A 144179-nucleotide genomic window follows, 5' to 3' on the forward strand; every position below is an offset into this window, starting at 1 on the left:
TTTTGACTCTAAGCTCAGATTCAGGGTGAGTTGATAGTGGAAAAATTAAATAATAGTGAGAAAGGTATCAAATTATACCTTAGGCATTTATTTCTTTAAAAGGGGTTGTACTAAAAAGAATTAACTGCTTTACTAGCTGATATGTTTGGGTTCAGTTGTTTTAATAAAGAGATTTTTTTAATATAATAAACGAGAGGAAAAGCTTGCTTAACTATTTTAAACATGCCTGAGACTTAAGCCTTATTGCTTGGGTCCACGTGACTGCGGCAAGCCACTGCCAATAACCCCTTGAAAGTGGAATCTGGAAAACTAAAAGCATAAAGTAAAAACAAATGTTCAAAGGGATTTATTTTAGGAGAAGGGGTAGAGGGTTGAAAGGCAGGGTGGGCAGGAAAAGGGAGGGAAAGTACAAAACTTTAAGGGAATCGCTCAGTTCAATCCATGATTTTTATATATTTTACCCTGACAATATATCTTACGTTTATTCTGTCATGTTTAGAATACTACCCTGAGTCCCAATGAAATACTCATCTAGCAAGGACAATCCAATTATGTTGCCTAACTTAGGAAAAGAGACCGTGACAGTTTGGGAAAGATTTTGAAAAATGAGCAATAAGGAAACAAAGAAACTTCTTAGCCTTCAGTTATCCAAACAACACAATTAACCAGACTCTTCTCCCTCCTTCTTCCTTACGCATTCCAGCCAATTGAGGTCACAATAGACTGGGATTCAGATGTATGTTTGCTGAAGGTTTTTTTTTTTTTTTTTTCCTGGCACTAATCTTATAGTATCTGAGTTATAAATTATGTTCATTAAATACTTTCTAGAGATTAAAACGAAATGAAAAAGAAAACATAGTGCCTCCTACATTTTTTCTGTGAAAATAGAGAGCTTCTCATCTTCATCCAAGTTGGGCCTGCTACTTTGGAATGACTAAACTTGGAGGTGGCTCTCTACTCTTCAATAAGGTTCACATCTATTGCAGTTTACATTCATACAGCCTTGCTAGTGATAGCTGGGTACTGAGCGAAACTTTTAAAAATACTTCCCAGTGTCCTGCTCACGCCAGAATTAGGTCATCCTCAGAGGTGTAGTCATTCACTAATTTCTTGCCCAAGCAGAACAATTTGTTGAACTGAAGTGAGCTTTTCCATTGCCTCACCGAGAGAAGATTCAAATCTTGGAGCCCTTTGCCCCTGGGCGAGAGAAAGAAAAAACAGTAACCATACCTTATATATCCCAGGCCAAAACAGTAAGCATACCTTATATATCCTAGGCCAAAACAGTAAGCATACCTTATATATCCCAGGCCAAAACAGTAAGCATACCTTATATATCCTAGGCCAAAACAGTAAGCATACCTTATATATCCCAGGCCAAAACAGTAAGCATACCTTATATATCCTAGGCCAAAACAGTAAGCATACCTTATATATCCTAGGCCAAAACAGTAAGCATACCTTATATATCCTAGGCCTTTCACAGGATTTCAGTATGAATGATTCCAAGCCCTACGCCACTATTATATTCCATAAACAGTTTGCAAATTGCTCAACTTTCCTGGATTGTTAAACAAATAAACATTATTACATGTGTCAGATTTGCATGATTAGACATTGCTATTTACAAGGGTTTTACAAATTTCACAAAAAAAGATGGCATGTTAATATACAGGTGGTCTCAACTTACTAATGAGGTATGTTCTACACATTTATAAGTCGATGATTTGGAACTTGGAATGGCTTCCTCCATAGTAACAGTGCTGTGTGTGTGGTGGTCAGGTTTCTAGCCAGTCCACAAAGGCTGATTTAACCCACATGGAGCAGAGTTGTATTAAAGCTCTCGTGGGGGTCCTGGGTCCTGATAGCAGAAGGAAAATGTGCTTTCTCTCTATTCAGTGAGTCCAATAAAGACTCAAAAGGCTTAAAAGAGGTGGAATCTAAGCTAACTTTTCCATCTTCATACTTACTTTCACCCTTTTCCTATTTCCCAGGGATCCACTGCTTTTGTGTTATCCCAAGTCTGCCAGTGTGACCCTCTATTCTTCAAAACTGCCAACTTCGCCATTTCTCCTTGTCCTAATCAAAATAAAACTGCCAAATGCTACTGAACAGTTAGCTCAGTTCACCTTCATTATGATATGGGTGATTAATTGCTTCTCACCCTCAAAAAAGCACATCTATGATTAAAAGAGGGGGCTTATCAGCCCAAAATTAACCCCAGTTGGTGAAATGTTATGGAGAGTAACCAGATGATACAAAAACCAGGTTTGAGAAGTAGTGGATATTTGGGGACACAAGGTAAGAGTTATCAGGTAGGGCCCTGCTTGAGAGGCAGCCCCTATAATCACTTCACCAAAGCTGTGCCCCCTTTCATAGCAGTTTTTCATCCTTCCTGTCCAACCTCACGGGGCTCTCTTAAAGGTTTCAAGTTTTTCCTCAACATCTCTTACGATGGTGGCAGCAAGTCAGTGGCATTCATAGGTGTCATAGGTCTTTTGTGAGCTGGGTCTATCCCAGTAAGTGTCAGCTTGTAAATTCATAGAAAGTTGGAAATATTTTGGAATAGGCAGTGTTAGCAAGTAACAGCAACATAGGCATGCTTGGATTTAGGACAAGCCTTCTGAAATTTGTCAGGGGTGTACTTCTTGGGGACTTTTGTGATTTGTATAGGCCACCAAGGCCATGTGGTCAGTTAACAGGCTGATTGAAGTACATGTGTTAATGAGGCCAGGACCAGAAGTGGAATCCTCTCTTGACCCAATGGCTTCAATCTGTTCCATATATCTACAGTACACAGAAGCTGGCCCTTTGTCAAGGGGTTCCAGATGAGTGAATTTACAAATGACCTAAGCAACATTCATCTGTATGTCAGGAAAGCACTACCAAGCACACAGCCAATGATGGTGAGTTGCAGTATTTTGTGCTGCAAACTCCAACACATTCTTAGGAATGGATGGGTTCTTGTACAGTGCCTCCAATGCCACACTACCCTTCCAAAGGGATAAATCCTTCAAGAGCTTCCAAACACTTTCCTGAAGAGAAAGAGAGAGAGAGAGAGGAGAGAGAGAGGAGAGCGGGAGAGGGGGAGAGGGAGAGAGGGAGGAAAAGAGAGAGAGAGAGAGGCTAGAGAGTATGTGTCTGGATCTGTGTGTGTGTCTGTCTGTGTCAGAGGTTGTTCCTGTGTTTCCCTACTCAAAGGAAAGAATGTTTCTGGAAATTGGAAGACTGTAGAACAAATCCTGGCCCCAGGTGTCAGGGAGTCAGAGGGTGATGCAGGAGGCTGCAGAAGAGCCACACACTCAATACAGAAGCCTTTGTAATGCATAAATGTTTACAACTAGTTCAGGGTACCTGTTATTGTTGCAGAAGTGAAGATGTATTGGGGTTTCCTTAGGACAGAAACAGTCACAAAGAATCAACAAAGTCATCAGAGGTCAGTAGGAGAATATGAAAATATGTGGATGCCTTTAGTAGTTGCTGCTAGAATTGTGATTATTCTGGGACAGGTTAGAGAACAAGGGAGCAGGAGTATGTGGAGATGTCTTAATGTTTACCTTAGAATCTTGTGATTTCCAAGGATATGTGGAGGGAGCGAAGTGTTTCAGGGTCAAAGTTTCCATGGAAGAGAGAATAAGAAAGCAAGATTTAAAAAAAGAAAAAAACAAAAAGCAAACACGATAAAGAAGATAACAGATACTGAGAAGGGACAAAGAACACAATGGATTCCTCAGAGATAAATATGGATAAATATGTGGAGAGAATTCCTGATAATTAGGTGGTTGTTGCTGCTTCAGAATTGTACCATCCTAGTAGGGGAGGAAGGATGGGAGAAATTGTCCTGAATACAAGCCAGGCAGTTAAAGAGTAGCCAGTCTTATTTTGCTTGGCAAGGCCAGCCGTGAAAGGGATCAGGCAGTGCCTCCGGAGGAAATGACATAAACATCCCCTCCAAGGTGGTCTTGCCAACAGATCCCAGGAACAGCAGGTAGTCCTATTACTATTGCCTAGACAGATGTAAGTCTCTAAAGATCTGATGTGGCTCACCATGTGGCCCAGGTGCTCAATAATAAAAGAGACAGGTGTACCTACCTGATAACTGGATAGCAAGGCCAGCTTTGTTAGCATTCAAATGTGTTGTCAGGGCAAGAGGCAAGAGTCTCTCTTGGGCCAGGGCAGACAACTTCCCTCAGGTGCAGTTCACCCTGCAGCAGGCCTCCCCACAACAAGGTTTTCACCCATTTTATTAGAGCGTGGAAATTCGCCAGCTCCATCACACTATACCAACAGAGTGTAGGCTGACACTGGCATGCATGCCAAGGGAAGCCCCAGATTTGAAAATTTGGCAAGCTGCTGTGTTCTGTTTTCCTCCTGGCCATTACCTTATGGCTTGTTTCTCACCAACTGCCTTTCTGCTTTTCTTCTTTGGAAGGCTGCAATTTCCACTGGTTGTAGGCCATGGCCCACTTGCCTGCAGGGCAGGGGAGACATCAAATAGGTAGTGAAGAAAGTGTGGCAGAGTATGGCATAGGAAGACTCCAATTAAATGTGAACTCCACTTACCCATCTTTGTCCACTGGTGGGGGCACAGGAAGGGGCTTCGTGAAGCCTTTTTTCCCAATCAGCCAGAAGGTCTCCTCTGTGCCTTTGCCCTTATTATAGAAAACATGAAAAATCTTAAGCATGTTATAATCAATATTCCAAAAAGATACAAGCATTCAGGTTGGCTCAGAAATTGCCTCACCACTCCCTGAAGTCTTCCTCCCTACGGGGCTGAGCCAGAGCAGCCAGATGAAAAGTGAACACCATATCAAGCTGTCATCCAGATGCTTTGTCTCACGCCACCGTATAGCTTCATCATTGGGAATGTGTGGATGTTTGGCTTCACAGCAACCAAATGTCTGGATGCCCAGTTGAAGATTTTGTATATCATTTGTGCCCTGATCTTTTGGCATTAGGCAAGCCATTGTCTTCTGTATCTAGGGTACATATATTCAGATTCTACCTACCTCCTTACCCTCTCATTAAATGGCTCTCACCAAACCCAAAAAGAGAGTAGAAATAGAAAACAGGCTGTTAAATTTTAAGCCTAAATTATCCTGGCTATTTTGAGAGGTCTACATTTGTGCAGTGTTCTTTTCTTCCAGCCAAGGGACTCTCACAGGTAGGGCAAGACCCCAAGTTGGCCTCCATTTATAGCTCAGTTAGTTGGTTGTCAAGAACCACAGGTCTGAAAAGAGAAAAGGAGTGGACACTCAAGCTAGTCACCCCAGGGCCTGAGTGATGACCTCAGAGGAGTCAAATTTTCTGCCTCTGTTCTGCCTTCCTCTCTTTCCAGTAAACTTTCCTCTCAATGTGCTTCTCTCTCCTCCTTTCATCTGTTCTCTCATTTCCTCTAATCCATAAGAAAAAAATGTGTTTACCAAGACTGAGGAAAGTAATGGGATGTGTTTCCAACTCATTAATCTGAAATATGGTCCCACTCTCAGCAGCTCTCATTTGGAGCAGTTCTGAATTGTTTAACTTAGAAATTCCAATTAGATTTGCCCCCTTTAAATATCAAATCCACTGTTTCCTATTTTACATCACATATATTTATCCCTTAACAATAATGACAACGACCATAATAATTAGCACATTTAATTGGAGAATCTCAAAGTATTTTGCAAATATTTGATTCAAGGCTTGAACAAGCCTTCTATGAGGCAAGTAGAAAGAGCATACCACTGTAGTCCAACCTCCATTAACTGGCATTAGACTCTCCCTAAGTCTCAAACAGTTCAAATAATTGGACTACTTGAGCCTACTCTGTTTTCAGAAGAGGTAAACAACTTGAAAATATATTCCTTCACTCATTCTTTCATTTATTCCACTCCTTCTGTACTAGGGCTGGAAATACAGAGATGGCTCCATCCTTAAGGAGCTCACAGTATGGTTAAACACAACCATTAGGCCATGTTTTAGGCCCTAAACACATTAAGCCCAACTCTTCTGCTTCCAAAGCTTTTTCTTTTTACACGGTACCTAGTGTAGTGTCTTATACAGACAGTTGCCCAGTAAATAATCAGACTGTTTCATTAATTGAAACTCTCAGCCCTTGTGCACTTGGAATACTCAAGGTGCCATTGGATCTTATTCTGGAAAAACATACTATTAAAGTTCAAACTCAAGAGTCCCCCACCCTCAGCCATATTTGACTGTTTGTCTTGAGATCTACAGGCTATCAGGACAGCACGCCAATCTCCAAGGAGCTTTGTAGATGCCAGAATTGTCCAAAGATTTGGGTGGGTCTTAGGACACACTGGGATGCCAAAACTAATGGTTGCAAAAGAGGATGGAAGTGTTATGGACTCAGGCAAGCTTCCAAATCAGAGTATGCAGGGGAGCTCCAGGGGCCCTCTGAGGTTTTGGAGCCCATCCAAAAGAATTCTTAGAATCCTAGTTCTCTGTTTACCTACCTGACTTCCACAATTTTGCTAAAGGGAAAAAAAGAGAGAAAACAAGTATGGCAACAACTAAAGCCTGAAGCAAACTCTTTGACCCAATATCAATCCCTAAGCAATCCTAGAGATCCCCCAAATAATAGCATCTTACTTTAGCATGATGCTTCTGAGACATTTTGGTTATCTCCAATCTTACTTAATCCTCACAAAAATCTAGAATATAGGTTAATTATTAATCCCATTCTGCGAATGGGGACACTGAGGTTCCTGGAGATTAAATGACTTGTCAATAAATAGGCACAACTGGGACTTGAACCCATCTCCTAGACACCAAATTTTAAATGCTCTTCCTTCCATACCACAAAACTTCTCCAACACACTGGAGTCAAAAGGCAGATCTAGAGGCCAAAAAGCAACTATTGGGAAATTTGAAGCTTGTGAGATTAATGAGCTTCCTGATAACCACAAGTCAGATGAGGCCTCAATGTGGACAAATGAAAGCACGGAGAGAGGGTGAAATTACTTGTCTGATGTCAGACATTAAGTCAGTTATGGGGCAAGAATTTGAGGCAAAACTTTCTGACCTTCATGGATCTGTCAATACAATCTCACCATTTCTTAATTCAGTTGCTGGTGTGTGTGCATGTGTGTGCTTATATGCACACATGACTGCTTGTGTGTGTACGCTAGGGGTTGGGGTACGAGTAGAAAAGATTGGGGAAAATAAAACAAACACTAATACTTAGGAACCTGAGAACCAAATACTGTTTAACCCCAGAATTCAAAGATAAGTTCAGAAAGTGCCCACCTCTAGAATGTAAATTAGTACAGCCATTATAGAAAACAGCATGAAGATTTCTCCAAAAAGTTAAAGTAAAATTACCATATGATCTAGCAATTCTACTCAAAATATTGGCATTAGTTTGTCAAAAAGATATCTGCACTCCCATGTTCATTGCAGCACTAGGCACAATAGCCAAGTTATGGAATCAACCTGTTTATCAACAGATGAATGGATAAAAAAGTAGCGTATACACACAATGGAATACTTTTCATCCTTTAAAAAGAAAGAAATTCTATCACTTGTGACAACATGAATGGAATTGAAGAATGTTTGCTAAGTGAAATAGGCCAGGCACAGAAAGGCAAATACTGCATGTTCTCATTTATATGTGGAATCTAAAACAATTGAACTAATAGAAGCAGAGAGTAGAATGGGGGTTACAGAAGCCAAAGGTGGGTGAAATTAAGAGATGATGGTGTAAGAACACAAAATCTGTTCAGATAGACAGGAGGAATATGTGTGATTTTTTTCAGCTCTATTGCATATCATAGTGAATATAGTTAATAATGTTGTACATTTCAAAATCACTAAGCAAATGCATTTCAAATGCTGCTACCACAAAAGAAATGTTAAGTATTCGAGGTGATGGATATGTTAACTGGTTTGATTGAATTATTCCACATTGTATTACTAAATCATAACATCACTTTGTACCCCATAAAAATACACAATTATTAATTGTCAGTTTACGATAAAAAATTACAAAGTATTTATAAAGTGTCCACCTCTGACAACAACAACATAAACTGGCGGAAGAGCAATCATTTGAGAAAGTCTCCTCAGAATGTAACTCTACGTAAAAGCTTCTGATAAATACAGCTGATAAGCCTAGATATATACAAAAATCTCAGCAAGGAGCTCCACACTTGTCAGAAAAACAGTGACTGAAACAGGACTCATGTACGAGAAGAGGTAATACAGTGACTTATCACTAGCCCATCAGGAGAGAAATATTGAAAAAGCAGAACTGGCCAGCTAGGCATTGATAATTTGTTGCCAGTATAGAAGAGGGGGTTGAAGTGGGCAATGGGCAGTGGGCACAAGAGGCCGAGCTTCTCATCTCTAAATGAGTCCTCCCCCAAGCTACTGCAGCTTCCTCACTTTGTTCTCTTTCTTTGTAACCTCAACCCAGCCAATTACTCAACTGCCCTATGTTCTCCTCTCTCACCCAATTAATCCATGTTTTTGATTCCACTAAGGGGATGAAACATAAAGTGTCATCAACCTAGTGGAGGAGATGGGGTGGGGGGAAGAATGTTCTTACTGGATACAAACCTTGAGCCCAAGAGAAAAGGCTTTAATGGAGGAATTTCAAACATCAGTCAGTTGGAAGGAAAAGACATTTCTAGCCATCAACTTTGAAATCACACCGGGCTCACCATCAAATGTGATATTTCTGCCCCATGTACTAGAACAACTCTTGCTTCTAGTAGCACAGAGTGGATGAGGAGTGAAAATGTTGAATCAGAATTTCTGAAGTGTGCTGGTGACATGGTCTTATTGGGGGTATATTGCATGTCCCTGGTGGACCAGAAACCCCATGCCCCCCAGCCCCTATGATGCAATGTACGACACCTGTTTCTGGTGGGGAGGTAGAGGGTACAGACACAGAAAGGATCCCTCTGCCTCTCCTGACCTTTCCTTGGGCCTTACTTCCTCTCCTCTTCCTTGTTCTCATTGTCCCTTCCTTTCCTCTGAGGCTCCCTCTTCTCTTCCCTCTTAATCTCTCCTCCTCATAAGGACCCTGACACAATAACCCAGGCCCAATGTGGCATCAGGGAAAGGCTCCTCTTCCAACCTGCTACAAAATGTTCCCAAATTCCCTGGGGTTGAGGAAACCATGAAGCTGCAAAGGACCCTTTTGAAGTTAAGTCCTGATTTTGTACTTGAAACACCCAAAGATGTGAGTGCTCCTGAACTGAATTTGTGGGACAATAAAAACCATGGGGACAGGGATGCATTTTCGTTTTTCAGTTTCAAAAGTGGCAACTCCTCAGTTTTTAAATGAGGGATCTCTGCCCAGCAATGCAGAGGAAAAGGTCTTCAGGAAACCAAGCTGCATTTCTACTCCTCTGTTGAAATATGACATAATGTATAGAAGGATCACAAAAGCTTTGGACAGTTAGATTTGCTGCCCAAGTAATATCCCTGTCCCCATCATTTCACTGTCTGAGTTCTCTGCAAGAGGTGGGAAAGGAACCTCTGTCCCCTTGTAAGTGACTCATCCAACCTACTGGAAGATACTAATGACCTATTGGAAGGAAAAAACTAGGACTCGCCATAGGAGGAAGTTATCAACTAGAATTAGACCTTCCAAATTTTAACGTCTAAAATCTAGCTACATGTAACTTGCCACCATGTAGAAAAGGAATGCCAAAGTCAGAAGCTAATTGTGCATCACTTAGTGCCCTGCTCTTGCTTTGCCCAAAAATAATCACTGAGAAAATCATCTTCATGGAGCCTGATGTCATGGAAAGGTCGCTAAAAAGGAAGTCAGGCTTCCTGAGTCTTGACCTGATTCTGCTATCAGTTGACGGTGTGACCCTGCTCAAACTACTTCACCTCTCTGGACCTTGGTTCTTCATCTGAAAATGAGGGAGTTAGATTGTTATATCACTGAGGTCTCTTACAACTGGGTCAACCGGTGGTCTTTGGGTCATTCAGAAATAGATAAATAGAATGTAGTGGAAATGGCAAAAAAGAGAAAACTAAAATTATTGTAATCCTATATCTCAGGTCAAGCGATAACTCTAACAGGGAAAAAGGAGTTACAAAATGTTCCTCTTTCATAGAAACTGACTTTGTTCCTCCTGGTTTCTTAGGGAAAGAAAACATCTCTCTGCAAATAGTGTGCCAATGGGTGCCTTTCACCCAGGAAGGTTGGCCGCTGAGAAAGTGAATAGAAAATCCAAACTAACAAATACTGTGGCTTATTGAACAATGGCTGGCACTGCCAAAGAGTGAACAAATGCAGGTTAGAAAATGTAAATAATAGTGCAGCTCATTGGAAAGCCAAATTCTGTGCAGTTCTTTAAGACAGAAAGATACAACTTACAGTCTGAAAAACGCAGAAAAAATCTCAATACTCCTCCCCACTGTAGCCATATTTTAAAGAGAAGAAAATTGAGGCAAAATGGAGCCATCTTTTGGGAACCCCAAATGGGGCTGAAGATTCTGCCCAAGTGATAGCTCTGAGTATCAGACTCCCAGGTAAACTCTTTTAGGAGACCATGACCTCTCCAGAAGCAGGTGTATCCAAATAGTCTGGCTCAAAAAACAAAAAGACACTATACCTTGAGCTCTGTTCTTCCTCGAAGCTCCATTTCATAGCCCTCACTCAGATTTTGAAGAATTGTAACAGTGCTGAGACTGACATGAATGCGATAAGCTGCAAAAGAAGGAGAGACATGATTTGAGCTCCTTTCTTTTTTTTTTTTTTTTTTTTTTTTTTTTTTTTTTTTTTTTTGTTTGTTTGTTTGAGACAGAGTCTCGCTCTGCCCCCAGGCTGGAGTGCAGTGGCCGGATCTCAGCTCACTGCAAGCTCCGCCTCCCGGGTTCACGCCATTCTCCTGCCTCAGCCTCCCGAGTAGCTGGGACTACAGGCGCCCGCCACCTCGCCCGGCTAATTTTTTTGTATTTTAGTAGAGACGGGGTTTCACCGTGTTAGCCACGATGGTTTTGATCTCCTGACCTTGTGATTCGCCCAAAGTGCTGGGATTACAGGCTTGAGCCACCGCGGGCCTCCCAAAGTGCTGGGATTACAGGCTTGAGCCACCGCGCCCGGCCTGGAGCTCCTTTCTCATTGGTAAAATTAATGAGAAAATATCAACGTAATAAATGTCTTCACTTGTAAATGGACTGGACCATTAGCAACGTCCTGAGAGAGTTTTACTTAGGGTTTCACAAGAGGTGGAGAGGGAGTGATGGCCTTCCTCACCAGGTCCAAATAAGGCATTAGTTGTAGCACCTATCAGCCTCCTAGACACTATCTCAAATGAAAGGCCATGCAATAGAAAGGTGTTAATTTAACTCAAAGGTTGAGATGGAGAAACCAGCATCTACTGTGCTCTCAGCTGAAACGTGGCGTCATTTGAAGAAAGTTTGACTTCAGCAGCTTCTTTCACAGGCTGCTACTATGGCTGAACTCTCATGCTTTACATATCTTAAGAGGCAAAAGGATGTCTTTTTCATATGCATTCTTACAACTATCTCTCAACATTGCTATACTGAAAAATAAAACATCAATGAGAAATATGCCAAGAACTCTTTCAACAAATATTTTGTGAAGACTGTACATTTATAGCTGACCTTTGGGTGGGGGCACCTAGCTGTGTCTACACATGAATGTACTATTTTCCAACCAATGATCTCAATCTGGGATAAGAGATTTACATGGGGAACTGCCACATTAAAATTTTATTTAGAACCTAAGAGTAATTATTTGATGAAGAATAATCACTTGTTCACTCAGGTAAGATCCTTGACATTTCTAAAAACTGTCACCCCATGAAGCAAGACCTTGTTGAGGTTGAGTCTTAAATAAAAGTCCAAGGCTAGTTTTCACACATGCTTGAGAAAATCATTTAAAAATAAAAAAAAAAGCTGATTACAACCTGAGTAGGAAGGCATGGCTTGAGAGACCTGCAAGGATTTTCTGCTGCGTATACTCACAATGTCTTTCTTTCTCTTTTTTTTTTTTTTTTTTTTTTTTTTTTTTTTTGAGACGGAGTCTCGCTCTGTGGCCCGGGCTGGAGTGCAGTGGCCGGTTCTCAGCTCACTGCAAGCTCCGCCTCCCGGGTTCACGCCATTCTCCTGCCTCAGCCTCCCAGTAGCTGGGACCACAGGCGCCCGCCACCTCACCCGGCTAGTTTTTTGTATTTTTTAGTAGAGACGGGGTTTCACCGTGTTAGCCAGGATGGTCTTGATCTCCTGACCTCGTGATCCGCCCGTCTCGGCCTCCCAAAGTGCTGGGATTACAGGCTTGAGCCACCGCGCCCGGCCGTCTTTCTTTCTCTTGATAGCTCAGTACTGTTGTTTGTTTGTATCTTCCTCATTAACTCATGATCACCCAAAGCCCTTATTCAAAAAAGGTTGTCCTATTCCTAAAATATACATGCCCAGCCAGTATATTCCTAGCCAGTCCTATGTGTGCATCCCACAAGCATCTGGTCTTCAGAGAACCTTTCAGTAATCTTGATAGTAGGGAACACACAGCTTAAAAGAGAGATAGCTCATACCAACGACCATCCACTTGTATGGTAAGGAGAATCACTCCAGGACTGGGTCACGAGTCACTTCCATTCCAGAATCTCAGTGGTTTCAACTGAGCACAAAGGAGATATTGATGAAATAATGTTTTTATTAATAGATGTGTGACATGTCCTGATTTCATATCCAATGTGAGGAGAGGCTACCTCTCTACAGATCTCCATTCAGTTGTGGAGCTTAATGTCATACTTGGGTCATAGTCATTAGCTTTTAGAAAAGCACATTAACCAGCTCCTTTAGCACAGAGAGCATGTGTGTATACTTCTTTGTATGCTTCACAATAACTTCCTTGCACAGTCAGTGCTTAATAAACTCCTGCTGTGGGTGATTCACTCCATTTTCTTCTTCCTAGCTGATCACTGGGTAAGGAGCTGTCTAAATCTCAAAATTCAATTTCTGGTCTCAACTTTGTATTTCCAATGTGAAATGTGTGGAGTTTTCCCTGGTTCAGACCAGAATATGACTTCAGCCTTCTACAAGCTTACATCAGTCCAGAATATTGTGCCAAATCTGCATTGCAGTTCCATGATAAATTTCACTTCATCTTGGGTTGCACTTTAAGAGTAAAATCATATGCAAAACCATATTCATGCAGCAGTTCCTGGATGGCTACTTCCATGGCCTCTGCCATATCTAAGGAGTTTGAAGACTTTCCCAGATGTCAGAAAATTTATTCTGACAACAGCTTCTAAGTTCCATACTGCCTCCTTAATCATGGCTGCACAGGCTAGATTGACTAAGACTGGACCCATTGTGTAAGCCTGTTTCTACACATGAGTGATGGGAAGTGGGGTCAGACAGGGCACCACCCACTGTTATACAGGCCACCATAACATCAGGGACTAGTTTGAGTATATTGCTGAAGTTTAGGAAGAACTTTTCTTGCCAGAGCCAGAGCTTCTAAGGGCTTAAGTGGTTTCTTCCCTTTTTTGGTATAAAATCCATGAAAACTGCATATAGAATTTGATGTTATTCTCTATGCTCTTCCTATAATAGCATAAAAAATGCTTTGCTCAACCATGATATAAGCAAAAGGCACATTGTGATTCTGTAGTGGCAGTAAATAACCAAGTAAGAGTTGAGCCAGCATCTTACAAACAGACAAATGGCATATGGTTTGTACAGTTTTCTTTTCAAAGAAGCAGAGAAGAAATGGTATCTTTGATACTATGCCTGTTTTGATAGAAGCTAAGGGTTTTATATACAGGGAAGTTGTAATAAATTATTTCAGAATTCCAAGCTACTTGGATTTAGGGATTATTGCTAGCTAAGTTCTAGAGGGCTATTTGATGAAGCCAGAACTCCTGGGGTCCTAACTGGTTCAAAAAGGGGACTGCAACAGCAAACAGTAGCCAACTGGGAGGCAGCTGGCTTCAGTGTGTCTCCACAAACTAGTTGAAAAATGGAAAATGTCAGTCCCTCATGTAGTTCTTTTCTCAACATGACTCCCACAAACCCACAAGCCCGGCCAATTTTTTTCTTTACCCAAAATACTATTTTAGTTGTTTTTATCAAATTGAGTGGCTGTTTTGGTGTCACTTAGCTACAGCTTCATTTCTAGAACAAGAAAGGTACATGTTCAGTCCAACATCACCCCCTACTGGTTTGCCATTAGAGACCAGGAAAATGTGTGATAAATCTCAATCTTCTCAAATTATCTTTTATTTTTCTTTAAAACATTAAAACATCAAGTACCCTGCTCTCTTTCACCTCTGTGAAGAAGAATTACCTTCTCAATAGCAGGATGGTGCCATCCTATCCATCCCTCTATTAGGTACTCACGTAAGCCTGTTGATTCCATCCGAGAAGCTGTGTTCACAGTGTCTCCAAACAAGCAGTATCTGGGCATGGTGAGGCCCACCACTCCAGCAACAACCGGCCCTGTAGAGTAGCAGGGGGTTGGAATTACAGTCAACAGGTACGCACCCAATGCTAATAGAGGAATGGTACAAAGAGGAAGGAATGTATCTTTGTAAAAGAATAAAAGTTGCCATCATATAGCTCTGGGAATCTGAAGAAAGACATAATGAGTAATGAACTCTTTGCCCTACAAGAAAGTAAATTTATAACAGTGCAGACATGACTGCCCTTCTGATTTGTACCTTTGTTCCAAGTAACAGTTACACCCGAGATGCTTATATCTGTCAACAGGGACAAATAAGTATCAAACCCAAATCAGAAAGGCCTGGACAGGGACTCAGGGTCCAAACATGTTTGTTGTAAGGAAAAAAATGTAATTTTTCTCGTGCCTTAGCGCTGGAAGAAAGACTTTCATGGGTTTATCTGGCTCCCAAACTGTGTCTATCAATTATTCTAAAACATTTCAAAAATCTGAAAACAAATAGAGTTCATTTTCAATTGTCTGTGTTGGGGCATGGAAAAGCAGTATGTATAAATAAATAATCAAAGAATATTTTGCATTTAGAATTTTTTTGTTCTTACATTTTAATATGGCTGTGTTAAGTGTTCAAGATAATTGAGAAAACTTCAGCAGCCATACTGAAAAGTCAGTTTGGGAGTATCCAGAAAGTTCTTCACCTTCACCTTTCTGGTTTCTGCTCTGATTTTTTTTTTCCTAAAAAGAGATGGGGGTCTCACTATATTTCCCACGCTGGTATCAAACTCCTGAGCTCAAGTGATCCTCCCACCTCGGCCTCCCAAAGTACTGGGATTACAGGTGTGAGCCACCATGCCTGGCTTTCTGCTCTGTTTTTATGGCTAGGCACCAAGGGGAATAAAAAAGAAAAGTAACACATAGTCTCAGTTCTCCAGGAATTTATAGTCTAATTGAAGAGAAGATACTATCAAAGAGGAAGCAATTAAGCAGTAACCCAAGACAACACATGGCTGAGGCAAGAAGCACAGACAGAAGTGCTATAATAGTTCAGAAAATGGGGGGAGGTGCTTATTAGGACCTGACTCAATCAAGAAGGATCCAGTGGAGACAGTAGGATTCGATCTAGGTCTTGATGGGTAAGTAAGATTTGAACAGTGGAAAAGAGACATAAATCAAAGGCCTGTGGTTGGGATTGAACATGTAATTTGGGAAGCTCTTAGAGAGAACAGTCTGCCTAGTTCACATGGCTCGGGAGAAACTGGAGACAAGGTTGGATTAAGTGGGTTGAACAAGATGGAGAATCTTGAACCACTAGAGAATTTTGAGCAAGGAATTACATGATCTTTTTTCTCAGATCAGTGTATAAAATGCACTGAAAGGGGAAAAAGTAAAACCAGGGAAAACCTTTAGATGGCTGCTGCAGTAATCCAAGCACAAGGTACTTAAAAGGAGGCAATGATAAGAAGTGGATGGCCACGAAGTAATAAGAGAGACGTAAAAGAATCAACAGACTTGTTGGCTGTCTGATTGACAACCATGAGAAAATTGCCATGGGCTTGTGAGTTTATGCTGATTTGTGGAAAAAGATGACTTGAAGTTTTAAATATGTTAAATTTGAAATAATGGTGAACGCTTCAAGAAGATGTAGGCTGAGGGGGGTTGGAAATGTGAAACTGAAGCACAGATGACAGATGAGGGCTTTTCTCTAAAAGAAAAAATCAAACACCTGCTATGTGCTAAGAACTCTGGATACAAACTTGAGTAAGACATGCTTCCTGCCACCAAGGAGCTTAAAGCCTAATGGAAGGACAGACAAGGAAACACAGATTATGCTGATGACTACGAGAAGGATGGATGGTAAGGGGCAAGAGTGGAAGCAAGAAGATGCTACTGCAGTTATCCAGGCGAGAGATGTTGGTGTCCTAGGCTTGGGTTGTGAGAGTGAAGAAGAGACAAGATAGATCAATACATATTTAAAAGGTAAAGTGTTCAAGACTTAGTAGTTAGTTGAATGTTAAAGGTCAGAGTAAGGGAGGAGTCAAAGAGAATGACTCCCAAGACTAACTGGAGAAACTAGGTCAATGGTGGTACCACCAACTGAAATAGAGAATAAATATAAGAAGAGCAGGAAGTTTGTATGAGTAAAAAATAATTCTGTTTTAGATGTGTTGAGTCTAAGGTCCGTGTGGAACATTCAGGTGGGCATATCAGCAGGAAGTTTGATATAGAAGGCTGAAGCTTAAGTGAGAAGACTGCACTAAAGCTGTGGAGTTGGAAGTCATCAGCATCAAGTGGTAGTTAAACCACAGGTATGAATGAGATCACCCATGAGAGTATGTAGGAGGAGAAAAAAAGTGCATCATGACAGAACACTGGAGAATACCAATATAAGGGACAAATAGAGACACAGACTGTGGTAGAAAATGAAAGTCAGGTTGCTGTGGGTTGAGTAATCAATTAGAGGTGATACATGCAGACAGCAAAGAGATCACAAGACTGAGAGCTTTGCAGAAAATGTTAGAGAACAGGAAGAGTCAAGAGAACCAGTAAATAAAGTGAAAAGCAGCATTCACAGAGTGAGGAGCATGTCATAAAAGCCAATTAAGAAGCGTTTTAGGGAGGCTTGTCATGAATTCCAGATACCGCAGAGGTAAAGGCAGACAAGGATTGGGGAAAGTGGTGAGAACTGAAGTCAGATTGCAAAGGGGCTAAGGAGGGACTGGACAGTGAAGAAATGGCACAGTGGATGTCATTCATTTTTTTAAAGAAGTTTGGTAGGAAAGGGGTAAAAAGGATGGGGGAAGGAAAGGAGCCTAGAAGAGCAGAGCAAAGAGAAAAAGGTAGGGAGTGGATACAGAAGCAAGAGGAGCTAGTAGGTAATGAATATGGGAGGAAAATAGTTCCAAAGTTGGGATTTTAATTAATTAAATGAATTATCCTAACTACAAGATACACTTGTTGATTTTATAGCATAGTCAAACATGGAAATATTGCCTCTAACCAAAATGGTAGATTAAAAGGGTTTAGTACCGGAACAAGGAGCTGCTGCCCACTGTGTTAGTGCAGGTACTGGGAGGAGAGTAAACTTGGGTAGGCATAAAGGAATTATGCAGCCCTGGACACCTGGATAATCCAGTGGCCAGGAATCAGTGGAGAGCTATCTTTTTCCCTTTCTTTTTTAGTCTTCCTAGAGGCACATAAGAATGTTTCCTTACTTTAACTGGTTATTACCTGAGTGCAGGCCAATTCGAATTCGGACTGGCACCTCTGGCATGTGCCGCATCTTGAAAGTGCCCACAGAGCTCAAGATATCTAAGGACATGTTTGCAATCTCAGCTGCATGCCTACTGCCATTCCTCTTCGGGAGGCCTGAAGCCACCATGTAGGCATCTCCAATGGTCTCTACCTGGGAATTAGGAAAAATAGAATTAGCAAACAACTTATTTGTGCTTTTTTTTAGCACAGAGCTGTAAGGGTATAATGGAGGCCAGGTGGTTTTGTTGTAAAGTGAGAAAGGCAGAGAGGGACTGTCAATGATCCACAAGTCTGGCTGCATGTTAGAATTGCTTAAGGAGCTTTATTAAAAATACTGAAGTCTAGGCCCCACACCAAGAGATTCTGAAATAAGTATAGCTACCTCACAGGCTCCTGATTGACCTTAGAAAAACACCAGGCTCTGAGACATTTGTGGGGAAGAGAAAAGGGAGATTTCTAGGACTGTCCCTAGGGTGTCCATGGGGGAGCATCTTAGGAGAAGGTGGCTATGATGCTTCCCAGAAAACATTTCTATAGATTATTTGGGGTAAATAAGCTAGGGTAGCCTTAAGGAAAATATAGGGAAAGGGAAAGGAAGAACAAGCCTGTTCCCTCTGCTTTGCCTTGCTAATATGATGAAGTTAGTTTTGCTGGCCTAGTGGGTATAAGAAATTAGTCTCTTCCCACCAGTTACCTCCTCCTCTCCTACTGCTACCTCCCTAAGGAGCAGCAGTACTGGCCCTCAGCTGCTTTGCAGGGGATGGTTAGGGCTGGACACTTGAAAAAAAGGGAAATCTATGCTCCTCGCCTTCCCCACAGAAGTGTGCTCACTGTTTTAGATAACCAGTAAGTTGAAACTTTTCGGGTAAATCCAAAAAATAACTAAGCTGAAGGGACTTTTTATGAAATGTGCCAGTCAGACTGTGTTACAAGTTTGAATCCAGTTAAAACCCATGTGTTCCTGGAGAACTGCACCCACAGAATACAACAGTTAAGAACAGTTAGAATGGCAATCATTAAGAAGTCAGGAAACAACAGGTGTTGGAGAGGATGTGGAGAAATAGGAACACTTTTACACTGTTGGTGGGATTGTAAACTAGTTCAACCATTATGGAAAACAGTATGGCAATTCCTCAAGGATCTAGAACTAGATGTACCATATGACCCAGCCATCCCACTACTGGGTATATACCCAAAGGATTATAAATTATTCTACTACAAAGACACATGTACACGTATATTTATTGCGGCACTATTCACAATAGCAAAGACTTGGAATCAACCCAAACGTCCATCTGTGACAGACTGGATGAAGAAAATGTGGCACATATACACCATGGAATACTATGCAGCCATAAAAAAGGATGAGTTTGCGTCCTTTGTAGGGACATGGATGCAGCTGGAAACCATCATTCTTAGCAAACTATCACAAGAACAGAAAACCAAACACCGCATGTTCTCACTCATAGGTGGGAACTGAACAATGAGATCACTTGGACTCGGGAAGGGGAACATCACGCACTGGGGCCTATCATGGGGGGGTAGGGGGGAGGGGGGAGGAGGGAGGGATTGCATTGGGGAGTTATACATGACATAAATGATGAATTGATGGGTGCTGACGAGTTGATGGGTGCAGCACACCAACATGGCATAAGTATACATATGTAACAAACCTGCACGTTATGCACATGTACCCTAGAACTTAAAGTATAATAAAAAAAATAAAATAAATAAAAAATAAAAAAATAAAAAAATAAAAAAAATAAAAAATAAAAAAAAATAAAAATAAAAATAAAAAAGAACATGAGACTCTGAAGTTCTACCATCTTGGTTAGCATTTAAGATTCAACACTTGCAAACTGTGTGGCCATGGGCAAATCACTTAATCTCTCTGTACTTCAGTATCCTTAGCTGTAAGATAGTGATAATGATAGTAAAAACTTCATAGGGTTTTCTAAGGAATAAATAATTTAATATATGTCAAAGCATTTAAAACCTGCCTATTAGATAATATATATTTAGTTCAAGCTATCATCATCATCACCATCATCAAATAGGTATGTCTTGAAACCAGCCTTGGAACTGTGGGTATGATTCAGCCCCAGAGAAAGAAGTTTAGCAATCAGCAATAGGCTCCTCATCATGAATTTCTATAGCCAATAAAAATGATCCTTTCAATCTATAGGACTTTCTGTCTCAAAATATTTCCATCCAAGGTCTCCCTTACCTTGTGCAATTTGAGGAACGGATACCTGCCCTCACGTAGGCATGCCAGCCTGCACACAGGAAGGAAGGATTACCATGTAAATACTATATGGAAGGGGAAAGTCAGTGGTTGGCCATTATCAGAGATTAGTGGTTGACCCTTTAGCTTTGACGAGTCAGTCACCCAGGAGGCCCCAAGGATATGGATGAGGAGATTAGAAGAGCAGGGAGCATGGGCATGCATGGTCTTGGTGTGCAGACTGCTGTGGAAAATTGTGGGTTTCTGTGGAAATTATCAGTCAACATAAAGATGCTGAGAGGGAAAAGGAGGTTTAGAAAGGGGTGCGATTGAGATGCAGATAGTGGCAGGAGAACGGAAACGGAATCACTAACTTCATAATTCTATAGTAGCCTTCTATTTCAGATTATCCATTCCATTTCAGATTATCAAGTACCAGGGGAGGTGATTCAAATTTTACAGGTAAAGAAAATGAAAATACAAATGAGTTTGGTCATTTGCTGCTGGTTCAATTTTTATTTCCTTTGCACTGTGTCATTTTTAATAAACAGAGCTGAAAAAAATAAATTTCATTTTTGGATTTATATAGCCTTGCTCTGTTCTGGGAACAGCCCATTAACTCCCTACTGCAACCATTAAGTACCAAAATATCTAATAGCCTATTGCTAAGACCCCCAACAATTGTCTGAACAGAATCAGCTGGATTGATTAAACTGGTAGCTGTGTTACAGCCCACGCTGAATCATCTTTGATTTTAGTTTCAACTGAATTAGCTTTCAGTGATTTGTTTTTCTCTTCAGGCTGCTTGAGTTCAACAAGTTAAGACAGGTACTCTGATTCCATGGATTTTTCCTGCATCGTGGTTTCCATGTGTGCTTCTTGATTAGCTTGTAGCTCCTGCTGATTGACAGGTATGATGTTTATTTCTGAGCCCTATTTAGGTGGCTTGGCCTAGCCCTGAGGCTCCCTACCTGACCTGAAAAGGCCCTGTCTAATCTGAGATAAACACACTTTCTTGTGTGTGATTTGAGAGCTAGAACAGTTCAGACTACTGTGAAGAATCCAATGAATGGAGCTACTCATTCTCCAGCTCTACTTTGGTCCTGGGATAGAGAGGCTGTCTAAAGTTTAGGATGCCTGGGGCATCTTTCTTCTTCAATAAGACAAGCATCCATGATGCAGACAACTTAGAAATGTCCCTGCACAGCTTTGAGATTTTTAGTCATTTTTTGCCTAGAGACAAGACAACATATGTAAACAAAGGTAAGGAAGCATGGCACCAAAATTAGTCAATGTAGTCATTTTGCAAACTCTAATAGAGTGACAATTCACAGGCTGGAGGAGTGAGAGAAGGTGGGAACAGGGGCTTGCCACCCCACAATTAATCACCTCCCCAGACCTCAGACCAATAGGCAGCCTTTCGGTTACCCTGTAGCAATCCCAAAGAGCCTCGAGTCTAATATTTCTCTGCTGTAATGCCAAGTTCTCTCCTGTATAAAACAGTACCTGAAGGAGGAGACCAAATTTTTATAGCATGTATTAGATCTACACAAACCTTACCAAGAACTCTGTAGCAGTCACCAACTATGGGGAAAACACCAATACTTCCTCTTTATCCCCTTCAGTGCCTAGTACAGTACTGCCTACGCTATGAGTACTCAGCCACTGATGTGCAATAACTCTCTTGGTCCCAACATCTTCTTAGTCCCAATTCTAGAAAAAAAGTTCAAAAGAAATCTGGCAATCTTTTGCTGGGTTGAAAGTTGTTATTTTGTAAATTGGGAAATTACATGCATTCTACCTGGCTTTCATTTCCAGTGACATACCAATGGAAGGGGTGTACTATTTAATTTTTTATTCCTAAATAACAATATTCCATAAATTTTATTCTTCAATTTTGGAATACACATGGATGGGCCTCATGTAAAAATTTCACTATGGAATATATTTTCCTGCTAATTAACCTACCTTGTAGACATCATGACTGCCAATTATTGCATCAAAGAGTGTGTATAGGTCATTCAGAAGATCCACCACCTCAATGGGCTCACTCATGGCTGAAATGGTTGTGAAGCCCACAATGTCGCTGAAGTACAAGGTGACCAAGTCAAAGCCCTCAGGTTCAACTGTGCAGCCCTTTTTGAGAGATTCAGCAACTGATCTGAAAAGCAGACACAGCTATTCCTAAGATGACACTGGTCTCCTTTCATGCCACATCCACCTGCTAAAAATACACCAAATAAACCTCTAAAAATCACTGCTAATAAATGATGAGGAAGAAAGTGTTACATTGATGAAAACATTAATTCATTCATTTATTCTACAAATAAGTTTTAAGTGCTTACAATGGGTCAGGAACTATGCCAGGTGCTGGAATACAGCACTGGACGAACCTGGTCTGTGCCTTCATGTGGAGGTTTTTCAGCTCTCTAAATGCCTAACTCAGACACCTGGGGAATGCTCCCAGGTGACTGCCCTTTCATGAGGCTAGTTTCCTTAATTATCTCCTAGAAGATCACGTTACAACATAATAAGTAAGGTGCCCTGGAAAACTTGGAAATTGTAGCAACAGATAAGGTTTTCAGCTAAGAGAGGAAAGACCTGGAAAAACGACCTTGCTACTTTCCTCTAGGAGCTCAAAGAACTGCTTTCTTTTAATCAGTCAACCTCCTAGGAAAGTCACGAAGTGACATACAGAAAAATCAAGGCACAAAAACTTAAATGACCAGCATGATCTACAGGTAGTGGAAAATTAGGATGCGTGCTCTGCTCCCTTGGTTTCAAATTTTACTTTGATTTGAAGGTGTGACTCAAGCCCACTAGGAGGAGAGAGGGTGCAGGACAAGGGGAGGGAGCAGTTAGTTGATGGGTAGTTTTTTCTTTCTTTTCTTTTTTTTTTTTTTTAACAGAACACACTGTGATAAGGATTCACACTCCTCAGGTGTTCTCACATACGGGGGTAGCATCTGTGTTAGAAGCTTTTCCGTTTTCTGTTTTTCAATTTCCAGCTCTTCAGTCCGCTCCCGAATCAAATCTTCCAAGTTGCTAGAATATTGCTCCAACATCCGAAGCATAGAATCAATGATATTGGTCTTCTTCCCTTTATTAAAAGTTTTAAACTGGAAGTAAAATAGAAAAGGGAACCAGAAAATGCTTATTCCTCAAACTCAGAGATGATGGAGCAGGTCCCCTTATCACAAATCCATTCCACTAAAATGCCAGGGCAGGAAAGGTGAACCCAGATATAAATAGGAAAAGTCACCACCCATCCTCACTATCACCCTGACCCATTTACAGGGCACTTCCAGTGCACCTCTGCCCCCTCCCCATCCCCGCACACCAGTAGTTCTTCCCCTACACTTCTGGTTCTTTCAAGCCTGAGCAAAAGTGCTCTGAGCAGGTTCCTTCAGTTCTGAGATGCTATTACATGCATAGTAGCCACTTCTAAGACAACAGGATTTGGTCTTGAGCCCAGGCCAGTTGTGTGTAAGGTAAGGGGAAAGAGGGCCGAAAGTGTCGTTTTACTCTTCTGGATCATTAGTCTATAAATCATTCTTACCCTCAAATGCCACTGTGTTGCCAGTTTTTGAACAGTGAGAGGTTCCTTGACCTCTTACAGAGGGCTCAAGATCCACATGATAAAATCAACCCCTATTTTTTACCATGGAGGTCCAAGACTAGGGGTGTCCTCTAGCACCTGTCCTTCGGTCAGTCAGAGTGATGTAAAATTCAACTGATTTTGCCCCCATTCTATGCCCTGATGCTTAGAGATGTCTGCATGTCACGAATTTTCAATATGCCTTTTTGGGACCTTGTCTATCTACAGTAACAGGGAGCTAGGCATAGTATTAAAATCATGAGGGGTAGCCCCTCTATACTGCTATAGTCAACTTGCACATGATTGTGTTCACAACAACAAAAAAATCGGAGGTGGTTTTGCTAAGCAGACATCTAGGGCTCTGTCCCAGTGGACCTTTTATATATAGCCAGGCCACACATGCTCCACCTAGCACCCAATGCCCCAAGGCCAACACTAGGAGTTTCCCTTCTGAGCCTGGTTCGCATCCGCAGGTTCATCAAAGTCCTGGGGATAACCTTGTAGCCAGTTTAGATCCTTTGGGCTCCCCCTATTGCCTAACCCAGGGAACCTCCCTCTCCTCCTCCTCCCACTTAAGTGTTATTAACTGCAGGAAGTTAGGAGGCTAGCCTTGTCATCAGACAGCCTAAACTTCCACTGAAGCATTTTAGTGAGGGCAGCTATAGCAATGTCTTGTTTGAAAGTCTCATGATGTACACTCCCCCTATCTATCACTGGCTTCTCTGCTGCCTTCTGAAATAACATCTCTAGCATCAACACAGGGGCAAATGCTCTTTCTCCTGCCTCATGGTAAGGTTTCAGAAATTTGACCTTCATGGTCCTTCGCCTTTTCCATACTATTGAACACCTGTTTGAGTGTCCTCAAGAAACTTAGCCGGGCTAATGGAGGCATTGTTAGCTGGGGACACGGATGACTTCATAAGCAGGGCCCCTCAGGCTTTCAATCCAACTCTTTCTTTCTTTCCGCCTCAGATACCTGCCACTCATAAAGCATCTCAGTGCTGTACTCCAGCCAGGCACAAAAGCCTCTCTGCCAGAGCTGACACAGCACTCATGGTGAGCACCCTCAGTTTTGGTGTCCTGTAATTTCAACAAAGCCTAAACTGCATGCTCCAACATTGGAATTGCACCTTAGTTTCCACAGCAGGGCTCACTCTGTCCTTTCCTTCACTCCCCTTTCAATCTCCACCTCTGGGGAAAGAATCGCCCTCTTTAGAAATTCAGTATCTTAAGGAGGAAGGTTATCACTTTTCATGTACCCCATTGCCTGGGAACTTAAGGAATTTCCTGCTTTTGCACGCCACATTTGCACTTTCTCTTTCTTCCATCTTGAACACCAGAGTTGAATACCAGAGTTGAATACCAGAGTTCTCTGGTATCCCCAAAGTAAACATGGCTCTGTGAGGAGCCCCATGTATTCCATGATACCCATCACCTAATAGTTTCAATGCCATTGCCTTACAAATGCCTAATGGTTCAATTCCATCTCTGAAAGGTTGATTAGGTCAGATTGCGGATGGTCTGGAACAGAAGTTCAGACACAGAAGAACACTAGAACCAATCTTTGGGCTCTTAGAGGATGTGCTGATGACACTCCAGCACCAAGAGCCTCAAAGTAGCCACTCCCAGGCTGTTTCTCCGAGAGGAGTGCCCTTACCCCTTGCAAGAGGTTCCTTCCACAATATGACAAGGACCAAGGAGTTAGCCTTGTGTAGGTTGACTTCAGGAAGGCTCCTGGGCAATGATAAGATTCAGAGTCCTTACCTGGTTAAATATTTCATCAAACGTTGGTCGTTGTTCTGCAGCCTCAGCCCAGCACTGCTTCATCAGCTGGAGACATTCTGGAGGGGCATGCTCAGGAGGAACTACTGGTCTGTACACGGGAGGAGGTTTCTTAAGTCTGTTTATGATTTCTGTCCAGATGCAAGAAGAGAAAAGTTTACAAATCATGGAGAAAAGGACCAAGATCTGGCAAAGATAACTGACTTTTAGCCAAGAAGCGGGGTAGGTTAGGAGTTAACACAGAAGGGCCATCTCCTTTGCTCTCTCCTTAGGTGACCTGAATATAGATTATATTTGAGGAAAAGCTGCATCAGGCAATGGGGGAGGAGTGAGAAATTAATCAGTTGGACTCTTGGTATCATTTAGGCGCAACTTTATTCTGCTTCTGCTAGGTTTTAGATACTGCCTATCTGATGTCAACTCTAATGCTCTAACTTCAGTGACCTGGCTCCCCTCACCCATCCCCAATCATCTAAGCCTTCCAATCCCCACAATAGACCCACTTAACTCTCCTTACCAGCCCAGGCCCAGCCCAGGTCCAGGTCTCTACCTTGTGTCTAGGCAAAGGGAATTAAGAACTGCAGTAAACAGTTCAAGGCCTCATCAAGATCCTCCTGGTTGATGTTCCATGAACTCCACTTCCAGTAGAATATTTCCTATATACCAGTAATGTGCTGAATACTTTGCATGCATTATTTCACTGGATTCTCACATACAAACAGGTGAGGTAGGCACTCTTATTTTAATTTTATAGCTAGGGAAACTGAGACATGAAGAGAGTAAGTAACTTACCCAAGGTCACATGGCTAGAAAGTGACAGAGTTTAAATTTGAACCCAGGCAATCTCAATCTGTTACACTGTCCTGCTTCCAAATGTCTCAGACTTTAACTGGGAATTCTTAGACTCCCTATTCAGACCCAACAGCCATTAGTGACAAAAGGTCTGGAGCAGTCACACTGATCTTTTTACAAAAAGAAAACTCCCTGGCAGAAGGAAAAAAAAATCGTTATCTCTCAATATCCCCAGCAACCCACACTGGGCCTCAAACTGATCTCTCTGCTTCCAACGTACCCTTCTCCAAACCTTTCCTAAAACCCAGATCTGGTCATGCCACTTTCTTGCTCAAAAGCCTTTTATGACTTCCCATCACCCACAGAGTAAAATCCAGGCTCTTGTCCTGACTATCTCTTCAGGCTCATTTCTCATCTTTAGTCCCCTCCCCACCACCTCCAATTCTAACTTTCTAACTGCCACATCAGGAACCAAGCTTTACTCGCCCCACCAGTGTGACCTTCCCATTCCTGAATTGGCTATAACACTCGAACAGTGCCGCTTTATCCCTGATATGAGCCCCTTGCCTCCATGAAAGAATTCCAGTTGTTGCCTCTGACTTCTTAGTTCCTTGTGACATCACACATTCTGTTCCTCTAACCCAGGTCAGGCTGTACCAGTAATGGTTTCTCCATTACAGCATCGTGCTCTCAGTACAACAGATTCCATGAGAATGTACTCCCTGAAACTTGACTGCCTCATCCATTCTCTGGCAGATGGAGTCTTTGTCCCTTTCTCAGAACACCATCAAGTTGAATGGGCCACCTCTCTGCTTAGGCACAGCATGATTCATGCACTTGAGGATCTCACAGTCCAATTGCAATAAACAGTGGCAAACAATATAAGTGCTCTAGCTGAGACAGGCACTTGTGAGTACAGAAAAGGCACCTGACCCACACTAAAGAAGTCAGAGAAGGTTTCCCAGAGAAGGTGACATGAGTTGGATGAGGCAAAGTTGGGAGGAGATGGGAAAATTCCACCTCCTAGTATGTGAAAAGGCACAGAGATGGGAGAGACCATGATACTTGCAGGGCCCTGCCAGTCATGGAGAGACTATGATACTTTCAGGGCCCTGCCAGTCATGTGGTTTAGCTGGGATATAGAGGGTGACAGAAGATAAGCCTCGAGAGGTAGCTAGGGACCAGATTGTGAAAGGCCTTGTATGTCATGGGAGGAGTCGCACCTTCACTTAACAAGTGATGAGGAACTGTTGGAGGGCTTTAAGTAGAGGAATGATGTGGAACCCTGAGTGGGACACAGCCTAGCTAAGTGGTTTTAGTTTTTCTTTCTTTTTCATTTTTAAAAGATTTTATTCTGAAAAAAATTAAACTTCCAGAAAAGTTTTAAAAATAGTACAATTTCCTGTACACCTTCACTCAGCTTCCCCTATTGTTAATAACTTACAGAACCATAGAACAAAGGAAATTAACATTTGTACAATAATATTACTAAGGTTCTTATTTGAATTTCATCAGTTTTCCCTTAATGTCCTTTTTCTGTTCCTCAATCCAATTCAAGATCCCATATTGCATGTAATTATTGTCTTTGTCTCTTTCGGTCTGTGATAGTTCGTCATTCTTTTCCTGTCTTTCCATTCTTTCCTGTCTTAGATACTTTGGATTAGTCCTAGCCAGTTATTTTGTAGAATGTCAGCTGGGGTTTGTCTAAAGTTTTCTCATTATTAGACTGAGGTTATGTATTTTTTTTTTTTTTTTGTCAAGAATAACACCAAGGTGACATTGTGCCCTTCTTAGTGTATCATGTCAATGGGTATATGACATGGGTGTGCTGTATTACTGGTAATAGCTTATTATTGGTAATCTTGATCGCTTGCTTAAGGTGGTGTCTACAGGATCCTCTACTTGTAAACTCTATTTTTTCCATTTGCAATTTGTAAGTATCTTGTGGGTTCATACTTTGAGAATATACAGATATCCTGTTTCCCCTCAAAGTTTTGTCTACTGATTTTGTCATTATTGATGGATATTGCCTAATAGCCAAGTGTCTTGGTGAGAGGTTAGGATGGAAGCCTGGGGCATGTCACAGGGAAACAGTGGTAAGGCCTTGACATCCAGAAGCATCATGAGGGATACTAAAATACTTAGCAGGAAGTGTCTCAAAGGAGTAGAGGGGACTGTGAAATTTAAAAAAAAAAAAAGAAAAAAGGGTTGGGATCAGTCCTGTAGGCCCTTGGCTTATGTCACAGTCTGAAAAAAGACCAGCTTCTTGGGTGGGGGAATTTCTTCCAGATGCCTAAAGCTGTCTGGCTATAAGTCCCACCTGTACATAACTTGAGCTGCTTGCAGACTATCAGGCTGTTAGCACTAACACTCTTCTGGAAAATCACGACAGCCTGAGTTGGTCTGATGATCTTGGCCATGGTGGATCCCTGGGGCCCTTTTCTCACCTCCCGCTTACCTTGAGCAGGCAGATCCATCATGCAGAATGGGGTACCCCGGACCATCACTTCTTGCATGATGATGGCAAAGCTGTAGACGTCTCCTGCAAAAGAACCTAACCTGCCGCCTCTTGGGGCTCTCAACAGTTCAGGGGCAGTCCACAGGAGCTCTAAAAAGAAAGCATTGTGTAATGAATGCAGGGAGGATTAACTGACAACATCTGCAATGCCCTCAAGGGCTCAGAGGGTACTGTTTTATTGACTGCCTTATATTTTTATTAGACAGACTGCCATGCTAGTGCCCCCCATCCCCCCAGGTCTGAATCTATTCTTCTAAGGAATTATGAACAGAGAAAACATACTACTCTCTCCACCCCAGAACCATGCAGGCAGACACAGCAGCAATGTGGGAAAGGACGCAGAAGCTAAAAGTATAGAAATTCTCTGGTGCTTGCTTTCTTGAGTCTGCAAGTAGCAGTTGGCAGGTTTCCAGGGAAAGGCAAGTGTGCTACCACACTGGTTGCCATGGATTTGCTGTTTGCTGAGATCTATATGTGTCTGGTAATTTGATTGTGCTGGGGCTAAGAGATTCACAAGTTGCTTTCTCTAGGTCTCCTCTAAAAGGATTAGAGGAACACCAACCTTCCTGTTCCTTGCAGTGCAAAAAGGTGCAACAATTCCTTCAACTCAGTTCTGCAAATATTTATTGACGGTCTACTATGTACCACACACTGTGCTAGGTGCAGAGGTGGTGCCAGAGATGAATCAAACTTGAGGAGTTCACAGACCAGTAGGAAACACAGACATATGCACCCCTAACTGCAATAAAAGAGAGGGAATGATGAGGGCCACTCTATAGTAAAGGGAAATGAATCCAGTAAAGGTCAAAGTCAAACACCCATCGTGTGCTCTGCTTCATTTCAGGCCCCATTAGGGACAAAAGACTATTTCTGCATTCAGAGTTTATGGCAGTGAGAATGTCAGAAATTTTTCTGGGGGGGGCACTGTAAGCAATATACAAAGAAATATAATTTAACAATAGAAATACAGTACTCAAAAGCTGGAAGAAGAGTGTTTTAGATTGAATTATATAAAGTTACCATTTCTGTGAATCAAAAACAGTTAGATATCGGCAATTTCATCAGGTCCAAACTAATAAAAAAAAAAAAACTGAGCTGAGCAAATTAATCCAGGAAGACTTCCTGGAAAAGTTAAATTTTAAATGTGCTTGTTAGGAAGGTCAAGGATGCAACTTTCTGGAGCTGAGAAGGTAAGGGCTTTTCAGGGAGAAAGAACAGCATGTGCAAAAGAACAAGAGGCAGAACGGAGCAAATTGCGGCGGGGGGGCGGGGTGGTGGTAAGCAGATTAGCTTGGCTGAAGAGAAGCACTCTGTTAAGGAATAATGAGAAATGAGAAGTGGGGTTGATGAAGTGGGGGAGGGCGGGTGGCTGGAAGAATGGCAGCAGAAGGTGAGAGGGCCTGAGAGCCAAATGAAGGCATTTGGAGTGAATACAAAAGGCAGTAGGGGTGCTGGAGCTGGAGAGGGATTTGATGAAAGCCCTATTGGGGAAGATTAATCTGGCAACATGCACAAGCTGGATTGAAGGAGAGAGGCTGGAATCAGGGAGACCAGCTAGGAAGTCATTGCAGTAAGAGCAGGTAGTGAGGTGAGAGGGGCCTAAATGGGGGTGGGGGTAGCAGCAGCAACACAGGGAACCAGAAACATTGGAAGGCTACAATGGAGAAAGCAGTGACAGGGCTAAGGATAGGCTCCCTGTGCCTTGAGAATGAGAGGGAGTTGGAGTAAACAACAAGGTGACATCTAGATAGTGAGGCTGGAGACAAATGTCTGCTAAGAGTGAGGGTATCGGGGGAAAGTAATGGCTAACTTTTCATCTTGTTAAATTTTGGGTATTGGGAAGAGAGTCCAAGAAACAAAGTACTATGAAATAGGAAGAAGGGTAAAAGGTGAGATACTATTTTTGGTTTGTTAGCAAAACCCAGAAAAGAGAAATCCACCATGGAAATTCTTATTTTCAGCCAATCCTGATCAAAATGGTGAAATAAGAAATTCCAGCTTCACCACCAATCATGCACTCATCTTCTCTCTTTGCTCTTCAAGCCTCCCCAGCCTTTGTCCCCCAACCAGGCCCTCCTGAGCTTCCACCCACCATCCACTACTCACCTACACCCATGAAAGTCTCCAACACACTCACTATAGTGATTTTGCCCCTATGTCTCCCTGCCTAGGAAGATTTATATTTACAAATCAAACGGAAAACAATGAATGATACTTTAATGACTGAATGTCAAAGGAATACATTTATAGTCGTGGGATTTTAGGCACCACGGTTTTGGAGAGGAGTGCAAGGGTGAATATTTGAGAGCAAGAAAAATGGCATGTGGCTGTTTCTTTTTGACATCCTTTCTCCCTGCACATTTAAAAGCACAAGATGGAAAAAGAGGGCAAAACTCTCTGGTAAAAGCTGGGTGATTAAATACAATCATTACCAAATAGTATTTCCAAAGAGCACTTACATGTATGTTGTTAATGGCTATAATGAGGCTTTTCTGCACTATACTTACATAATTGAGAGTGGACAGTAATGAATACACTTACAACCCACCCCTATTTCCTCATCTCCACTCCAGAACCAAGTAAGAGCCACTAACTACCATTAGAGTTGAACTCTCGGGAAAACTAGAGAAATTACTTTGGCTTGTTTTTTATCTGCTGGAGCCAGTATTAACTCTGACCTTTGCTAGGGTGATAGAATTGACTTTGGAGAGCTACTGCGGTATAGTATAAAAGAACACAGAACTGGAAATCTAGAGACCTGAGTTCAAAATCTTAGCTTGGCCACTAAGTAGCTTACCTTTCTGAACCTTGGCTTCCCTATCTATAAAATGGAAGTTGAGTCAGATGACATCCAATGGCCTTTCAATTATAAGATTCTTTTAGCCTCATCATCTAAGGTAGGGAGACAAGTTCCTTTATTTCATTTTATTTTGTTCTTTTGTTGATTCAACAAATATTCTGTCAGGAACTATGAAAGGCACTGAGAGAGGCAAACCTGTTTCCTGCCCCCACAGAGCTTGTAGTTTGGGTGGGGGGAGAGAAGGCTAATTGAATGAGTAATGCTAATGGACTATGGTATCACAACAAAGTTCAGGGCCCTAAAGGATCATAAAGAGGGCAACCTAGCCCAGCATAGGGGTCATGGAAAGCCTCTTGAGGCAGTGGTACTTAAGTTGAATGCTGAAGAAGGAGTAGAATTTGGCCAGACCCAGAAGAGTAGATGAAAGAGTGGGAAGAGAAGAGTGTCCCAGGCAGAGGACACAGCTTGTGTGGAGATTTGGTAGTAAGAGACAGCCTGGTGTAAATAAACAACTAGAAGGAGTTCAGCATGACCAGAGCATAAAGACAGAGGGGGAGTGGTTAGCATGGGAGGTCAGCAAGTTCCAGGCCATGCAGGGCTCAGCTCGTTAGCCATGTAAAGGAATTTGAACTTTATCCTCAGAGCAATGGAAAGCCATTCAATAGATTTAGGCACAGCTGTAACATGATCAGATTTGTGGTTTAGAAAGCTCCTTCTGGCTGCAGTGTGTGAAGAATGGACTGACCATCCATACTGCCACTGCAATTTGGAGAATGGAGTAAAATGATAAGAGGGAGAGACAGAGACAGAGACAGACAGACATAGTGCCCTCAAAAGCACAAAACCAGAAAAGAGAGTCCTGCAGCTATCCTTTACCCACCTTAAGACTAGATTTTCTTAAGTTTCAAAGCTGCCAATCTGGAAATTAAACGGAACTCTGAGAAGCTAGGCATTGTTGTTTCTTTGTTTGTTTGTTTTTGAGACAGAGTCTCATTCTGTCACCCAGGCTGGAGTGCAGTGGCACAGTCTTGGCTCACTGCAACCTCCACCTCCCGGGCTCAAGCGATTCTCCTTCCTTAGCCTCCCAAGTAGCTGGGATAACAGACGCGCGCCACCATGCCTGGCTAATTTTTGTATTTTTAGTAGAGATGGGGTTTCACCAAGCTGGCCAGGCTGGTCTCAAACTCCTGACCTCATGATCTGCCCGCCTCGGCCTCCCAAGGTATTGTGTTTTATAGAGAATTGATTTTGACAGAATGCTAAGTACTTGCCATGTCTACAGGATAGGGGTCAGACTTCAGAAAATCTGAATTTGAAGTCCTAGAACTGCTGCTAAGTCACTGCAGGTTTGGAGGAAATCATGAGTTTCAATTGTCTCATCTGTAAAAGGAGGGAATTGGACTAGACGACTCCCTAAATTTAATAACCCACAAGTCTTATAAAGAGCAAAGATGATACCACCAATGACTGGATTCTCTGTCTATGCACGTGTGTCTCCCTCTCTGTGTGTCTTTCATTCTTCTTTTCTTTTACGTAGTAAAGTCAGCAGTTTAAAAACTTATGCCAAAGATAATTTTAAGAACATGGATATATGATGTGGTTTTGCAGCTCTCTCTCTCTCTCTCTCTGTCTTTTTTGGGCTGTTTGCTTTTCTGTCTTTTTGTGTCACTATCTCTCTTCTTTATGCTTGCAATATTGGTTAAAACATTTAATGCCCACATTTCCTATATGTATTTCATCATGTTTGTTCTCTTTCTTTTTTCCTCTTTCTCTCTCTCATCTATCTGCTCATTCCTCCCCGGTTCTCACCCACCCACCCCCCATCTCAGATTTCTCCTATTTCTTTGATCTGTTATGACTCCTACAGGCATTGTTTAGTGCTACCATTGGTGCACTAGACAGAAGACAAAAACACAAAATGGACATTGTTAGTGTGAAAATTGATGATATGAACTGGAGTTATCTTATTACATCCAATTAAATTGGAGTCCAGAGACCACAGGAGAAAAAGAAAAGCACTTGGGGTACAAGTGCCTGCCCAGGGATAATCTTGCAAGCCAGATGTCGAAATGACCTTCTATAATCTTAACATCAGTTTTACTTAGTAGCTGATGAAACAAACTGCCATGACTCTAAGACTAGTTTTACCGACAGCCATCACTTACCAATCGGAGCTTTCCTGCTCCCCAAAACTTTGGTAGTGCCAATGAGTTTTCTTTAAAAAACATATATAACATTTCTCTTTCCAATAGAACCCCCAACTTTTCTGTGTTCTTTGGACATACCAAGGACCACCCTGGTCTATGTGCATGCCACAAATTGAAATACTGTTTTCCCAAATAAAATGTTTCATTTAAAGATTTGTCTCTATATTTTTATTTGACTTTGAGACAGGCATGGCTACTTATTTGCTAGAAGGCCACAGTTCTGCCTGAAGCCTTCCCACATAACCCACGAGCATTTATTTGCTGAGAGATCACTCCTCAATTCTTCCTCTCTGACAGAGACAGTGCTGGTATGCTCTAGCGACATCCCGTTCTAAAATGTACTTTGTGGGGGTCCAGCTTCCAAATTACCCTCCATTCAACTTGACAAGTATTTATTGAGTACCTACTGTGTGCCTAGTGCTCAGCAAGTTTTTCCAGGGACTGCTGGGGTCTCCAAACAATACAGCCTAATCCTGCCACAGCAGGAACCGAACATTATTACACTGGCTCTGTTCAGAAAGCTAGGCTGGGCCGAAGTTACAGCGGGCCTACTTCATTCAAGTCCCTTGGCTTGGAAATGAGTCTGGATTTTCAACAAAAGTGGAGAGTTGAAATCAGCCTGAGGCTTTAATTCAGTGCATATTTTCATTTGAACTTTGGAGTTACCTCGTGTGCATCAGAAGGGTACAATTCATCGCTTACCTTCCACACAAGATTCCCCTTCAGAGAGTCTCAGCATTTCTAAGATGTCGTTAAAGCCATAATCTGTCACTTTTAGTACAAAACGCCCATCTACCACACAGTTTCGAGACTTTAGCCTCCCATGAACAAACTCTCTGTGGTGTAAGTACTTCATGCCCTGTAGATGACATAACAGGATTTATTTAGCAACTCATTTAACTATTTTGTGCTTTTAACACCAATTTCTGAGATTGTTAATGGCATGAGCTATTATGATCCAGAACTCAGCTTTTTTCTCTTCTATGCAGGCAAAGTAAACCTTTGACAACATGAGTCAGTTTTCAGATCCCTTGTAGCTCTAAAATTTTATGTTTTGGTGAAGAATGTTATCTTGTGTGTGCAGAGAATTACGTGTTACTAGGAGACTTATTAACATTTCAGATACAGAATAGATCCATATACATATAATTGCCAGGAATTTGGAGAATTTCCCCCAGAAGTTCTAACCCACTCTCACCCATTATTGGCAAGAATGGAAACTGGGACAAACTTGTACATGGGCAGTTTGGCAATAGCTATCAAAATTTAAACGATGTGTACCCTATGATCCAGGGGTCCTACCTCTCCTCCAGAGAAATGTTTGCATGTATACACAAAGAGACAAAGATGAGACTGCTTGTTGTAGCTTTGCTTTTATAATAGTATATAATTAGAAATGCACTAAATATCAATAAGGGACTGGCTAGAGTGTGATACATTCACACTAGGGAATATTCTGCAGCACTTAAAAAGAATAAGATAGACCTGTATGTAACTGACATAGAAACAACTCTAAGCCATAAAGTAAGTGAAATATAGTAATTGCAGAACTATGTGAGAGCATGTATATTTAACAAACAAAAAAGTCATCTATAATGCTATAATGCATATAAATACACATGAAATTAATTACAAGGTGGTTGCCAAATTGTTAGCAGTAGTTAACTTTGAGGGGGAGTATGAAGAAAGAGGGTTGAGTAAATGTGAGTATTTTTCCAATATATATCATTTGAGTTTTACACTTAATATATTACTTTTGTAGTTAAAAACAGGCAACCAGAAAGAAGAAAGCTGTCTAGTACTGATCTCTGCACCTGCTTGGCAACCTTCATAAGGTGTTCAAATGTGACCAGGACTCTCATTCAGATGGATTTATTCATTCTGCATATACATACATTTATATTCTAGTCCAGTCATTTCAGAACTTTGTTTGCTAAAAGTCCTTTTAAGTATCTGGCTCTTTTGCAGTGTGACACCCCTTTGTACTTGGAATTCTTTTCACCCTGTGCCCTTGGATAGTCTGCACTCTTCAGTACTTCTGAGTAGAGTCTACAGTGGGCAAGATTCCCCCCATGTTGTCTAACGGTTGCTTCTCATTTATCATGGCCTTGAGAGGATTGTCATTTAGAGGCTCCTCCCTTAACTCACTGGGCTTAGCTTACAGTGTGAGCAGAAAAAGTACTAGAATAAGAATCAGGAGATTTGGATTTTATTATTAGCTCCACCACCTAATAGTTGGCTGAGAAACATTTATTGAGTACCTACTATATGTGCCAGACACTCTATAACAACGTGTACCTCATTTAGCCTCCCTGAGTCTCTGTAAAAGGAGGCTAATCACACCTATCTTAAAGGGAATTGGCATGAGAGAATGTCTTTCCCTTTCAAGGCCCTGAAAAAGGATTAGGCTAGCAGAAAAAGGTCAAGACTATGATCAATATGCAAGAAGCCCAAAAAGTCATTGATTATGCAGATCAGCCCTGTAAAAAATGCACGTATACACAATTTGCATATTATTCTGTGGCATTCATGGGATCCCCAAAAACTCCTCCATGGGACTCCTCTATGAACCCTACCTTGGCTGTCAGGAGTCTTTGGCTCAGAGAATAAAGGTGATCCCTGATAGATCCACTGGTCTTTTGGTTTTCCAGTGGCACTGAGTTCCACATACAAAGCCATGGTGTGTAAAGACCTGTCACCTAGTTCTAGACTGAGCCACCATTTAGAAGGGTGAAAACTAGGAGGTAGAGCTAAGTAGCACCAAATAATCTGGGAATGAGCACTTTCTCACATCCACAAAGCAGAGAACTTGGATGAAAGAAAGGACGGCTTAAGGCAGAAGAGTGCTCAATGACAACAGGAAGTAAAGAAAAATCTGGACCTCAAATTGGGGAGAGGACAGGCAAACCTTTTCTGTATCTGTATCATATAACAGATACGGACAAAAGAACTGTGAGAAGGGTGGTGGGGGCAAAACTTGGGAAGGAAAGTGATATGGTTTCACTGGGTCCCCACCCATATCTCAACTTGAATTGTATCTTCCAGAATTCCCATGCATTGTGGGAGGGATACAGGGGAATGTAATTGAATCGTGGGGGCTGGTCTTTTCCATGCTATTCTCATGATAGTGAATAAGTCTCATGAGATCTGATGAGTTTATCAAAGGTTTCCACTTTTGCTTCTTCCTCATTTTCTCTTCCTGCTGCCATGTAAGAAGTGCCTTTTGCCTCCCATCAAGAACCTGAGGCCTCCACAGCCATGTGCAACTGTAAGTCCAATTAAAACTCTTTTTATTCCCAATCTTGGGTATGTCTTTATCAGTAGCATGAAAATGGACTAATATAGTAAGTTGGTACTGGGAGTGGGGCATTGCTGAAAAGATACTCGAAAATGTGGAAGCGACTTTGGAACTAGGTAACAGCCAGAGGTTGGAACAGTTTGGAGGGCTCAGAAGAAGACAGGAAAATTTGGGAAAGTTTGGACCCTCCTAGAGACCTGTTGAATGGCTTTGACAAAAATGCTGATAGTGAGATGAACAATAAGGTCCAGGCTGAGGTAGTCTCAGATGGAGATGAGTAATTTGTTGGGAACCGGAACAAAGCTGACTCTTTTTATGTTTTAGCAAAGATACTGGTGGCATTTTGCCCCTGCCCTAGAGATTTGTGGAACTTTGAACTTGAGAGAGATGATTTAGGTTATCTGGAAGAAGAAATTTCTAAGCAGCAAAGCATTCAAAAGGTGACTTGGGTGCTGTTAAAAGCATTCTGTTTTAAAAGGGAAACACAGCATAAAAGTTTAGAAAATTTGCAGCCTGACAATGCAGTAGAAAAGCAAAACCTATTTTTTGAGGAGAAATTCAGGCTGGCTGCAGAAATCTGCACGAGTAGCAAGGAACCTAATGTTAATCCACAAGACCATGGGGAACATGTCTCCAGGCCACATCACAGACCTTCATGGCAGCCCCTCCCATCACAGACCTGTAGGCCCAGGAGGAAAAAGTGGTTTTGTGGGCTAGGCCCAGGGTCCCCATGCTGTGTGCAGCCTAGGGACTTGGTTCCCTGTGTCCCAGCTGCTCCAGCCATGGCTGAAAGGGGCTGACATAAAGCTTGGGCTGTGGCTTCAGAGGGCAGAAGCCCCAAGCCTTGGCAACTTCCATGTGGTGTGGAGCCTGCAGGTGCACAGAAGTCAGGAACTGAGGTTTGGGAACCTCCGCCTAGATTTCAGAAGATGTATGCGAATGCCTGGATGCCCAGGCAAAAGTTTGCTGCAGGAGCAGGACCCTCATGGAGAACCTGCTAGGGCACTGTGGAAGGGAAATGTGGGGTCAGAGCCCCCACAAAGTGTTCCTACTGGGGCACTGCCTAGTGGAGCTATGAGAAGAGGGCCACCATCTTCCAGACCCCAGAATGGTAGATCCACCGACAGCTTGCACTGTACACCTGGAAAAGCTACAGACACTCAATGCCAGCCCATGAAAGCAGCCAGAAGGGAGGCTGTACCCTGCAAAGCCACAGGGGCAGAGCTGCCCAAGACCATGGAAACCCACCTCTTGCATCAGCGTGACCTGGATGTGAGACCTGAAGTCAAAGCAGATCATTTTGGAGCTTTAAAATTTGACTGCCCCACTGGATTTCGGACTTGCATGGGCCCTGTAACCCCTTGGTATTGGCCAATTTTTCCCATTTAGAACAGCTGTATTTACCTAATACCTGTACCCCCATTGTATCTAGGAAGTAACGAGCTTGCTTTTGATTTTGCAGGCTCATAGGCAGAAGGGACTTGCCTTGTCTCAGATGAGACTTTGGACTGTAGACTTTTGGGTTAATGCTGAAATGAGTTAAGACTTTGGGGGACTATCGGGAAGGCATGATTGGTTTTGAAATGTGAGGACATGAGATTTGGAGGGGCCAGGGGTGGAGTGATGTGGTTTGGCTGTGTCCCCACCCAAATCTCAACTCGAATTGTATCTCCCAGAATTCCCACATGTTGTGAGAGAGACCCACGGGGAGGTAGTTGAATCGTGAGGGCTGGTCTTTTCTGTGCTATTCTCATGATAGCGAATAAGTCTCATGAAATCTGATGGGTTTGGCAGGGGTTTCCACTTTTGCTTCTTCCTCATTTTCTCTTGCCAGCACCATATAAGAAGTGCCTTTCACCTCCTGCCATGATTCTGAGGCCTCCCCAGCCATGTGGAACTGTAAGTCCAATTAAACATCTTTTTCTTCCCGGTCTCAGGTATGTCTTTATCAGCAACATGAATATGGACTAATACAGAAAGTAAGGAGTGAAATGATCACAACAATCTAAGGAAGATAAAATATCCCAAAACATTAAAGTTCTAATCTACAGAGAAAATCCAAGATTTCCTCAGTCTTCCCATTAACCTTTATGAGATCCAGCAGGAGTGATGATTTAAACATCCAGTCGAGTTTCACATCTTGGTTTGTCAGTATGTCTTCTAGGCTCCCTCGGGAACAGAATTCTGTCACAATGGCAAACATCCCTGAATCATAGAAGAAACCCAATAAAGGGTTAATATTCTCATGACGCAAGTCCTTCATCTGGAAATGAGAGAGAGAAATGAGAGTCACAGCTGTCCTGTCTCAACTGGGGACCAGAGTTGAGGGCACATAACTTTCTCTTGACCCTTCTTATGATTGGTTGTGTGGTTGACAGAATTTTGACTCCCATGATCTCCAACCCCTAGTGTTACTCCTGTGATTATGTTTTGTTATATAACAAAAAGGAGATTATCAGGGTGAGACTAATCTAATCACATGAGCCCGTAAAAACTTCAAAAGAAGAGTGCAGAAGATAAGTCAGAGAGATTCAAAATATGAGGACTCAACAGGCCATTGTTGGCTTTGAAGATGGGGGGAAGGAGGCTATAAGCCAAAGAACGTGGGCAGCCTCTAGAAGCTGGTAACCACCCTCAGCTGACACCCAGCAAGAAAGTGGGGACCTCAATTAATATGGTTTTGCTGTGTCCCCACCCAAATCTCATCTTGAACTGTAGTTCCCATAATTCCCACATACTGTGAGAGGGACCCACTGGGAGGTAATTGAATCATGGGGACAGGTCTTTCCCATGCTGTTCTCATGATAGTGAATACGTTTCACAAGATCTGATGGTTTTATAAAGGGGAGTTCCCCTGCACACGTCCTCTTGCCTGCCACCATGTAAAATGTGTCTTGCTTCCCCTTCACCCTCCGATATGATTGTGAGCCCTCTCCAGCCATGTGGAAGTGTGAGTTCATTAAACTTCTTTCCTTTATAAATTACCCAGTCTCAGGTATGTCTTTATTAGCAGCATAATGGACTAATATATCGATCCTGTGACCCCACTGAACTGAATTCTGCAGGCAACCTGAAGGAACCTAGAAGTGGTTCCTCCTCACCCCAGCCCTGACCCCTGCCACAGGTCTCCAGATAAGAGCACAGTGCAACTGACACCTTGACTTCGGAGTTTTGAGATGCCAAGCAAAACACCCAGCTGAGTCGGCATTGACTGCTGATCTACAGAACTGTAGGATAATAAATCAGTAATGTTTTAAGCCACTAAGTTTGCACTAATTTGTTACAGCAGCAATAGAAAACAAATTCAATGGCCAAAGGGGAAAATTTCAGAAAGGGATCTCTTTTAGCATAATTATAAGTGAAACTGAAGCTGCAGATTTCTCCCTGATTCCTTTGGGACTTTCTGGAATGGAGCTCCGTGGCTCAAGAGGACTAAAGAGAGATGATACAGTAAAATGTAGAATAGATTGTCTTTCTATGAATACTCATCTACCTAGCACCTATTAAAATAGTTTCCCTATATAAACATCAGACCAGAGCTTATACAATTTTTTTCAGAAGAAACATTTAGAATTTTGGCCACACTTTCTCTTTGCATTCATTCATTTTATTTCACTAATGTGAGAAGCATTTAGTGCATGCTCACAACATCCAAGACACTGGAATGCATGCTAGAGAAAAAGAGACAAACAAGGTAACGTCACTGTCCTGAAAAAGCTTACATTCAATGAAGGGTGATAGACAAGTAATCCAACAATTGTATTTCATTGTGAAATGTGTTCTGAAAAATGGGGGCATGGGATGCTGTGAGAGCTCAAATGTTAAATATCTAATTCACCCTAGGGTAGCCAGAGAAGACTTCCCTAAGGAGGTAATATGTGGACTCTCTCAAAGGACAAGTAAGAGTTGACCAGGTGACGATGACATGATGAGAGGGGTTGAGAGTGATAGCACATTATGTTGAGAAATCCACAACAGGTTTAGGTGGTCAGAATGGAGTATAAGGAAGAGAATATTAAATACTAGACTGGAGAAATAGACAGGAGCCACATCCCATGGGACTTTACGAACCATGCTATGGAATTTGAAATTTATACTGTGGGCACTCAATAATTATCATTTATTATTATTACTATTTAAATGAGGGATGAGAGAGGGGAAAAAAGACTCCATGATCACTCCCAGATTTTTACTTGGATACCTGGGTAGACAGTGGTGCTACATATTAATATAGGGAACTCAGGGATGAGGTAATAGTGGATATGTTCATGCCCTACACATAAGCCTTTAACCATGCATCCTCCAACTGCTGTGAATGTTGACTGATAACTCATAGTTGCTCCATTTAAAAAAAAAAAAAAAAAAAAAAAAAAACTGTCCTAGAGCACAAATTAATGGTGAGCCACCTTACCTGAGAGGTTAGGTCCCACCCACAGGCCTCAGGCAATAATTTACTCACTGAGGACAGTACAAAAGTCCAGCTTCCTAGCCTCAAGGTAAGATTCATGATATAACTTGTACTCCAGCACTTCCCCATAAGATCATACTATTGCTAGTTTCCAGCTGAAATCAAATGCTTGCTTAACTTTTACCCTGTCCTATCCTGCTTCCCTCACTCTTTACTTGAAAGCATTTTCTCCATAAAAAATTTGAACAAGAATTTCCATCTCAGGCTCAGATTTTGGGTAATCTCAGCTAAGACAGATGGAAAAGCACATTTGGTGGAAAGGCTGATAAATGCAGTTGGAGACATTTTGAGAATGAGGTACCTACAGAACATCAAGGTGGAACTATTTCAAAGACAGTTGTATATTCAGAGTTTGAAGCTCAGGAATGAGTTCTGACCAGTATAAATACATGTGGGAATTGTAAGCAATTAAATTTTAGGTAAAAACAGTGGGAACAGATGAGATTACCCAAGGAAAGTATAAAGAAAAAGAGAAAAAGGAAACATCAACATTTGAAGGGTGGGAAAAGGAAGAACAGCCTGCAATAAGACTTAGAAGAAAGGCCAGGAAGTAGGGAAAAGCCTATTTAAAACAATATCGTTAAAACCACAGGATTAGTTTCAGGAAAGTGAGAAAAATGCCTGCCAGAAAGAATTTCAGGAAAGTGTGATAAATACCAGAGAGGTCAGGTAAGATGAAGAAAAGTGTCTGGTGAATTTCACCATTAAAATTTATTAATTATAGAAACTTACAAGTATGTTTACACAGATATGTATATCTATATCTATCTAAATAGATAGAGAGATAGGCTTAGATTGGTAACAGTGTAAATGAACAGCAAAAGGCAGATCTGAGATGTATTTTGGAGCTATAAATCACGTAACTTGTGTGGGGAGGGGAGGAAAGAATGAAATCAAGAATTATTCTATTTTGAACATTGAACTGATGGTGGCCCATTTATTGAGATGAATTACACTATAGGACTTAGAATATGAGCTTGCTTCTTACAATATGATACAAGCAAATGTTAAATTATCCCTGGTGGGAATGTTAGCTATTGACCACCAAGGTTGCCTTCTAAGCACAAGAGCCTGGCACCCATGACAATTCTCTTCATCCACTGCAACCTAAACTAGTTAAGGTGGACAGAAACTCAGCCCACAAACAGCAAAATAGGCACTGCTACTAAAGTTCTATTTTCTTATGAAGCAAGCAGCCAAAATTACTGGGCTCTGGAACTCTGTTGGAAGAAAAAGTAAAAAGTTGTCATATTCAATACTACTAGCTGTTCAACACAAATCTATTTTCTCTTCTTCTTGGGCAGAGAGCTAATCCATATTTTCCAGTCTTTCTTGGAGCTAAGTGTAGCCATATGACTGAATTCCAAGTGCTGGAATAGAAGAGGAATCGATATATGCCACTTCCTCTAGGCAATTAAATGGGAGAGGAAGTGATATGTGCCATTTCTAGGCTAAGGCTTTTATACCCTCTTCCATATTATTTTCCCACTTCTATGGATGAATGCAGATGATGATACGGCCCTAAGACATAGCAGAGCCGTGAGATGGTTATAGCCTGGGTCCCTGAGTCATGATATTGGAAGAGAGTCACCTGCCAACAGTAGAAGAATACCCACCTTGTGCTGTTATTTGGGTGAAAATTAAACTTCTGCTGTGTTTGAGACATTACATATTTGAAGGTCTATTTGTTAAAGCATCTAGCATTACACTAATGGTACTAGCATGGGAAAAATTCTATCTAGATCTTTGATAGATCTTTATATGCACCCATCCTCAGCTGTAACCAATAGAGAAGATCCTGTATAAGGAGCAGGTAGATGCCTACATGCAGTCATGTCCTACCAAGATTCTGGACAACCTCAGGACGCAGAGAAAGTTTGCAACATCAGCTTTAGCAAGATGAACATTTACCAGGTAGACATGTACTTTACCTCTTCCATAATACCTATCTGGCTGGCTACCATCAAATGTTTAAGAGTTGAATGTGTCCGGTCTCTCAAGGATTTTGTTAGCTTCATATTTGACATGACATCTTTTTTTTTCTTTTTTTTTTTTTGAGACAGAGTCTCATTCTGTCACCTAGTTGGAGTGCAGTGGCACGATCTCGGCTCACTGCAACCTCTGCCTCCTGGGTTCAAGCGATTGTCCTGCCTCAGCCTCCTGAGTAGCTGAGATTACAGGTGCATGCCACCACACCCAGCTCATTTTTCATATTTTTGGTAGAGACGGGGTTTCGCTATGTTGGCCAGGCTGGTCTCGAACTCCTGACCTCAAGTGATCCACTTGCCTTGGACTCCCAAAGTGTGACATGACACCTTTAAGCATACAGCCACCAGAGACATCTGTCCCTAAGTCAAATACTGACCTAAGTTATCTGAAAGACTCCTTCACCCACTTGAAAAAAGTTCCTAGGATGTCATAACACCAGAATTAATCTCTCTGTGTCCCTCTTCCACAGCAGCTGAAATTTCATCCTAGAGGTGGGTATGTATACCTTTATGAAAATGTCCTTCTCCACACAGGTGCTCATTCGCAACTATATCAGCAATTGGTGACTATTTTGACAAGAAAATGTTCTTTTTTTTTCTTTTCTTCTTTTTCCTTTGGTTTTTTTTTTTTTTTTTTTTTTTTTTTTTTTTTTTTTTTTTTTTTTTGAGACAGAGTCTCACTCTGTCGCCTAGGCTGGAGTGCAGTGGCGTGATCTCAGCTCACTGCCACAACCACCTCCCAGTTCAAGTGATTCTCATGCGTCAGCCTCCCAAATAGCTGGGATTACTGGTGCATGCCACCATGCTCAGCTAATTTTTGTATTTTTAGTAGAGACAGGGTTTCACCATGTTGGCCAGGCTGGTCTCGAACTCCTGACCTCAGGTGAGCCGCCCACCTCGGCCTCCCAAAGTGCTGGGATTACAGGCACCAGACAGTGTGCCTGGCCTCAACAAGAAAATTTTCTACCTCTATGAGTTAATTGGTGATTCATGTCTGTTTCCTGCATTTATTTTTATTTTTATTTTGTTGTAAAGAGCTATTGTTCAAGACCTCCTATCCCTGGATCAACCTACCCACTATCTAACACCCAGAGGTCAATTGTCATATAGAACACATTAACCAGGTACTAGTGAAAGACTTCTGATCCTATATTTCCCACTAGCAATATTTTATTCATTTAACAAAGTTTTTTAGTACCTATTATTTGCCAGGTCCTGAGAGAAAGACTGGGGACAAATGATGAACAAAATGTTACATGGTTTCTGACCTCATTTTAACCAGATGATTACACAACGATACAAAATTTGTGACTCTGACAAGTCCTATGGAGGAGAGTTACATAATGTGAGTATGTATAATTGGGGCTTTGACCAATCAGAGAAGTTGGGACAGGGTTCATGGGAAATGAGAATTGATCTGGGAGTTAAAAGATGAGTGGATTAAACCATGCAAAGCAGGGAAGGAAAAGTATTTGAGGGATTGTAATAGTACAGGTAAAGGTTTTGCACTGGGAGCATATCATAATCCAAAGACTAAGTAAACGCCAGTGTGCCTTAAGCAGAGTGGTTGAAGGAAATATGATGGTGATATAAGACTGAAGAGACAGGGAAGAGCCAGATTATACAGAATATAATAGGTCATTTTAAGTTGCTATTTATTTATATTAAAAATGATTATAGGGACATTGAATACCAAGTAGGGTGTAGTAGGTTATGGCAGACCACCATTCCTGATGCTACAGCTTTTAACAACTAGAAAAACTGAAAAAATATATTTTAAAAAAAACCACTGGGGATATGCAGGTGCAAAAAAATAATCTAAAATTCAAAGATGCAAGAGCCCTTCTAAGATAACCAGGATCTTGTCAGCCATTTTCTTCCCTGAGGACATTTGCTGATTTCCAGCACAAGCCGAAGATTGGGCTTAGCTTAACAGAAAGAATTTGCTGGGAAAATGCAAAAACTGGTAATGCTTTTGGCAATTGTGGAAGACTGGTATCACAATTAATAAATTTCAGGAGACGTAAATGTGAGCTAGTTTTCTCCCCACAGCATATTTTCTGAGTCTGGGAGCTATAGAGGAGACTAGAAAGCTTCTATAAAATTGTTTGAGATCTTCTGTTATTTTTCCGATATTTAGGAGACAAAGTCTCACTGAAGAAATAGGGCCTGCGACAAACATTCGGTTGGTGTCTTCCTCAAGAAATTTGCCAAATTTGGAAGCAGCATGGATTGAGAGTAAAGGAAAAAGGTTATGAAGTACAGTCTGAATATCCCAATCTTTCAAAGTGGAGGAGACAGACTTGTAGACTCTTGGAAAGATATGCCTGAGAAACAGGAGAATTCGTGGTGGACTGAGTCTAACTAAAACTGCAACACAGCTTCAATCCAGCTCAATCTTTGATTCGATTAATGTGATTAGTCCCTTACCCAATCTACCTAACAATTGAAAAGAGAAAAATCCTTGCTGGTAGAACATATGACCTGGAGCTTCTACAGTTTATTTACGTAAAATATCTAGCATAAAATAAAAAACATTAGATATTTGGGAATGCAGAACAAAGTCAGAAGACAATTGAACAATGTCTTTAAATACTCAGTAGACAAAGAAACCTATAAAATATGAATCAAATACTCTAAAAACCTGAGACAGTGGAGAGTGACTGAAAGCAGAAATGGAGGTAGAACTATATTTGAAAGACAACTAAAATGAGTAAAATTTGGGTTTACCTCCAAGAACAAAAAAATAGTTATTCAGAGCTACACCACAGAATCCAGAGTTTCTAAAATGTATTATTCATAACATTCAGTAATGAACCAAAAAGCCTTAGATGTACAAAGAAATAGAAAAAATGTGACCCATACTCAGGCTAAAAAAAGGTCAATAGAAATTAATCTCAAAATGACACAAATGTTGTGATTAGCAGAAAAGGCCTTCAACAAAGATTTTATAAATGTATTTGAAGATTTAAAGGATAACATATGCAAAATGAATATATGGGTATAGAACATGGCAGAGAAAAAGAAACTATAAATATGAACCAATTGAAAATTATATAGCTGGAAAATAGAATAACTGAAGTAAAAAAATTTGCTAGGTGGGCTTAGGAAATGACATAAGAGTAATGAACTTGAGGAGAGATCAATAAAAAAATACCTAATCTGAAAAACAGAGGGAAAAAGGATAAGTGGGACAATATCAAACAGACTAACACATAAGTAACTTGAGTTCTAGAAGGTTATAAATAAAATAGGGCAAAACAATTTTTATAGAAATAGTGGTCAAAACCTTTGTGAATTTAGTAAAAGACATCAACTTAAAATTCTAAGGAGCTCATTGAACTCCAAACAGAATAAACACAAAGAAAATGCCCTACATACATCATATTCAAACTCCTACAATCCAAAGATGAGCTTAAAATCTAAGAAGTTCAGTGACCCACCAAAGAGATTAAATACAAAGAAAGCAATATCTAGACATTTAACAGTCAAAACCCTGAACTAGGATAATAAACTTTTGAAGGTAGTCAGAGAAAAACAGTACACACTACATACAAAGAATGAATAATGGCTGACTTCTCATCAGAAACAAAGAAATACAAAAAAAAAAAAAAAAAAAAAAAAAAAACAATGAAACGAAATATTTAATATGCCAAAAGAAAATAAATGCAGCTATCAACTCATAATTCTGTACCAAGCAAAAGTATCATTCAAAATTGAAGACATTATCAAGTAGACGAAAACAGAAAATTTGTCATCAGCAGGCCTACAATACAATAATGCCTAAGGGGCGGATCTTCAGGTTGAAGAGAAAAGATGCTAAATGGTAACTTGGCTCTATTAGGAAATAATTAAAGTTATCAGAAATAGTAAATATGTTGATAAATATAACAGAATATATTTTCATTTCATTCTCTTAATTTGTATGAAATGCATATGAATGCTTAAAATAAATTTTAACACTATATTATATGGTTCACAATAAATGTAGGCATATATATGATAACAATAGAGCAAAGAATAGTAGGCTAGTAAATGAGACACTGCTGTTACAAATTTCCTATGTTTTAGGTAAAGAAGTGGAATATTAATTCTGAGTAGTTTGTGATAAATTCAAGATGCATTTAAGCAATTCCTAGAACAGTCATTAAAAAGTGCAAAAATGTATCGCTAAAATGCCAATATAGGAAACAAAATGGAATATATGAAAAACACTTTTAGCCCAAAGGAGAGCAAGAAAAGGGAAACAAAGGAACAAACAGAGACATAGATGAGTCAAATAGAGAACATATAGCAAAATAGATGATGAGAAATCCAACTATGTCAATAAGTGCCTTAAATGTAAGTAGCCTAAACATTTCAATTAGAAGACAGATTGCAGAATCGGGAGATAAAAAGAAAGAACCAAATGCCTGCTCCCTAAATAAGATGAACAGTAATCCAAAGACACAAATGCATTGAAAGAAAAAGTACAGAAAAAGTAAATCATGCAAAAACTAATCAGAAAGCTAAATTGGCTATGTTATTATTGGAGAAAATAGAAATCAAGAAAAAAAGTATTATCAGACATAAAGAGGGACATTTCATAATGATAAAATAATCAAGACACAATAATAAAATGTGTATGTGCAAAGATGTGCTGGATCATAAGAAGAATTTCTTACCATCTCTGTGTTCAATGACATCACATGGGTAGTCCCAAATTAGTTACAATGGAGGTACTTACAGCACAAAAATCAGGAAATGCTCCAAATTAGGGATCTTTTTCAGAAAGCCTGTTGTTAAACATTTACTAGATGTACTTAATAATAGAACTTCAATGCACCTGAAGAAAACACTCACAGAATTAGAAAATAGGAAAATTTTATGGTAATTGATAAAACATATTGACAAAAATGCAGTAAGGATATAGAAGATCTGAATCACACTATCAACCATCTTGACCTAATTGATATTGATAGGACTCTACACCAAACAACTGTACAATATGCATTAATTTCAAAGTATGTGGAATGTTCACCAACATAGACCACATGCTTGGCTATGACCAATGTTTCTGATACATTTCAAGATTAAATTTGCAGATAATATTCTTTGACCGCAACAGAATTAAATGAGAAATCTATTAATTATGGTATCCAGAAGGGCCACAAATATCTGGTAATTAAGCATATATTTCAAAAGAATACATGTGTCAAAAAAGAATAATGAAATTATAATTATTTCAAGCTGAAAGGTCAATGAAAATATAACATATAAAATTTTGTGGGATGCAGCTACAGCGGAGCTTAAATGTAAATATGTCATTTAAATTAAAAAGAAAGAATGTTCAAAAAATAAGAATGAATAAACCAAAAATAAGCAGAAAGAAATAACATAAGGGCAGAGATCATAAAAATAGAAAACAATCAAAATGTAGAGAAAATTAACAAAATTGAAACATTGTTCTTTAAAACAAAAGTAATAAATTTAATAAATCTCTAAGAAGACTGATCAAGAAAAAAAGAAAAAGAAAAAATTATTAATATCTAGAATGAAAGATATGGTATCACTACAGATCATACAGATATCAGTAAGGTTATAAAGGAATTTATAAACAACTTTATGCTAATAAAGTCAATAACGAATTTGACATTTCTTGAAAAACACAACTTATTAAACTTGGCACAATATGAAATAATAATCCTAAGAGCCCTATATTTAGCAAAGAAATTGAATTTGTTTTCAAAAACATCCCCACAAAGAAAATCCAAGGACCAAATGATTTTATTGATGAAATTTATTTAAAAATTTAATAATAAATAATACCAGTCTTACACAAACTCTCAGAAAAAGACAAAGATGTCCAAACTTGTTTTATGCAGCCAAACATAGCGCTGACAAACATTAAAAGTATAGACTAATTCTTCTTAAAAACATAGATGCAAAAATTCTTTTAAAAGATTAGCAAATATCGTCTAGCAATATATTAAAAAGATAATCTATCGTGACCAAGTGGAATTCATCCTGGGAATATTAAGATGTGCTTAATATTTCTTTTAAAAATGATGTAATTCACCACATTAACAGAATAAAAGAGCAAAGCCATAGAATAATTGCAATAGGTAGCAATATAAATATAAAACCTCTTTATGATTAAAAGAATCATAGAAATGCAGAAATGTGAAAAAACTTTCAGGTAACATCAAACCTAAAAATAAAACATTGATTCCTTTTCCTCTAAGGCCAGGAACAAGGCAAAGATGTCTGCTGTTACCATTTCTACTCAACTTGTATAATAGTATCAAAACTTTGATAAGAAAAAAGTAAAGAAAACTTAAATAAATGGTGACATATACCCCATTAATGGACTGAAAGACTTAGTATTGTTAAGACGTCCATTTTGCCTAAATGTCTCTATAAATTCATTGCAATCCCCATCAAAAATTACAGAAAGCCTTGTGGAAGTAATAGACAGGCTGATTTCAAAATTTATTTTAAATTTAAAGAATTTACAATGTCCAAAACAATCTTGAAAAAAAAAGTTAGAGGCTTACACCACTTGACTTTAGGAGGTACTCTATAGTTACGATAACCAAGGGAGTGTGATATTGGCATTATGGTTACACTAATGAGTGAAGGAAACAGAACAGAGACTCCAAAAATATATGCACACATATATAGTCAGTTAATTTTTCTCCAAGTTACAACATTAATTCAATGGAAAGCTTTTTAAAAACAATTGTTACTGGAACCCTGGGTATCTATATGCAAAAACTGAACCTTAATCATTGTCTCAGTCTGTACACAAAAAGTAATTCAAAATGGATCATAGGCCTAAACCCAGAATCTTGGAGGGGAGGGGGAGAGAGAGAGAGAGAGGAAAGAAAAGAAGAGAGAGAAAATAAAGAAAGAAGAAAGAAAGAAAGAAAGAAAGAAAGAAAGAAAGAAAGAAAGAAAGAAAGAAAGAAAGAAGAAAGAAAGAAAGAAAGAAAGAAAGAAAGAAAGAAAGAAAGAAGAAAGAAAGAAAGAAAGAAAGAAAGAAAGAAACGAAGAAGGAAGGAAGGAAGGAAGGAAGGAAGGAAGGAAGGGAGGAAAGAAAGAAAGACAGACAGCAACATACATCAAGAAAGACAGAAATAAATAAATACATAAATACAGAAAGAAACGAAACGACATAACTAAAGAAGGAAAGAGAGAGAGAAAAAGAAAAGAGAAAGAAAGTAGGAGGGACAAAGGGGGAGGACAAAGGGAGAAGGAGGGGGAAAAGGAGGGGAGTTGGAGGGGAAAATAAAATGATAAATTGGACAATTGGACTTCCTTAAAACTAAAAATGTTGCTCAACAGAAGACATCATAGACAAGCCACAAATTGAGAAAAATAATTACAAAATAAATAGTTCAGCAAAGGCTATTCAGGATATATAAAGAATGCCTGTAATTTAAAAATAAAAATACAAAAAATTCCCAATGTTTAAGAATGGGCAAAAACTTGAAAAGGCTCTTCACACAAGAAGATATACAAGTGAATTGTAAACACGTTAAAAGGGTGCTCAACAATTTTAGTCATCAAGAAAATGGAAATTAGAGTATAAGATACCATTTGACACACACTAGAAAGGCAAATATCAAAAAGACAAATGTTGTTAAGAATTTAGAGCAACTGGAACATTTCCGATGGGAATGTAAAATGCCAAAACCGATTTGGAGAACAGTTTGGATGTTTCATATAAAGCTACACACACAACTACTCTATGACCCAGTTCTATTCTTATGTATCTACTCAAGAGAAGTGAAAACATATGTTCACAAAAGACATATATAAAAATCTTTATAGTTTTCTATGAAAAGATGGCCACCACCACTAATGAATAGAGAAATGCAAATCAAAACCTCTGGGAGATATCACCTTAACCCCATTATGATGGCTACAGAAAATAAGTGTTGGCAAAGATGTGGAGAAATTGGAACACTTGTGCACTGTTGGTGGGATTGTAAAATGGTGCAACTGCTATGGAAAACAGTATGAAAGTTTATAAAAAATATTTAAAATAGAACCATCACATTAGCCAGCAATCTTACTTCCAGATATATGTACAAAAGAATTGATAGCACAGTCTCAAAGAAGTATTTCTACAACCATGTTCCTAGCAGCACTATTCACATTAGCCAAGAGGTGGATGTAACCCAAACATTTAACAATAAACAAATGGATAACATACAATGGAATATTACTCAGTCTTATAAAGGAAGGAAATCCTGTCACATGCTACAACATGAATGAACCTTGAGGACATTATGCCAAGTGAAATAAGACAGTCACAAAAACACAAATACTATATGATTATACTTACATGAGATATCTAAAGTAGTGAAACTCATAGGAACAGAAAGAGTGGTAGTTACCAGGGGCTGTTGGAAATAGAAATGGGGATATTTTCAAGATCAGATTTGCAAGATGAAAAAGCTTAAGATTTGCAAGATGGAAAAGTTCTGGAGATATGTTTCACAACAATGTGAATATGCTTAACACTACTGAATTGTATACTTAAAAATGGTTAAGATGGTAAATTTTATGTTATGTGAGTTTTTTACCATAACGAAAAATGTTTATAGTTGCCTCATTCATAAAATCGTCAAAAAAAAAAAAACTCTTCTAAAAAATTAGAATCAAGCCAAATGTTCAACAGGAGAATGATAAACAAATTGTGATATAGTCATAAAACAAACTACTACTAGGCAATTTAAAAAGTGACCTACAGGTACATGCAAAATCATAAGTTAATCTTAAAAAGCATTGTGCTGACAGAAAGAAGGCAGGCACAAGATACTGTATCATTCCATTTACATAAAATCAAAGAACAGAAAAAATATTAATTTATTTTAATAGACATCAGAATAGTGATTGCCTATGGGATAGGAGAAATTACTGAAAAGGAGGACAAATGAACTTTCTGGTGTAATGAACATATTAGTAACTTTTTTGGAGAATGGTTACATAGATACATGCAATTGTCAAAATTCATTGAACAGAACATCTAGCATGTGTACATTTTATTTTATATTACACCTGAAGAGAAAACATATTTTATAAACACAATGAAACATTATGCTAAGTGAAATGAGTGAGTCACAAAATGACAAATACTGTATGATTCTACTTATACAGGATATACAAAGTAGTGAAAATTCATAGAAAAAGAAAATAGAATGGTGTTTACCAGGAACTTCAGGAAGGAGGAAACGGAGAGTTGTTTAATGGGTACAGAGTTTCAGTTTTTCAGGGTGAAAAAGTTCCAGAGATATGTTGTACAACAATGTGAATATACTTAACACTACTTAACTGTACACTTTAAGATGGTAAATTTTATGTCTTTTTAGCACAATTAAAAATAAAAAACACTATGAGAGAACCTCATCAACACACTAGAATGACTAAAATTAAATTAACTGACAACATCAAATATTGGCAATGATGTAGACCAAAGGGAATTCTCATAACTTGTGTGCAGGAAAGTAAAATGAGAAAATATTTCACAGGGTGTTATAGAGTTAAGTGTACACTACTCTTTAACCTAGAAATTCCCTTCCTGGTATTTCTAGGAGAAATTCTCGAGAGAAATTCAAATATGTGTCCATAAAAAGACTGGTTCAAGAATATCCATTGCACTTACATTGACAATAGCCAAAATTGCAATCAACCCAAATGTCAATCAGCAGGAAAATGGATAATTAAATTGTGCTATATTTATGCAATGGAATACTACTTAGCAATAAAAAGGAACAAGTTACTTATACATGGATGAATATCACAGTCTTTCTGTTGTCTGTTTCCACTTATATGATGTTTTAGAACAAGCAAAATTAATGCAAGTTGAACAAACAAACAGAAAAACAGAACTGTGGTTGCCTCTGGTTTTTGGTGAACACAAATTTACTAAGGGACACAAGTGAAATTTTGGAGAGAAGGGAATGTTTTATATCAGGGGTCAGCAATCTTTTTCTATAAAACTACAGATAATAGATAACTTGTGCTTCGCAGATAATACATGGTTTTTGTTGTTTTATTTTTTCATAACCCTTTTTAAAATGTAGAAAATATTCTTTGCTTCCAGACTGTAAAAACAGGCTATGGGCCATAATTTGCTAATCCCTACTTTATATCATGATAGAAGTCTAGACTGTATGGGTATGTCGTTTTATCAAAATTATAGAGAAATGATATGGGCATTTCAATGTGTGTAACTGCACCTAAAAATACAGAATTAAAAATTAATAATAACTACCACAAAATTAGGGATGTGAGAAATGGGTGAAGGTATAGATGAAAAAATACAGGATAATGATGATTGTTGAAGGTGAGTTTTGGACACATAAATGTTATACTATTTTGTTTATTTTGCATATGTTTCTTCCTTTCCTACTTTTTTTTGGTAGCAATGGGGTCTCTTTATGTTGCCCAGGCTGGTCTCGAACTCCTAGGCTCAAGCTATCATCCTTCTTCAGTCTCCCAAAGTGCTGGGATTACAAAAAGTGGTTTTTTTTTTTTTTTTTTTTTTTTTTTTTTTTAAAAAGAAAGAAAAATTTCTGGGTTGTAGCTGAAGCAGTGCTTAGAGGAGATTTTCTAGTTGTAGGTGACTAAATTAGAAAATAAGAAAGGTTAAAATCAACCATCAAAGCTTCCGACTCAGAAAACTAGTAAAAGAGCAACAAATTAAATACAAAGTAAGTAGAAGGAAGGAAAAAAAAAAGATAAGAATATAAATCAATGGGACAGAAAGCAGGCATACAATAGAGAACAATCAACAAAGTTCAAAGTTGGTATTTGGAAAATATGAATAGAATTAATATCCTCTAGCAATGCTGATTAAGAAAAAAACATAAATTATCAGTATCAGGAATGAAACGGAGAACATCGTTGCAGATCCTAAGGATATCTAAAAGACAGCTTGAGCATATTATATATACAACTTTGTGCCAATAAGTTTGATAACATATATGAAATGAACAACTTCCTTTAAATCCATAACTTACCAAAACTGGCACAAGAAAAAATAGAAAGTTTGAATAGTACAATATCTATAAAAGAAGTTGAATCTATAATTTGAAATCCCCACACAAAGGAAAGAACAATAGGAATCTATTAAAGAGATTTAAGCAGTGATAAAATCGGACTCAATTTTGAAAAGAGTAGTTTGCAATGTGAAGAATGGATTTGAGAATGGATGTGATTAGAATAGTTAAAAGGCAGTCGCAAGGTGCCAGGGGTTAGAGGGAGACAGGTGTGAATAGGTGGAGCACAGAGGATTTTTAGGGGACTGAAACTATTCTGTATGTTGCTATAATGGTGAATACATGCCATTATACATTTGTCAAAACTAGCAAGATACATAACACCAAGAGTTTACCCCAATGTAAACTATGGACTTTGGGTGATAATGATGTGTCATTGTAAGTTCATTATTATAATCAATTAGCCACCCTGTTAATAGTTGGAGAGGCTGTGCATGAGTGGGGACAGGAGATACATGGGAACTCTCTGTGCTTTCTGCTTAATTTCCTGTGAACCCAAAACAGTTCCAAAAAATTAAGTCCAGATGTTGGAGTGGATGCAGTGAACAGGGAACTTTTTTTTTTTTTTTTTTTTTTTTGAGATGGAGTTTCACTCTTGTCACCCAGGCTGGAGTTCAATGGCATGATTTTGGCTCACTGCAACCTCTATCACCCAGGTTCAAGCAATTCTCCTGCCTCAGCCTCCAGAGTAGCTGGGATTACAGGCGCCCACCACCACGCTCAGCTAATTTTTGTATTTTTAGTAGAGACAGGGTTTCACCATGTTGATCAGGCTGGTCTCGAACTCCTGACCTCAGGTGATCCACCTGCCTCGGGCTCCCAAAGTGCTAGGATTACAGGCATGAGCCACCATGCCCAGCCGAACAGGGAACACTTCTACACTGCTAGTGGGAATGTAAACTACTACAACCACTATGGAAAACAGTATGGAGAGTTTTTTCTCTTTTTTTTCTTTTTTTCTTTTTTTTTTTTTTTTTTTTTTTGAGATGGAGTCTCACTCTGTCACCCAGGCTGGAGTGCAGTGGCGTGATCTCGGCTCACTGCAAGCTCCACCTCCCGGGTTCATGCCATTCTCCTGCCTCAGCCTCCTGAGTAGCCGGGACCACAGGTGTCCGCCACTACACCTAGCTAATTTTTTGTATTTTTAGTAAAGACAGGGTTTCACCATGTTAGCCAGGATGGTTTCGATCTCCTGACCTCGTGATCCGCCCGCCTCGGCCTCCCATTAGCCACCGTGCCCGGCCAACAGTGTGGAAATTTCTTAAAGAACTAAGAGTAGAACTACCATTTGATTCAGTTTTCAATCCCACTACTGGATATCTACCCAGACGAAAAGAAGTCATTATGTGAAAAAGATACTTGTACACGCATGTTTATAGCAGCACAATTTGCAATTGCAAAAATATGGAACCAGCCAAATGCCCATCAGTCAACAAGTGGATAAAGAAATTGTTGTGTGTATGTGTGTATGTGTGTGTATATGACATATATGTGTATATATCTATTGGTATATATGTGTATATATATCACGTCATATATACATATATTTATATATATGATGGAATACTACTCAGCCATAAAGAGGAATGAATTAATGGCATTTGCAGCAACCTGGATGGAACTAGAGACTATTAATTCTAAGTGAAGTAGCTTAGGAATGGAAAACCAAACATCGTATGTTCTCACTCATAAGTGGGAGCTAAGTTATGAGGATGCAAAGGCATAAGAATGATACAGGGGGGCGGAGCAAGATGGCCAAATAGGAACAGCTCCAGTCTCCAACTCCCAGCGCGAGCGACACAGAAGACCGGTGATTTCTGCATCTTCAACTGAGGTACTGGGGTCATCTCACTAGGGAGTGCCGGACAATCGGTGCTGGTCAGTTGCTGCAGCCTGACCAGCGAGAGCTGAAGCAGGGCGAGGCATCGCCTCACCTGGGAAGTGCAAGGGGGAAGGGTATCCCTTTTCCTAGCCAGGGGAACTGAGACACACAACACCTGGAAAATCGGGTAACACCCACCCCAATACTGCGCTCTAAGCAAACCGGCACACCAGAAGAATATATCCCTCACCTGGCTGGGAGGGTCCCACGCCCACGGAGCCTCCCTCATTGTTAACACAGCAGTCTGCCGCGATCTAACCGCGAGGCAGCAGTGAGGCTGGGGGAGGGGCGCCCGCCATTGCTGAGGCTTAAGTAGTTAAAGCCCCTGGGAAGCTCGAACTGGGTGGAGCTCACAGCAGCGCAAGGAAACCTGCCTGTCTCTATAGACTCCACCTCTGGGGGCAGGGCTCAGCTAAAAAAACAACAGGGGAAGAAACAGAGGCCTGAGCAGACGCGAACGACTCTGTCTGACAGCTTTGAAGAGAGCAGTGAATCTCCCAACATGAAGGTTGAGATCTGAGAACGGACAGACTGCCTGCTCAAGTGGGTCACTGACCCCTGAGTAGCCTCACTGGGAGACATCCCCCACTAGGGGCAGTCTGACACCCAACACCTCACAGGGTGGAGTACACCCCTGAGAGGAAGCTTCCAAAGTAAGAATCAGACTGGTACACTCACTGTTCAGCAATATTCTATCTTCTGCAACCTCTGCTGCTGATACCCAGGCAAACAGGGTCTGGAGTGGACCTCAAGCAATCTCCAACAGACCTATAGCTGAGGGTCGTGACTGTCAGAAGGAAAACTATCAAACAGGAAGGACACCTATACCAAAACCCCATCAGTACGTCACCATCATCAAAGACCAGAGACAGATAAAACCACAAAGATGGGGAAAAAGCAGGGCAGAAAAGCGGGAAATTCAAAAAATAAGAGCGCATCTCCCCGTGCAAAGGAGCGCAGCCCATCGCCAGCAACAGATCGAAGCTGGTCAGAGAATGACTTTGACGAGATGAGAGAAGAAGGCTTCAGTCCATCAAACTTCTCAGAGCTAAAGGAGGAATTACGTATCCAGCGCAAAGAAACTAAAAATCTTGAAAAAAGAGTGGAAGAATTCACAGCTAGACTAATTAATGAAGAGAAGGTCATAAATGAAATGACAGAGATGAAAACCATGACATGAGAAATACGTGACAAATGCACAAGCTTCAGTAACCGACTCGATCAACTGGAAGAAAGAGTATCAGCGATTGAGGATCAAATGAATGAAATGAAGCGAGAAGAGAAACCAAAAGAAAAAAGAAGAAAAAGAAATGAACAAAGCCTACAAGAAGTATGGGATTATGTAAAAAGACCAAATCTACGTCTGATTGGGGTGCCTGAAAGTGACGGGGAAAATGGAACCAAGTTGGAAAACACTCTTCAGGATATCATCCAGGAGAACTTCCCCAACCTAGTAGGGCAGGCCAACATTCAAATTCAGGAAATACAGAGAACGCCACAAAGATACTCCTCCAGAAGAGCAACTCCAAGACACATAATTGCCAGATTCACCAAAGTTGAAATAAAGGAAAAAATCTTAAGGGCAGCCAGAGAGAAAGGTCGGGTTACCCACAAAGGGAAGCCCATCAGACTAACAGCAGATCTCTCGGCAGAAACTCTACAAGCCAGAAGAGAGTGGGGGCCAATATTCAACGTTCTTAAAGAAAAGAATTTTAAACCCAGAATTTCATATCCAGCCAAACTAAGTTTCATCAGTGAAGGAGAAATAAAATCCTTTACAGATAAGCAAATGCTTAGAGATTTTGTCACCACCAGGCCTGCCTTACAAGAGACCCTGAAGGAAGCCCTAAACATGGAAAGGAACAACTGGTACCAGCCATTGCAAAAACATGCCAAAATGTAAAGACCATCGAGGCTAGGAAGAAACTGCATCAACTAACGAGCAAAATAACCAGTTAATATCATAATGGCAGGATCAAGTTCACACATAACAATATTAACCTTAAATGTCAATGGACTAAATGCTCCAATTAAAAGACACAGACTGGCAAACTGGATAAAGAGTCAAGACCCATCAGTCTGCTGTATTCAGGAGACCCATCTCACATGCAGGGACACACATAGGTTCAAAATAAAGGGATGGAGGAAGATCTACCAAGCAAATGGACAACAAAAAAAAGCAGGGGTTGCAATCCTAGTCTCTGATAAAACAGACTTTAAACCATCAAAGATCAAAAGAGACAAAGAAGGCCATTACATAATGGTAAAGGGATCAATTCAACAGGAAGAGCTAACTATCCTAAATGTATATGCACCCAATACAGGAACACCCAGATTCATAAAGCAGGTCCTTAGAGACTTACAAAGAGACTTAGACTCCCATACAATAATAATGGGAGACTTCAACACTCCAATGTCAACATTAGACAGATCAATGAGACAGTAAGTTAACAAGGATATCCAGGAATTGAACTCATCTCTGCACCAAGCGGACCTAATAGACATCTATAGAACTCTCCACCCCAAATCAACAGAATATACATTCTTCTCAGCACCACATCACACTTATTCCAAAATTGACCACATAATTGGAAGTAAAGCACTCCTCAGCAAATGTAAAAGAACAGAAATTATAACAAACTGTCTCTCAGACCACAGTGCAATCAAACTAGAACTCAGGACTAAGAAACTCAATCAAAACCGCTCAACTACATGGAAACTGAACAACCTGCTCCTGAATGACTACTGGGTACATAATGAAATGAAGGCAGAAATAAAGATGTTCTTTGAAACCAATGAGAACAAAGATACAACATACCAGAATCTCTGGGACACATTTAAAGCAGTGTGTAGAGGGAAATTTATAGCACTAAATGCCCACAAGAGAAAGCAGGAAAGATCTAAAATTGACACTCTAACATCACAATTAAAAGAACTAGAGAGGCAAGAGCAAACACATTCAAAAGCTAGCAGAAGGCAAGAAATAACTAAGATCAGAGCCGAACTGAAGGAGATAGAGACACAAAAAACCCTCCAAAAAATCAATGAATCCAGGAGTTGGTTTTTTGAAAAGATCAACAAAATTGACAGACTGCTAGCAAGACTAATAAAGAAGAAAAGAGAGAGGAATCAAATAGATGCAATAAAAAATGATAAAGGGGATATCACCACCGACCCCACAGAAATACAAACTACCATCAGAGAATACTATAAACACCTCTACGCAAATCAACTAGAAAATCTAGAAGAAATGGATAATTTCCTGGACACTTACACTCTCCCAAGACTAAACCAGGAAAAAGTTGAATCCCTGAATAGACCAATAGCAGGCTCTGAAATTGAGGCAATAATTAATAGCCTACCCACCAAAAAAAGTCCAGGACCAGATGGATTCACAGCTGAATTCTACCAGAGGTACAAGGAGGAGCTGGTACCATTCCTTCTGAAACTATTCCAATCAATAGAAAAAGAGGGAATCCTCCCTAACTCATTTTATGAGGCCAACATCATCCTGATACCAAAGTCTGGCAGAGACACAACAAAAAAAGAGAATTTTAGACCAATATCCCTGGTGAACATCGATGCAAAAATCCTCAATAAAATACTGGCAAACCGGATTCAGCAGCACATCCAAAAGCTTATCCACCATGATCAAGTGGGCTTCATCCCTGGGATGCAAGGCTGGTTCAACATTCGCAAATCAATAAACATAATCCAGCATATAAACAGAACCAAAGACAAGAACCACATGATTGTCTCAATAGATGCAGAAAAGGCTTTTGACAAAATTCAACAGCCCTTCATGCTAAAAACGCTCAATAAATTCGGTATTGATGGAACGTACCTCAAAATAATAAGAGCTATTTATGACAAACCCACAGCTAATATCATACTGAATGGGCAAAAACTGGAAAAATTCCCTTTGAAAACTGGTACAAGACAGGGATGCCCTCTCTCACCACTCCTATTCAACATAGTGTTGGAAGTTCTGGCTAGGGCAATCAGGCAAGAGAAAGAAATCAAGGGTATCCAGTTAGGAAAAGAAGAAGTCAAATTGTCCCTGTTTGCAGATGACATGATTGTATATTTAGAAAACCCCATTGTCTCAGCCCCAAATCTCCTTAAGCTGATAAGCAACTTCAGCAAAGTCTCAGGATACAAAATTAATGTGCAAAAATCACAAGCATTCTTATACACCAGTAACAGACAAGCAGAGAGCCAAGTCAGGAATGAACTTCCATTCACAATTGCTTCAAAGAGAATAAAATACCTAGGAATCCAACTTACAAGGGATGTCAAGGACCTCTTCAAGGAGAACTACAAACCACTGCTCAGTGAAATCAAAGAGGACACAAACAAATGGAAGAACATACCATGCTCATGGATAGGAAGAATCAATATCGTGAAAATGGCCATACTGCCCAAGGTTATTTATAGATTCAATGCCATCCCCATCAAGCTACCAATGAGTTTCTTCACAGAATTGGAAAAAACTGCTTTAAAGTTCATATGGAACCAAAAAAGAGCCCGCATTGCCAAGACAATCCTAAGTCAAAAGGACAAAGCTGGAGGCGTCACGCTACCTGACTTCAAACTATACTACAAGGCTACAGTAACCAAAACAGCATGGTACTGGTACCAAAACAGAGCTATAGACCAATGGAACAGAACAGAGTCCTCAGAAATAATACCACACATCTACAGCCATCTGATCTTTGACAAACCTGAGAGAAACAAGAAATGGGGAAAGGATTCCCTATTTAATAAATGGTGCTGGGAAAATTGGCTAGCCATAAGTAGAAAGCTGAAACTGGATCCTTTCCTTACTCCTTATACGAAGATTAATTCAAGATGGATTAGAGACTTAAATGTTAGACCTAATACCATAAAAACCCTAGAAGAAAATCTAGGTAGTACCATTCAGGACATAGGCATGGGCAAGGACTTCATGTCTAAAACACCAAAAGCAACAGCAGCAAAAGCCAAAATTGACAAATGGGATCTAATTAAACTAAAGAGCTTCTGCACAGCAAAAGAAACTACCATCAGAGTGAACAGGCCACCTACAGAATGGGAGAAAATGTTTGCAATCTACTCATCTGACAAAGGGCTGATATCTAGAACCTACAAAGAACTCAAACAAATATACAAGAAAAAAACAAACAACCCCATCAAAAAGTGGGGAAAGGATATGAACAGACATTTCTCAAAAGAAGACATTCATACAGCCAACAGACACATGAAAAAATGCTCATCATCACTCGCCATCAGAGACATGCAAATCAAAACCACAATGAGATACCATCTCACACCAGTTAGAACGGCAATCATTAAAAAATCAGGAAACAACAGGTGTTGGAGAGGATGTGGAGAAATAGGAACACTTTTACACTGTTGGTGGGATTGTAAACTAGTTCAACCATTATGGAAAACAGTATGGCAATTCCTCAAGGATCTAGAACTAGATGTACCATATGACCCAGCCATCCCACTACTGGGTATATACCCAAAGGATTATAAATTATTCTACTACAAAGACACATGCACACGTATGTTTATTGCGGCACTATTCACAATAGCAAAGACTTGGAATCAACCCAAATGTCCATCTGTGACAGACTGGATTAAGAAAATGTGGCACATATACACCATGGAATACTATGCAGCCATAAAAAAGGATGAGTTTGCATCCTTTGTAGGGACATGGATGCAGCTGGAAACCATCATTCTTAGCAAAGTATCACAAGAAGAGAAAACCAAACACCGCATGTTCTCACTCATAGGTGGGAACTGAACAATGAGATCACTTGGACTCGGGAAGGGGAACATCACACACCGGGGCCTATCATGGGGAGGGGGGAGGGGGGAGGGATTGCATTGGGGAGTTATACATGATATAAATGATGAATTGATGGGTGCTGACGAGTTGATGGGTGCAGCACACCAACATGGCACAAATATACATATGTAACAAACCTGCATGTTATGCACATGTACCCTAGAACTTAAAGTATAATAAAAAATAAAAAATTTAAAAAAATTAAAAAAAAAAAGAATGATACAAAGGACTTTGGGGACTCAGGGGAAAGGGTGGGAGGGGGGCGAGAGATAAACGACTACAAATTGAGTTCAGTGTATACTGCTTAGGTGATGGGTGCACCAAAATCTCACAAATTGCCACTAAAGAACTTATTCATGTAATCAAATACCACCTGTTCCCCCCAAAAAACTATGGAAGTAATTTTTTTTTTAAGAAATAAAGTCTATGAAAAGAAAAAAAGGCAATCTTAGTAGCTCTAGTGGGAGATGATGATAGTTTGGACCGGAATAGCAAGAGTAAAACTCGAGAAAGAGAAGGACATTGGAGCTTCAAGGAAAATGGAGAAGCTTTGATGTATGGGTTGTAGGAAGTGAATTAACCAATAAAGTATAATGGAATTATGAGGTAGTAGTAAGGGACATTTAAATATAAGAAACCATAAATTTATAGTGGAAACAATATACTTTGTTGCATAACTTTCTGCTATAATATTTGACTGTTTAAGTGCAAGCACAAATAAAGTTAAGAGTTGGGATCATACAGAACTAGAGTTTTGCAAGTGGGTCTGACCAAAAAAACAGAAATATTAATAAGAGCATGTTCAAATGATGGATTATAGAATCTGAATTGGACAATAAAGTAAATAAAACAAGGGCTTGTGAGTTTGGAGAAAGCAGAGGTCAGTAGAATGGAAGACCTGATATAGTCAAATATAGGCACAGTTGGGATAAAAGGAGGTTATAATCAGAGAGTGTGATGAATTCATAATTTGGGAGGTGAAGCTTTTTTTTTTTTTTTTTTTTGAGACGGAGTCTAGCTCTGTCGCCCAGGCTGGAGTGCAGTGGTGTGATCTCAGCTCACTGCAAGCTCTGCCTCCCGGGTTCACGCCATTCTTCTGTCTCAGCCTCCTGAGTAGCTGGGACTACAGGCGGCCGCCACTACAACCGGCTAATTTTTTAATATTATTAGTAGAGATAGGGTTTCACCATGTTAGCCAGGATGGTCTCGATCTCCTGACCTCATGATCCGCCCACCTCGGCCTCCCAAAGTGCTGGGATTACAGGCTTGAGCCACCGCGCCCGGCCAGGTGAAGCATTTTCAGTAGCAGTTATAGAAGATGGAAAAGCAGAAGGTATTAATATAATGGTAGCAGTGTTTGACCAAAGTAGAATGGAAGAGAAGATTATTAGGACGATATGACAAAGAATGAAATAGTCAAGATATATAGTTGTCCACAGTCCATGTCCAATTGATGTCACCAGCATAACAGCAGGTCTTGGAGTAGAGAGGAGGACCATGATCCATATCCCAAAATATTCAATAAATTAGGGGTAGTGAATATGGAGAGTAGATGGAAGTAACAGGAGGTGTAGAAGATTCTAAAACAGAGAGCGGCATTAGCCTCAAAAGCTTGTGAGTGTGTTTAACAAAGGCAAGAGAATCATCGTTTGGGAAGCATCATCAGTAATCAAGGGATACAATTTCACCACATGATCATGATCCTGAGGTACTGAGGCATAATAACAGCCACCACTGGAGAAGAAGTGGCTACGGGGAAGATAATATTCTCAATAGAGGCTCTAGCATGGCCCCAAATATTTTTTCACAAAGTAAACACTTTGTTTCACAGTAACTGCAGTTTACTCCTCTTCACATTTCTTAAAGAAAGAGATAATCTCTAACAACTGAGAATTTCCTTTAAAGAACTCCAGGATACTTTCCATTTGCCTTTAGAGGAGTACAGGGAACATGCCAATCAGTTCCACATTATGGGGAAGAACATGAGACTAAGAGATACAGCCTAATTTTTCTGCACACAATTTTGCAGAAGTTGTGATCTTAAAAGATGTTGAAAAGGATCAGCTCTGTGGCCTTCTGACTCCAGCTGCTTGTTTTTCAAGGACATCCATCCCATTGTGCACTGCTCCTTTCTATATCTGGCTCAGAAAGATCTGCTTTCCATCTGGATCCTGGTACCCAGCTCTAACGTTTTAAGGTCATGAATACATATAAGTAGTCAAGGCAGTGCTGGACTCACAGTGACAGTATGATCAGATCCACCTCCAGCTTCAAAAAAGCATTCAATTAAAAAGCATTAAAGCACGTCTACATGGTAAATTGGTAAATTCTAGAAAATCCTGGCTTTCTCTCTAAGTTTGAGTTACACTCTATACCTGACATGGCAACACAAGTCAGTGAAGGGAACACATAAAGAGATGTCATGAGGATAATGGAAGGGCAATTTCTTCATTGTCAGAGAAGGAAATTACAAATATAGAAAAGTAAGAAAAATAAATAAAATAAAATAAAACAGAATTAACCCTGTGGCACTGGATTAGAATTAGAGAGTTTAGTATGAATTTATGGTTTTAGATAGACAGATTTATTGATATGAATAATATAGATACTAATTGAATGAAATAAAAACCCATATGTGCACACTGATATAAATAAATGAATGAATAAATAAATGAGGAAGAAGAGAAGCTTCTTTCTTATAATAAAATGTCAACCAGTAAATGTAGAAACAATGATGGAATATGACATTTATCAATGGATGTCAAAATTATTGGGTAAAACTTTGACGAAGAACAGGATATTTACATAGATTAAAGTATCTCTTCCAATATTATATATTAATTACAATAAGATAAAACCAGTTACTCTCCAGTGGAGGAACTTGGCAGACAGCACCTAAATTAAGTAATCAGGTTAACATCACCAATAATGGGATGATCAACATCATCCTCATAAAGTGCCTCCTGATAAAGTACACTGAAAAAGACACATAACTTCTGTAGTATTCTGGCTGAAGATGCACAGTTTAAATCAATCTTGAGAAACACAGGCAAACTCAAATTGAGGGACAGTCCATGAAATAATTGATCTGAATTCAGCAAAAATATAAAGATGAAGAAAAACAAAGAAAATCTGAGAAACTGTTACAGATTAAAAGCAACTAAAAAGATACAACAGCCAACTAAATGTGTGAGTCTGGATTAGAAACTGATCTGTGGGAATATTAGCTGTACTGTATAAGACCATTAGTAAAATTAGAATATGGGAAGTAGTTTAGATAATAGTGTTGTAGCAATGTTAAATTTTCTGATTTTGATCATTATACTGTAGTGTTTTTAGGAAGTACACACTGAAGTGTTTAGAGGTAAAAGGGCATAGGGTCTACAACTTACTCTCAAATGGCTCAGAAAAATAATGTACATAAATATATAAATAGATAATAAAAAGCAACTAGGTAAAATGTAAATAATTGCTGAATCTTTGAATTATTCTTAAAGCTTTTTGTAGGTTTGAAATTATGTCAAAATTAAAAGCTACCCCAAAAAAGATGTCATGGACACACTCTACCTTGAGTCAATACTTCTAGTGTATCAGCTGTCCCAGGTTTGGCCTGTTTTGGCTCCATAATTTGGACCTAGATTTCTGTTTAGCATCCTGGATTATCAAACCAGTGTAGAATTGTCTATTTTAGTTCTGACCTTGATCCCCCTTCTGTACTCATGTCTCATTATCTTGCCTTCATCTCCGGGCATTACAATCACATGTATGAAAAATACCAAATTGGCTGGGCATGATGGCTCACGCCTGTAATCCAAGCACTTTGTGAGGCTGAGGCGGGAGGATCACCTGAGGTCAGGAGTTCCAGACCAGCCTGACCGACATGGTGAAACCCTGTCTCTACTAAAAATATAAAATATTAGCCGGGCGTGGTGGTGGGTGCCTGTAATCCCAGCTACTCAGGAGTCTGAGTACTCAACTACACTCAGGAGAATCCCAGCTACTCAGGAGAATCGCCTTGAACCTGGGAGGCAGAGGTTGCAGTGAGCTGAGATCATGCCATTGCACTCCAGCCTGGGCAACAGGAGCAAAATTCCATCTCAAAAAAAAAAAAAAAGAAAAATACCAAATCATAACATCTCTTCCTAACCTCCAGGACATGTCCTGTTTTCTCACTTGTTCCATTTCCTTTGTTTTCCCACTTGTTCAGTGCTCTGGAAATAGTAGTTGCCTCATTCAGATTTGTTGGAATGATTTGAAATGGCCCGCTTCATAAATGTACAGCAATCTATGATTGCCTTTTAAAATCCCACTTTCAAGAACCTGAAGGAACCCAAGATAGTATTCACAAGTCTTGTATGGACTCAGTCCAAGGAGGAGCCAAGATTTTTAAATGGCTTAGGAAGGATCATCAGTATCCTTGCCTTATCTACAGGCTGCTTTCTTAAGCAAGCCATCCAAGGTCTCCTTGAACATAATTAGTGGGATTAGGGAAATAACCACTTTTGAAATAGAAATGACCAGGTGACTGGAAAATGAAGATTTGGAATGATTATGGGATATTTACTTGATAATAATCATAATAGTTACCACTTGTAACTAAAGCTATGCGCCAGGAAATGCACAAGATGCTTTACATGTATTGTCTCTTTAAATCCTCATCCAACCTAAAGGGTAGACATTAATATAACCCTTTTATAAATAAGGAAACTAAGGCTTAGGGAGTTTAGATGACTTGCCCAAGTTAATACAGCTCTTACATGGTAGAGCTGAGATTTGAGTGCTTCATGTCTCTGACTCCAGAGCACATACCTTTGCCATTGCATAATATGATCATGCCAACCCAGTAGCAACCCTGCAGTTTCCCTGAACTGATTTGTTAAGGGGTCTTCCTAAACAGCTCTGATGTTAGTTACTTTGGAGAACAGATTGATTTTAGTGGGAATTTACATAAATGAAGGTTTCTCATACCATTTCGAACACATCACTTGCTCTTGACTTGATGGACTTAACGTCTCCAAAATCTCCAGGGGGGAACTTTTTCAGCCACACCCAATCACCCTAGAAAGAAAAGGAGGAGAATGAATAGTGGTTAAACTTAGTTCCCAGCAGTTTTAGAAAAATGTCCCTTCCACATAAAGGGTTTATAGCTACACCAGCAATCCAAATAGACATTTTCCTTCTCTCCCACCCTCCACCTCACAGACATTCTGTATTCTGAGCTGAAATGAGGTCATGCACATAAGTTAAACTTAAAAATTACAGTTTCTCAAGACAGGGAAACAATTGCAGGTATGTAGACTCCAGAAAAGGAATGATACCACTCTTTGCAAAGCCTTTCTTAACTAACTGCAGGAAGTTCTAGGTCATTTCACTTTTTCATAGCTAAGTGATATAGCACCAGTTTCCCCGCGATTAATGGTGATGGTTAGTGGTTGCAATTCCCACTGCCTTGAGGCGTCTGTGGAGGGAAACGTAGGGTGGGAGATGTAGTGCAGCAAATGTTTCCTGCATTTACCTTGATCCATTTTTCTCTCGTGGGACAGGCCATTTGTGTGTGTGTATGGGGGGGGGTTGTCTTATGCTTTAGTCATAATCCAATTGGCTTAAATCTAGATTAAACATTTCTTATTTGAATGCTCAATGTACTACCATAGTAATGTGAGTAATCCAGAGTCTTCCAAAAGTCTATTTCTGACTTATTAAGTAAAAAACTGCTATTTTAAGGCTTCTGTCAAGTTAAGAACAACAATTATTTTATTGTTTTCACTTCAACACCAGCGCCTGATAATTTTTTTCTATGTGCATAGCCTCAAGGATTCATCAGTCATAAAGCCCTATTTAGTTTCCATCCAACCCAAATTTAAAAAAATACAAATATAGATTCTTTCTTCTCCATAATAGTAATAATGCCTTACATTTGCCCAATTCTCTCTACTCTTCAAAGTGCTTTCACATCCATTACCTATAGCCTGGAGATTCCATTTCAGGCTGCACCAACTTGTCATCAAGTAGAGATAATAAAGCAGAGAGCTCTGTGAAGTCAAATTCCAAAAATAAAAGAGTGTAACCAGGCCGGGTGCATGCCTGTAACCCTAGCACTTTGGGAGGCCAAGGCGGGCAGATCACGAGGTCAGGAGATCGAGACCATCCTGGCTAACACAGTGAAACCCCATCTCTACTAAAAATACAAAAAAATTAGCTGGGCGTGGTGGCGGGCGCCTTAGTCCCAGCTACTCAGGAGGCTGAGGCAGGAGAATGGTGTGAACCTGGGAGGCGGAGCTTGCAGTGAGTGGACATGGCGCCACTGCACTCCAGCCTGGGCAACAGAGCGAGACTCTGTCTAAAAAAAAAAAAAAAAAAAAAAAAAAAGAGTGTAACCACTCTCTTATTAAGGAATATATCTGGCTATGGCAGTGCATCTGGAAACCTGCCAGAGGCAAAGGCTAATGGAAGCTGCAGGCTTCTGAGTTACTTGCCAGCACTTTGTATTATCATTTACTACCCAAGGAGCTCAAAGCCCTTTAACTAAGAAATAGCCCTCTGAGACCTTCAGCAACTGGAAAAAACGAACAAACAAACAAACAAAACCCAACAAATGCACTGGCCAGGCTCAGTTCCCAGAGAGTTCAGAAGGGTAGTTCCGGATCAGTGCCTGCCTGCAGCAGAATGGTCAAAGCATTCCATCCACTAAATCTCCAAGTGTGGTCCCTGGACCAACTGCATTAGCATCACCTGGAAACTGGTTAGAAAGGCCAGTTCTCAAGCCCCACCCAACACTTAATGAAATCAGAAATCATAGGGTGAGGTCCAGCAATCTGTGTTTTAACAAGTCCTCCACGTGACTCTAATACAGGTGAAAGTTTTGATCCACCATCCCAGCCTTTGCCTTTTCCTCATATTTATGGAACTCCCCTCACTCATACTCTCTTCATTTACCTCTTACTAAGTTTCTTTCATCAAAATCTGCTCTCAGTCAGGGATCTAAAACTCGTTCACAGAAGTCAGGAGGGCCTGACACAAGCTTGAAGTTTTATCCTTCAGAGAACTTTGCCCTTTAGAGGGACCAAAGGCTAAATATTAAGCTGAAAGAATAAAACTCTAACTGAAAATTTATAGAATCAACCAATGTGTGGGAAAGACTAGTGAACAAAAAAGCCTTCCCGGCACCTTTGCAGTTATGTTACTGAGCCCATGGTCACTGCTAGCCACTATGGCACTTTTGTGCTAGTTAGAAAGGGTATTTTCTCTCAAATTTAAAAAATCTTAACTTTGTGAGTATATTATCATACAGCCTGTGGCAGCCCTGTGATATTAGGCAGCACACCCTGGCTGTATACATACACATACCATACTCTCACTTATGGACACATCCCCCAGACACCAGGGAGCACATTCCACTAGCAGCATGGATGCTCTGCACATCACCAAATTCTATCTGCCCAGTGAGGCCTCTTTGTCAGCTTTGCAGTCAGGCATTAGGAGTGGGGGTGAGAAGTCGAAATTGGTCCTCTGAGAATATTAGGCAGGAGAGAAAAGCAACCTCAAGAAACTTCTGGAAAATAGTCAAGATAGTACATACCCAGCTACACATGAGTTTACCAGTGACTGTGTATGTGCATAGCTGGGAGTGCCAGTATAGATGTAGATGTGAGAAGGCTCTTCTACCACCTCATTCCAGAACTAGGCTGGGAAGCCAGAATCTCTGTGCCCACTTTGGTACCACTCACACATAAGTTGGCATATGTTACAATGTGAATATTACCCTCTTAGATGTAGTTCCCCTTTTGCAGAGCACAACCTGAACATCAGTACTCACAGTCCTGACTCTGCCTCATACCTAGTACCCCATACCTTCTTCCTAGAGCCAGCCCTATTGCAAACATGGGCTAGCCTTCTGTCTGGCTTATTAACTGCCACCAGCAGCTAAGCAGAGCTTCTTCCTGCCAAATTAACAAATGTGAGAGCTGGAAAGGGTCATAGGCATCCCTAACACAATCCCTTCATATTTTGATAAAGAAACTGAAAACTTAAGAGATTAAGTGACTATTCCAAGGTCAGAAAACTAGGTAGTAACAGAGCCACAACTGACCCAAGGTCTTCCATCTCCTACTTTGTTGCTCTTTCCTCTCGTTGGGGTTTCTTTGGTTTGGGAGATTTTTGTGTGTTTGTTTTAAGATTTAAATAATTCTCATAAAGTTTGTAAGCAAATTTTTGAGTCTGTGTGCATTCTACTTCATGAATAATGAGGAAAAGGGAGGAAATGGGCAAGTTTTATCTTCACCACACATGCACTATTTGTTTTGTTTTTTTCTTCTAAGAGAGAATGATAAAATACTTCACTCATCACTCACTTTTTAATTAAGAGCAAGAAACATCAAACTCTATTCACTGAACTTTTTAGAAGTAATTTAATGTCCATCAGTTTTGAACTAAAGCCATGGTGTATTAATAAGGGGAAAGAGCACTAGATCCTAGACCTGGCTCTGCTTCAAACTCAAGGGTGGCCTTAGAACAGCCACTCAATCTGCCTGAGCCTCAGTTTCCTCACTGATAAAGCTGGACTTACTAGATGATTCCTTAGGACTTACTAGATGATTTCTGGACTTACTAGATGATTTTTTTTAGCTCTGATGATCTGTGATTCTGTGATAAGAAAGAAAAGATGGTTGACGGAAGGGAGGGGGGAGGGGGCAGGGAGAGAGTTACAAGGGATATAGAAAGTGAGAAGACAGAAAAAATGCTCTGAGAAAGAAAGATGAATAGAGAGAGAGAAAGATGAGACAAAGAGGAAAACACAGGGAGAAGCAAAGGGGACAAAGTAGTCAGAAAATGAAGAGGGAAGATGAATTCAGTGGGTTCTCTCTGAATGTGTCAGGGTTACACTGCTGCCCACCACACCTTGTCTCACCCAGACTATAACTATTAGAGCAGATCATGACATGTCCCCACTGCATCTGCCATTCACAGCTCTTTCTGCCTGGCAGTCAGCTCATCTGCTTTCCTTTCACATTTCAAAGGCTATCTGTGAAATAAGGGCTGATTTTCCCACACAATTCCAAAGGTTATGCATCTGTGTGTAAAATAAAGTGTGAATTTGTGAGTGTAGTACAATGTGATAGCATGTCCTAGGGAAACTTGTCTTTTGCTATTAGATATCTGCTACTCCAGGCACCTTATCTGGAAATTCCAGGTCTTCCAATGACAATTCTTATGAAAATCTGATTTATTTTAAACAGAAACTAGACAACGAGTCTTCTTTAAAACATTCCTAATAGAGTACTGTTTCAGAAGACACACTATGTCTTTGTTTCATCGGTTAATTCTATTGGCTTATGTCCCCTCTTTGAGTCCTCTTTAACCTCTTCAGTCAGTCCTCTTTAGTCAGGGCAGTTTTCTAGCCTCAGCTGCCTTCCTTCACACCGTGCCATCAGCCTAATATTGACTTCACCGTGTAGGTATTATACTCATAACACCCTCCTTTTGTAAAAATAAAGTCCCCATTTGGCCTACAACATTTAAAAACACTCATGATCTGACTGACCAATAGTCATTCTTAGCTCTCTGCCTCCTTCCAAAATGAGAAAATACCTGACAGACTGCTAAAGGCCGGTTACATATAGATGTTAATTTTTTCCCCTTCTCAATTCTACACTATAACCTTCCAGCCCCACCAAATAAAACATACCACAATTTAACACATAAATTATTCCACAGAATCAGAGAATGATAGCATATTCAGCCAGAAAAGGCCTTAGAGTTCTGTTAGACCAGCAATTCTCAACCCAGGCTGCACATATCAGAGAACTTTTAAAAAATACCAATACCTGGCCCCACCTCATGCCAACTGAATCAGAATTGCTGAGGGTGGGGACTGGGAGCAGGTATTTCTTAAATTTCCCCAAGGAGATTTCAGTAAGCAACCAAGGTTGAGAATTTAGTTCAACCCTTCATTTTACATATAAAAACCAAGGTTATGGAGATTTACTTCAGAATCCCAGAGGTGTCAATACATTTCTAAAGCCATCAGTTCATTCCATTTGACATTCAAAAGCCATCTGGTTACTCTATCTTAGGTCTTTGAGAGAGTAGAGCTGACAATTCCCCAATACCTCAAGTTTACATTTGAAGCGGTTCTCCTCTTTGATTGAATTAAGTTCAAAGCAAGATCCAGAGGTTTCTGCCACTAATTTAAGTCAAAGCCCTCACATAGACTGAACAAACATACACCATGCTAATGTTGGTGTGGAAGGCCTATAGTCCATTTGTGCTGCTATAACAGAATTCCTATGACTGGGTAATTTATAAAGAGAGGAATATATTTCTCATAGTTCTGGAGGCTGGGATGTCCAAGATCAAGGTACCAGCAGGTATGGTGGTCTGGTGAGGTCTGCTCTCTGCTTTCAGGATGATGCCTTGTTGCTGCATCCTCCCAAGAGGAGGAACACTATGTCTTCACATGGCAGAACACAGAATAGCAAGCTAGCTGAAGGCTGCATTAAGCCTCTTTTATAAGAGCCTTAATATCGTTCACAAAGGAGAAGCCCTTGTGTCCTAATTAGCTCTTAATATCATCACATCAATCTGTGAAATCAAACAAATCATATGCTTCCAAAATACAATGGTGGGATATGCACAAGATAGACATTTCTATTCCAAAAGTGAGAAGTAGGCAAGAAGAAAGAGGTAACAGGTCCAAAGTAAGTCCAAAATCCAACAAAACAAACAACATTAAGTCTTAAGTCTTGAGAATAATATTTGACTCCATGTTCCAATTCCCAGACACATTGGGGTGGGTGTTGGGCCCCCAAGGCCCCAGTGGATTCCACCTTCATGGCTTAACTGGGTGCAACCCATGCCACAGCTCTCACAGGTTGGAGTCAGTATGACTGCAGCTCTCCCAGACTGGTGTTGCATTCTGGTGGCTTTACAGGTCTGGGGTGTCAAGGGTGGCCGTGCACCAAAGCCCCACTAAGCACTATGCTACTGGAGGATCTTTGTGGCGGCCCTGACTCCACAGTTTTGCTGAGTATTGCCCTAGTAAGGATGCTTTGTGGTGGCCCAGATCCCACAGTTTCACTGGGTATTGTTCCAGTGGGGACTCTCTGCAGTGGCCCTGCCCCTGTGGCAAGTCTCTGCCTGGGTGCTGAAGCTGTCCAAGACATCCTTTGAAATCTAGACGGATGTATCCATGCCTCCATACCTCTTGCGCTCTGAGAGCCTGCAAAGTTGGCACCACATGGATACTACCAAGATTTATGGCTTGCATCTTCCAGAGCAGTAGGCCAAGCCACACCTTGGACCACCTGAGTCACAACTGGGAAGGTCAAAGAGCCCTGCACTGAAATATGGGAAGCAGAGATTTGAGTCAGCCCCAGGCAGCAAGCCCTGGCATCTCACAGGTGCCCTGGACCGCATCAGTGTCCTGGGCCTCTACTTTGAAACCAGTTCGACGCTCAAGGCCCTGGCTCTCTGGGCCTGTAAAGGGCATGACAGCTTTGAAGATCCCAAAGTGTCTTTGGGGTCATTCTCCCACTCTCCCGTCATCTTGATGAATAGCATCTGGCTTCCTTCTATCCATACCAATCTCCTTAGCAAACTTTTTTTTTTTTTTTTTTTTTTTTTGTCACACTCTTGGTTTTCTCTCCTAAACATGCTTTTTTCATTCTTCACATGGCAAGGCTGAGAATTTTACAACTCTATATGTTCTGTTTCCCTTGTTTTAAAAAAAAAAAATACATTCTGTCTTTAAGTCATTTATCACTTTTTGCATCTTACTATAAGCAGTTAAGAAAAGCCATGCAGCACCCTGAATGCTTAAATGTCTAGAGATTTCTTCCACCAAAAATCCTCATTCATTGCTCACGAATTCTACCTTCCACAGGGTCCTAGAATATGGACATAATTCAGCCAAGCTCTTTGCCAATTTATAAAAAGAATGGCTTCTTTTCCAACTTCGTTCCTCATTTCCATCTAAGACTTCCTCAAAACGGTCTTTAACGTACATATTTTTACCAGTGTGGTCGATCTGCTCACGACCACTTAAGTAATCTCTAAGAAAAATCAGGCTTTCCATACAGTTCATCTCTTCTTCCAAATCCTCAACAGAATTTCCCTTAACACTCCATTCTCAGCAATCAAGACTTTTTCTGGCACTCCCTTCAAAAGTGTTCCAGCCTCTCCCCATTACCCAGTTCCAAAGCGACTTCCACAGTTTTAGGTATTTTTTTTGTAACAACTCACTGCTCTGGTACCAATTTCTGTCTTAGTCTGTTAATATTGGGTAATTTATAAAGAACAGAAAATTATTTTTTACAGTTCTGAAGGATGGGATGTCCAAGATCAAGGCACCAACAGGTTTGGCTGTCTAGTGAAGGCTGCTCTCTGCTACCAAGATGGTGCCTTGTTTCTGCACCCTCCAGAAGGGAGGAATGCTGTGTCCTCCCAGAGCAGAATGTGGAAGGGCAAATTAGCCAAACACAGCATGAAGCCTCTTCTATAAGGGCTTTAATTCAATTGATGAGAGAGGAGCCTTCATGGCCTAATCACCTTCTAAAGGCCCCATCTATTTATACCATCACATTGGCCATTAAGTTTCAACACCTGAATTTTGAGAGGGACACATTCAAACCATAGTAAGGTCCCTGTCAATTATTTATCTAATGGAGAAGAGTATTCATTTGAAAAATCCAATGTGGTTGACAATCTAAAAACTCATTCTGTCCTGTTTTGGACTTTCTTTGTAGTTACTGTTGAAGTTGAGTGTTTGCTGCTCTTGGGAGTATCTTCAAACAAAACAAGGAAACCACACTGAGAAGGCCTCACTTAGAAGGAACAGAAAGGCAGTCTAGTTTCCCTTTTACCCCCTGCTTAACTTATTCATGCTGAGAAGAAACAGTTCATCTCTCTGATGCAAGATTTGTTCTGGTTGCCAAATTCTAGTATCTTAGATCAGGTGGTACAGGGTGGCCTCTTAAAGCTTGAAAGACAGAAACCTCAGTGGAATGAAAAGGATTTCTATTTTCAGCAGCAGAAAGTAACTTGTTACTCCAAGAGGCAGAACAGGTGAAGAAAAATAAATAACTGAATAATTTTTAAAGTCTCAATATCAGAGGATAACAAGTACAGGAAGAACAACTAGAATTTGAAGAGAAGGGTACCCCAAACTCTGCCATGCACACGCATGTCTCTAGACATCTCATTACAAACAATAGACTCAGGGAGTCATTTCTTCTATTATTATCTATATATCTTCTGGAGTGAGTGACATATTTAAATGTTTGGGTCTCAAGAACTTTCTTCTACATGCATAGTAAATATATGGAGTTGAAAGATCAGTGAAGTTATAAATAAGTAGATTTGTTGCTGAGGAAAATAATTGCCAAGAATGTCAACTAAACAAGTCCATAAGCAAACACAGACACCAAACTGGAAAGACTTGCCAAAAGCCCCAGTATTTTTACCCAAAGACTAATTACTAAATCATTGCCTCATTTTAAAATCCAAGAAAGCAGTAGATTAGACAGCTGTTAAATATCTTACCTCATAAATCGCTACGTTGGAGTTTTCATAGGTAGCTGGAGTTAGACTCCCGGAAGAAAAGGAGAGTCTTGGGGACCTCCCACTTTGGACCTCTGAGGTAATCTGGAAGCTCACACTGGCACGACTTCCTCTCTGTGAAAGGATTAGGAAAGAAAAGTTATGAACAAAATACTCATGATTTAGCACAGAGCTTATCTGAATTTTCTTTTTTATTCCTAAGAAAAGAACCATATGAGTTGAACCCTGTAAACATGAGGTTGATTGATTTTCCCTATCCTTCTGAACTTTTATTTTTTTTAGTTCAGGGTTGGTACCTTGTTTAACCACCATGTAGCACCAAAAAATTATAAAGGTGCTTCCATCTCCTAGAGAAGATTAAAATTATAGATGGGGGCAAGAAAGAATGCCAGTCATAATTTAATCTGGGACCCTCACTTTATAGACAAAAAAGTAAGACCAAAAAAAGATAAAATAAGTTTCCTAATATCATACAGCTAGTCAATTATTTAGTTACAAGAATTATTGTTTATAAAAATCTAACATTAAAAAAAGTCAATAGCAGACCTAGGACAGCATCCCACCTTGCTGACTCTCAGGAGTGGCTCTTTTTGTGATACTATCCTGAATGGCATCCTTCTTTGTGCAGGTAAAATTAATGGCAGAGGGATCCCAGAAAGCAATAATAGTAGAGAGTGAGCAGATCACATGCCTATATATAATTTATGAGTCTGATGCTTAAATGGGTCAAATTCTCTATTCCTTGATTTTTGAACTTGCACACATAAGTCTGGTAGGAAAGGGCTGGGAACTGCACAGTTGAATGACAAGAGGAAGAGTTACCTGCAATCTGTGTTAACCTTTAAAATTGAACCTCTGTATCTTCAATTGAACCAGTAGACTTATTTCACATGAAGACATATAAATCAACAGGTTCCTCATATTCTCCATACCTCCAAATGTGCCTTTCTTAGAATTAAAGCAATCCACAGCTAGCAGTTACATTTTGGTATTGTCTAGGAGTGCCCCCACCCTCAACTCCAACATCCTTGTTTCATAATTAGGAAACAAAATCCCAGAGAGGTACATAGGGACTGGGACAAGAATCTTGGTGTTATATCTGGTCCTGTGCTCTCTGTACAACTACATTATGCTTTATTTTACTTTGCTTGCCAATAAAAATTAATCTTAACTACTTCCCAACACTCTACCCCTTAATAGTCTTTGATCAACTAAAGATTACAGCTGAGTTAGCCCAGAGTTAAGCTCCTTCTATGAAGACTATCACAAAGTTCCAAGACAATGGTAAACTCCACCCAACCCCCAATGTGCTGAAATCTCAACAGCTCAAAATTCAGACAAGATGGAAAACTTGACTCTTCACATAACCCCAGCATCAACCTGAACACTCCCCAACAGAGCAAGGTCAGGGAGGAATCTACTTCCCTTTCATTCTTTATTTTCATATCTCAGCAGGAGTACCTGGATCTGTATATTGAGATATAGACCTCTCCGTGAAGGGCAAAGGAGAAAGCAAGAGAATTGCCAAAATCCACACACATTTTGACTTCAGCTTCATTTTCTTCTAAAAACTTCCTTTCCTAACCTGACTTCTCCTGACCTGCCAATTTTTCTAGACGGAATTAATTTTATATTCACTAAGAGTTTACACTTTCAGACATTCCATTTGGATGGAATTCTTGGCTTGGCTTCTTGACTGATTAGGCACAGCCAGCTGCAAGTTTGTGACTACACAGCAATTAAGGAAAATGTATGCTTCCCCTATCTCTTCCCATCAGAACCTCTGATACAAGCCAAATGCCAAAAGGGATCTGGAGGCCAAGAGCTATGTTCTTCTAGGGTAATGCCATCCTTTTCCACCTGGGCCAAAATAGTAAAAAAATAAAATAAAATAAAACAATCTTTTTTTTAATTTACAAAAGAACATTCCCTACTATAAGGCTACCAATCCCTTATAACAGTATACCAATCCCTTAGTAACAGTAATAGCCCTGTTACTATTCATTTTTCTCACTCATATGGTAAAAAGTGATGACGTTTTATTCTCATGTCAAAATTTATGCACAAATGAAAAAAAAAACTATCAGGATGAGCAAGATTTTAAAACCCTAGGTACTTTGTTTACCTGAAGGTAGCACTGCTCAGCTATTTATGGTGATTTTGTGAGGCCTGGTATGCTTTAGTCACCCAAATATGGTTTATGTCTCAGTACAAATGAGAGGAGGAATAGGTGGAGGTCTTATAGACTATACTGGACTATTGCAAATCCTATACAAATTAAAGCCTCATTCAGTCCAAAATTGAGCTATGTGTATCATTTTGATATGTTAGAGCTAAAACATCTAGGCAATTGATATGAACTGTCATTTTGACATGGATACCACCAAAGAAGTGGGGATTTTACAAATAGGTGTATTGCTTTTGACTGAAACTTTACTATATTTTGCTACATTTAGACAATAATTTCTAATCATCTACTTTTACTACTGAACATCCATTTCTGGATAAAACATCTTGTCACAAAAGTGAATACTTTTTTCTTAGTATTGGGTTATATATTAGGATTGCTTCAGAGCTTGTATTTCAACATCTATACTTTCTACTTAAAGCAGGAAATTTTATGCAAGGCATACTGAGTATGGCAAATCCAGACAAATTCCACTACCATGAGTCCCAGGGTCCTTTGGTGGCTCCAAAAATGGGGACTAATATCAATAAATTTTTATGCCACAAGGGTGGAGTGTAGGCTTCAGCCACAGTGACAGTTTTGGCTTTCAGCAATACATTTCCAGGAACACAATATCAACCTTACGAAAAGATCTGATGATTTAAACAAGTAAGAATTAGGGTTATGATTGAAAATTAAATCAAACAGCTGAACAACTAATTTGACTCCAACTGCTCAGGGTAGTACCATGTAAATCCATTCTCACCCAGCCAACTAATTAAAAATACCTTTCAATTTCACATTCAGGCAAAAGACCAGTTTGGTCACTGAGATAACAATTAATTCTCAAATCTGGCACAGTTGTGTAGCAAGAGTAAATGGCACATGAAGACAATATAAGGTGTTTGTATACTCTTCCTACATCCACTACCATACTATAAATTACAGACTAGTGTCTTTACTGTGGCTACATATACTAGCACAAGCAGACACACTAGCTAGCTTTGACAGTACTCTTCCCCACATGTTCTCTTCTCCAAGCTTCTATTTATGCTGTTTCCTCTGCCTAGGATGCCTCACCTATGGGGCCAGATAGGTAATATAAAGAGGTGAAATATGCTGAGTATAAGACAATGTAGAGTGGTAGGAATTGTATCAAACTGCAAAGAACATGCCTTTTCCACAAAACACAACTACTACTGAGTTATAGCCAATTGTCAGGATGAGATCCAAGGTTGACAGATCTTCCAACTTTTAAAGAAAACTCAGAAATCCAGATTTTTATATGTAATTTCATAATTTCAAAATTCTGGGTTTTTTCTTAATAACTGTGAGGGTGAAACAAAGGTGGTTACCAGTTTGTGACGTAAACAAATCCTATACTTCCTTCATTAAGACTCGGTCTTTGTGCTGAGTTTCTGAAAAGTCTCCCTCCACTGATCTGCCTCCTCTGAAGTTCTACCACACTCTAGTTTCTTTGTACAACATGGCGCTCATCGTCTCTCTTGTATGGTATGATTTGTCTCTCTAACTTAACTGCAATCCTCTTGAAATCTGGGACTACATGTCATCTTTCACAAAGCCTAGCCCCAGGGGAGGACATAGTAGCAGGCCTTTAATGAAGATCACCAATTACATTACAATCACAACCAGTGAAGATCTTTTGGTGAAATGCAACTCTCTTTCACTAGTTGATTAATTCACCAAACTTTTACAAGCACCTACTATATTATAAGCATTATGTTAGGCTAACATTTTAAAAGATATATTGCTGCCCTTGAAGAAATTACCATCAAATGTTTAGCCCATATATACAAACAACTACATAAAGTCAAAGCTAAACTACTGCTCAAAGTGCACTCATTCACTTGCACAACAATGTTCTAAGGTTGCACTATTTAATAAAAATGTAACATGAGCCATATATGTAATTTTAAGTTTTCTAGTAGTCACAATTAATAAAAGGAAACAGGTAAAATTAACTTTAATAATATACTTTAACCCAATATATCTAAAATATTTAATTTTGACATTTAATTAACTTTTGTAACTGTTTAAATATTTTTTTAATTTAATAAGATATTTTACATGTTTTTGTACTGTCTTCTAAACCCACTGAGTATTTTACTCTTATAGCATATCACAATTCAGACTAGCCACATGTCAAGTGCTCAATAATTATCTGTGGCTTGTGGCTACCATATTGGACAGGGCAGCAAAAGAAAAGGATATGCCTTACCTTACTGCCAAAGTGGGGGTTGATAAACGTTACATCCTCCAAAGTCAGTAGAATTCTATTGGGTCCTTTGATCAACTGGATTTTATTTATACGACGCCTAAAACAAACATGAAATCAGAGGGTCACAAGGGACTGGGTGTTTTGGCAAAGCCAGGGTTAATTTGCCCTAAGATAACAGTTAAAGAATATACAAGGTATACAAGGTAATTGGGAGGATAATCACACATGGATTTTTACCATAGTACCCACAGGAAAAGAAGGAAGCAACCCCAGCCCGCACAACTTGCAGTTACAAAGACCAAAAGAGAAAAATTGAAATGCTCTTGAAGACGCATCAAAAGAGAGGTGCGAAGGCACTACATGGGAATGGTATCTCAGGCTAATAAAATGGTGATCCCACATCAAGGGCACATTCTTAACAACACTTCTGAATACATTTAAGGAACTCAATACTCTTTCTCATATGCCATAGTATTTATCCTGATAATACCAGGGCCAAGAATCATTAATCTCCATTTTATAGACAAAAACACATTAGAGAAACAAAACAAAATTGAGCAAATTGGCATGAGATCCCCTAGCCTGAGGCAGAGCTGGAACTTGAATCCTTGCTCCCTGGCTGTGGGCCCAGATTTCTGCCCATAAGACGCTTGTCTTGTAAAGTTGCCAAAGCAACAGGTTGAAAAGTGGAAAAATTCAATCAGTTGGTTGCTTTGTCTACATGATTCCAAACAAGTAGGCTGACTGAGTTTTCTTCTTTTACTGAATTGGTCTCTTGTCTGAGCATTACAGACACAGTTTAAACCTGATTCTCTCTAAACATGCCCATTAATTTGTAGTGAATGTAATTATTTTCTACAAATCAATTACTAGACACATAGGAGTTTATGATGTGTACTCACACAGTCAGGTAGGTCTGACTGGGCAACTTGAAGACCTGGGGGGAGTCTTGATTAGTCGGTATACTCGTTTTGTTGTTTTGTCTTGGGGGCTCTGACAGCTACAATTTGGCTTTGCTTTTTCCATAACCCCATAATGGTTACTCTGTGGAATGTGTTAAAGCCAAGAGCCATCGTGGAGAAAACAACCACTGAATCAAAATGCTTTGTCAAGTTGCTTTAAGAAGTTTACAATGTCACTGTAGCTTTAAGTACCAGCAACTCAGTTTTTCTCAGTGATTCCACTGGTTTGTAAACAAACAATTAATGTGTTTCTAATTGTCTGCCAACAAATATGTCCCTTATCACTGTGGGAGCTGCTGCCCTGCAGAGAAAATTAAAAGAGCCCTGTAGTGGATTCTTGGGTAGAGCACATGAATCTTTTGGCAAAGTAAAGCATCACTCCCTAACTTATCTGTTTCATATGTGTGGTGAATTGTCTTAAAACAGGCACACCTGTAAAAATAATCATGCTACAGAGTACACTCTAGTAGAAAGCAAACTGGACTCCCAATCCAGATACCTGGGATGTGGTGCAGATTCTGTCATTAATTAGCCAGGTCCAGGTGACCTTGGATAAATAATTTAACCTCTTCACGGCTCAGTGTCCTCATCTAGCAGGATAATAGTCCTTGCATTACCTGCTTTATAGAGTTGTTTTGAAAATCAAATCAGATAATGTATGTGAAAGTGCTCTGAAAAGCATAAAGCACTATGAAAGTATGAGGGCTCATTATTATCATTACCATCATTAGTATAACAAAGCACAGGAGAGCTTTATAGAAAGGCGATGCAATCTGGTTCCGGAGGAGTAGGGAGAAAGGAGGAGTTCAAAGAATCCTTTGTTTTGGGGTGGTTGGGTTCTTTGCATGTCTTTCTTTCTGAAAAAAAACTTAAACAATCAAAACATACAGAAAAGGAAGGAACAGAGAGTTACTCTCCTGCAAGTAATCACCGTCTATTACAGAATCTCATCAGCCGCTCAGCTCTTCTGATTGCAGCCGTGGTGGGCAGAGAGGGAGGAAGGCAGCAAAGAGGGGGCATCTTTTGTGCTTTGTTAGCTGAAGAACCAAGGACCAAGTGAGTCTGGGAAATGATGTACCTCTTTCCCATCTCTGAGTTTTCTGTGACCACTTGAAGTACCAATTGTCTCAAACTCATTTTCCTCTCCAATCATTTTCCTCTCTAATCAGGTCCCTCTCCAATAATTTTCCTCTCCAATCTTTGCCCTTCAGCCCACAAGATTCAAACAAACCCCTCCCCACTGTTTTTTTTTTTTTTCTTTTTTCCTTCCTTTTCCAAGAATTGCAGACTAGGCTCACTCAAAGCCCAAAGAACCAGTCCATACAGTGGGAAAGATGAGTGAGAACTGTCAGTTGGGGGGTTGACAAGTAACATAAACAGCTGAGTAACTACATTTTCCACACTGCCATGGGATGTTTTGGCATTAGGTAGACAGAGTCTGTTACTCCTCAAATCTCTCTAGACAGGGAAGCTTTTTGATTGGATAGAGTTTATTTTTGCTAAGTATCTAATGATGTTAATTAAATACTTTATTCTTTGGCAGCAGCTAAGTTAAAGATATTGAATTTCTATTCTTAGCAGGAATATATCCCAGTTACAGAAATTAAAAGAAAAACTTCCTTTGAACTAGTGTCTTTATCAAGTGTGTTTTAACAATTCATAAGCTACCTACGACTCTGTGTGACTTTATCAAATTTCTAATACTGGGGAAATTGGATAACAGAAGTTTTTCACAGCTATGCCAACATTTTAAACACTAAGAGTAACACCTGTTATGGTTTCAATCCAGGATTTCACAGACTTATTAAAATATCAGAGCTGGGAAGGCTCTTAAATATCATCTAATCCAATTTCTTCATTGTGCAAATGAGAAAATTCTGGCCAAGAAAGGTTAGGTGGCTTGCCCAAGGTCACACAGCTATTTAATATACTATAGAAATTTTTTCATAGAACTCAACAAAATAGCCTCACTCTATTCCCTACCAATCCAGGCCATATTGTTGTCAGGACCACCCTTAATAAGAGGTGACAATGATGTGATTTGCAGGGTGGCAATGGGAAAATGAGATGGCTATAATTTACTTTATTTTTCACTTTCCTCCAATTGTTATAGTATGGAGAGGGTCCAAGTGTTAAAATGCAAAGTTTATAAGAAAGAGCTGTCATGTTAGGCCATCTTCAGCCACTTATCCCTGATTCTGTAGTACCTCATTAGATTATTTGGTCATGTACTAAGGGATCTGAGGGAGGAAGGCAAAACTTGATGATAATAAAGATGTTGATGATTAGACAGGATAACTTTTGCCCAAGGAAGCAAGATGGTAGAAATCTGGAATGTGATACCCTGGACAAAAGGCATGAATATCAAAGTGAAGATCCTGAGCTTCCAACAATCAGCAAGAGACTTCCTTGGTCTTGGGAAGGGGTTGAGATTTTACCATTTATTGAGCACATACTGTTCTAGGTGCTTTACTTATTTTAGTTTACTTAATCCCCATTATAGTCCTATGAGTTCATACCATTATTCCTAGAGCTTGGATTTTAGCAAAGTCTGCCTAATTCTTGGAATTCATTAAAATATCTCAATTCCATTCCCTATCATCACATATCATTTGGGCAAGGAGATGGTTACAGGAGACTCTGCTAGGAGAAAGGAGAACAAAGATAGGGAGTACACAGGCCCTAAAGTACGAGTTCTCTTATTTCACCATTGTGTTGAGAGCCAGATCTATTCACAGACAACAACACTGACAACACAGCTGAGGAAGTTATTCTTGGCATCATGAAAACACTTCACTCTAAATGGGGCCTGTAGGAATGGTAAACCACTGTGGAAAAAAGAAAATCAGTGGGTCATGTAATGAGGCAATTGTACTGAAACAGGACTTCCTGGAAATCAATATTAACAAGGCTATTATGGGCTTGTATTTTTATATACAAAAAGAACAAAAAATGTACCTTATAAAGTAAGCAAATCCATTAATAGACAGCAGGGCTATAAGCAAAGTAAGGCAGACCATCATGGCAAAGGCAGCGTCGATGCCTGCAGAGAGTGAGAGGAAGAGGAAGAATGGCATTATCAGAGAGAGGCAGTAAATAAAGGGCACCGCAGAGTGACTCCTCATGCTTTCTGGTGACTCTAAAATCAAGCCACATCTACCTAACCTAATTCCATTTTTTCTCAGCACAGTCTGTCTTGTTGACTTTATGGACACAGAAAGCAATTTCACTGTTCTGAAGCAAAACCACTCACCACTCTGACAATAACAAATCACATGAATTAAGGCTTACCAGAGTGTTTCTTTGGAGGAAAAAGTCCACGAATGGAAAACTTTGAGTACCTTAATTTAAGATGGACAGCAATAGAGTTCTTGAGAATAAATATGTTATCTCACCTGTGAAGGGAAAGTATTACCTTGCCTTCATAAAATAAAAGGCCTTTTTAATTCACCTGAGCCCATAGACCTTGCAAGTTATAGATGAAAAACACAGAACTTCTCCTTCAAGCGTGAGGGTAAGTCTGGTTTTGATAATTAGTGCTTTCATCAGAATGTAAATTAGCCTCCACAAAATCTAAATATTTGGATAGATTAGTAAGATTTTTGAGGGAAATATGATGTGAGTGAAGAGGTAGCTGGATATATCATGCTAAAGCAAAGTAGAAATCAAAGCCCCTTTCAAATAGATGCATTTGGTTTTAAGAGTATGGTATACAGTTGCATAATAATATGGGTCCTTCCAATGATCCCCTCTGGCTCTCAGAGATTTGACCAAGTTTCCCCTCTTCCACAAGCTAGAGGAGTTCCACCAGTCAATCAAACTGCAAGTATTTACTGGATACCTACTGTGTTGGGCAGTTGGGCACCATAAAAATTATTAGCTATGGTCCCTACCCTCAAGGAGCAATATATTTGGGAGTGGGGGTGGAGACAAAATCAGTACACAAGAAACAATTGAAAAGCAATTTTGTGCTAAGCTGTGAGGCACAAACTTTTATTTCAATGGGAGTTCAGAGAGGAGAGAGTATAGATATGGTATTTCTGTGGTGGGACCTCATTGGCAGGATTTGGAAACATCAAGGGATGGATAGGGGACCTTGAAAGCAGGAGAAACAATCATAGGTCATAGCCTACAAAAGAGTAAGAAGAAGACTAATGTCTTCCTCTTTTTAGAGTAAACTCTTTGGGAAAGACTGGGATTCTTTTTAAAAAGAGTGGTGGGGAGGCTTTTAAATTGTGGATGATTATTCAGGGCTGCAAAGTATCTCTCATTGTTCTTATTATTTTAAATTAACTAGATAGAGTGCCAAGAGGTGTACGTCACTCGAATGCAAATGACTGATTTTATGCATGTTTCAATATTAAAATACGCCTTCTCCTAAAGAGGTTCCCTTGTAACCCAAGCTGAGCCAAATTGACTACTAGGGATTTTCCATTCCTTACCTCCATGGCAGATCTTCCCTTCTGCAAACCAGCATTTTGCATCTGCTCTAGGGGGCCTGCCACCAGGGAAGTGAATAGGGATCCCTCCGAAACGTAGCAGCTCCATTTCCATGTCCACAATGTAGGTGCTATGGAGTTCCCATTCTTTCCAGTTGGTGTCCAGGATTACATATTCTGAAATTCCATTTCCATTTGAATCTGTCCTTATCAACTGGTTGAATCCATAGAACTGCATGTTTCTGGAATGCTGAACCAGGCTGGCAGCACCAGCCTGTCCATTTTCTTTCATAGCATTATTCATGGCTTGTGCGATAAAGTAAATTGAATTGTAGATGGTTCCAAACAACGGTGAAACCTATTTTTAAAAATTACAATTATCTTGAGCCCTGGTCACCCTAGAGCGATCTCAGAGTATATTCCAAGCCTGTGTTCATTATTATGGTCTGCACGTCTGAGTGAAGTAGAGCTATGAAGACCCAGAGGAAAAAAATTGTTTCTAAGGACTTGCTCAGTTTCTCCCCTGAATTTTCCTATTTTTCTCCCCCAGGCCATCACATCTTTAAATATATCAAATATGACAATTTTATGAGCAAACCAGGTCATACACAATATTTTTTATGCTTCTAAACTAAGAAAATGATTTAGAATTATAAAGGGCACTTAAGAAAAACAAGTATAGAATACACAAGGGTAATTCAAAGGAAATATGCCAGGTTAATTACTGGTGCACTGTGCATGGTAAAATCATTTTGCTGGCACTACTGGAGTGGTAGGTGTGTGTGGAAAGACTGTAAATAATGTGTCTCCACAGTCCATGTCTGTATCCTGTCTTAGTTCAAAATGGCTATTTTTCTGGACACATGCTCCCCAGAGAAAGTGAACATTAGAATTCAGTTTTAAACACATACCTACACATACACACTCACATGTATGCACACGCAAACATCCACCCTGACACATACGCACCCAGCTATCTAGAACCAAAGTTTGTAGAGTATAGAGAATGTGAATTTTAGTCAGAAAACCTATTGGTGTGCAAAGTGGCAAAGCTTCAACTTAAAACAGTAGGACTGCTAGGGTGGATAGCATAACTATGCCTGCTAAATAAATATGGTAAAAGCAACAGTGTTTTTGTATACTATGCCCAGATGCACTGCCCATTATCCTTGTAAGTTTATTTTTGTATAAAATCTTGTATCTTTTTCCAAAAAGGTAGAGGATGAGAAAACAATTCCTCTCTTCTCTGTACCTCCCCCCACATGGCCCCTCACACACGCGGCCATGGCTTCATGGTTTTCCATGTCACTTCATTTCTAGGATGGAGTTCAAGAAAGCTATGGTCATGCCATTTTTCTGAGCATCAGGGAAAGCTGATACTTGCTACTTTGGTTTCACAAGGTCTAGAAAGCTAAGCTCCTGTAACAACCTTCATGTGAAAAAAAGGGCTTAAAATTGAGTGAATCATTTTTTATTAGAAATAAAAGTCAAGATGCAGAGAGGTGTAGCAGATAGCAAGACACTGCCATGTCCTGTTAATGTAGAGTGGGGGTTTTCAACACCAGCTGCACATTAGAATTACCTGAAGAGTGTCAAAAATAGCAGTGCTAAACCCAACCCAGACCAACAAAAAGAGATGCTTTTAGTTTGATACCCCAGTAATCAGCATTATTAAAAGCTCCTCAAATATTCTAATATACATGCAGGATTTTAAGACATCAGTATAGAAGATGATACCCTGTCCTGTGATCAGTGCCTAATGCCAGAATGTTTGAGAAAGTCATTTATCAGCTTTCTCTGTGCTTCCATTTCTTCCTCTGTGAAAAGAGAACACAGAATCAGGAATGTCTAAACTTTAGAAGTCATCTTGTCTAACTATCTTACATTATAGGTAAGAAAGGGAGACACAGAGAAGTTACATGATCTGTCAAGTTCACATACCTGAGCATAAAATAAGGAGTAAAATCCAGGTCTCCTGTTTCTCAGTTTAGCATTCTTGATTAGAATATATGTCCCCTGTGGTCCCTTCTGGCTCTGAACTCCTGTGAAAATTCCTAATACTTGGTATAGTTCAGGGACAAAATTTAGCTTGTAGACATTTTTATAGCCTGTTTAAGGGTTCTTCTTCATCTCGCTGACCTCTCTCTTCACGTTGGAGTGCCCCAAAGCTTAGTCTTTGGTCTTCGTCTCTGTCCACACTAACTTCCTTGGTGATCTCTTTTGTTCTCGTGGCCTTAAGTACTAGATCTATGCCACAACTCTCAAATTTATACTTCCAATTCAGACCTATAGCCTAAATTCCAGATTCATATAGTCAATTGCCTACTTTTATATCTCCACTTGGATGTTAAAAATCAACATACTCAATGTTGAACTCATGATATTCACCCCAAATCCTCCTGATCCATCTACAACTAGTCTTGTCAATCTATGTTAATAACTACTCCATTCTTCTAGTTGTTCAGGCCAAAACCTTGCCCCACATAACAGAGCTAACTACTAGCGGAGCAGAAATCAATACCTCCGTCTCCAGAGGGTTTTATTCCAATGATCTTCCCTCATCACCCTGTCTCAAGATGTACTCTGTAGAAATAGATCATGAATGGATGGCATGTGCTGCCACCAAGGTATCCACACTTAGTTGCCTAGCACACGCTGCGCTCCCTTAAGAGGTTTTCACTAATTCCCCCTCCTGACATTCTTGGATGCTCTATTTGATTGTCTTTGGAATTTCTGCAAAACCCTGACTGTTTTCTGGGGGCTTTGGTAGGTTATGACAATAAGTGAAGGATGGAAAGTGGAGTATAAAATCAATACTGGTAAAACAAATAAGTGAAAAAAAAAAAAAAAAAAACAGGGCAGCAAGCTCCTGAAAGCAAACAGAATGCTAGTGTTCTGTTTTGAAAGGCACAGAGCCTTCTGGGAAAGAAAACTGCATCTACCTACAGCCAAAAGTGAAGATTAAAACTCAAAAACAACATTCCCAACTCTGAGTTGCTCCAACACACTGGGTTTTCAGCTGGCCAGGCTGTGCTGGCTTTTGTGCTCTGATTGACCTATTGGAGCTGACTGACAGAAACTCCCCAAGATGACTGAAACTGAAGCCTGTTCTTCAGGATTCTCTAGCCTAGACAACACATGTACTCACAGCCACAACACTATGGTAGAGAGACTTATAGCATAGCTATAGTAACAGCATTCACTTGCAAAAGAGGGGCTGTCACAATGGCCCACTGTCACTTTGAGGCCTTGGAGTTGTGCTGTAGTTGGTTTGAGTTCCTGTTTCACCCATTGTGCCCTTCAGCCAAGGGAATTGCCTCTTCCCATACATCAAGGGCACACTCTGTTGGCATCATTCACAAAAGGTCTCTAGTTGCACTTGCCACAAATAATGAGAAAGAGAAAAGGTAAAAGGTGGAACACGGGAAGAAGAGGCATTCTCTACAGGCCTCTATCCAGCTTCTCACTGAAGCTCCAAAAAAGTAAGACAGAATTAGCGGGAACTTCTGTCAGAGAGATGACCTTGTTGACATCGCAGTCCAAAATGGTGAGACCACTGATGACTAAGCCTATTGTTTTTGCCTACTGTATAGACCTGAACCTGAAAGAATTAATTATGAATGATAATTAAAACGTATCACTGGTTTTTATTCTGTTACTTTAGATAGCTCTACCCTAGGCTTTTAAAGGTTTTATCCAAGAGAATAAGGTCTGGATCAGGAACAGTAATATCTGAATTTGTTCAGTATAATGGTTCGTGCTGTTGTTAAGTTGACTACCATCAGTTCAGATTTACTGTGTCTGAGAAGACACAAAACCGGCTTCCAAAGAATTTTGTCCTCAGAAGTGTACATTAAAACATGCCTAGCTTGAAAAGCCATCACTTGAAGGACAAAATGGCACATCAATTTTGAACAAAAAGTCAGGCACATGCACAGATCAAGAAACCAAATGATAATTGAATTCTTGTTATTAAAGGCAGCACCTCCAGTAATGCATGATCTCAACCCTTGGGCATAGCCAAGAGATGGATAAAAGACTAATGTGTTTGATGTGATGCACATCAACACAAAACCCTTATTTTGTATAGAATGGGGTAGAAAGACAATCTTAGCCACTGTGAGCTGCAGGCAACCTTTTCTGACAACCTTGTTTGGTGTGCCCCATTCTGGAATGTTCCAGTCCTAAACACATCTGCTGCAGCCTAGCATCCCCCTGCCAGGCACCCATATTTAGGGTAATGGAAAACAATAGCAATAACGAGCATAAGGTCCCCAAGTTTGCTAAAAAATCCTGAGGATTTCCTTTGCTTAATCAAATAACTGTACATTTGAAAAAATATCCAAAATGTGTGTTCCAGCCACATATATTTGTGGCCAATAGAATTTAACAGAAAGCAAGCATTGGGAATACAATGAAAAGGAAGAATGCAGGCATCAAACCCTAATTCAGAAGTCTAATTTGTGCCAAAATTTAAAGGTACAAAGTTATAATCCTTGCCCAATCATCCTGAGACCAAATTAGGAAGTTCATCACTGGTGTGCCCACCCCTCAAATCTCTCTATTCTGATTTATTGTTCTCTTTTCACAGGTCCTCATAAGGCCCTAGTACCACCTACATTACAGGAAAACAATTCAATAAATCTATTCAAATCAAAGTATTAGTCACTTAGCAATGTTACTTTGCCTGAGTAAAGCATTGGCATTAGATATTATTAGCACAGTGGAATAAAACATAAGCCTAATGTGTGGTTAAATGATCAGGATCTGGTAGCAGCCCTGGGTTGGAATCCCAGCTCTGCCACTTGCCAGCTGTATGACCTTGAGCAAGTTACCTTAAGCCTTAGTTTCCTCAACCACAAAATGTAGATGTTAATATATCTAATTTGTAGGTGTTGTCTGAGGATTCCATTGGATCATTTATGTAAATGACCTGGTACAGAGTAAACACTGAATATACAACAGCTGCTATTGTTTGCATTTCAGAAGAGGAGCACAGGGCTCTGGTAACATCATCCTGAAAGTATAGTGTTCAAGTCCCTTGTCCTAGTTTTGAACTGGTGACCAAGAAGTACTAGAGTCCCAATTTTAGACCCAATTTCCTTAGCACCTGAAATGCAAAAACTGTTCTCCTTCATTGGGGGAAAGATCTCATTTCTATTTTGATCTCTATTATATCCCCTGCAGAGTGCCTGACCCACAATAATAATAATAATAATAACTTTAATAATAATAATAATAATGGCTAACATTAATTGAGGGGTTATCAGGTGCCAGGCAAACTTTTGTGACTTATTTTTTCCTTTATGACTTTCCATATTCTTCCTGATTAAACAAAATGAAATCAAGATTGGTTTTTTTACTTCACTCTCTTTCTCCTCTCAAACATCACTCTCAAACAAAGAGAACAAGGAACAGAAACACTAAATCTCCATATCTAATGGTATCAGGAAACATCCGTAACCCTGTACCACAGAATCTGAAAATAAAAATTTGCTACAAACATGGCAACTGATTTAGCAAAGTGGAGAACAGTCAAACCTAAGTGCCCGCAGAGGGAATTATTGATAAGCTACAAGCAGATCTGCCCCGTAAGAATCCTGGAAAGACTTAGTAATTACAACCACCAAGTACTGTAGAAGTGAAGGTGAGGCCAAACACTAAAAGAGGGAGAGCTCTTTGAATGTCTGCGTAATAAACATGTAGACATCCCCCATACCCGCCTCTACTGGGAGGTGCAGATGTCTATAGGAAACAGATTTATGATTCAGAGCAGCTCCAGAGCTGGGGCACTAGACAAAAAGGAAGTTGGAAATGAGGTGGAGCACAAAAAAACAGTGATGGAGTTAAAGTTTTCATTCTTAATGGTGAGAATCCCAGTCTCCTCCCAACATTGCTTCTGGAATACTGACAGCTATGATTATGACTCCCAAGAAGATTAGAAGACTCTTCTCTGAAGAAAAAGACTACCTCAAAAGCCAAGGCCTACAGATATTGACCAAAAGAAGCAAACAAAAAGCAACTGGTTAGCCAATTGCCCTGTACTGAAGCCCACTTGTCAATATATCCATCATGCACATAAACCTTCAAATCTGCCGACATCTAAGGAAAACTTTCAACATGAAATAAAAACATGAAAAAATAGGAACTGAGGAAAAAACAGATAAAATAGAGAGCAGAAGGAAACGTCAAAAGAACTATAATGAGTACCTCAGTGAAACAGGAAAAATACTGTATTGATAAAACAAAAGCAGAATGCTATTAAAATAATCAAACAACAAGAATGAACTCTTGGAAATTAAAAATATAACTAAATCATTCTTAAGAATTAGTAAAAGTGTTAGAACACAAAGATGAGAAACTCTCCCAGGAAGGAAAACTAAAAACAAAAATATGGACCATATAAGATAAATAATAAGACAATTAAAAGATCAACCAAGGACATCTTATATCTTGTATATCTCATAGTATTCCCAGAGAGAAGAAAGACAATGTTGTTCAAGAAATTAAGAAATAAACAATAGAAGAAAATTTCTCATAAGGAATCACCTTCTAGATTGAAAGCCTCCACCAATACAGCATATTATGTGTCAAAGACTCATACGTCATCATGAAATTTCATAGCATCAGAAATAAAGAGAACATTTTAAAAGTTTCTGAGGGGATAAAGAGGAATGAAAATAGTTGTATCAAAAGATTAGGAATAAGAATGACATCGGTGTTCTCAATACCAACAGTGGAAATTGGAAGACAATGTGACGTGTCTTCAAAGTACTGACGGAAAATGATTTCTATCCTAGATTTATATACTCATTCAAACTATCAATCAATAGTGAAGATGAAATAATGACTTTTCGGACGTGCAAAATCTCAAAAATTTACCTCCTGTAAAAAGCTACTACAGGGTGTGCTCCACAAAAATGACAGATTAAACCAAGAAAATAGGACATGAGATTCATAAAACAGTAGATCCTGCAGAGAAGAGAAAGAGACATTTAAGAATTATGAAAATAGAAAACTAGCATATTAATAGTTATGCAGCAGCCTTAGGGAGCAACATGTTTAGATTGGAATAGGAAGACAGAGAGCCCCAGCAAAAACAAATGAAATTGATAAGAGATTTAATAGGCTTTACTATGTATAAAATTGTTTTGAGAGGATTTTACAGCCTTATCAGAAAGTATGGAAAGACTTAGACATTCAAATTAAGGTAAGCAGATTAAAAAATAAAGCAATTATTAACCCTGGTAAAAATGAAAAGTTACATGTGACAAGAATTATAACCATAGTATATCATGTGGATCAGCAATAAATGATATTTACCTAGGTACTATGTTAAAAATACTAAATGTGGATTTAACTATAAATCATGACATAACCATATTTAAGGTTTAAAGGAGAGTAAGGAACTACAAAAAACTAAGAGTGCTCCTCAACTATAATAGTAATGCAACAAATAATGCTCAAAATTGATTAATCAAGAGTCACCAGTAGCAGCATAGCATTTAGAAACATAGAAGTAAATACCAGAATAAAGAGCTAAAAACTATGAAAGTGGTTGCTTCTGATGAAGGGAAGAAGGAAGGCCTTATAGACTGCTTTGTTATTTATATAAACCTTTTAGCATTTCTTGACTTTTAAAACTATGTGTATGTATCACTTTGATAGCTTTTTCTTCATTTCATTTTTTATTTGTTAAAGAAGCAAGGGTATAAATTAAGAGATGTTGCAGACCACTGCTGTAGGCAATGCTCCTTGTATATAGAAATCTCCATTTCATTGAAAGTTATTGGGCAAGGGAGAAATACAGTGATCCTGTTAATGCATTTGCTTAACCATTTATTATCTGTGTGTCTCACTAAAATTTAAGGTCTATAAGGGTGGCAATGAGTGATGTGCTAGTAAGTGTTTGACAACAGCTATATGGAGAGGGAAAAAAACTCTTATTTGTAGCATTTGCCCGTTTCTGTGGTGTAACTACTACTATCATGCCTGATTTCAAGCTACCAATTGATGTCACTGAATGCAGAGCTGGGAAAAGATGCACAAAATCAGCTTTTCTGGACTGGTTCTAATATACCATTGCTAGAAACCCGTCTGTCTTGTTTAGTGTTCTACCTAGGGTTCAGCATAGTGCCTAGCACATCACAGGTGCTCCATAAATAGTTGTTGACCTGTTGACCAAATAGGGAACAAAAAACAGAAGCCCGGGGATAGGCAAATATCAAACTACATAATTTGATCTGAGAATATGCCATTTATAATTTTGAAAGCTGGAAATACTGAGAGACTCTCTGCCAGTAAGCAGAAAACTTCAAGAGAGTAGGAAGCTAAAGTCAGATTGTAACTTAGATGCTAGGTCACCACCAATCAATAAGGTCATCCTAGCCTCAAAGGAGAAAAAGTGGAAAAAAAGGTAGCTGTGAGCCAGGCACTCTAATAGTCACTTTTTACATGTTACTTTGTTTAATTTTCACAGTAGTCCTAGAAAATATGGCTCACAAATCCATTTTACATATGGAGAAACTGAGGCTCAAATGTCTAAGTAACTTGCTCAAGGGCACCCAGCTAGTAAAAGTGAGAGCTGGAATGTAAACCCAAGTTTGTCTAACACCTTAACATTTGCAGTTTCTGCTATACTGACTGCCTTCTAAAGTACCTTTGAGCAAGATAATTTAGGGAAAGTGGGGGTTTTGTTTATCAGAGATATGAAGATAATTATCTCGCCCTTTTATCATTCTTCAGTTATGAAGGTCCAGACTGGGCACCTGCAAACTGAGGGGTACAAATGCATCCAAACTGGCTTTTTCATAAGCTCTGGATTCTTTGTTGTAGCTATTCTATTTCCTTGTGTAAAGCAGAGTGCAGGCTGCCTAGCAACCAAGCTAATGGCATCTTTTTTTGCCTTAATTACCTTATGTTTTCCACAAGCTCAAAAGGATTGACGCAAATATCAAGAGAAGAAGGTCTGAGTTTTTATATCAAAATACCTGTTCATATATATACGAACAATACACATACACATACATGTGCGCACACACACACACACATACACCCTATCCTTCCTTTGATACTTTGATTAAAATAGAAAGATGACTTTAATTTTATCTATGTGATGCCATATCATTGGCTAAAAAGTACAAAAATTCACCGTCTAGTTGCTTGCCTATAAACACATCAAACAACTGGTTTGACCAACCATTCTTAGCAATTTGAGGAGTTTTGCAATTCTTGACTAAACTGACCAGTTGTTTTCAGCTATGTGTGTGTGCGCATGTGTGTGTCTCCTAAAAGAGAGTAATACTTATTATAAACTTATCAGTAACAATAAAGTCCAAATCCAGCATTGTTAATATCTCTGTTATTAATTTGTTTATTAGAACAAGAATTGGCAAAATATTTGATATAAATCCCCCAAGCAGAAAGAGATACATAAACCTAAATTTCATTTGAATCACTATTCAGACAGAGAAGCAGCCCACAGGATGATGAAATAAAGGACAGATAAAAAAGAATATGAATATCAGATACAATCAACTGCCTACCTAACAGCCTTCTTTCTTGCTAACAGAATCTCAATTTTGTTCACATTTTTCCAGCAGCTATATATTTTGTTCACACTTTTCAATCACAGTTGTCACATTCCTCCTTCCAGATTATTGGTTTAGGCATGGGCATGGGACACAATTGTGACAAAGAAGGTATGGGAAAAAGTCTGCTTGGGAGATTCTGGGAAAGATTTCCTCACTCTTAAAAAGAGACGCAAGGGAAAGACAGCCTCCACTTTCACCTCTGGACATTTCCACCTGTATGTGATGTCTGGAACTGTGGCAGCCACCTTGGGACCATAAGAGGAACCAGCTCATGAGGGCAAGTTTAGCATGCTATGGCTTGTAAAGTGGAAAGATGAAAAGAACATGTTTCATAGATGACATCATTGACTGCTGAATTAACCAACCCTGGGGCCCTCCTATCTTCAAATTTTGAAAAAGAATTATTACTTAAACCATTTTGTATTGAGCTATTACTTACAGCTGGAAGCAATATGACTAATACAGTATTCTAGCAAATGCCAGCGCTTTTAAATTTACATGTATGTTGTTCTAAGTACTTTTGAAAATGCCTACTTTCTACATCTGGCCTCCAGTGTACAGAAACGTCCCTCTGTACTTTTCCCATCTAAATGGCTTCTTTTGTCTCCCCATCTTCCTCTCATATTCCTCATCTTCTTTGTATTCGTCCTCTTTGTTTTTGTCTTTGATCTCCATTGTTTTCTCTACTTTCTTCCCCTCCTCACTCCTTTTTTTTTTTCTCTAAGCCTTCAGTGGCTATGATTGGAATCTGAAATATGCCTATACATACATTTATCTACACATATATAAATACTATTTCTTGTATATCAGAAGGGAGGACTTCTTCCCCATTCCAAGTGGCCTGTCTTCATCCACTTACTCGTTCCTCCCCACAAAGGAGAAACGAATTAATCTGACTGGTTAGTTTGGAAGGAGAACTAAGTATGTGTAGCTCAGCCCCTCCTGTCTTCTTTCTCTTGGGAGCAGACTACCTACAAGAAGCAAATGCTCTGCTGTTCCTCTCCAGACTACACATTTTACAAAAGGCCTGCCCTCATGGGGCAGGACTGCAGTGGTCCAGCAATGCCATTGACCAGATGGAGAAGTTTGTTTAATCCTTGGGTTCAGTATTGGGACGCTCAAATGCCTACAGGTAGAAGCCATATCCTCCAATACCAGAGTTATCAAAAATAAAGGTAATAGTTTATTATATACTAGCTCTTTTGCCTTATTGTTAAATTAATTCAGAACTTACACCACAAACAGGAGTTCTTTTTATTAGGCTCCCTTGAACAGCACCAGTATATATTAAAGTTTTGTTGCTCTGTTCTTAAATATATTTATTTTTCCTGACTATATAATGTCATCATGGGCTGCTTAAAGATAAAAGAAAAAATCTCAAATAATATGCCTTTGTTTCACAAATATTTTCAGCAAACTAAAGATGTTTTTAATTTGTCTGTGGTTGCCTGCCATTGATTGGATCTCCTATGGAATTGAGACTATTGGTATGAAAATAATTTACCATGCTGATGTTTTAGGTTCTCAGCTCATGATAACTTATGAATGTTTACTTACTTGATCGAACTCCAGCTTCTCAGGAATTTCACCTCTTGCTGCTGCCTCTGTAAAGGCTTGATAGAAGGTCTTTTCTTGGGACTCCACTGTAATGGTCAACACTGCATCATAGGCTTCCCGGAGCTTTGGGTTGTTCCTTAGGACCTGGTAGGGGGTGTGCTTATAAGGTAAACTGTAGAGCAGGGCATCATAGGGAACAAAGACGTAGGTTCCATCAGTCATTTTCAGATCATGAGCCCATTCCAAGAGATGCGTCTGAGTCTCTCCCCCAATCAAAGCTGAATGCATACACATGATGATTACTGAAACCAACAAAGCAAGGAGGTTGTGGAAGCAATCTGCTAGTAAAGCACAGTACCAAAAACTACAGAGAGGAAAAATAAATGTGTTCTAACCAATTTGTAAGTGGTTTCTTATGCCTCCAAGATAAGCAAGATGTTGTCCTGAGCTGAGGCTGAGGTATGTTCATGGACTCTGGATTGGGGACAGTGACAAGAGAGAGATGCCTACAGGCTGCAGAGCCTAATACCTAGACAGGAAGAAGAACTAGTATAATAAATGGGGGGTAACATAAAAAAGAGGCTTTAAGGTTGGAAAAATCAGCTTTACATCACAACACCACCAGTTTTAACTGTGTACCCTTTTTTAAATTACTTAACCTCTCTCTGTCTCATCCATGAAATGGAGATAACAATATGTACTTATGGGGTGGTAGTGATGATTGAAGAAAGGAGACAAGTCATTTACTTAGTACATAGCACCCAATAAACAGTAGCTACTATATACATAAGAATTAGAAGACAGAATAGTAAGAGAGGATGGGAGATGTTACCACAGCCACTATTGCTTTTTATTGTCCATCTCCTACAAACATGCACTCTAATACATTTTGACCAACTGTTCTCATCCTTACCAAGGTCATTATAGACAATGAAAAGCACTAACTCCCTCACCTATAAATGTTACTACAGGTTGAGTACTCCTTATACAAACTATTGAGGACCAGAAGTGCTTCAGACTTCAGATATTTTTTGGATTTGGGATATTAAGTATAATATTTGCATTATACTTACCTGTTGAGCATCCCTAATCCAAAAATCTGAAATCTGAAATACTTTAATGAGTATTTCCTTTAAGTATCATGTTGGTGCTCAAAAGTTTTCAATTTTGGAGCATTTTGGATTTCAGATTCTCAGATTAAGGATGTACTCTCTGTAATATTATGGGTGAGCTGTTCAACTTTTTAAAACCTAACTTCCCTGTAATTGGAATTACTATGCACTCAATTTAATTCTTCCTAGACTTATGAAACTATGTTGTTTGGCAAGGTTATGCTAGGATAGAGTGGATTCAAGGGGGTCACGGTTGAAAAATGACAGCTAGATCATGAGACTGAAAGTCTTATATCCAATTTTGCCCTTGGCATGCTAAATAAGTTTAGTTTAAGCCCACTTGTGCTTCAGTGCCCACATCTTTAAAATGCAGATTCCAATGCATTTTACAGGTACACTGAGTAGTTTAATTAGATAGTGCCTGGCAAGTATTCTGAGCTCCTTGAAGAAAGGCAAAGACTCTATTGCTACTGGTAAATATTAATTATACATGTTTACACAGAACCTTTAATCTCAAGAACTAAGGGTGCTTAACTACATTCAATGACTTGTCTTTGGCATTTACATATTGTTTCATCTATTTTCAAACACCTTTTTGCACTTGTTAAGCACCCCAGAAAGTTTCCCTTTGAGCTAGAGCTGGTACCTTTTATTTTGTAAAATGTAACTAATAAATTATGAAGTTGATTTAAACATACCACACACATATGCACATACCACAGCATGACATGAGTTTTCAAATGACCATTAACTCCTTCAAAATAATTATACTAAGAGGTTCTACATGTATTCTGATGCTCAGACCTTCCTTAGAATTCTCAAAGGATATCTTTGGAGCTAGTGCATGAGCCACACAAGGAATTCAGCCTTACTTATTTATAATCACACATTGTATAATGGGAAAATGGAGTGCCAGAGATGTTTGACAATGCAAGAGTTGGATTTAGAAAGAGAAAGTAGAACTGAAAACTTCTCACTCTCTACATTTGGCTGAACCATTAAAAATAAATTAGTTTGGTCAAATTAGCATAGTCACAAGGAGTTTAGTCAGAGGCTTCAGTTGGCCAGTTTGTCCAACAGTATCCTCAGCAAGTAGATCAGTATTAGCATCTTTCTTCTGCAAATGAGAGATTGAGTGATTTGTTCAAGGTTACTCAACAGTGATACAATTTGATTTAATTTACTTAAAGGGATATTAAAATGACTTTACTGCATGGAAAATGTTAAATAGAACTAGTGTTTGGTGCTGATTGCAATACAGCAAATACTTTACCATACATTACATGTAGTAGGTGCTATTATGATGTGCCATCAAGATACACACTTCAGCACTGAAGCACTCATTCCACTAGCTGCTGGGTCTGGGTGTGTTAGCAGCTGATAGGTGATTTTTCTCTGAGAGTTGGCCTCAGCTAAGGAAAATCACCTCTCTCAAGGTTACATGATGTCAGTAGTGTTTTGGGGCTCACTTTTGCTGGTTCAACTTCCAGAGATTTTGTGAGCCAGTTAACATCATGTTATTAGCTTGAAATTAACCATTGTGGGAGTGACTACACTATGGAAATCAGCAAACACTACAAATCAGAACTTTTTTCACTCTGAAGATCTGACTGTCAAACAATTATTATTACACACTGTGCCCCTTTCTGTGGGTGCAACTGAACCTAATGACTATTCCACATGGAGGTAGAACAGCCCAGACTCCTCATCTCAATTCTGGACAACTCTGAAGGGTCATACCAGCTCTAGAGCGCCCCCTAAGACCGGCTGAGGCCTTTGTTGTGGCTGCACTGCAATTCAATTATCTCTGCCCAATCCTACTGTCGTCTCTTCCTCACAGGTGTTCTCCTTGAAAATACTCATTAAATAAGCTTCCTGCACTCAAAGCTCCATCTGACAGGCTGCTTTCCAGAGAAACTGACTTGTGACACTGGATTAGAGCCCCCACCTTACCCTGAGATGATTTCTACCCTGGTACTTACAAGATTTATTGCTCTTATTTACCTATATCAGCTTCTACTACCAAACTGTGAGCTCCTTGAGGTCAGGAACTGTGTCTTATTTATTTCCATATCCTTGTACATATTATGCACACAATGAATGTTGTTTAGATGAATGTTTGTAAACTAACAGCCTCTTCAGGAGGAGAGCTTGTACACTTGGGTATTTTTTGTGCGTTCCTTGAGATATGAGATATGAGCATATATCGATTGTTAGGATGGAGGAACAATTGGAAGTGATATTTGCTGGGCAGGTAGATACTGCCATACCTGTTGTTCATGCCTACTATCATTAACTATGCCCAGTACCTTACCCTCAACCCTGAATCTCTCCGCTTTATTTTTCTTTCATTGACCCACACTGACCATATTTCAAAGGGTCCAAAGTTTTATGACTGAAAAGACCCTTTAAGACCAAGTAGACCAACCTGTCCCCATGATTTTATAGAAGAAGAAATAGGAAACTCAAGAGGGAATAATCACAGGCTCCTCTATTTTTTGCCTAGCAAGATTTTGCCATTGAACATGATTAAAGTAGAAAGCATAAATACTGAATTCAAACAACAGCATCTTAATTTAATAGATTGAGTGCTTCGTGAACAGGGATTTGTAGATACATCTGTTCTACAAGATAATTTTACTAAATAGTTTTATTATGTTAAAATTACATTCATTAAAATGGGATTTGACCTGTAAGTTGTTGTCAGGAAAAGATTAGTGTACAGAAATCTTAAATCCTAAACAAGGCCTGGGTCAACAGGTGGTCATTGAATAATACTAATTTGTAAGTTTCCATCCTGTCAAGCTACTTTATAGTCAAAACAAGGACCAGGAAATACACCCTTCTGAGATCGCATCTCACCAGGATATGACACCAGCACTTTCTCTGAGCTACTTGAGCTGTCTAGCATCTATGTCTTCATATTGTGGCACCAACCATAGCAGGCTGTCTAGGACCCTTTCTTTCACTAGCAGCAGGAAATGTCATGAAACTCCGGGAGAAGTCAATTTCCATGTCACTCAATTCCTATTTCTCTTCCTAAATTAAAATATTCTATCAAATATTTTCTTGAGAGAGAGTAACTGTGTTTCCGAAAAGGCAAAGGTCACTTTATTTCTCTCAGATTACTGACTATGGTGTCCTCTATGGAGGAAATTGGGCCCAGTTTCACACCTTGCGAGATAGAAATGATTCCACTTGCTGCTGCTAAAGAAGTCCTTAGGAGCCATATTCGTATTTGTGAGCCATCGATACTGCTCACAAACCACAGAGACACTCCCCATTGTACTGTCTTTGCTCTTTATTGTAACCCCTTTGTGATATTTCCTGTCACTGTCATTCATTTTAACAGTTGCTAAGAGGGTGGGGAAGGGAGGCAGACCAGAGGAGGAGGGCAGCATGCAGATTTATCCCAAGTCTCACCTTCTCTCAGGATTCTTTCCTATCTGGCTATATTGTGAAAGAATACATTCCTACCCTCTCCCTCTCAGTTTTCTCCCACCCAGCCTAATAAATGGCTGTGTAAGAAGAAGGTGGGAGGCTCTGGAACATGCCTATTTCCCAGGCCCTATCCCCAAGTGTGACTCAGTGCAGGAGGCCCTCAAAGTAGACTTTTAGAACACTACACTAGGGGATGTGTGGCTATCTCTATCAGCTAAGGACACCTCACACATTTTTGGCCATAAGTCCTGAAGCTACCACTTACTTAACTACCACTGGTGTTGAACTGGTCCAAGTAGCTCAGCATGATGGCACACAAATATAACATTCAAAGACTATTCCATCTACATCAGACTATGCTTTTTCCATACTCAAACTTATATTGCAATTGCATTTGTTGCCTTAACATTGCTGCCCAGCTTGAGATAAGGTTTTATATTTCTCCATACCTTGAAACATATGTTTTCTCCTGTTTTTCCTAAACAGCTATATACATAAGGCCTCTCAAATGCAAGAAGTCTAGATGTTTAGAGATTTCCTCTTGTGTCAAGTCTTCAATAATTTGATCATTAGTGATCATTTGCCAGTCATGAAAGCAAGTTGTCCTCTTGCCATTTATATTTACTTACATTTGGTGTTACATTATAGCAAATCCTATACCAAATTCCCTATTGGTGCAAAGACTCCCAGTCATAGTATTATCAGTATCACTGTTGTTATTAGCATAGGAAAACAGGGATGACACCTGTACATTGAGGCACATGAAAGAATTTTATTTATGGGTCCAAACGTTACGAAAGAAAGGTGGAAGGGCTGAATTATATGCCACATATAGAATACAGGATCTCAAGTGAGTATGCTTCAGGAGCATACCACAAGTGGATGGGAGGTAGTATAGTATTGGTCTAGCATTAGACCAGTGGTTCTCAGCGTGGTCCGTGGACCAGCATCATCAGTGTCACCTGAGAATGTGCAGTATTAGAAATGCAAATTCCGGGGCCCCACCCCAGCATTCCTGAACCAGAAGCTCTGGAGGAGGAACCCAACAATCTGTGTTTTAATAAGTCCTCCAGGGGATTCTGATGCCCACTGAGATTTGAGAGCCACTGCTTTAGACTACTCCGAATATATATCCTGGCTTTCTCATTCACCAGTTGTGTGACATTGGGTAAGTTATTTAACCCCTTTTAGCTTCAGAAGTCTTATTCATAAAGTAGGTAAATAATAATTGCCCTTACTTAATAGGGGAGATGCAATTATTGGATGACATAGTCCATATAAAGCCCTTGAAAAATTACTAGCACATAGTAAACTCCCAATAAATATTAACTGTTATCATTATTTTTATTGCTATCTTTTTCTTATACACAAGAATCTTCAATAAATGAGAAGAGGCCATTCTGTCCCAGGCAATAAGATAGCAATCAGGTATCTAATTTTGGAAGAACAAGAGAAAGCTATTCCAATGGTGTCATATTTACTTAACATCATGTTGTAATGAAGCATTCCCAATTTGGAAGGATTGAAAGGAAATCCCAAATGGTCCAATATCCTGGTAAGCCCAAATTGAAAGGATTACACAATCAGCCAAGCACAGGGCTGATCAGCAAGAAGATGAGGAGAAAAGAGGGCTTAGAATAGCCATTTGAAAAGTTCTCTAAAGAGCTGCAGGTAGGGCCTCCTGCTAACCTTTGCAGGAATTAGGAGAGGAACCCCTTCTGAATGAATGCAACCCTACAGGTGCCTTGCTTGGTGAGTAAATGCCCTTTTGTGCCATTGGACAAAAACTTCCAACAGGGCTCATGGTTTGAGGAGCAGAGAGTGGACTGGATTTTGGCCCTCAAGTCTAATCAGCTAGGTTTCCTTGTGCAGGGCACAACCTACATAGCCACATACAGCAGCCCTGACTATAAATTAAGGCCTTTGTCTTTGATTAATATCTCTCCTATTTGACTTTGTCAGAAGCAAAGAAAATTGGTAGTTGCTCCCAAGGCTTAAGAGAGTTGAGTTGAGAATCTGGGAGAGGCTGAATCCCCCTATTCTGAGAATTTATTTATTCCTTCTTTGGTGTTGATAGTGTTTACACCTATGTACTTATTACTGTGAGACTCGCAGATATTGTAAAACTTGAAAGAAAATGCCTATCTCCTGGATAATCCTGAGAATTAAATGAGATCTATGTGCAAATGTCTTGTAAAATGTAGAGAGCTGTTTACATGTAAAGTAATAGTATGGTTGCTCTTATTGTCTAGATGGCAGCATATAGTAACACCTCTGCTGTTTCCCCACCCAAGAGCCCATGGCTATTATTATTGTTATTATTACCTACTATTAAATATATCATTGCATTGATATTATGTAAGTGCAACTTAGACCTGTCTCTGAGAAAGACACTTGCTCCAACTCCAGTAAGGTGCCAATGAGAGTTCCTAATTGGAAATATTAATTTATAAGAATCAGAAGTGTCATACCAGCCAGTAATAGGCTGCTCTTCTCTCCCCTCCCACACCACTACCAACATCACTACAACCACCACTGCCACTGCCACATGGCAATGCCATCACTACTTTTGCGAACAGATCAGAAAAAATAAATAAATAAATGAAAAATTTTTAAAAACCTTTCAATTATTTCCACTACTTCCAAATATTTCTAGGCCCCTCCAAAGGAAGGGGTCCCTTTCCACTGTATTTTGTACGTCACAAAGGCTCCTCTCTGAAGGTTTGCTTGGGGGTCCACAGTGTTAAAAAGCAGCCTCATATCCAGCAAAATAGGGAAGAAGTCAGGCTCTGCCTTCTTCAGCCCTTCTCAGATGAGGTCACACAAAAAGTTTATCGTCTGTTTAGTTCTTCTCAGTCCAGATAGATAATATCCAGGAATACTTAGCAGCCTCAGTCCCAGCAGTTGAGAAGAGCTGGAAAATTAGCTAAAGCTGTGATCTGGTATGTGCCATGCATGGTGTGTTGCAGTCTTCCTCACTGCTATGTTGACCCAATCTGTACTCATTGGCTTCTGGCGCAGTTTCTCACCAAATCTCCAATTTTCTAATGGGACCAAAGATGTGCCCTGAACTTTAGGCCACTTAATTAAAGCTCTAATAATCTATTTTTGTTCATTCTCTGGATCCTGCTTTACATGTTCCCGTGGGCTGGGGCATTGTTTTCAACAAATGATCAAGTGGACAACAAGGGCAATGTCTATCTTACTTTAACACTCACTCCACTTCCACCATTCCCTCTGTTACACCTCACCCACCAGTTGGCATGCCCTCAGATACAGACATGTGCCTGTACCAAGTATGGGTATTACACACTCCTTTGAACAAAGTACAATGAGCTGCCTGAGGTTGTACTCAGGCCACGGCCCAACCTATGGCTCAGTTCCCCTGTCCCCACCCCACCCACATTCTGACTCATGTCACTGAGGTCCCAGCATGCCTCATCTGAATCTGCCTATGTTTTGTCAAAAAACAAAGGAAAATCCTGCAGTGCAGAGCTTTTGTCTTCACTCCCTTTTATCTCTCTTTCTGAATCCCTCCTCCACTTCCTGTTGCTGTACTTGCTATTCAAGGTCTTCCTTTGCTCCATAACTATCCTCTCTAGGTTTTTTTCTCCGCATCCTCAAAATTTCCATTCCCTTAGTGAGCAGATCTGTACTGTAATAAAGAAAACAATCTGACTAAGCGAAGTCATATTAAAATAATGGGAACTTAAAGTGAGAAATATTTATTTACATTATTATTAAGTTAAAGCAGCATTTCTCAACTCTGGCTGCACGTTACAAGCGCCTGGGAAGCTATTTAAAATACCTTTGCTGGAACCCACCACAGACCAATTCTAGTAGAATTTCTGGAGGTGGCGCTGTGGCACCAGTAGTCTTGAAAAGATGTCCAGGTAATTCTAGCGAGCAGCCAGACTGAGAACCCTTGACCTAAAGGAATCTCTAATGGTAGGGCAATAATATGTGTATTTGCTTCCTCCCTGCTTCAAAGGGGTTGTGGGTGGTTAGCACTGAATCCTAATTCTTCTCAGTCTGGCAGCCCAAAGAGCTTCAGGGCCTGTATTTATTTAACATTTTATAGTAGAGGCCAAAATGTCATTTCAAAGTATACAAATGGGTGGGATGTGAAACATTCATGGAATACAAACTTGCAGGAGACATTGGGCTTCAAGAAGATTTGTAACATATTATAAAGTTATGATACTAAATATATTAGCCTGTTTCTGGCATGGCTCCTCCCTGCAAATGATTTTATATCTTTCAAAATAATTCAATGCTCTGCTTTGAAAGTATCAAGCTCTATTATGACGTAATCAGAGCCACACTGATTACTAAACATCATGGAATCTTGTCGACTGGAGCTGGAGGCAGATTACGGTAGTTCTGGAACTAAAAACTCCTCTTGCCCTCATCCTCTTGTAATCATCATTAATTAAGGTCCAATACTGAAGCCACTTGAAACTTAAAACAGGCTTCTGGTTATAGGCCAGGCCAAAGCTGCACCATTCTCTAACAAACTAATTGTTAAGGAAATTACTGGGACCAGGACTAATCCTTGAAGGAATCAGTTTGTCAAATAGTTTCTGAGGTATCTGTCCTAAAGTGGTGGAGTGGCTGCAATGGGGGAATGAGCAGTGTTTCCATGAATCATAGCCATCTCCAGAGGAAGGTAAAATGGAGGTTAAAAAATTGGAATAGAAAAACATCAAAACCAGGTGTCACAAGGGCTTGCCATAAGTGTAAGTAAAAGAGATCTGATTCAAGAGGACCAGGAAGGGCCCCCTTTTGCCAAAATCCACCCAACTAACTTTGAGAATGATAGCTTTAGTGGGTCAAGTCCTTTGCTTCACATTTGGTCTATTGTCTCTGCAAGAATCATCTTTGAACATTAAGCTTCCATTGGAAGGGGAAACTGTTAAAATTTAGACAGTCTTCTCATTTTAATATGCTTTCATTCATCAGCTAGGTTCCCTCCATATCAACTAGCTGTGTGCTGCAAAAAGAAAAGCCCTGCTTTGAGAAGAGGCAGAAGGCATGGACATTTTGGAGTCCAGAGAAGACAGATTCTAAGTAAGTGTCCCACAAGGACACTGGGTACCTTTGAAGGAAAGTATCCAGAAAGGAGTCAAAAGTAAACCTCTCCTCAGCGACTAGAACAAACAAAAATGAAGCCATAAGAAGACCCTCACCTCCCCATACCATTTTGGCACTTTTGAAGCTACCAGGGTCCTAAGGGCAGAAAGAAAGGATGTATGGCTACAGTGCTCTTGACACCATTGTTCACTCAGGCGCTAAGAGCAGGCACTAGCATCCACAGGCATACGAAGCACAGAGTTCTTTGTACTTTTATTCAGTTCATAAAATAGGCTCTGTTGAAGCAGGGCAGTCTTGGGACCTGAGTGTGAGTGAAAAAGGGCAAATGTGTGAAGAAATGGGAAGAGATGTGCTACCCTAGGGTGTGAGGATAGGAAACCTTTTGGAGATTGTAATCTCTTTCCCTGAAGTCACGTTTAAATTTCAACCGGAGAAAGCACTCACTGCGAATTCGGTCTGCCTGGTGAATCCTCTGGAGAGCTTTCCGAATGCTTTGGCTGTCTTGTCCTGTGGTCAGGACGACACCTACAGGTAAGCCGTGGCTCCGCAGAGCACTTGCGACTCGATTGGCTGTATGCACCCAAATGTCTTCATCTGAGGAAATGATTCCAGCATGAGCCCACTGGAAATATTTCATGACAGTTACAAGCACCCGGATGGGAGAAGGGAGTGTCCGAGAAAAGGTCGGGTAGCTATTTTTATTGTCTAATTCATAATTCACACAAGCCCAAGAGAAAATCCCTTTGTCCCAGCTGTTTCCCAGGAGCGAGGCTGCCTCGCAGTAGCCAGGGTTGGTAGGGCCAATAAATCCTGAGGCCATCTGGTGGTGGGAAATGAAACTGGAGAGGGCCCTCGAAGTCTGGCAATCTTCATTGAGAATCACATATTCAAAAGAGTAACTCAGGTCAAAAGATGGGTCCCGGTTGATTCGCTCAATGGCTAATCGCGCAGCAACCTCAGGCAGGGCCTTTGAAAACAGCGAATCACAAGCCCAAGGGCCCACCACCCCTATCTTGTAGGGGAGTGTCCACACCTGTTGCGGAAGGTACATGACAACCAGGAGGCACAAGCACCACAGGAACTTGGAGGACGCAAGGCCATGGTGTCCCAGCAGTTTCCTGAAAGCCGCAAACCAGAGCACAAGGCGAGAAAAACGCCAGAGTCCCAGGAACATAGCCCTGTTCTAGCTGCTTCCAGCAAGCTAATGACGAGATACTGGAGAGTTATTCTGTTTTCCCGACACGGACAGTGGTGTTTCCAAATGCCTGTCAATCAGAGGAAAAGGTTTGTTACTCACATTATTTCTGAAGCTTCTGGAAATAATCGGTTGTGAAAGAATAGCAAAGAAATGGTAGTGCCCAAACTAAAAGTTTCTTTCCCCCATCCTGACAAAACTCCTCCTCTTCCTGTACCCCTTATCTCAGTACACGGCACATCCATCCACTGTTTGCCCACTTGCTTCTTTCAGAAAACTGGAAATCACTGAGACTCCTTCTCTTCCCCCACATTGAATCACCAATTCCTATTTACTCAACTTCAGTAATAGCTGCCCACCTTACAGTGTTGTGAAAAGCACATGAGTTAACACACAGCAAGTGCTTATAACAGAGCCTGGCAAGTCATTGGCATTATATTAGACATAGTATCATTATTATAGTTTTAAATATGTCTATTTTTCTGTCCCATACAGTTCTCTTGGAGAGAAACAGATGTAAACAGATAATGACAATGCAGAGTAAAAAGTGCTTTGATTGAGGTAGCCCAAACAGAGAGATAGAGAGGATCACCTAAACCCAGATTTCAGGGGAGGAGAGGAGGGAGGAAGAACAGTTGCTCTGGATTGAGTACTGAAAAAAAGTTAGCCAGGTGAATGAGGTTGCAGGAGTAGTTTGGTGCTAAGATGCTAAGAGCCTTCCAAACAGAAGGAACAACATGCAGAAAGACCCAGAAGTAAAGAGAGAGAGAGAGAGAGAGAGAGAGAGAGAGAGAGAGAGAGAGAGGAGAGAGAGAGAAAGGGGAGAGAGAGAGAGAGAGAGACATTATATATATATGGATTCTTAGAATTCTAAAGCATTCGTTCTGCTTGAGTCTGTGATGTCAGACAAGGCAAGGGCCAGATCACCAAGATATGCCATGATTTAATAGTGTACCCAATGGCTTTAAGCAGAGAAATGGTATTATCAGATTTCCATTTTAAAGGATTTCTCTAGCAACAATGTGGAGAATGAGTTGGAAGAAAGCAAGAATGGAGGCAGAGAGACCAGTTTGGAGTGCGTCATAATAATCCAGATGAGAAATGATGACAGACCAAGAGAGTGGTAGTGAAGACCTAGAGGAATGGGATCATTTCCTCCAAGATTACAAATATCAAGGAGATTAAGAAAATAGAAATAACAAGAACTTGGTGACTGACAAGATATAGAAGGTAAGTGAAAAGAAAGCAGGACTCTAGGATGATTTTGAGCTTTTCAGACCTAGGAAACTGATTGGAAAATGGCACAAGTCTCTGAGATACGAAACATTGGAGGAAGGAGGTGGGAGAGATGATGCATTTTGATAGAGATCTTGAATTGGTCAACAAGTGGCAATATCCAGTAGATAATATCACATACTGAAAGGCCTAGGAAAAAATAGAAAGCTGAACAAGAGTTATAAATTCTCAATAGAGAGCTGAACAAGAGTTATAAATTTGAGTGTAATCAATTGATAGAGGGTAATTTAAAACATGCCTTTTGTGGAGTAAAGAAAGAAGACAAAGGACAAAACCCTGAGACCCCACAACACTTAAAGATAGGTCAGGGAGATGTTGATAAGGAGAATCCTTAGTAAATCCTTAATTCTAATCAAAGATCAAAATAATGGCATAGCTTTCTTCAGGGCTGATCATCAGTGCTGGTGTGCACCAGTCAGGTCAAACTGGTTCTTTATGGGCAGCAACAATTCTATCTGTGCCAGCCCTGTTGGTTATTATCTTGACTCTCACTCCTAATTTTATGAGAAACCTTGACTCCTGAAGAGACCAATCTGAGGCATATCTAGTGAATCTTAAAGACCTACCACAAATATATGCCCCAACATTCATATATTGGTGAAAGCTGATTTGAACGAGAGTCACGAAAGTCTTGGGGGAGCAAACAGTTCACAAAACAACATAAGCCAGTGGCTGAGGGGTGTGTGGGATGGCGGAGGACTTCTAACTTTGCTTTGGGGACAGTGGAAAGATGATTCTGGGCTGATTATATGCATAAAAGCCTCAAATTTATTCCTAGGCCCTCAAAGATAATCTAGTCTAACCTGCCTCCAAAAAATTAAATCTATTCTCTGCGCTATGTTGAATGCATGAGAGTGAGATACAGGATGGAAGAAGTCTGAGGTGTTGACTCAGGCTTCAAACAGCTCACAACCCAGGCTGAGCTCTAGTCAAGAGCCACATGCTTCTCCTCCCAGCTTCTTCCAGCTTCCCTCTTTTCTCTGCTGTGGTGAAATTTGGGAGCCAGGACACTGTAGGAGCCACTCATTATCTGGAGTAATATAGGAAGGGTCTCTATTTCTGGTCTGTATTGTGACAAGGATCTTGAAATTCATAATATTTCTATCCTTATAGGCCTCACCCTTTTGACCACTAGGAATGGGCAACAGTGAGGACAGCTCTATGTGGGAAACAGCCCTATTCAGGGCAACAGGGCCAGAAGGCTGACGTAATGCATCTTCTTCCCCAAACACACTAGTTTCCTGGGTTCTTCCCCAGTATCTGTGCATTTAATCCAGAAATTAGCACTTAGAATAACAAAGTCTAAGATACATACCAAATTCTTGCTATGTGTCAAACTCTGGGCTACACTCTTTCCATGTATTGTCTCATTTTAAAAACTGAATTTAAAAAACTCATCACAGTCCTTTGAAGTATGTGTTATTATCATCACTATTTACAGATGATGAAACTGAGGCTCACAAAGGGTAAGTAACTTGCCTAAGGGCAAACCATGGTAGAATGGAGATTTTCACCCCAGTTGATAGAAGTTCTGCAGATAGCCCCTCATCTATGAAGTCAATGAGACCATTGACTTCATTATACCTGCCATATATTATACCTGCCATATTACTCAAACTGAGTTTGAATCACTCATTTGCAGTTTAAAGAAGTTCCCCCAGTCACCCATGAAAGAATAAATTAGGTAGAGTTGGGGAGGGGCAGAGTAAATTGGGAGGAGCCACCAGAAATTCATTATCCAACCAGAAGTAATTTGCTACTAGTGTTCAAGCCTAGTCCTGGGACTGCCCACTTACTCTTCACTCAGTGCACAGTGCTGCACAGCTGGGGGTGGTGAACACCAGTTCCACTGCATTCTATATAAAGCTAATCCTAATCTTTGAGAATGGAAATATTGAGGGTACACCCTTCAGCATATTAGCCCCAATTTTCAACTTCCTCATCTGCAAAATGGGGGTAAATTTAATCATTTTGAGATAAAGAATTAAATAAGTTAGAATCCTAAGCACACAGTTGTCTTTCAATCAACACTGCTTCTTCCTTGCTATTTGGAAAGAGGACTGCACTGGGAATCAGAAGGCCAGGGTCCTGGACCCAATTCTGCACCGACTCATTGTGTGACCCGAACAGATTGTTGCCTACTCTAGATCTCTCCTTTTTCCCCTTTAGCTGGACTAGCAGATCAGCAAGTCCCTTTCTTCTCTGACCTCCATCCATCCTGGGATTGTGTACTTTGTCTAGGCAGTTACTTTTCTAAACTTCTGCACTTTGAAACTGCTGAGTTAATTCAACATATTCTAACATTTGCTGCTCGAATTAGCTTCTCACTGGAGTTGGATTCCCCCAAAGTAGCTTGCTCTTGCTTCTATCTGGTAGATCTAGTTCCTGATCATTTTAAATTTTGGCCTAGAATCGTCTGTCAAGCATCTGTGATGTGAAGACTGCACTCCCCCACAATGCTGGAGTTATGCTACACTGAAAACCTGGGCTCCTAAAATCACTGGTTATCTTATTATCGTTAATAACAAACACATGTTGAGAAGCTGGTCCGTGCTAAGACTAACTACAAAAAAAAAAAAAAAAAAAGGGAGAGTATAAGGGCCTAGCCAAGAAATCTAAACAAGAAAAGCAAGCACATACCTCAGGAGGGAGAAAACCAAGTTAGTAAGTTCCCTGCTTGCTTTTGCTTAACATTAAATCTCCAGTGTCCTTCGCAGTGCCTGACACATAGTAGGTGCCCAAAAAATATTTGTTGAATTAATACTGAAGAGGAGATATGGAGCACAAATAAAATGTTTTGTGTTACCACGTTATTTAAAATGCTCTATTTTAAGCCTTAATCAGGACCCACCTTTGGCAAAATTATCAAGGGATAAAGTTTGTCTTCAAAATTCTAGTACAGCTCTCTCTGCCCTCTCATTAATGGAGAAAAACAACTCTAAAGAAACTCTTTAAATGATTTGCACTAATATGTAAATGAATGATAATATTTGACACTCTCCTCTATTGCTCCCCAACCAGTGGTGTTTGTTTTCTCATAAGGGGTGGGGAGAAGTTTATGCCAAAATAATTAATCTCTAATAATATAATGTCTATTTCAAGCATCAGTTGCAGGTAGGCAGAGGAGGATGGACTACTTTTTGAGTAAAAAAATGAAGAAACTTTTGGTGCCCCTCAGATCAAAGTGATTAACTCTCCATTCTAGGTCTAAGGCTGGCATTTTTATGTTATAATCCAGGTCACTCCTAAGCACAATGCCCACCCCAAATTCTAAAAAGTTGGCTTTTTTATACCATTTCTCAAATTCGTACAACGTGGGTCCCTCCTCAGGCCACATGCCACAAAGTGCCCTTGACATTCACTCTCAGTTGTTGCTCTTTTCCCTTTGTTAACTGCAAGATAAACATTCCCCAAGCTGAAGGTCTGCCCTTACATTTTTTCTGGTACCGGTGTGATGTATTTGGTGATATTTCTAGCTCTGTTAGGACTCCCTGGACAACTAGAAAGTTATATGTTGCTGTAGGATTTAGTCTTGATCCCCCAACTCAAGATTTCACAGAAGGAAACTTATTCTTTAAAAAAGAAAAAAAAAGGAAGGAAGGAAGGAAGGAAGGAAGGAAGTGAGGGAGGGAGGGAGGGAGGGAGGGAAGGGAGAGGGAAGTGAGGGAGGGAGGGAGGGAAGGGAGAGGGAAGTGAGGGAGGGAGGGAGGGAAGGGAGAGAGAAGTGAGGGAGGGAGGAAGAGAGAAGGAAGGAAAAGAGGAAGGGGGAGGAAGGGGGAGGGAAGGAGGGAAGAAGAGAAAGAAGGAAGGAAAGAAGAGGGAGGAATGGAGGGAGGGAGGGAAGGAAGGAAGGGAGGGAGGGAGGGAAAGAAAGGGGCAAGATAGGGGGAGGATGCCTTAAACCTCCACCTGCTGATTTCAGTTTAAGGAAAAAAACTAGCTCACTAAAGGCTTTCCTGGGGTTAATGGGAAATGTGGATATAACTAAAACAAAGTTTGAAGGTATGAAATTTTGGAAATAGAATACTAGTGACCCACAGTTGTTCTGGGGCCATTGCCTAGGTTACTCAGGTATGAACACCTGCACGGGATCAGGCTTCTATGGAAAGCGGCTAGAGCATAGGGACGTGTAATTTCATTTCAGGTAGTTTTCACAATCTGGTGGGAAGCCTGGCTTCACACAGAAAACCACTGTTCTTTAAACATGTACAAAGAAAGACTATGACAAATAGCTCTGAGGGAAATGGTTCCTCATACTAGCTTGTCAAGCCGAGACTTCTATGAAAGATTGATTTGTCTTTCTAGTTACAGCCTGAATCAAGTTAACAGCTTGTATAAGACAACATCAGGAAGAAATAAAAAGGAATCATGAGACAAAACGAAAGCTTGGATGAGAGCCTTTGAGCTCAAATCTTGACTTAAAGTATCTCGAAGGCTCTCTTTAACCCGTCTTTCCTTCACTCTTTAATTTTTTTTTTTTTTTTTTTTTTTTTTTTTTTACTACATATTGCAGTAAAACTAATGTATCTCAATCAGAGTCTCAGCTCCCAGGTCGGCTGTGTTTTATTTCCCCCATTACAATCTTTCTTATAAACAAGGACTGTCAACTACTCACCAAGTAATTCACCGCTCAAATGTCTTCAGTTTACTGCCTGCACATGCAGACCACTGGCATAGCTACCTCAGTGTGCCCATTTCTTTGCATCCTCTATGCATTCACAATCCTGTCAAGGACTCCAGTCTGTTGATAAATTCCATTAATGGGGTAAATAATTGAAAGCATTAGTAAACGTTTTGAAAATCACTCTTCAGCATCTGCAGACCAAGACTTGGATTAGGATTTAGAGTGACACTTCTAATCCTTTAAATTGATCCCACCTGTAGCAGAGTTAGTGCTGACCTAAATGCAATGACCCAGAGATTAACAATTAGAGTCCTCTGGATAAATATGTCCTCCACAGACTACTGCCTTCTTTTACCTTTCAAAGTCAGACACAAACTCTCAGATTTTGCCTCTGTTCTTCCTTTTTCCATTCTGTCTAATAACCACCAATCGCCCTTTCTCCAGGACAGTTCTAAATGCCAAAACATTCATCAGCTGTGATTCCAGCCCAGCATATAAAAGGTGATCCAGGCTGGCTCCCTGCAAAATTCAAAGCAGGTGAATTTTGTCTCCTTCTCCTATTCCCCTTAAGTGCCTTCACTGCCTTTCCTTCCAAGAGAGATTCCCTACTTCCCTCTACACCTTTGTACAGAGACATCATTTCCCCCATACTTTAGATGTATTCCTTTTCCTTAATAAGTTCCTCTCTGTCCTGGGCATCATTCACTCAGGGCCCTGTTCTGGATTCCCAATGTGAGAACTGGGATGTTAAGGCCTAAAAATGACTTCTATTAAACGAGAAATGTTTTTAAATAATAGTTGCATTGAGATATAATTTATCTACCACAAAAGTATACAATTTAGGGGTCTTTTAAGTATATTCAAACACTTGTGCAACATTTTCATTATCCCCACAAAGAAATTCTATTCTTGTTTAAAAGTCACTCCCCATTTCTCTCCTCCTCCTAGCCCCAGGCCACCACTAATTTACTTTCTCTATGGATTTTCCTATTCTGAACATTTCATGTAAATGGAATCATACAATATGTGATCTTTTGTGAGTGGCTTCTTTCACTTAGCATACCGTTTTCAAGGTTCATGCATGTTCTAGCATGTATCAGTACTTCATTTCTTTTTTTATATATATACTTTAAGTTCTAGGGTACATGTGCATAACGTGCAGGTTTGTTACATATGTATACTTGTGCCATGTTGGTGTGCTGCACCCATCAACTCATCAGTACTTCATTTCTTTTGTGGCCAAATAATATTCTACTTTTTTGGATATACCACACTATCAGTTGGTGGAAATTTGGGTTGTTTTCACCTTGGGCTATTGTGAATACTGCTTTTATTACCTTTGTGTAAAAGTTTCTATATGGACATATTGTTTTTATTTCTCTTTGGCATATACCCAGGGAATTGCTGGATCATATAATAACTCTATGTTTAACATTTTTTGAATTAGCAAACTGTTTTCCAAAGTGTATGCACCATTTTTCATTCCAACCAGCAATATATGAGGGTTTTTTACCTACATTCTTACCAACACTTGTTATTATCCATCAATATTTTTATTAAAGTATGACAGGTATTTTATATGTACATTATCTTACATTATATTCACAATAACCATGAAGGTAGATATTACCCATTCTTTCCATTTTATAAATGAGGATGCCAAGACTGAGATAAATTAGGCAATAATCATACTTACTGAGTGCCGATGATGTGACAGGCATTTTTGGAAGCCCTGTCTCCTTGGATCTTCACAGTGACCCCATGAGATAGATACTATTTGAATTCCCAGATGTCCAGAGAGGTTAAAGTAACTTACCAAAAATCACACAGCCACTGGTCAGTAAAGACAGAATTTGAACTCAGACACTCTAATTCTAGTAGGTAATAGAGCCAGAAAATTTAAATGCAAGACTATTTGGCTCCAAGAAAGCTCACGTCTATCCTTGATGTATTCCACTAATGCACCTTTGTGTTATCCCTCCAGAGACTGCTTGCACTCTAACAGGGTCTCCAGAAACACACCATGACTACCCAAAGGAAACAAGCCCTAATTGTAGAATTTCAGGTGACCTGATGGGAATACTGGTGCAAGTGAGGGCCCCAGTTAGCATTCTCTATCTACTGCTGCATGGTGCCATGAGCAACTCCAGCATGGATTTTATGAGAAGGTTCTGATGAGGACTAGGATGTTCAAGGGACTATCATTCAAGGAATGTTCCAAAATCCTGAATAGAGATAACATTCTAAATTTATAGGTAGAAGTAGCTGGGAATTGGCACATAAATAAAATCTCTAAAGTGAATTTGCTTCTTTTGATTAAGAGTTCCACAAACACTTGTTGCTGTATGGGCTTTACATATACTGACTCAATGGATCATCACAACTGTCCTATGGGGTAGGTATTATTATCATCCACATTTTGTAGATGAAAAACTGAGGCACAAAGAGATTAAGTAACTTGCCCAAGGGCATACAGCTAGTTTGTGGTGAAGCCATCTGTGAAAATAAGTAATCTAACTTTAGAGTCAGAGCTCTTAACCACTGCCTCTTAATCACAGTATGGGGCTCATTGGATTTATCCATAAACTCAAAAATTCCCATTGGATCTCTAAGTTTTAGTTACAGTATAATTAAAGATGATTTTAGAACAGAAATCTAAAACCATTTGGGGTCCTCATGAATCTAAAATTATACAGATACTTCAAATCCATTTGCAAGTACAAACTTAAGAATTATTCCTACACACCTTTTAGAACTGCTATCAGAAACATCAGCACACTGTATGATTAAGTATTGACCTTAGTGTTCTCACAGACTCACAGCACCAGAATGTTCATGGATTCTACTAGATGTTGTTGGAACTCGTATCAGTTCCTCTCTATGTTTCCAATATCGAAGCCTAACAATTTACAAAATTTTCATCTTCTCTGGATGATCTTTACTTCCTCAGGTGCCATGGAATGAAAGAATCCAAAATAGCACCCTCTCCCTCCACAAAACTGTGAAGCCAGTCACTTCCCTTTAGCTTTCCTCTTAACATTAGCTGCAAAGAAAAAAAAAATGTAGCCCTTTTACATTTAATATATATTACTACTAAACACTACAGGGAACTCCTAATTACACACATCATGGGAAATGGATCCTTGTATTCCTTTGGAGACTAAGATGCAGGGCCGGGACATGAGGTATAAAAATGATTCAGAATGGTGTGCTTCTAGTTAATCATCCAGAATAAGGCTTGGACAAGTAGCTCTTTGTCCTGGGGAAAGTGAGAACCTGGGGAACAAGGGAGGTGATGGACGAAGACAAATTAGAATTAGAGAGAGAAACTACAAGAAAGGATGTTAGGCAAACTTACACATTTTGCTTCATTCCAGTGAGGGCTCTGAAATGTGGTTCTCGACCTTCCTTTAGATTTTGCACCTAACCCTACCTGACAGAAAGTTATTTTTCTAATTCAGTAGTAATAACAAAATTTTCTGTCTGCTTATAGTACTCAACAAATACTTATAGCACTCAGCAAGACATATATTGTTTCATAAAAGTAGAATAGCTTTGGGCAACAGGCAAAATGATAATTTCCGGTTTTTGAGCTCCTTTCAACTGGCACTGTTAGCATTACTTCATTTATTTCTCACACCATCCCTAAGAGGTAGGGAAAATTCTTATTCTCACTTTACAGATAGAGAAAAAAAAATAAAGCACAGGAAGTTTATGTGCTTTGGCCAAAGTCACACAGCTGATAAATGGTGGAGCCATGATGCAAATTCAGGTAGCATGGTTCCAGGGCCTGACGCTGAGTAACTTTGCTATACTGCTTCAGGATGCAAAGAAGTTATTGAAGTGTATTACGCTTGCATATTTACAGTATACGTTATTCTGTTTACATATGTGTGTGTTTGTGGCATTATAAATGAGTTTGCTTTTCTTCAGTTTTGAGTGGAGAGGTGACCCAGCTTTCTGCCACATTCAGCCCAGAAAACGTGACCCGAATAGATCTCAGTGCTGCCCTCTAGTAGTCAGCTCCCACACTGAAAGTAAAACCAAGGTTGTAATGACACCCTATAGCCGCAAGATGTCAATATTTTACCACTATTATCAAACTCCTCTAAGATCAATTTTTTAAGAAATTAATACAGGTTGCCGGATTGTTGTAAAAATATGTTAGAAAATTCAGAACAGTAGAAACCAGAAAAAAATTTTTGTTTGTCTTGAATCCTGTATTTTTCCAAGGTTATACTCAAACCAGGTATACAATTTTGTAAACTTTTTTTTTTAATTTGACATTAAAACATACCTATGTTCTCACTAAGGGCACAGGATTTGGAGTCAAACTGACTTGCCTTCAAACCCCATTTCCATATTCCCTAGCTGTGTGACCTGAGGTTAATTACTTAATTTTCCTAAAGCCTTAGGTTTCCTCAAATGAAAGAAATTATGATAAACAGAACTATTTCCCAGCACTGTTGTGGGGATTAAAAAGAATGATGTATATTAAGTGTCACACACAGTGGGTGCTCAAAACATGGCATTTCTTTAGACCATGCTAATCCCATGGCACTCTTGTTTTTAGAAGCTCTAATCTACATTTTATCACATATACTTTGACATGTACACACCCCGTATCCTATGTTAAATAAGTATATTTTTTGCTAAAAATTTGAGACGATTTTAAAATTTTGCCTTTGAAATTTATTATCAGTTATGCTTCTTAGCAGAGATTATATATACTAAAGAATTCTTACAAACTGATACAATCTAACCAACCATTTTCCCAATGTGTCAAAATTGTTCTGAACACAAAATGTAATAATCTATAAAAATGATGAGTTACATTTTTTGACACTTAAACATTTATAGACTTTGATTTTGCAGTTATCTTCATATTTTGAAGCCAATAGCTTTTGTCAAGCTTCAAACCCCTTTGGCAGATCCTTGGGAAGTTCATAGGCCTTAGGTATTGTCCTTGTAGTGCTCAATGGATTAAAATAAAATAATGTGGTTAACATTATTATCATTTCACTTATGCATTATTTTATGGCTACAGAATATTAAATTTTATATATGTTCCAAAATGTACTCAATCATTCCTCTAGTATTATATATTTAGGTAGTTTCCAAATTTTCCCTATTATAAATGATGCTACAATGCATATCGTTAAATATAAACCTCTTTTCAGTATATTAGGATTATTAATTTAGGATAGATTCCCAGAAGTAAAATTACTGAGTCAGAGTGTATGAATATCAGTAATGGTGCTTAACATGTATTGTCCAATTACTTTCCAAAATATTTGGACCAATTTATGCTCTCACCAATGGTCAATAAAAGTGTCCATTTTATTGCCCTGTCACCAGCTGCAGGTTGTCTCAAATTTACATTTGTCAATTGTATAGGCCAGAAACAGATGTTTGGTGTTAACATCTATTTTTCTATTACTATTGAGTTATTTTAAAATTATTTTCTCGTAATTTTATAAGTCATACACATTTTCTGCTTTGTGAATCTTCTCTTTGTCTCTTTCCCTGCTTCTAAGGTCCAATGGTAGACAGAGGATTCCCCAAAATTAGTGTTTTCGCACAGTCTTATGCAGAAGCAGGTAGTTAATAATACTATATAGTGCTTATAAACTGTGCTAATACTATGGATTGGCTTGCTTCACTTCCGTTCCACCCCGGAATCTTCTGTACCCAAGATTTTGCATGTGTATTAGATGTCACCAAGTAGATGCACTTATATGAAGTTTGGCAGTTAAAAGTGGGCTGAAAAACTATCTGTATACATGAGGTTTTCTGCAGTGTTCATTTTCCACCTTCCTAGGTATCAAGAGGAAGTGATGTGCTATCCCCACCAAAGTCAACAATAGCAGCATCCTGATCTGGTTTCTAATCACGGGGTCACAGCTATTGGATGCTCTTCATCTAGCTCCCTAGGTATTCGGAAACAGCTGCAGCTGCTGCAAACGAGAAAATAGCAGGTTCTTGATTCTGGCAGAGCTCTACAGGTGACATCAAAGGTAGTAATTCCCTTAAAGTTTCAGTTCCGTATTTTTCTGGAACTACGCTTGTGAAATAGACCTGTAGACCTTCCAGCAATCTTATAAGTACTCAGTACCCTGTTTTAAATTCCTTCCTGTAAATTGTTAGGAACATTTTGGAACATGATCTAACTGTATATATTACAATATAAATATATATATACACTTTGACCTAGCAATTGTACTTGGAAAATTCTCTTGCACGGAAATAAAAGCATTAGCATGCATTGTCACAAAGATATTTATTGCAGTGTTATTTTAGTGGCAGAAAACAACCTCAGGAAACCCTGAATGCCCACCAATGAGGGAGTGGTTACATTCATTACGGAACATCCATGCTGCATAATACTATAAATCAAACTAAAAAATTCAAAAATTTTTTTTAAAAAGAAAAGGTTGTCCATTTATTGATCTGAAAGTATGCCATGATACATTTAAGGAAATGGTCTGTATAATTCCATTTTTTGTAATTAAAGAGGCAAGCACATTCCTTTCTGCTTAAGAAACTTAACAGTGGTTTCTGTTTTCTGCCCTGAACCCTGACTGGTACACACACTGTCATCATTATCACCATTAAACATTATATATATGAGGTGGTGCAAACAGGTGGTTTCTCATCCAGTTATCAATCTCATAAATAAAATAAATATACAAGAAAATTCTTGGAGGCCCAATACTTATTAAAATATTTTGCCACACAAGGGACTTCTGTTTTAAGATAGAGCAACTTGTAGCAAACTAATGCTGTTGCTGAGAACAACTAGAAAAAATCAGGTGAAATACTCCCCAAAAAGTTCCTTTTTGAAAGCATCAGAGAGCCAGGCCTTGAGAGGTAAGAACCGAGAAAGAAGGGAAGTTCATCAAAATCAGCTCAACTTTCTGCATGTTGTTTTTCCCTTAGGGTATTTCTCAATTCTTGGTCCAGAAACTGGGTAGAGGGTGGCTCCTATGAGGCAGAGAAGTCAACAGAGCTTTAGGTAATATCACAGGACTCGGAGTACAAAATTGAAGTTTAAGGTCTGCCAAGGCCAGCCAGGATTTGAACAGCCATGAAACTGCAGAGAGAAGCAGCACAGGAAAGTGAGCCTGACACTTAGCACAACTTTTCCACTCCAGGAAATTGCCAATTAAGTTGCGCAGGGCAAAAGATTGTAAGCCCTGCAGAGTCGGCTAAAAAGTAGAGCGGAGTTTCGGGAAGATTCACAGAGCTGAAGATACAAAATTTGGAGTTCAGAACTTCTCAAGGAGGAGTGTCCCTGGGAAACATCTATCCCTGGTTTTCATTTGGGATCCCTGGAGAGCTACATCCTAGCAATGGAGTAAACTAGAAATAGGTTGAGTCTAGCAAACACTGCAAACCAGCCTCACGTCAGCTCAGTGGCTGAAAAGATTAAGACAATTTGCCCTTCTGCTGCCTGGCAAAATATAGGGTGAATCCTCTCTGGAGCACATAAGATCATCTAGAGTCTATATCCTTTTTTAGGCACAAAGTCTGGCACTCAGTGAAACCCTAACTAATATACCAAGAAACAGCACCAAGAAGAAAAAAAAAAAAAAAAAAAAGCAGGCAACAGAAACAGACTTAATGACCAAGTTATTGCAGTTATATGACATGGACTATAAATATTCAAGAAAATGAAAAGCAATGTGGAGAATTTCACCAGAAAACTAGAATCTATAAAAAGAATCAAATGGAAATTCTGAAAATGAAGAATACAATAAATGAAATTAATAATTCAATAGTGGGCCACATAAAGTCTAAGGTTCACCACTACTTTGTATGATATTCTGAGTACCAGTTATGTTATTCCCTCTGGAAGACTCCCTTCCCCCATGGCGTGTAGCATCCGGGGACTGCCAATCAATATGCCCTGCCCTCCTCTGACCAAGAAAGTGGTGGGCACTAGGTCCAAACCAAGTCAATTGGATTTGCCTAAGAATTTGAATCTTGAGCTAAGCAATGCAAAGATGAAAAACAGAGCTGATTCATAGTGCCAATGGTGCCCTGGTGATATGGTTTGCCTCTGTGTCCCCACCCAAATTCCAATCTTGAATTGTAATAATTTCTTCATGTCAAGGGCAGGACCAGGTGGAAGTAATTGGATCATGGGGGTTGTTTTCCCCATGCTGTTCTCATGATAATGAGTGACTCTCATGAGAGCTGATGGTTTTATAAGCATCTGGTATTTCCCCTGCTGGCACTCATTCTCTCTCCTGCCACCCTGTGAAGAGGTGGCTTCTGCCATGATTGTAAGTTACCTGAGGCCTCCCCAGCCATGTGGAACTGTGACTTAATTTAACCTCTTAATAAATTACCCAGTCTTGGGCATGTCTTCATTAGCAATGGGATAAGGGTCTAATGCACCTGGAAAAGTAGCTCATTAGGTCCCTCCACATAGATCCTGGATGATGTCATGATTTCCATCTTTTTTGAGACCTGCTGGTTCAATTATTCCTTCTGCAAGCTAACTCATTGTCTTCCAAATAAATTCCTTGACTAGCCAGTGTATTAATTCGGGTAAGTAATACATCAACTGCCAAATTTCAGTGGCTTTAAAATATGTCTATTTCCCATTCATGTCCTACCCAGAGTGGGTCTACTCAGGGACCCAAGCTCTTTCCATTCTTTGGCTCTCCTCTCTTCCAGGTCTTAGAAGTCCTCTGCATTCAACTGGCAGGATAAAATGTGGGAGATTTTTATGGAAAATGGCACATATCACTTCTGCTCACATTCCATTGCCCAGAACTTAGATACATGACCATACCTTGGTGCAAGGTAGACAGGGAAATGTAGTCTAGATGGGTGTCCAAACAAAAGAGGAGAATATTATTATGTATGAGCATCTGCAGTCTACATACCACAGCCAAGGTCAGTTCTGTTACTTGCTAACAAAGGACCATGATCAATACAGATAGATAGGATTTTAACAGAGTTTAAAGAGGAGAGCAACTCAGAGAGAGGAAATGGTGTAACCAAAGAGAATAGAGCGTCACATGGTTTGGCATATAAAGGAATAGATTTTTTGTATAGAACTGAAATTAAGTTGTCATCAGTTTAAAATAGATTGCCATAACTATGTTTTATGCAATCCCCATGGTAACCACAAAGAAAAGACAAGAGAAAGGAATCAAAGCATGTCAGTATAAAAAAATCAACAAAACGCAAAGGATGGAGCAAGAGAGAAAATGCAAGGCAAAATAACTACAAGAAGCGCAGAAAACAATTCACAAAATGGCAATATAACTACAAGACACACAGAAAACAATTCACAAAAATGGCAATAATAAGTCCTTTCCTATCAAGTAACCACTTTAAATGTAAAGGAATTGAACTTCCCAATCAAAAGACATATATTGGCTGGGTGAATATAAAAAACATAAAAGATCCATCTATATTCTCTCTGAATGTGAAAGAATGAAAAAAGGGTATTCCATAAAAATAGTAACCAAAAGAGAGCAGGGGTGGTCATACTTATAACAGATAGAATAGACTATAATTCAAAAACCATCACAAGAAAAAAAAGGACATTATATAGTGACAGAAGGGTCAATTCACCAGGAAGATATAACAATTTTAATATGTATGTACCTGTCCATCCACGTATAAGAAGAAAACATTGGCAGAATTGAAGGGAGAAATACATAGTAACATAATAATAGTAGGAGATTTTAATACCCCGCTTTCAACAAGGGATAGATTAACTAGACAGAAAATCAATAAGAAAATAGAGAACTTGGACAACACTACAAACCTAATAGACCTAATAGACATATACAAAATATTGTATAATAGACATATACAAAACCTAATAGACCTAAGAGACATATACAAAACATTCTCCTCAACAACAGTAAAATACATATTCTTTTCAAACACACACACAACATTCTCCTGGAAAGAGCATATGTTAGTCACAAAACAAGTCTTAACAAATGTAAGAAGTTTGAAATCAAACCAAGTATCCTTTGTGACCACAATGGAATGAAACTAGAAACCAATAGCAACAAGAAAACTGGAAAATTCCAAATATGTGGAAATTAAACAATACGCTCTTGAACAACCAATAGGCGAAAGAAGCAATCACAAGGGAAATTAGAAAATATTTTTGACAAATGAAAATGGAAACACAATATATCAAAACGTGTAGAATGCAGTAAAACCAGTACCAAGAGGAAAGTTGATAGCAGTAAACACCTACACAAGCAGAAGAAAAATCTCAAATCAACAACATAACTTTATACCTTAAGACACTGGAAAACAAAGAACAAACTAAACATAAAGTTAGCAGAAGAAATGTATAAAAATTAGAGCAGAAATAAACAAAAGAGAGAATAGAAAACCAATAGAAAAGAATCAAAAATAAGAGATATTTTTTGAAGAGATTAATAGAATCAATAAGCTATTCTCTAGACTAATAAAAAACTGACAAGACTCAAATAACAAAAACCAGAAATGAAAGAAGGACATTACAACTGATATCACCGAAATGAAAAAGGGTTGTAAGAGATTATGATGAACTGTTATACAAAATTGGGTAACCTGGAAGAAATTGATAAATTTCTAGAAATATACAGCCTATCAAAACTGAATAATTAAAAAATAAAAAACCTGAACAGACCTATAGCTAATAAGAATATTGAATCATAACCGAAAACTTTCCAACAAAAGCAACAAAATTGCCCAGAGGTGAATTCACTGGTGAATTCTACCAAACCTTTAGCGAATAATACACATCAATTCTTCTCAAATTCTTCCCAAAAACTGAAGAGGTAACACTTCCAAACTCATTCTATGAGGCCAGCATTATCCTGATAACCAAAATCAAAGATACAACAGGAAACAAAAACTATAGATTAACATCCCTGATGAATACTGATGCAAAAATCTTCACCAAAAAATACTAGCAAACCAAACCCAACAGCACAGTAAAAGGATTATACATAATGAACAAGTGGGATTTATTTCTGGAATGCAAGGAAGCTTCAACATACAAAAATCAATGCAACACACCACATTAACAGAATAAAGGAAAAACTACATGATTATCTCAATTGATTCAGATAAAGTATTTGACAAAAGTCAATACGCTTTTATAATACAAAAACAATTAACAAACTAGGAATAGAAGAAACTTACTTCAACATAATAAAACTCATATATGAAAAGCCCACAACTAACGTCATACTCAATGATGGAAAACTGAAAGCTTTTTTTCTAAGATGAGGAACAATGCAAGGATGCCCACTCTAGTTATTTCTATTCAACATAGTACTGGAAGTCCTAACCACAACAATCAGACAATAAAAAGAAATAAAAGGTATCCAAACAGGAAAGGAGGAAGTGAAATTTTCTTTGTACACAGATGACATGGTCTTGTATGTAGGAAACCAGAACTATGTCATTTACAAAACAATTGTTAGAACTAATAAACAGATTCAGCAAAGTTGCAGGATACAAAATCAACACATAATCAGTTCCATTTCTATACATTAAAAATGAACAATCCAAAAAGAAAATTAAGAAAAATTGTTATTTACAGTATCATCAAAAAGGATAAATTACTTAGAAATAACCTCATCCAAACAGGCAAAAGATTTGTACACCAAAAAGTACAAAATATTGCAGTAAAAAATGTTAAAAACATAAATAAATGGGAAGACATGCCATGTTCATGCATTGGAAGACTTAGTACTGTTAAGATGTCCATACTATTCAAAGTGATCTACAGATGAATGCAATCCCTGTCAAAATCCCAATGGCATTTTTCTTCAGAAATGGAATAAAAATCCTAAAATTCATATGGAATCTCAAAGAACTATAAATAGCCAAAGCAATCTTTAAAAAAAAAAAAAAAAAAGAGGCCGGGCGCGGTGGCTCAAGCCTGTAATCCCAGCACTTTGGGAGGCCAAGACGGGCAGATCACGAGGTCAGGAGATCGAGACCATCCTGGGTAACACCGTGAAACCCCGTCTCGACTAAAAAATACAAAAAACTAGCCGAGCGAGGTGGCGGGCGCCTGTAGTCCCAGCTGCTCGGGAGGCTGAGGCAGGAGAATGGCGTGAACCCGGGAGGCGGAGCTTGCGGTGGGCTGAGATCCCGCCACTGCACTCCAGCCTGGGCGGCAGAGCGAGACTCCGTCTCAAAAAAAAAAAAAAAGAAAGAAGAAAGAGAAAGAAAGAAAGAAAGAAAGAGAGAGAGAGAGAGAGAGAGAGAGAAGGGAGGGAGGGAGGGAGGGACGGAGGGAGGGAGGGAGGGAGGGAGGGAGGGAGGGAGGGAAGGAAGGAAGGAAGGAAGGAAGGAAGGAAGGAAGGAAGGAAGGAAGGAAGGAAGGAAGGAAGGAAGGAAGAAAACTGGCAGCCTCACACTTCCTGACATCAAAACATATTATAAGTTTACAGTAATCAAAACAGTATGTAGTAGCATAAAGACAGACATATAGACCAATGAAACTGAAGAGAGAACCCAGAAATAAATCTTCACATATATGGTCAAAGAATCTTCAACAAAAGTGCCAAGGCTTCAAAATGGGGAGAGGATAGTTTCTTCAGCTGGATATCACAAATACAAAAGAATAAAGTTGGACACTTACCTTAAACCATATACAAAATTAACTCAAAATGGATTAAGCACATAAATATAAGACCTGAAACTGAGACTCCTAGAAGAAAACATGGGTGAAAAGCTTCATTACATTGGATTAGCAATGATTTCTCCAATATGCATACCACACGCACAGGAAACAAAAGCAAAAATAGACAAAAGGGAATACATCAACCTTAAGAAACTTCTACAGAGCAGAAAAGACAGCCAGCAGCGGAGAAAGGCAATCCATAAAATTGGAGAAAATATTTGCAAACCATATATCTGATAAGGAGTTAATATCCAGAATATATAAAGAACTACAGCTTAGCAACAACAACAAAAAATCCAATTTAAAAATGGACAAAATACTTGAATAGACATTTATCCGAAGAAGATAAACAAATGGCTAAAAAGCAAATGAAAAGATGCTCGATCGCATTAATCATTACAGAAATGCAAATCAAAAGCAAAATGAGATGTCCCACACCTATTAAGACGACCATTATCTAAAAGCCAGAAAATAAGAAGTGTTGACAGAGATGAAGAGAAATTGGAATCCTTGTGCACTGCTTGTGGGAATGTAGAATGGTGCAGTTGCTGTGGAAAAGAGTGTAGTGGTTCCCAAAAAATTGATAGTAGAATTACCACATGACCCAGCAATCCCATTTCTGATTACATATCCAAAAGATTTGAAAGCAGGATGCCAAAGAGGTATTTGCACACCCATGTTCATGTTAACATTATTTACAACGGCCAAGAGGTAGAAGCAACCTAAATGTTTATCTGCAGATGAATGGATAAAGAAAATGCAGTATATACATACAAGGAAATAAAAGTAGAACTACCATTTGATCTGGCAATCCCACTACTGAGTATCTACACAGAGGGAAAGAAGTCATTATACGAAAAAGATACTTGCACATGCATGTTTATAGCAGCACAATCGCAATTGCAAAAATATGGAACCAGTCCAAATGCCCATCAATCAATGAGTGGATAAAGAAATTGTGATATATATATATATATATATATATATGCACCATGGAATACTATTCAGCCATAAAAAGGGAAAAAATAATGGCATTTGCAGCAACCTGGTTGGAATTGGAGACCATTATTCTAATTGAAATAACTCAGGAATGGAAAACTAAACACCATGTGTTCTCACTCATAAGTGGGAGCTAAGCTATGAAGATGCAAAGGCATAAGAATGATACAACGGACTTTGGGGACTTCGGGGAAAGGGTGGGAGGAGGTGAGGGATAAAAGGCTATAAATTGGGTTCAGTGTATACTGCTCGGGTGATGGGCACAACAAAATCTCACAAATCACCACTAAAGAACTTACTTGTGTAACCAAACACCACCTGTCCCCCCAAAAACCTGTGGAAATAAAAAAGATAAATAAAATTAGTTTAAAATTTAAAATAAGGAAATCTTGTCATAGTCTACAATGTAGATGAACCTTGAAGACATTATTCCAAGTGAAATAAGCCAGTCACAAAAGGACAAATACCTCATGAGTCCACTTGTATGTGGTATCAAAATAGTCAAACTCTTAGAAACAGAAAGCATTTCTGTTTTCCAATACAATCGTGGATGCCAGGCGCTGAGGGGAGATGGAAATGGTGAGTTGTTATTCAATTAATATAACGTTTTGCAAGATAAAAAAAATTCTAGACACCCATTGCTCAACAATGTAAATAGTTAACACTACTATACTATTCACTCAAAATGGTTAAGATGGAAATTTTTTTTAAATTTTTTTTTGAGACAGAGTCTCACTCTGTCACCCAGGTTGGAGTGCAGTGGTGCGATCTCAGCTCACCACAACCTCCGCCTCCCAGGTTCAAGCGATTCTCCTGCCTCCTGCCTCCACCTCTCAAGTTGCTGGGATTACAGGCGCCCGCCATCACGCCTGGCTAATTTTTGTATTTTTAGTAGAGATGGGGTTTTACCATGTTGGTCAGGCTGGTCTCGAACTCCTGACCTCAGGTGATCCAACCACCTTGGCCTCCCAAAGGGCTGGGATTACAGGAAGATGGAGATTTTTGTTACATTTTTACCATAATTTTTAAAAAGGGTATAATGAGAATTCTAGAAGTGTAATTTAAAATTAACTAAATGGACTTATCAACAAATTAGGCACAGCGAGCAGAAGATTAGTGAACTAAAAGACATTACAGTTGACCTTGAACAATGCAAGGGATGGGGTGCCAGTTCCTCGTGCAGTTGAAAATATGTGTATAATTTGACTCCCCCAAAACTTAACTGCTAATAGCCTACTGTTTACTGGAAGCCTTACTGGTAACATTAACATTCGATCAACACATATTTTGCATGTTTATATATTATATATTTAATTCTTACAATAAAGTAAGCTAGAGAAAAGCAAATGTTATTAAGAAAACCATAAGGAAAATATATTCACTATTTATTAAGTGGAATTTGATCATCATAAAGATCGTCATTCTCACCATCGTCTTCATATTAAGTAGACTGAGGAGGAGGAAAAGGATGGGTGGATCTTGCAGTCTCAGGGGTGGCAGAGACAGAAGAAAATCCATGTATATATGGGCCCATGCAGTTCAAACCTGTGTTGTTTAAGGGTCATCTGTAGTAGAAAATATCCATATTGAATCCTATAGAGAGAAAAAAATGAAAAATACAGAAAGAGGGCATTGGAGATGTTAAAAATATTTTATATATGTGCAATCAGGGTCAGAGGCGAGAAGAATGACAGTGGGTAGAAGCAATATATGAAGAAATACTGGCCAAAAACTTTCCAAAACCGAGGAAAGACATGAAACCACAGACAAGAAACATTATGAAACCCAAATAAGATAAATCCAAATAAAACTACTGCAAGATACACAAGAATCAAACTTTTCAAATTGAAAAGAATAATTGAAAAGTAGCTAGACTGGGGGAAAAAAACCAACATTACCTACCAAGGAGCGATGATAGATTTTTTTTTTTTTTTTTTTTTTTTTTTTTAGCTTTTCTAGAGAAATGACAGTAGACAGAAGACAACAGTATGGCACCATCAAACTGCTAAAAAAATAAATTTACAAACCTAAAATTCTTTAGCTGTCCAAAAAAAAATTCTTGGCCAGGCATGGTGTCTCACGCCTGTAATCCCAGCACTTTGGGAGGCTGAGTCGGGTGGATCACTAGAGGCCAGGAGTTCAAGATCAGCCTGGCCAACATGGTGAAACCCCCATCTCTACTAAAAATACAAAAATCAGCCCAGGCATGGTGGCATTGGACAGATCTTCCAGACTGAAAATCAACAAAAAAAAATGGGATTTAATCTGTACTATAGACCAAATGAACCTAGTAGGTATTTACAGAACATTTCAGCCACCAGCTGCAGAATACACATTCTTTCCTCAGTACATGGATCATTCTCAAGGATAGATCATATAGTAGCTCACAAAACAAGCCCTAGAACATTTCAAAACATTGAAATAATATCAAGCATCTTCTCAGATCACAATAAAATAAAACTGGAAATTGATAACAAGAGTAATTTTAGAAACTATGTAAATGCATGTAAATTAAACAATATGCTCCTGAATGACCAGGAGTCGATGAAGAAATTAAGAAGGAAATTGAAAAACTTCCTGAAACAAATGATAATGGAAACACAACACACCAAAACCCATGAAATACAACAAAAGTAGTACTCAGAGGGAAGTTTATAGCTTTAAGTGCCTACATAAAAAAGAGAGAAAACTTTAAATAAACAATCTAACAATGTATCTTAAATAAGTAGAAAAGCAAGAGCAAAGCAAACCCAAAATTGGCAGAAGCAAAGAAATAATAAAGATCAAAGTAGAAATCAGTGAAAATGAAATGAAAAAAGAATACAAAAGATACATGAAACAAAAAGATCTTTTTTGAAAAGTTAAATAAAATTGACAAACTTTATGCAGACTAAGAAAAAAGAGAAGATCCAAATAAATAAAATCAGGAAGAAAAAGGACACATTACAACTGGTACTGCCAAAATTCAAAGGATCATTGGTGGCTACTATGAGCAACTATATGCCAATAAATTGGAAAACCTAAAAGTAATGGGCAAATCCCTAGACACATGCAACCTACCAAGATTGAACCAGGAAGATGTCCAAAACCTGAGCAGACCAATAACAAGTAACAAGATTGAAGCAGTAATGAAAATTCTCCAAGTAAAGAGAAGCCTGGACCCTATGGTTTCACTACTGAATTCTAGCAAACATTTAAAGAAGAACTAATACCAATCCTATTCAAACTATTCTGAAAAATAGAGGAGAGAATACTTCCAAACTCATTTTATGAGGCCAGTATTACCCTGATACCAAAACCAGACAAAGTCACATCAAAAATATAAAACTACAGGCCAATACCTCTGATAAATATTGATGCAAAAATCCTTAACAAAATACTAACAAACTGAATTATTCAATAGGCTGGAAAGATCATCCACCATGAGCAAGTAGAATTTATCTCTTGGATGCAAGAATGGTTCAACATATGCATATCAATGAATGTGATACATCATATCAAGAAAATGAAAGATAAAAACCATATAGTCATTTCAATTGATGCTGAAAAATCATTTAATAAAATTCAGCATCCCTTCATGATAAAATGATCAAAAAACTGGCCATAGAAGGAACATAACTCAACATAATTAAAGCCATATATAACAGACCCACAGCTAGTATTATACTGAATGGGAAAAACTGAAAGCCTTTCCTCTAAGATCTGGAACATGACAAAGATGTCCAATGTTGGCCGGGCCCAGTGGCTCACACCTGTAATCCCAGCACTTTGGGAGGCTGAGGTGGGTGGATCACGAGGTCAGGAATTCAAGACCAGCCTGGCCAAGATGGTGAAACTCCATCTCTACTAAAAATATAAAAATTAGCCAGGTGTGGTGGTGGACACCTGTAATCCCAGCTACTCGTGAGGCTGAGGCAGAGAATTGCTTGATCCCGGGAGGTGGAGGTTGCAGTGAGCCAAGATCGTGCCACTGCACTCCAGCCTGGGTGACAAAGCGAGACTCTATCTCAAAAAAAAAAGATGTCCAATGTCACCACTGTTATTCAACCTAGTAATGAAAGTCCTAGCTACAGCAATCAGATAAGAGAAAGATATAAAGGGCATCTAAATTGGAAAGGAAGAAGTCAAATTATCCTTGTTTGCAGATGATATGATCTTATATCTGGAAAACCTAAAGACTCCACAAGAAAATGATTAGAACTGATAAACAAATTTAGTAAAGTTGCAGAATACAAAATCAATATACAAAAATCAGTAGCATTTCTATATGCCAACACTGAACAATGTGAAAAAGAAATAAAAAAGTAATCCCATTTTCAATAGCCACACATAAAATTAAATACATAGGAATTAAGCTAACCAAAGATGTGAAAGATCTCCATAATGAAAACCATAAAACACTGATAGAAGAAATTGAGGAGGACACAAAAAAATGAAAAAATATTCCATGTTCATGTATTGAAAGAATCAATATTTTGTTTGTTTATTTGTTAGTTTTTTGAGACAGGGTCTCACTCTGTTGCCTAGGCTGGAGTGCAGTGGCATGATCTCAGCTCACTGCAATCTCCGCCTCCTGGACTCAAGTGATCCTCCTGCCTCAGCCCCCCAAGTACCTGGGAGTGCAGGCATGAGCCACCACGCCAAGCTAGTTTTTGTATTTTTTGTAGAGACAGGATTTTACCATGTTGCCCAGGCTGGTCTCAAACTCCTGAGGTCAAGCAATTCACCTGCCTTGGCCTTCCAAAGTGCTAGGATTACCGGCATGAGTCACTGCCCCTGGCCAGAATCAATATTGTTAAAATGTCCATGCTACTCAAAGCAATCTACAGATTCAATGCAATCCCTATTAAAATACCAATGACCATTCTTCATAAAAATATGAAACAGAAAAATGAATGGAATGAATAGAAATAGAAAAACAATCCTAAAATTTATATAGAATCACAAAAGACCCAGAATAGCCAAAGCTATCATAAGGAAAAAGAACAAAACTGGAGGAATCACATAACCTGACTTCAAATTACACTACAAAGCTATAGTAACCAAATGGCATGGTACTAGCATAAAAACAGACACATAGACCAATGGAACAGAATAGAGGACCCAGAAACAAATCCATATATCTACAGTGGGCTCATTTTTGACACTTTCCAAGAATATACATTGGGGAAAAGAAATAATCTTCACTAAATGATGCTGGGGAAACTGGATATTAATATGCAGAAGAACAAAACTAGGCTCCCATCTATCGCCATTTAAAAAATCAAATCAAAATGGATCAAAGACTTAACTCTAAGACCTCAAACTGTGAATTTGCTAGAAGAAAACTCCAGACTGAAAATCAACAAAGAAACATGGGACTTAATCTGTACTATAGACCAAATGAACCTAGTAGGTATTTACAGAACATTTCAGCCACCAGCTGCAGAAGACACATTCTTTCCTTAGTACATGGATCATTCTCAAGGATAGATGATATACTAGGTCACAAAACAAGCCTTAGAACATTTCAAAACATTGAAATAAGATCAAGCATCTTCTCAGACCACAATAAAATAAAACTGGAAATTGATAACAAGAGTAATTTTAGAAACTATATAAATACATGTAAATTAAACAATATGCTCCTGAATGACCAGGATTAAAAATTGGGTAAAAAATCTCAGACCAATCAGGACATTGGTCTGGGCAAAAATTTACTGAACAATACCCCACAAGCACAGATAACCAAACCAAAAATGGACAATTAGGATTACATCAAGTTAAAAAAAACCCTGCACAGTGAAAGAAACAATCAACCAAATGAAGAGTCAACCCACAGAATGGGAGAAAAATATTTGCAGACTACCTATCTGACAAGGGATTAGTAACCAGAATATATAAGGTGCTCAAACAACTCTATAGGAAAAAATCTAACAATCTGTCAAAAATGGGCAAAAGATTTAAATAGAAATTTCTTAAAAGAAGACATACAAATGGCAAACAGGCATATGAAAAAGTGCTCAGCATCATAGATCATCATCATAGAAACACAAATCGGAACTACAATTAGATGTCATCTTACCCCAGTTAAAATGGGTTTTATCCAAAAGACAAGCAATAACAAATGCTGGCAGGGATGTAGAGAAAGGGGAACCCTCATACACTGTTGGTGGGCTGGTAAATTAGTACAACCACTATGGAGAACAATTTGAAGGTTCCTCAAAAAACTGAAAGTTGAGCTACCATATGATCCAGCAATCTCACTTCGGGTATATACTCAAAAGAAAGGAAATCAGTATATCAAAGAGATACCTGCACTCCTATGCTTTTTGCAGCACTCCTATGCTGTTTACAATAACTAAGATTTGGAAGTAACCTAAGTGTCCATCAGCAGATGAATGGATGAAGAAAATGTGGTTCATATACACAATGGATTTGGATTACTATTCAGCCATAAAACAGAATGCAATCCAGTCATTTGCAACAAAATGGATGGAACTGGAGATCACTGTGTTATGTGAAATAAGCCAGGCACAGAAAGGCAAACATCACATGTTCTCACTTATTTGTGGGATCTAAAAATGAAAACAACCAGACTCATGGACATAGAGAGTAGAAGGATGGTTTCCGGAGGCTGGGAAGGGTAGTAGGGAGTTGAAAACAACCAGACTCATGGACATAGAGAGTAGAAGGATGGTTTCCGGAGGCTGGGAAGGGTAGTAGGGAGTTAAGGGGGAGGTGGGGATTGTTAATGGGTGTTAAGAAAAATAGAAAGCATGAATAAGACCTACTATTTGATAGCATAACAGGGTGACTATAGTCAATAATAACTTAATTTGTACATTTTAAAATAACTTAAGAGTATAATTTGATTATTTGTAACTCAAAGAATAAATGCTTGAGGGAATTGATATCACATTCTCTATGATGTGCTTATTTCTCATTGCATGCCTGTATCAAAACATCTCATGTACCCCATTAATATATATGCCTACCATGAACCCATAAAAATTAAAAATAAATAAAAGTTGAGGGCCGGGCGCGGTGGCTCAAGCCTGTAATCCCAGCACTTTGGGAGGCCGAGGCGGGAGGATCACGAGGTCAGGAGATCGAGACCATCCTGGCTAACATGGTGAAACCCCGTCTCTACTAAAAATACAAAAAACTAGCCGGGCGAGGTGGCGGGCGCCTGTAGTCCCAGCTACTCTGGAGGCTGAGGCAGGAGAATGGCGTGAACCCGGGAGGCGGAGCTTGCAGTGAGCCGAGATGGTGCCACTGCACTCCAGCCTGGGCGACACAGCGAGACTCCGACTCAAAAAAAAAAAAAAACAAAAAAGTTGAGCTGAAAGGGGAAAAAAAGAAGAAATCGAAAATCTGATGCAATTTTCTATTATAAAATAGCAGAGATATCATCAGCAATCAAAACCTCTCAATTCAAAGAAAGCCCTGGACCAGATGGCTTCACTGGTGAAGTCTGCCAAATCTTTAAAGAATAATTAATATCAATCCTTCACAAACTCTCCAAAAAACTGTACAGCTAGGGACACTTCCTAACTTATTCTAAGAGGCCATTATTACTCTGATACCAAGATCAAAGATATTGCAATAAAATAAAACTATATGCTATACCCCAAAGAATTCAAAACAAGTACTAAACAAAGACATGTACATGAATGGTCATAGCAGCACTATTCACAATAAGTAAAGATGGAAACAATCCAAATGTCCATCAACAGATGAATGGATAAGTAAAACATCGTATAGCTGTAAAATGAAATATTATTCAGTCATAAAAAGTAATGTACTGATATAACATGAATGAACCTTGAAAACCCTATACTAAGTAAAAGAGACCAGACATAAAAGGTTATATATTATATGATCCACTGTATAAACTATCCAGTATAGGTAAACCCATAAAGACAGAAAACAGATTGGTGGTTACTTGGAGCTGAAAGGAGGAGGAAATTAGGAGTAACTGCTTAATGAATACAGTGTTTCCTTTTGAAATTATGAAAATATTTTGGAAGTGTATGGAGGTGGTGGTTGATCAACATTGTGAATATACAAAATAAGACCGAATTTTTTCACTTTCAAGTGTTTGATTTTATGTTATATTACTTCACCTCAATAAAATGAAATATATTTTCAGAAAAACAAAAGTTAATTTTTTTACTAGCAGATGCTCACTACAAGAAATATGGAAGAAGAGACTTTGTGCTGAGGGAAGTTTATTACAGATAGAAGTCTGAACCTGCAGGAAGAAACAAAGAGCACTAACTGTTTAAAACAATGATAATAACAATTTCCTATATTTTATTGTAGCAAAATATATATAACATAAAATTTACCTCTTATAGGGTTTTTAACATAAATAAAAGACATAACAATTGTACAAAAGTTGAGAGGTCAGTAAGTGGGGTGAAACTGTTATATACTGCATGTTCAGGAAACAGTAAAAATACTAATTTAAGATGGACTGGAATAAGTCATGGATGCCTTTCATAATCCCTAAGATAACCAAGAAAAAAAATTATAAAATAATGCATAATTAAAAAGCAATAGAGAAGAAAATAGTGGAATAGAAATACTTGAATAATAAAACAGAAGTCAAGAAAAGAAAAATAAAGGGCAGGACAAATAGAGAATATATAGCAAAATGATAGCTATAAAACCAAGTATATTTAAAAATCACATGCAAATGGACTAAACACTCCAATTAAAATACTACAATTGTCAGACTGTTTCTTCTATTAAAAAAAATACACATACATGCTGCTTAAAAGAGACTCAAAGTAAATAAAAGGATATAGAAAAGTCAAAAGTAAAAAGGGTGGGAATATATATCATGCAAACACTAGAAAAGAAAGCTGATCCAGCTATATTTGATGAGATCAACAGAACCCTGAAACCAAAACCGAATGAGAATATAGCAAGAAAGGAAAATGTCAGGCCAATATCTGTCATGAACATAGATGCAAAAATCTTGAACAAAATATTAGCTACATTAATCCAGTAATATATAAAACAAATGATGACTAAGTGAGATTTATACCAGTAATGGAATCTTGGTTTAACATTTGTAAGTCAACCAATGCATTTTATTATGTTAGATGAATAAAGGGGAAAACCACCAATGGATGCAGAAGTGGCACATGATAAAATTCAACATCTGTTTTTGATTTTTTTAAAAAAATACCAAACTAGGAACAGAAAAGAAATGTTCTAATCTAATAAGGGTTGTTTTTAAAAACCAGACATCATACTTTATGGTGAGATATTGAACTCTTCCCCTGAGATAAGAATCAAAACAAAAGTGACCAGTATTTCCATTTCTCGAAATTGTACTGGAAACCCTAATCAGTTTGATAAGTCAAGAAAGTTAAATTTAAGATATAAAGATTGTAAAGAAAGAATTAAACTCTATTTTGGATAACATGATTATATATATAAAATATCCAAAAGAATCTACAAATTATTATAAATGTTTAAATAGGTTGGGCACTTTGGCTAACACCTGTAATCCCAATACTTCGAAAGGCCAAGGCAGGAGGAGTACTTGAGGTCAGGAGCTTGAGATCAGCCTGGGAAATATATTGAGACGTTCATCTCCACAACAAAATTTAAAAATAAAAAAGTAGCCCGGCATTGTGGTGCACATTTATAGTGCTAGTTACTCAAGAGGCTGAGGTGGGAGGATCACTTGAGCCCAGGGGTTCAAGGCTGCAGTGAGCTATGATCGTGCCACTGCACTTCAGCCTGGGTGACAGAACAATACCCTATCTCAAGAGAAAAAAAAAAGAAAATATTTAAGTAAATTTAACAAAGTCTCTGGATAGAGCTTAACACATAAGAATGAGTCATATGTCTAGCAGGTAAGATGTCATGGCTAACGCCTGAAATCTCAACACTATAGGAATCCAAGGGGGAGGACTGCTTAAGCCCAGGAGTTCAAGACAATCCTGGGCAACACAGACAGACCCCTGTTTCTACAAATAATTTGTTTAGATTCAGCCAGGCATGGTGGCACATGCCTGTGGTCCCAGCTACTCAGGAGGCTGAAGTGGGAGGATTACTTGAGCCCAGAAGGTTGAGGCTGCAGTGAGCCATGATTGCACCACTGAACTCCAGCCTAGGTGACAAAATGAGACCCCAACTGAAATAAATAAATGATGGCAAACAATGGGAAAATGTTTTAAAAGACAATATCATTTGCAATAGCATAAAAAATGAGCTATCCGATAATTAATCTAGTGAACGATGTTTAAGACCTCTCTTATGAAGCATTGCTGAAAGAAATCGAAGACCTAGATAAATGGAGAGATACATCATGTGCATGGATTTTGAAAGTGAATATTGTTAAGATATCAATTCTCTACAAATTGGTCTAAGATTCAATGCAATCCAAATCAAAAGCCCAGAAGGATATCTTCGTGTAGAAATTGAAAAGTTATATATAAAAATTATATGGAAATGCAAAAGATCTAAAACAGGTACAGACAAATTTGGGGGAAAAGAGGAACAAAGTTGGCAGATTATACACCCTCAAGTTTTCAAGGCCTATTTTAAAACTCCAATATTTAAATGTAATAGTGATGCAAACACAGACAAAGATTAGGAAGTCAAGTAATTTATAAACAATTACCTAAATTACAGCAAAGCATCCACTGCAATTTAGTGAGGGAAAGAATGGCCTTTTCAGTAAATTGTCCTGAATCATCAGATCTATGCTTCATACTACACACAAAAATTTATTTAAGATGGATTAGATATTATGTGAAATATAAATTAATAAAGCATAGGGTAATATCTTAAGGACCTTCAGGCAAGCAAAAATCCTTCATTAGGACACAGAAAACAGTAAATTTGAAAGGAGAAATTGACAGATTGTACTTCATAAAAATTAAAAGCTTCTGTTCATCAAAAGGCATCAAGACAGTAAAAAGGTAAGCCACAGATTTAGAGAAGACATTTACTACATATAGTGTATATATACGTGTATATATATGACAAAAGACTTGTATCTGGAACTAAGAGAAACCCTACAAATTAATTTTTTTTAAAGACGGGCTACCTATCTTTTCAAAAAACAGGTAAAAACAGACTACCTATCTTTTCAAAAAATGGGTAAAACACTCAGACCTTTCACTATAGAGGACAAACGGCCAGTAGGCATATTACAAGGAGTTCAACTTATTACCTATCAGAACATGCAAATCAAAATCATGCTGAGATACCAGTACACATCCATCAAGATAGTTAAAAATAAAAGGACTGACAATACCAAGTGTTGGTAAAAATGTGAAGTAACTGGGATGTTCATAGGTTGCTGGTGAAGGTGTCAATTGGAAATCCATGTGCCAGCATTTACTAAAGCAGATCATATGTGTACCATATAATGCAACAGTGCCACTCCTATGTATATACCTGAAAGAAATGAGTGCTCTTGTCCAACTTTAAGGCACATACAAGAATATTCATAGCCTCGGGGATATTTAAGATATACCCAAGAGGCAAGAGGATTGCTCAAGTCCAGAAGTTTGAGATCATCCTGGGCAATATATCAAGATTCTGTCTGTTAAAAAAATATATTTAGCCAAGAATTGTGGCATGCACCTGCAGTCCCTAGTGACCCGGGAGGATGACGGGGAAGAATTGCTTGAGCCCAGGAGTCTGAGGTTGTAGTGAACTACGATTGCACTGCTGCACTGGAGTGCGATCCTGTCTCAAAAAGAAAAAAAAAAAGCCCCAAACCAAAACAACACAAAGGTCAGTCAATGGGAGAATAGACAAACTGTGATATATTCATACAAATACTTCACAGCAATGAAAAAGAATGAACTACGAGGCAAAAACGTGGATAACTCTCACATTAATGTTGAATTTAAGAAGCCAGATGTTTTTCAAAGTCTATTGCACAATAAGGCGACCACAGTTATTAATGTATATTTCAAAATTGCTAAAATAATAGATTTCTTTTCTGAGATGGAGTCTCACTCTGTCGCCCAGGCTGGAGTGTGGTGGCGTGATCTCAGCTCACTACAATCTCTGTCTCCTGGGTTCAAGCGATTGTCCTGCCTCAACCTCCCTAGTAGCTGGAATTACAGGTGTGTACCACTACACTTAGCTAATTTTTTTTTTTTTTTTTTTTTGTATTTTTAGTAGAGACAGGGTTTCACTATGTTGGCCAGGCTGGTCTCAAACTCCTTACCTCAAAAGATCCGCCTGCCTCAGCCTCCCAAAGTGCTGGGATTACAGGCATGAGCCACCACACACAGCCCCAAGAATAGATTTTTAAATATTCTCTACAAAAAAGTATGTGAGGTGATGCATATATTAATTAGCTTGATATAATCATTCCACAATGTATACATATTTCAAAACATCACATTATATCTCATAAATATATACAATTATTTTTTGTCAAGTAAAAATTAAAATTTAAATTCAAAAAGAAGCCAGATGTCAAAGAATACATATTATATGATACCATTTATAGGAAGTTCAATAACTGACAAAAGCTTTTTATAATCATGATAGTCACTATATTGGTTACCTTTGGGGAGTGTTGACTGGGAGTGGACAGGAAGGAGCTTTCTGGGACAATAGAAATATTCTGTTTTAAGGTAGTTAGTTAGTAGTTATGTGAGGGTATACTTCTGTAAAATCAATCCAGCAGTACACTTAAACTTTATGAACATTACTTCATGCAAATTATACATCATGTTCTTAAAAAAACAGATTGTCAGGTCAAAAAAAATAAAATCCAACTATATGCAATGTACAAAAGACACATCAACATAAGGATTCAAAAAGGTTGAAAGTAAAATGATAAGAAAATGTTATATCAGGCAAATACTAAAATAATTTAGTAGATCTATTTTAATATCAGAAGAAAATATACTTAAAGGTAATAGAGAAAAACTGAGTCACTACATTAAGCCTCTAACATTTTCTGTCATTTTTTGTGGGGGAGAGTCACTTTTTGTTTTCTCTATTTGTTGTTTCGTTTTGACTGAGTTCATGGGAGGGGGAAGAAGTTTGGGGCTAAATGGAAGGAGGAAGGTAAGAAAGAAACAGATGTTTAATATGAAGAAGACTTCTCAGGTATAACCAAATGAGAAAAGGAAACAGATTTTAGTTCATCTTGTTAATTAAATATATGTCTTTGCCTGAACCTTTCATTATGATATCCTGACAATTATAAATTACATTTTTCTAAGAAATTTGCAGACTGGGTAAGCCAGAGTCTTCGAGGGACTTCCCAAAACCTGAGAGCTCAACCAATACAAAAGCCTTATTATTCATTTCGCTTCTGTGAATAATTACTTGAAGAAAAATAAGTTTCCAGCAGGGAATTGAAAGAATTGTTCTCCTTTGAAGATAAGACTTGTGAATATCCCATAGAGGAGGCAATTGGAAAGTAATGAGGCGAAAATGGATTATACTCTCACTTGTATGCCACAGGAGGAAAAAGTTTCCTTTATAGGAAATTAATTCACACCTTCACTTCCTTAAGAATGGATTCAGAATGGGGATAGAGACAAGCTAAAAGGAGGAGGAAATTTGATTTGATCACTCAATTTTAACCACATACTTTGCGTAAGACTTTTTCTCAGTGCCAGTGGTTTGTATAAGTGTTTAATATACGAAAAACATATAGTTATCCCCGGGAACTTAAAATATAGTAGGAATTTAAGTATACAAATAATAAAAGACAGACTATAATGTCTTTTTAGAATACATTTTATGGTATGTATTTAAGGTATACAACATGATGTTATGAGATACATATGTAATAAAATGGTTATCATAGTGAATCAAATGATCGTATCTATCATTTCACATAGTTACCCATTTTTCCCATGTGGCAAGAGCAGCTATAAACTACTTGTTTAGAAAAATTCCTAAACATAATACACTATTATTAATTATAGTCTTCATGTTATATATTAGATGTTTAGATTTGTTCATCCTACATATCTGCTACTTTGTATCCTTTGACCTACATCTACTCATTTCCTCTCCCTACGAGCCCCAACACCCTTGTAACCACTATTTTATTCTCTATCTCCACATATTTGACTTTTTTGTCATATTTCACATATGTGACATCATGCAATTTTTGGTGTGTGTGTCTAGCTTACTTTATTTAGTATAATGTCCTCCGATTCATCCATGTTGTGGCAAATGACAGGATTTCTTCCTTTTATAGGCCTCAATGATATTCAATTGTGTGTGTATATATATATGTACACACACACACAGGCACACACGCACAATCACAGATCCTTTATCCATTCATCCATTGATGGACAGTTGGGTTGCTTCCATATCTTGGATACTGTGAATAATGCTGCTATATACCCAAAGGAAATGAAATCATTGCCTCATAAAGATATCTTCACTCTCATGTTCATTGCAGCATTATTTATAATAATTTATTTTGAAGGATATGCAAAAGGACCATCTAGGCAGGACTACTGGAATGGCAGAGTGCACATCTCTGCAAACCCACCACTGCATAAAAGCAATGGAAACAATGACAAAAATGGTCAAAATAATCTTTTGCAGAACTCTAGAAGTTAAGCAAATACCTGTGAGAATCTGAGGAGTATTTATTCAGAAACTGCTAAATATTTGTAAGGACACCAGGATTTGTAGAATTATAACTTGACACACTCGACTACTTCCAGACATCTCTCAATAACTCCACAATAGCAAAAATATAACCCACAAAATGAGACAAAATATTTGTACATCATATATCTGATCAGGGATGTGTAACTATATATATGACACAAAACTCAATAACGAAAAGCCAAATAACCCAATTTTAAAAGTAAACAAAAAAACTAAATAGACATTTCTTCAAAGAAGATATACAAATGGACAATAAGTTCATGAAAAGATGCTCAATATCATTAGGTATCAGGGAAATGCAAATCAAAACCACAATGCCCACTAAGATGGCTGTAATAAAAAATATAGACAATAACAAGTGTTGGTGAAGATGTCAAGAAATTGGAACCCTCATGCTTTGCTGGTGGAAATGTAAAATGTTATAGCCACTGTGGAAAGCAGGTTGACAGTTCCTTAAAACATTAAACATTGGCCGGGCGTGGTGGCTCAAGCCTGTAATCCCAGCACTTTGGGAGGCCGAGGCGGGTGGATCACGAGGTCAGGAGATCGAGACCCTCCTGGCTAACACGGTGAAACCCCGTCTCTACTAAAAATACAAAAAACTAGCCGGGCGAGGTGGCGGGCGCCTGTAGTCCCAGCTACTCGGAGGCTGAGGTGGGAGAATGGCGGGAACCCGGGAGGCGAAGCTTGCAGTGAGCCGAGATCAAGCCACTGCACTCCAGCCTGGGCGACAGAGCGAGACTCCTCCTCAAAAAAAAAAAAAAAAAAAAAAAAAAAAAAACATTAAACATTAATTACAATATGAACTAGCAATTACACCCCTAGGTATCTAGGATATGTCAGTACAAAAACTTGTACACGAATGTTCCTAGAAACATTGTTTACAATAGCCAAAAAGTAGAAACCATCCAAGTGTCCATCAACGGATGGATGAATAAATAAAATGTGTTATACTCATTCCATGGAATATTACTCTGCAATTAAAAAGAATGAAATGTTCATACATGCTACAATGTAGATGAATCTTGAAAATATTCTGCTAAGTGAAAGAAGCCAGACACAAAGGACCACATAATGTAGCATTACATTTATATGAAATGTCCAGGATAGGCAAATACATAGAGACAGGAAGTAGATTGGTGGTTGCTAGGAGCTGGGGTAAAAAGGGAAGTGGGAACTCACTGCTAATGGGAAAGGGGTTTCTCTTCGAGGTGTTAAAAATGTTCCAAAGTTGTGCAGTGATGCTTGAATAACTGTAAATATACTAAAAACCACTGAATTGGTTTTTAAATAAGTGAATTGTATGATATGAGAATTATATCTCAATTAAACTTTTTTTTAAAAGCACTATGTGATGTGAACAGTATGGTTGCCAATTAAGGACCTCAGAGGAAGGGGTTGACTGCTCAGATCACTTCCCTGGTTTGTTCTAGATTAGTTCTGCTCAAGTCTTGAGCAAGGCAAAGATTCAGATGGGGATGTTGGTAACTCCCAACAACATTAATTTCATTAGGTTTACACTTGATCAGAAGATCTGGCTGCACAGCACAGCCTCATTTAATCCTACCTGACACAATTTATTGCTCCTACAGTCTGTTATCCCAAGGTCACCAGCCATCTCCTAAACTGTGCAGATAGATGCCTCTCAGGACCTCAAACGTTATCTAATCTGTCCCCGCCTCATACTCTCAAATAAGTGGCTGCTTAATTTCCTCTGCCATGGGTAGGAAAATAATGCTCCTCAAGCAGGAACTATATGACAGGCACTGACTCATTTAATTCCTAAAGCAATGCTGTGAAATATGTACTAATATCATTTCCATTTTACAGATCGGGAATCTGAGTCATAGAATGGTAATTTTGCCAAGGTCACAAAACTAGTCAGTAGCATGATTAGGATTTGAGCCCAGACTGGTGCCAACAACAATGTGTTTAATCAAAATGCTGTGCTGTGTTCCCAGAAAAGCCCTTTCACATCCTTCCTAGTCATTCTTCCCAAGTTTTATACATTTGCAGTTATCTAGTGAAGAGCAGCTCCGTGTCTCAGTCACTTTGTTTCCATTTCCCTCCCCCTCCACCCAACATAGTTTTCATATCTTTAAATTCACTGCTCTGACAACCAGAGCCCATCATTGGTTTCTATATTATCAGTTTACCCAGTCTCCTATCTTTGTAGCACAATGTAGCAATTTCCACTTTGTAGCACAAAATTCTGTGCAAAAATTCAGTGCAAAACTGGGCCCCCCTCCACCTCTAACTCAACTGTCCCTTTCCAGTACTACCCTCCCATATTTTTCAACACTATTTCCACACCAATAGCCACCCTCATAGCCATTAAAGAGGTCACAACAGTTGGGGTTCAGAGGACATGAAACAAGGGAAGGCTTCATAGGGAAGATCGCGCCTGTCCTGGTCCCTGAAGGACAGGTAGAATTGGAGGGAACGTTCCAAAAGAAGAATATATAAGAAAATGCATGAATAGCCAAGTGTCTAAAAGCAGACTTTGGGATTTGAA

General features: G+C 39.1%; 1 protein-coding gene across 1 annotated transcript; it reads right to left on the reverse strand.

Annotated features, from left to right (window-relative positions):
- Window positions 1–1103: 1103 nt before the first annotated feature.
- GUCY2F (guanylate cyclase 2F, retinal) lies at window positions 1104–113582 on the reverse strand. The gene is made up of 20 exons (XM_030934485.1): window positions 113362–113582; window positions 106700–107520; window positions 96609–96910; window positions 85462–85816; window positions 83978–84062; window positions 80058–80154; window positions 75634–75765; window positions 67063–67152; window positions 38953–39129; window positions 34271–34427; window positions 28502–28651; window positions 25234–25382; window positions 22827–22990; window positions 21840–22032; window positions 17624–17798; window positions 14338–14436; window positions 10581–10675; window positions 4564–4652; window positions 4383–4471; window positions 1104–1197 (listed from the first exon to the last, which is right to left on the reverse strand). The coding sequence occupies exons 2-19, from the start codon at window positions 107427–107429 to the stop codon at window positions 4384–4386; spliced, it is 3327 nt and encodes a 1108-aa protein (XP_030790345.1). The 5' UTR covers window positions 107430–107520; window positions 113362–113582; the 3' UTR covers window positions 1104–1197; window position 4383.
- Between the last annotated feature and the right edge of the window lie 30597 nt (window positions 113583–144179).

This window comes from Rhinopithecus roxellana, chromosome 7 (genome assembly GCF_007565055.1).
Source record: "Rhinopithecus roxellana isolate Shanxi Qingling chromosome 7, ASM756505v1, whole genome shotgun sequence".
Lineage (NCBI taxonomy): Eukaryota > Metazoa > Chordata > Mammalia > Primates > Cercopithecidae > Rhinopithecus > Rhinopithecus roxellana.

Coding starts and splice junctions, on each gene's coding strand:
- GUCY2F (XM_030934485.1), bottom strand. CDS start 107,429: ATGTTCCTGGGACTCTGGCGTTTTTCTCGCCTTGTGCTCTGGTTTGCG. Junction 28,652..34,270: donor AGGGGAATCTTGTGTGGAAG/GTAAGCGATGAA, acceptor CTTTCTTTTTAG/AGCTCCTGTGGACTGCCCCT. Junction 4,653..10,580: donor GAGGAAGAACAGAGCTCAAG/GTATAGTGTCTT, acceptor TTCTATAATAAG/GGCAAAGGCACAGAGGAGAC.